The following is a 144179-nucleotide window of genomic DNA, read 5'->3' on the forward strand; positions in this document are numbered from 1 at the left end:
AATGATTAAAAATCAACTAGAGCATCCCACTCTTAGATTGAACCATATGAAATTGCCATTTTTATGGATCAAAAAATGGCTGATTATCTGCAACCTACTCATTGTATTCTAATATACATAAAGTTCTGAAAAATAAAATAATTATTTTCATTTGTGTGGTAATATCATGGAGGCAGGACTGACAATCTATTTTCTGAAACCATCATGCACAATAACTTACCTGACAAAAATGCTTTATTTTAGGCTATAACGTTTTCAAATTTCAAAGAAATTTATACCTATGGTTCTATCTGGATTTAGGTATCAGGAGAAAGAAACTGTTAACTGTTTCTTCCTAATAACACAGATAGTAGTAATAATTAGACAGTGATAATTAATAGCTATCATTTACTTAGCATTAATATTGCCATGCACCTGCTAAGTATGTTACATGCATTACTTTTCTTTATACAAAGGATGTGTGTTGTTTGGGGAAAAGGTGGATGCTAGTTGGAACAAAAGAGGCATTGTCCAGCTTTGAGATAAAAACTTGATTAAAAATAAAATTCCAATACTGAGATAATAGTTTTTAAAGAAGCCTGGCCTTGCAAGAGAGAAAGGGAGAGAGGAATTTTGTTTTTTTTTGTTTCTTTATAGATCAAAGGAACCATTTAGAAGTTGGAGCAAAGAACAAACAGAGGGTTACTGGAGGGGTTTTGGGAGGGGGAATGGGCTAAATGGGTAAGGGGCATTAAGGAATCTACTCCTGAAATCATTGTTGCACTATATGCTAATTAACTTGGATGTAAATTTAAAAAATAAAATAAAAAATAAACATTTAAAAAAAGAAAGTTGGAGCAAAGAGCTTTAGTTTAAGAGGCACAATGTAAGAAGGGATAGAGGATATGCTATGTGGAGAGTTAGTCCCAGCTCATGGCTTGGAAAGATGGCAGGGAAAGAGAGACAGAGGGCTTGAGACATTGTATGGACCCTGAGAAGGGTGGTGGATGTGGGTGTTGGAGTACTTGAGGTGAGATTAGAATCCAACATGGCCTGAGGAGGAGGCAGAAAGCAGCGTGCCTTGTGTTTCCCATTTAGAACTGTGGTAGGAGACTGCCTCACATGTGTCCCATGTGGGTCAAGGGCGGCTGCAACAGGTAAAGCATAGTGGTGGGACTGGAAGGAGAAAGAACTTAAGAAGACTCCCAGGTAGTTCCTCAAGTGAGCATTTCACAGCATGGGATTTAGAAATTTGTGCATGGCCCTGTGGGTAGGAGAAGATAGCAGAGGGATGAGAATCCATTAGCCTAGCAGGGAACTGTTGCAACTTGGGGTGAGGCAGGACTGTATTAGAGGCTGGGGGTGAGTCACCTGGAGCCTCCTGCAATCAGGGCCTGCTTCATGGGCATGCACCCATGCCTAGAAGGAATTCTGTGCTTGGTTTAATGCTCTGATATTGCCGTTTAAAAATTCTTAATGATTTGCAAGCCAAGGTTTTTGTGTTCTCACTTTGCATTGGGTCTTACAAATTTTTTAGTTCATGTTGCCTGAAATTATCACCAGGAAGTACTGCAGATGTGAAAACGTCACAGGGAAAGCTATAGGGATAGAAGCCAATTTCTCTGGAAGTCAGGTGAGCCAGGGCGGGGAATGGCACATCATGGTAAATAAGCTTACACCTATGCTCCCTGATATATTGGAAAAAGAAGGTGGGAGTGGAAATCCCAAACACTGGGTACTTATCCAAAATGAAGTTGACTGAATTACTTTCAGTGGCCAACCTGAAGTTTTGTTTCTTGACACTGAACATGGGGTGGGGGGGGAGGTGCACAGAGAGACAGGAGTGCAGTGAGACAACATGAAGACAAGCTTCTGTACATTTAGGCAAAGCTGGTGCTCACCTAGTGCTCAGCAGTAAAGCTGAGTATCAGCGGGAGCTCAGAAGCAAGGTGGTTCAAATGTGGCAATTTCTCCCTGCCAGCTGAGAAGAAGGCCCAGTTGACTGGTTCCTCCCCAAGACCACCCTCACCTCTTTATCTGAAGCTAAATGGTTAGCTTCTGGCCCAACAGGGGCTTCCCAGCTATGCCATTTCCTTCTGCTTGAGATGTGATGGCTGCTGTTGTCAAATATTTCTTATCTCATTTCTGCATTTAGGTTATTTAGGTCAGAATACGTTCAAGTACAACTTTCTCAGTCTACAATTCAATAAACAGATCTTATTATCTCCATTTTGTTGATGAAGAAACTGAAGTTCAGAGAGACATTTTTCCTCCCCAAGCTATTAAGTGGCAGAGCTGGGACTCTTGTTCAAGAGCACCTTATGCTGGAGGCCCAGACCTTACTTTTTTCCACCCACCTAATCTTCCCAATTCAGTCCATTATTTCATGCTTTTGAACTTCTGGGATGTGAAAAAAAATAAGGGAAAGGAGGTTTTGGTTTCTTGTGGCTGCCATACAAAATGTCACGAACTTGGTGTCTTATAACAACATGAATTTATTTTTGGTACCATTCTGGAGACCAAAATTTTAAAATCAGGGTGTCAGCAGGTCCATACTCTCCTAGCTCCAACCTCCTTCTCCATCTTCACATTGCTTTCTCCTGTTTGTGTCTCTGCTGTTTCATTTGTTATTGGATTTAGGTTTTATCCTGATAATATAGGAATATCTCATCTAAAGATCATTAACTACATCTGCAAAGACCCTCCCAACATTTGTGGGTTCCAAGGATTAGGACATGGGCATATCTTTTTTGTGGGGGACACCGTTCAGCCGCTACAAGGGGGGAGGATGTGGAAGCATCACCTGGAAATGGTTTTTAACCATTCCAGATTATGAGAGTTGATGAAGAATTGAATGCAGGATTCTCTTTTCTCCATTTTCCTCAGTGATATTCCACATGTCCCATCTGGGGTTAGAATGATTCTTACAAAGAGATATAACAAAAGCTTATCAAGTGTTTATGATATGGATTGTGATATCCATCAGGGTGCTTTCCAACTGAAAGCCCATTTGAACTACACTGGGTCTCAATCCTGGAAAACTTAAAAAAACAAAACAAATCAAAACCCAAATCCTACTGCAAATGAATTAAATCATAATAGAGAGCAACAGTGGCAGTGGCAGAACAAACTATATAGCTTTAAAAAGAATACTAGGTGACCTAAAAGTGCAGGCAGGGTGGAGTACCATTGATGGATGCAGGGTAGGCTTATGGCTAACTTCCTCTTTCAGGTCAGGAAGGATAGTATGTGAGCAGAGTGGTCTTTTTGTATATTAATAGAATTTATTGTCAAACTGGCTTACATACAACACCCAGTGCTCATCCAACAAGTGTCCTCCTCATCCCCACCACCCGTTTCCCCCTCTCCCCTACCCCTCCATCCTCCCTCATTTTGTTCTCTGTATTTATTTATTTTAATTTATTTTAATTATGAAATTTATTGTCAAGTTGGTTTCCATACAACACCCAGTGCTCATCCCAACAGGTGCCCTCAATACTCATGTTCTCTGTATTTAACAGTCTTTATGGTTTGCCTCCCTCCCTCTCTGTTTGTTAACTATTTTTTTCCCTTCCCTTCTCAAGTTTTTCAAGATCCACATATGAGTGAAAATATATGATATTTGTCATTCTCTGACTTATTTCACTCAGCATAATACCTTCCATTTCCATCCACATTGCTGCAAATGGCATGATTTCATTCTTTCTCATTGCCAAGTAGTATTCCACTGTATATATAAACCACATCTTCTTTATCCATTCATCAGTTGATAGACATTTAGGCTCTTTCCATACTTTGGCTTTTGTTGAAAGTGCTGCTGTAAATATTGGGGTACATGTGCCCCTATAAATCAGCACTCCTATATCCCTAGCAGTGCTATTTCTGGGTCATATGGTAGTTCTAATTTTAATTTTTTGAGGAACCTCCACACTGTTTTCCGGAGAGGCTGCACCAGTTTGCATTCCCACCAGCAGTGCAAGAGGGTTCTCATTTCTCCACATCCTCGCTAGCATCTGTAGTTTCCTGATTTGTTCATTTTAGTCCCTCTGACAGGTGTGAGGTGGTATCTCAGTGTAGCTTTGATTTGTATTTCCCTGATGATGAGTGATGTTAAACATCTTTTCATGTGGCAGTTGGCCATCTGGATGTCTTCTTTGGAAAAGTGGTTATTCATATCTTCCTGCCCGTTTCTTCAATGGATTATTTGTTTTTTTGGGTGTTGAGTTTGGTAAGTTCTTTATAGATTTTTGGATACTAGCCCTTTATCCACTATATCATTTGCAAATATCTTTTCCCATTCCATCGGTTGCCTTTTAGTTTTGTTGATTGTTTCCTTTGCAGTGCAGAAGCTTTTTATTTGATGAGGTCCCAATAGTTCATTTTGCTTTTAATTCCCTTGCCTTTGGAGATGTGTCGAGTAAGAAATTGCTGCAGCTGAGGTCACCCACAAATGTATGGCCAACTAATCTTTGACAAAGCAGGAAAGAGCATCCAATGGAAAAAAGACAATTTCTCTAGCAAATGGTGCTGGGAGAACTGGACAGCAACATGCAGAAGAATGAAACTAGACCACTGTCTTACACCATACACAAAAATAAACCCAAAATGGATGAAAGAGCTAAATGTGAGACAGGAAACCATCAACACCTTGGAGGAGAAAGCAGGCAACAACCTCTTCAACCTGAGCAGAGTATTAACACTGGCCAAATACACCCGTCCTTCTGCCCCCAAGGTATCGAAACAGTTCTAACTTGGTCATTAAGAAAGCTTTTTCCTTTATCATAGCTTCCCTTTCCAAAGCTCCATGAATACCATGACACAACCAGCAGTTTACTTCTGTATGTAGATTAAAAAAATAAGACAGATGCCTGGGTAGCTCAGTTGTTTAAGTGTCCAACTTTGGCTCAGGTCATGATCTTGTGGTTTGTGAGTTCAGGCCCTGCCTCAGGGGCTCTGTGCTGACAGCTCAGAACCTGGAGCCTGTTTCAGATTCTGTGTCTCCTTCTCTCTCTGCTCCTCCCCCCCTTTGGCTCGCTCGCTCTCTCTCTCTCTCTCTCTCTCTCTATCCATTCATCAGTTGATAGACATTTAGGCTCTTTCCATACTTTGGCTAAAATGAATAAACATTAAAAAAATAAGATATTTAGAAAAAGTACCTACTTTATAAGATTATTCAGAGTTTCCAAATTATAATCAATTTCAATTCATATTCAAGATTCTGCAAGTTTTATAATTTTTTAGTGAATTTGACCCAAACAGAAGAGTTTGGCTGTTTCATTGATAAAACTTCCAGCATTTTCTGAATGATTTTGATAATATTTCATTTTCCTTTTATGCCCAAATAGGAAAGAAAAATGAAAAGTAGATAAAAAGAAATAAAAATATAAAGAGTACTCACCAGCAGATATGAATGGTTTCACTTTTTATTTTTGACTCCTTGAGGTGAGAGAGACATTTAGCCATGTGCACATCTTACAGTTGTAAGTAACTAGCATCAACTTCTTTGTACATTATGTTTAGTACGATTGATAAATTAATTATAGGCAGAAAAGGGTGGGGTTTTTTAAATGATACTGTAAACACAGCCTTGTCCATACTCTACTGAAAGGTTTTAGATGCCATCTTTAGCACTGTGCATTATTTTACCTGTACCCAGAATTTAGGTTTCTTCACCTATAGATCTGTGCATTGGTTTTAGGCTCAGACTACTTAGATGAATTGTAAATGGATCAAATAATTTGGAATTTTGAAGAAGTTCAATATTTTCTTTTTCATTTCTTTCTAATAGGATAATTGAAAACTATAAGTGCCATTGAAAGGCTTTTTATACAATTTACCAACTTTGGGATTACACAATAATATGTTTTAGAATTATGGATTAAATAATATGTAGAACTACCCTCCATCTCTCCCCATTTTCGCTCTCAAATGTGGGATTTCAGAGTGGAATAAATGGAATAGCCCCTCTATACTTCTGATGTCACTCTTCCCCAGTGAAGAATATGCAAAACGAGACCCAGCTTGAAGTGTAGCACCTAGAGTAAAAGATTCATATCTTTTACTATATGTAAATTGAATAGTAATCTCTCTTCTGATTTTAAGGCCTTAATTTGTGTAGAATATGCATTTCTCTAACTATGTGTTATATTAGGTTGAACTCTATGAAATTACTATTTTTTTAGGTTGGCAGTTTCATATCATTCAACGTAATACATGAGATGAAAAATTGAGAATTAAGGCGCTGTAAAGGTTTCAACACTAAGACAAGTCATGGCATGTGTCATTGTGTTGTCTAGGTACTTGTTTTATTGATTTATTTTAATTGAGAATATTTCTTCATGGACCTATCAAAGTATGACTAATTGCACCTTGTTTGGTGGATGCAAATTCCAAGGAATTCAGTTGAGAATTTACTGGTTTGAGAATTTCATTCATCCATTCAGTACTATTTGTAAGGAATCCGTGTTATGCTACAGTGTGCTAAGTGCTAGAAATAAAATGGTGAAAGAGAAAGATATAGTCCCTACTCTCTTGGAAATTAATTAATTAAATTTTTGTATGAAGAAGGACAAAAAACTGAGAGTAAAGAGACAAAATGTAGATTGTTACAAATACTATTGGGGACTAAAATAATAATTGTTAAGGTGGGGAGATTTACTCTAGAAGGGGTTGAACACATCTTGCTCATTGCTGGATAGAGAGAGAAACACACACCATACCACACCACACCACATTATTATTGGGTCTGTTTCTCTGGAGAACCCTTATTAATACAGCTCCTATAGCTGCTACAGACTTTTTAGTTATCCTGTCCTTTATCTAAATTTATCTCTATATCTGTCTTCACCTATAACTATGCCTATATCTAAATTGTTAATATAAATATAAATAAATATTTATATAATGGAGAGAAATATAGATCTCCATCTGTATGTCTGTGGAGGTGGAGAGATGGAGAGAGGGAGAGAGACAGAGAGAGAGAGAGACAGAGAGAGAGAGACAGAGAGAGAGAGAGAGAGAGAGAGAGTTTATTTTAAGGAATTAGTTTATGCAATTATAGAGGCTGGCAAGTCCAAAATCTACAGGGTGGGCTGATAGGCTAGAAACCCAAAGAGGAGCTGATGTTGTAGTTGAAGTCCAAAGGCTGTCTGCTGTCCGAATTCCTTCTTGCTCTTGGGAGGTGAATCTTTGTTCTGTTAAGGTCCTCAATTGATTGGATGAGGCTCACCCACATTATGGAGGGCATTCTGCTTTACACAAAGCCTACCAATTTAAACATTAATCTCATCCACAGAAAACACCCTCACAGAAATATCCAGAGTAATGTTTGATCAAATACCTAGGCACCATGGCTCAGTCAAGTTGACACATAATATTAACCATCACAGGCACTTACTTAACATCTGCGTTTTCTTGTTTCCTTCAATGTATTATGGTAAAGAGGTTGAGAAGAGAGCTTCACTTTTTAAAAATTTTTATTATTGAAATACTTACAAGAAAGTAGAGAGAGAATTGTATAATGAACCTCCATATACCAATCACTCAGCTTCAACAATTACTAACACAGACCACTCATTTCTAAATTATACCCTATTGTCTCCATTTCCTTATTTTCCTTGGGAAATAGTGGGAATGAAGTTGTACCTTTAAAATCTCTCAGCCTTTACTATTTGTTTTCTTGCAAGTTAGATTATGGGTTATTATCCTCTGCTCAAGAATCTGACCCAGCAAATGAACATGTTACATGCTAGCTGATTGCTGGAGATGGGAGATATTAGAGTAAAGGTTCAGAAGACCTTTGACAAATCTGGGTACATTTACAGTTGGAATATGAGGAGCTCTGCTTTTTGAGCTATTTATATAAGGGTGTATAATGAGTTACCTTAGAAACAGATTCTTGTGGCATTTGAGCTTCCTCTGTGATGCTAGGATATTAATAAAAACAAAGCTGAAGCTCTCTGTAAGTGTGCTGTGAAAATGTTTAACACCTAAGTTTGAGAGCTCCCTAAACACACATCACTATCTCAGAAGCTGTAGAAAATTTCTTTCATGATTTTTCACTTTACCAATGACTCTGTAACATATGGAGGTGTGTGTGTGTGTGTGTGTGTGTGTGTGTGTGTGTGTGTGTACACTTAGGAACAATTAATGTCAGTGATATAACATATATGGGCAGAAACTTTGGGGCCTTTTTGCATTTGAAATAGTCATAGAATGGGATTTTATGACAGAGTTCTAGGTAGACCTCTGTAAACCTTGGCAATCTACATAGTATACCATCTATACAGAAGTAAGTGTTTATTGCTTGGTGGATTGAAGGTCTTCCTCCTCTCCTTCAGCACAGACCCTCAAGATTATATGAGGAAGCCTTAAACACACATACTTTAATGGAGATACTGAAACCAATTCACCAACACTATGGATAGCTTTGAGAGACTTTGATGCGGTGGAAATGAACCTGTTAGTTTCACTTATAGATCAAGAGATTGCTTGCAAGTTTAAAGCTTGTGCATTTACACATGCTAGCAAATGGCATAATTAACAACAGTTCTCTTTGTGATATCTTCCAGGTCTACAGAGTGTCTGGAGGATACCAAAGGTGGTAAAAAGTGATATTTACCAGATTTTTGTAGGTTTTTGTGCTTTTCTTGTCAGCAAGACAGCCATGCTCGTTATACTTTAAGAAGATATATGCCTTAGTTAAAAGAAAAATTTAGTTGATGGGTGGGTGGCAAGAAGAAAGGATTGTTTGCATAGAATAGTTAGTAGTATAGATCATTTTCTGCAGTAAAGTGGGTGTCTATCCTTTTTTATGCTTAACTAGCTATTTGAGTAATCAGTTTTAAACTAGTTATTGGAGTAACAGCTTTAAAATATCACCGTTTTTCTTAGCCTGACAGATTAAAGTAAAAGAAAGGGCATGTCTGTACTTACACATTTCCATAAAAATATCTGCATTCCTCTAAAACCTCTTAAATGGAGCAAATGCTTTATTCATAAAAGCTCTCATAATAATTGCAAGTCTATGTTATTCTGGGCTGGCTGAATGAGGTTTAACAACAAGGTGACAGCTATTATTTGAAGTGTGTGAAATTAGGAATTCCAGAAATGTTTTGAATCTTATTTTCTTAGTTTCTATATTCCAGGTCTTCAAAAACAGTTCTCAATACTTAGGAACAATTAACGCCAGTGATATAGAATGAAATTACTATCTGCTTGAAAATTTTTCTTTTTTGTTTTTCCCCAGTGAGCAATGGCTATAGAATGGTAATTTACAGTTGTCATTCCACAAAAGTGTGAGTCACTTATTGCAAGACAGGGTGTTGGAGAAAACCTTACCTTTAAGGCATCTGAATGTGTATTATTTTAAAATTATTTTTAAACAAAAAATAAATCATGGCATTATAAGGCACATTACAGAAAGTATAGTGAAATTCTCAATGTCTTACCGGGACTCCTTGACAGAAAGCTCTTTTAAAAAATAAAGCTTTTTTTTTTTTTTAAATCTCCCCAATTCACTCCATCACTTTTCTGCCCCTAAAGAAGTAATGCTTACAAAGCTGTACTCAGTAGCTCATCATTCTATATTGGAAAGATGTCAGACCTTTAAAAATTTGTTATTTTTCTCATGGGTTGGCTTTGTGTCAAAGACCTAAGTTGGTATTAGTTTGAAGAACATCTTAGGGCAAAAGTTCCATTTAGAATTTCCTCCAAAGAACCTAAAACTAACCAAAATGTGTATTTTGTGTGGCACTGTGTTTAGAAATGAGATCCCAATGTGAAATTGAATTTTCCATTTCCATATGAGTTGGAGTTTTTTTTTTCATTAGCTGCTCTATTGTAGGACTCATATTTATACTAGTATGCTTTTTGGAATGAAATGTTAGTATTTCATTACTAGAAAGTAGACTCTCATTCATAATGGGTGATGGTAGTAAATCCTCATTGGACTAAACTGTGCTAACAGAAGACTGCGGGAGTATTTGCTAATCCTCAGCAAGCAAGCTTTCATATCTTTTAGTGAGAAATTGGAAGGATCGAAAGAGAAAGAGAAGAAAAAAGTAAAAGGCATTGTTGGTGTAATAGAAATATAACTAGCATTTTGGTTTAACTGAAGAAATACAATCTGTGCAACTATATATAATGCTATAAAATAGATCACACGTGTATGTAGAACTAGTTAAGAACATTTGGATCCACTATTATGCTGGGAAAACAGTGCTTTCCAGTTCTTATATGAAATTCCCTGCCAGTGGGAAGGGAAATGTGAAAGGAATGTTTTCAAATGTTCTTTGATTGGGGCCACTTCGGCCAGGCAGACCTGAGAGACATTGTGTACCACCCCCCTAACCTACTTGTGTTTGCAACCACAAACATCCCATTAAATGTGCTGCTTTTGATGGGCTCCCAGGGGGAACTGATTATTAATGTTTGTCAGACACAGAAGTATTGACATTGTTGTGTTATTAGCATTACTATTCTAACAGCCCAGTCATCAAGGACCCCAGGAGACCTTGTTTTGATAACCACTAATGAAGGAGATACAATGTGTGGCCGTAGTCATTTTTGTAATGAACAATTTTACTACCTACTTACTTTGAAGGTTATGTAAACAAATGAAAAGGGAAAACATAAGGAAAAATACTGAACACTTGTTAGCATTGATTTAGGTTATGAATTACAACTCAAGACTATTGATATGTTCATTCATAGACAGAAGGGGGCCAATATAAATAATAATATGAGGCCATGTCCTAAGACCTAGCAGAAACGTGTATAATATAATAGATTAATAATTTGTTCTGGAATGGTTTTCTGGCTCTATATGAAAGTTTTCTTAGATATGATTCATCTTTCCTTCATCACAAATATAGTGGGATCAAAATTAAAAGGTATAATTGTTGGTTTCAGGGTGTCTTTCAGAGATGGAATAACGTCACCAATCTGTGCTGATCATAGCAGTAACAGTTGGGAGTTGTGGTTAGAGACCCTTCTGAGATTCTGCAAAAAGCGTATTCTGATATTTACATCTATTGATTGCCTGTTATATGGTAGTAACTCAACTAGATGCTGAAAACAGGCAAAGGCAAAACTTAACCTGCTACCTGATCTCATGGAGCTTCTAATTTCATGGGGAAGACAGATGTTAAAAGAAATAATTACATAAGTTATCAATAAGCTACAATTATAAACCTTAAAGTCTCCACCAAAAGACTGGAACTGAAAAATGAATTTAGTAAAGTTTCAGGATACAAAATCATTGTACAGAAATTGGTTGCATTCATATACACTAATAATGAAGCAGCAGAAAGTGAAATGAAGAAAACAATCCCATTTACAATAACACCAAAACAATAAAATATCTATGAATAAACTTAACCAAAGAGATGAAAGACCTGTACTCTGAAAACTATAAAATATGGATGAAAGAAATTCAAGATGATGCCAAAAAAAAAAAAGAAAGACATTCTGCACTCATGGGTTGGAAGAAGAAATATTGCTAAAATATATATACTACTCAAAGCAATATATGGATTTAGTGTAATCCCTATCAAAATAATAACACCATCTTTTTCATGGAACTAGAAGAAACAATCCTAAAATTTGTATGGAACTACAAAAGAATAGCCAAAGCAATCTTGAAAAAGAAAAACAAAACTGAAGTATCACAATTCCAGATTTCAAGTTCTATTACAAAATGGTAGTAATTAATACAGTATGGTACTGGCATAAAAATAGACACATCGATCAAGAGAATAGAACAGAAAACCCAGAAATAAACCATCGATCATATGGTCAATTAATCTTCAACAAAGGAAGAATGGATGTACAATGGGAAAAAGACAGTCTTTTTAGCAAATGGTGTGGGGAAACTGGACAGCTCCATGCAAAAGAATGAAACTGGACCACATTCTTTCACCATACACAAAAATAAACTCAAAACAGATTAATGACCTAAATGTGAGACCTGAAACCATAAAAATCCTTGAGGAGAACACAGGCAGTAATCTCTCTGATGTTGGCCATAGTAACATTTTCCTAGGTATGTCTCCTGCAGCAAGGGAAATAAAAGTAAAAATAAACTGTTGGGACCACATCAAAATAAAAAGCTTCTGCACAGCAAAGGAACCAGCCAACAGCAACCTATAGAATGTGAGTAGATATTTGCAAATTCTATATCTAGTAGAGGGTTAGTATCCAAAATATATAAAGACTTGATACAACTCCGTACCCAATAAACAAATAATCCAATCAAGGAATGGGTAGAATGGGGTACCTGGGTGGCTCAGTCAGTTAAACATCTGGCTCTTGATTTAGGCTCAGGTCATGATCTCACAGTTTGTGAAATCAAGCCATGTGTCAGCCTCTATGTGCTGACAGTGTGGAGACTGTTTGGGATTCTTTTTCTCCCTCTCTTTCTTGCTTCTCCCCTGCTCATGCATGCATGTGTGCACTTTCTCTCTCTCAAATATAAATAAATAAACATTAAACAAAAAGGGCGGAAGATATGAACAGACATTTCTCTAAAGATATGCAGACAGCCAATAGACACATGGAAAGGTGATCAACATCACTCATCATCAGGGAAATGAAAATCAAAACTACAATAAGATGTCACTTCATACCTGCCAGAATGGCAAAAAAAAAAAAACAAAAAAAAAAACAAAAAAAAAAAAACACAAGAAACAAGAAGTGTTGGTGAGAATGTGGAGAAAAAGGAACCCTTTTGCACCATCGTGGGAATGCAAATTCTGCAGCCACTGCGGAAAACAGTATGGAGGTTCCTCAAAAAGTTAAAAATAGAACTATCCTATAATCCAAGAATTGCATTACTGAGTATTTACTCTGCTAATTAGAGGGGATACATGACCCCTATGTTTATTGCATCATTATTTACAATAGCCAAACTGGAAGCAGCCCAAGTGTTCATCGACTGATGAATAAAGAAGATGTGGCATATATATAATATATAACATATAACATATAATATGTAATATGTATAAATGAATGAATGAAAGGAAGATTATTCAGCCATAAAAAGGAATGAAATCTTGCAACAATATGGTAGAGGTAGAGAGTAAGAGAAGTAAGTTATGCAGAGAAAGACAAATACCATATGATCTAATTTATATGTGGAATTTAAGAAACAAAACAAGCAAAAGGGGAAAAAGGGAGATAGAGAGGGACAAACCAAGCAACAGACTTTTAACTATAGAGAACAAACTGATGGTCACCAGAGGCGAGGTGGGTGGGGGAATTAAAAAAATAAGTTATAATTGTAATACAACAAGTGTTAATAAGAAGGAATCAGAGGTGTTAAGAGAGACTATTTTAGGGGTGCCTGGGTAGCTCAGTTGGTTGAATGTCTGACTCATGATTTCAGCTCAGGTCATGATCCCAAGGTTATGGGATCCAGCCTCGTGTCAGGCTCTGTGATGAGCATGGAACCTGCTTAAGATTTTCTCTCTCTCTCCTGCTGCACCTCTCCCCTGCACAATCAATCAATCAATCAATGAATAAAACAGACTGTTTCAGGGGGACATAACTGAGGCTGGATTATGGGATGCTGGTTATCAGGCTGAGCCCTGAAAGTGGATGGATGGACTTTGGGGGACAAGGGAAGGAAGCCTGGAGGGAGGAGCACAGTCTTAGCTAGTGGGAGGAGCCTGTTGAAGTAAGATGCTGAAGGGAGGAGGTTAGATACCGAAGAACAGGGAGCAAAAAGAGTGGTCAAAGAAGGGATCAAATCATGTATGGCCTTCTAAGTCTTGTGGAAAATTTTGGACTTTGAAGCAATAAGAAGTAATTGTAAGTCATTTCAAACATGGAATGACATAATCAGATATGTTTCTTAAAAAATCATGGAGGCCATTCTATGGATATAATAGATGGTCCAAAATATTCAATGGCCTTATGAAATTTAGAGAATATCTTAAAGGTGCTATTTGTTACAATAGCAAAAACATTGAGCAATTTAAAACTCTTGTCGAGCCAAGATCATCTTTTTAAGATCTTTTTGATATCATTATTTATGCTCAAACACAAAGCTGTCTGTTGGATAGTTTGAAAAATATATTTAAAAATAAGTTTTCCTCAGGGGTGCCTGGGTTGCTCAGTCGTTTAGGTGTCCAACGTCTGCTCAGGTCACGATCTCGTGGTTCACGATTTTAAGCCCTGCGTCAGGCTCTGTGCTAACAGCTCAGAGCCTGGAGCCTGCTTCAGATTCTGTGTCTCCCTCTGTCTCTATCCCTCCCATGCCATATTCTCTCTGTCTCTCTGTCTCTCTGTCTCTGTCTCTCTCTCTCTCTCTCTCTCTCTCTCTCTCTGTCTGTCTCAAAAATAAATAAAAACATTTAAAAAATAAAAAAAGTAAGTTTTCCTCAACTTAAGCAGTAGTTTAGAAATTTTTAAAACCTTTATTATACTTACTTTGGAAAAGTAATCCGAATAATTTTAATTTTTAAAGGTTTCATTAGTGAAATAGGTAGGAAAGGTGGAGTGGAAACAAAATGAGAATAGACTTTGGAGTCAAACAAACCTGAATTTGAACTCACATTGGCCACTTATGAGGAAAGTACCTTTACATGTTTTATTTTGAAGGTTTCTTATTGACATTTTATGAAGATTTGGAGTAGTGGTTAAAGAAGGAATTTAGAATTCAAAGGAGAATTGGAATGCTAGTTCCATTCTTTATTATAAGCATGAACCTTGAGGCAAATCACTTGCCCTTTCTAAGCCTCAGTTTTTTCAACTATAAAGGAAAGCTAGTATCTTTCACAAAAGTTTTTATTCATAGAAGTTGTCAGAAAACATTGCATGTTGTAAGGTTCTTGGCAAATGTGTTTCTGGGGTCTTGGCGTATTAGGGAAAGGATTACAAGAGTTTAATATGTTTTTACCTTTTAAAATATAATAGATTTAGTGCTCGCTTCAGCAGCACATATACTAAAATGTCACAGATTTGGGTTTAGTCATGAATAACTGATATGAAGTGCCTGTTGTGTACTAGACTCTGTTGTAGGTGCTTTAGAACTGTTGTGTAATTTCATTTCCACAGTGAATTTCAAAACGGGGTTGTGCTCCCGATAGTGCAGATGAAGACACAGGTGCACCCCGTTAACATGTTTTGCCCCATGCCATGGTGTAACTGAGAGATTATCCAACACTGAGCCTTGTTTTGTGTGATTTCAAAGCCATTGCTATTGCTTTTATTCATGCAATCTCATTTTTCTCCATATCTACTGATGAAAGTATATTTTGATTATAGGGCAATTTCACATTTAGCTTTAAGCTAATTGTCCCCTACCAAAGCCCAATGGCAAAGGGTCTGTTGTATTGCACATGCCCCAGTAATAAAAATATGGCTGTATTATATCCATATTGTTTACATAAATAATCCTCAGTAGTCCATTTTTATATTTAAGATTCCAGCATTTAGAAAACATTTTGGACAAATGCTGTAAAAGTTATTTCATCTCTACCCACATAACAAATTTTCTCTTAACAGAAAACATATTCCTACCCACATAACAAATTTTCTCTTAACAGAAAACACCTGTAGTCTCTTTTGACTCATTTAAAGATGGATTACAGCCCATTTTATAGTTCTTATTTTGACTCCATATATTATTCATGTTTATAAGTTTTCTTGCTCATATTGTCATAAAAATTATAGACTTAATTAGCCTCATGACCACTCTAAGAAGTCAATAATAAATAACCCACATTTAATAGTTGACACAAGGAAGTTAACTGATGGCTGTGAGAAGCCACTTTGAATAAACCCAGTATTTAAAAAAAAATTTTTTTTATTATTGAAGTATATTTGGCATACAGTGTTATATTAATTTCAGTGTATATTAATACGACATAGTGATTTGACAATTCTTACATTATCTAGTGCTTACCTTGGTCGGTGTAGATGCCATCTGTCACCATACAGCATTATTACAGTATTATTGATTTATTATTGATTATATTCCCTAACTTGTACTTTTCATCCTTGTGACTTACTCATTTTATAATTTGAAGTTTGTACCTCTTAATCCCCTTCATCTATTTCACCATTCCAGTACTCTTGACTTTTATTTATGACTGCCCTACTGATCTTGGTAGAAAATAAGAAGAGTAGACTTTCCAAGGTGATTTCTCCATTAAAAATGGCGAAACATTAACACACTTCAGTAGATGAACTTGTATAAGATTTTGATTTGGGGCTAGGTTACCTGGGGACCATATTATTGGAAACATTTTCTTTTCTCCCAGAATGTGTTTGACTCTCTCCAGGAGCTCATAATCCTTTAAAAATCACACACTCATACAGACTTCCACTTTATCTTTCACCAAAATAACATCCATTTTTAAGGCATATCTCCCAGAAGCCAGTATTTCTTCTTAGGTGATAGCTTTCCTCCCTCCCTCCAAACATCTGTCATTAGATAGAAAATGGGGTCAGAAAGATTTAACTAACAGCCTTTAAAGGACCGTGAGCATTATTATTCTTTGTATGGAACCACTCCTTTTCTGCTCACAATTACCCTTGGTGAGGATGGTCAAAATACATGACAAAGCATATGACTCAGGAATTTGATAGTTTTCCCCCCTAAAGAAACAACTCTTTAATGTTTACTGTTTAGTTACTTCCTATGTTTAAAATGACCTTAATTAAACACTTTTATAATTAAAATTAATAGAGAAAAATTCTAATTAAAATGCTATTTAAAGAAATGTTATGTAGCCCTAGGAATATATCGATGGTTTTCCTTTCACTTTTATTTATTGGTTGTTACCAATTCTTTAAAAAAAATTTTTTTGAGTAGAGTTGACACATAATGTTACATTAGTTTCCGGTGTATAACATAATGATTCAGTTTCTCTATACATTATGCTATGCTCACGACAAGTGTAGCTACTATCTGTCACCATAAAATGCTATTGCAATATCATTGACTATATTCCCTATGCTGGACCTTTTATTCCTGTGAGTTGGTTGTTAACTAATTCTTTATTAGATTGCCAGTTTATTCTGAGTATTTTGAGAAGCTGTAAACTTTCCTTGATTATGTTTATGGTAGGAGCTTTTATGTTACACACACACACACACACACACACACACACCTTTTTTTTTAATACTTGGAATAATGAAGTATCATGAACTTTCAATTTGAATGGTGAGCCTTCTCAGATACCACAGACTTTATCTGTATTTTTCCTTCTAATCCAAGGACCTGGACTGTCTTTTCTTTACTACTTTTCCTATGTGTTTAAAAATAATTATTGTGACACCACATGCCAGTTTGTCTTTTCAGCTGTAAGAAAGTTCCTGAAGAACTAGGATACGAGGTATACATCTGCTATTACCTTTGGTGTGCTCTACCAAGCTAGTTGAGATTTACCCAAGAAACAAAGATATTTCCCTGGTTACTCTGCTAGCACTTAGTTCTTTTTGCTTTATACTGCTTTAGTATAAAATGAAATGTCTCCAGTGTTGCTAAGTAGGTAATTTTTCATGTTCCAGCTTTAGGTGCCCTCTCTTTTTTAGTATGTAGAATATAACAATTGGACACTGTTTAATATATAGATGGATATTGGATATTTGGCCCCTTTCTAATTGCTCCAAAATCATCTGACAGTGGTTATTGACAAAGGTACAGAACCAATCTTTGAAAAGGCAACTTAATGCTGAATATATCCAGGCTCAATATTATAATGCTTTTTGGCCCACACTGGTAAATTCTTGGGTTTCAAAGCAGAAAGGAACTATTAAGGGTTATCTAGTGAGTTAACTCCACTTTATAGATGAAGAAAATTGTTCATTAGTAACATTCATTCATTCATTCATTCATTCACATAGCAAACATTAGATAAAGAGCCCTTACCCTGTGTGGGTCCTAGAATTATTAATTCTAAATAGTGTCCATTGGAAGAGGAAGATTGACAAATAATTACCATATCCAGTGAAAACTTACATCATAGAGACACATTTAAAGTACTCTGAGGCCACACCTTTGACTGTAGAAGTGTTGACATATGCAATAGGAGTTTCATTGTAAAGAATGAGTAAGTATCTGCCAGGCAGGCCAGGGAGAGAAGGCATCTGGGCAGAGCAAACAGAAGTCAGGGAAGAGCACAGTCACTATGACAAATGCTTAGTGTGTTAGTGTGACTGGAACATAGGACTTTACAATGAGGGGTGGTGAAGAATAGCCAAGTTATCACTGTGGGGCAGTGTTATTGGGAACAGCTCATACAGAGCTAGACATTCTGTCAGGACAAGAGGGATGGCTTTGTGAGTTGTGAAGCAATTGAAATACTTCCAAACTGGTTGATAAATAGCCACTGATCTGAGACTCCACCTCCCAGAAGTCCTCACATCCAGTGATTCATCAGTTAAAGAGTTGGCAACTTACAGGAGGTCTCTAGGACCCCTCCAGTACTAAGGTTAGTTAGGTAGTCCTGATTGTTCTTCTTCTTCTTTTTTTTTTTTTTTTTTAATTTTGGGATACGAGAGAGCATGCATGTGAGCCAGGAAGAGAGAGAGGGAGGGAGAGAAAGAGAAAGGGAGGGAGGGAGGGAGGAAAGGAGGGAGGGAGGGAGGATCTTAAGCAGGCTTACACCCAGCTCGGAGCCCTACCCAGTGCTCCAACTCACGAACCCATGAGATCATGACCTGAACTGAAATCAAGAGTCAGATGCTTAACTGACTGAGTCTCCCAGGCACCCCTGATTGTTCATTTTTTGAGCATCTCTTCTCTTGTATGCCATAGTAAAGAATGTGAACTTTATCCTATAGGGTAGGACTTAAAAATTCAGATGCTTCCAGGGGGTCAGGCAGGCTACAGAAAAATGAATAAAGCAAGTATAACAGGGAGAGATGAGGACTGTAGTGAATTGGAGGCATCAAAATTAATTTTTAAAGAACTCTGCATCAATAAACACAGAGTTTGGTGATTTTGACAGATGGGCTGCCAATGCTCAAATTCTGCACTATAAGTAATAGGAAAACCTCAGTAGGGTTTCTTTTTTGATTTTCCTTTTTTTTTTTTTAATTTTTTTTTTCAACGTTTTTTATTTATTTTTGGGACAGAGAGAGACAGAGCATGAACGGGGGAGGGGCAGAAAGAGAGGGAGATACAGAATCAGAAACAGGCTCCAGGCTCCGAGCCATCAGCCCAGAGCCTGACACGGGGCTCGAACTCCCGGACCGCGAGATCGTGACCTGGCTGAAGTCAGACGCTTAACCGACTGCGCCACCCAGGCGCCCCTTTTTGATTTTCCTTTTAAACTAGGGGAGTGATATAAGCTTTATTTTTTTTAGAAAAATTGCCTAGAGGCTTTGATAGAGATTACAAAAGAAAGAGATATGAGACCCAGAACATGAGCTGTTACATTTGCAACAACGTGGATGGTTCTCACTCATGTGGAATTTGAGAAACTTCACAGAAGACCATGGGGGAAGGGAAGGAAAAAAGTAGTTAGAAATTGAGAGGGAGCCAAACCATAAGAGACTCTTAAATACAAAGAAAAAACTGAGGGTTGATGGGAGGGGGGGGAGCAGGGGTGAGGGGAAAATGGGTGATGGGCATTGAGGGGGTACTTATTTTGATGAGCACTGGGTGTTGTATGTAAGTAATGATTCATGGGAATCTATGTTGAAATTAAGAGCACATTGTATACTCTGTATATAAGCTAACTTGACAATGAGTTATATGTATAAAAAATTATCCTATGGACGTAGAATAAAAGGCTGGTTATCTTTGGGTGATGGAGACTATGCCTTATTACCTCTTTTATTTTTGCTTATCTTTTTTCCCTAAAATTTCTAAAATAAACCTATTTTGTGGGGAAAAAAAAGAACAGAGGCTGTTACTAGTTCAAAGATTGGATGAGAAAACCCTGGCTTAAAAGATTTTGGATTGAATATGAAAATAAAGTTTTCTCTGTGTAATAAAACAATAGAAAGGATTATTAAGGAGGATATGCAATCTCCGTCTTAAAACATTTCAAGTACTGAAAGACAGTGTTAGAAGCTAAACCCAGTGATTTCTCAGGGAAATTTCTAGGTCTGTGATCATCTGAAGCACAACTGAGGCACAATATTTGTGGAGGAAAAACAAACAAAAACTGTGTGGGTGGTGAAATGGAGTGGAAGAAATGCTGAAAGAACCCTTTTATAATACCCTGCAGGGGATTTGTGTGGTGATGTTAAGATGTTTTCAACAATTCTGAGGTCTATTCATCAATTTAGTGAATTTGAGTACACACTTTATGCTACACACTGTTCTAGGCACAATATTAAATAGCACTCATTCGTTCATTTCTTGAGAATTGACTACATACTTAGCTCACTTCTAGACATTGTGGATAAGCTAGGGAATAAAACCTACAGTCCCTGCCCTCTAGGAATATCTATTCTAGGGGAGGAGACAGACAATACACCTGACTGAAGGTCAGGTTATGGTGAGCAAACCTCAAGGGATGGATTGAGGCTGGAGAAGATTTGAGACGGAAACCAACTAGGTATGTAATATCTGGGAAGATTAGAGTGTAGGAAAAGTGATCACTCTACAAACATAATGGAAGAGTCTTCATATACCTAAAGCTAGCAGAACTTGGAATGTAAGGAATGTAAGGGAGCAGAGGTGAAGAGAGAAAGTCACAGTTGTGAGTCTAGGGTGTTGAATCCTTATAGTAGCAAAAGTTATGTGCTAGTTTTGACGGCTGAATTTGAGATTTTGGTGAGACCCCCAAGTGTAGCTCTTTCCTCAGATCAGCATCTCTCAAACTTTGGTATTTGTCAGAGTCACCTGAGAAACTTGACAAAAATAAAAAGATCCAGGGTGTATTCCTTCAACCAGTCTGAGACTCTTTTCTTTTTTAAATTAGATTACCAGGTTATTCTCCCACAAAGTTTGTGAACCACTAGCTTAGATAACCAGGGATACAAACCTGTATAGAGGGATTGAGCTAAGGGCTGGAGATGTATATTTTGTATACAAAAATGTTGAGCCTTATTGGATGGATCAACTCTCCCAGGTGATGAGTATTGTTTATTGATGAATCAATGCATGTATGAATGGCTATTACAAAAACTAAAAAAAAAAAAAAAAAAAAAAAGCTAGAAGGAAAATTTTAGGAGAAGGTAGGCAATCCTATCAATTGCAGTAGCCTGAGGTCAAGAAGCCTGAAATATACAGGAATGCTGGTAGACTGAGTCAGAAGGAAGCTATTGCTATAGAAGAGATGGGGTAGTTAAGCACAATCAGTGAATTTAGGCTCTGCCATCATTTATAGCATTCATCCTGAGCTGTTGATGAGCATTGTTAGGGCAATAAGATATATATAAATATTCACACACATATATATATACACATATATAACATATATATATACACACACATATAAATATGTGTATACACACACATATATATGTGTGTGTACACACATATATGTGCAATATATATATACACACATATACATATATATGTGTGTATATATATACACACACAATACACATACATATGTATATGAATTTATGTATATGTTTGTATGCATGCATGTGTATAAAAGTATAGATGTTTAGCTCTAGAATCTTCGTTGTGCCCTGTTGCTATGTTGATGTCCTTATAGCCCCCTCCTTCAGGTTGTGAATCTTGTGGGAAGGAAGGTCTCTCAGGAATCTTTCAGGCTGCAGAGGGATGTCTTGGGGAGGCTGGAACACAGACAAAGGCAACCAGATGCGAGGATCATGTCTCCAATAAGCTGCATACTCCACTTGCCACTCTGTTTTGCAGTGGTTCTTTGCTCCCCAAGAATATAAATGATTTCTAGAAATCGCACAAAAATATAAAATCTTACTTTAATATCTGTTAAAAGCTTTTTAATTCCAGGCACACATCTCCTTTGAATGGATAAATCTTTGTGTCATGAAGCAGAGATGCTTATTAGCCTGCTCACTGGGATCTGCAGGTTCGTAGATGAAGCATCCAGCCTTTCCTGTATTTTGAAATGTCATGTCCAACTGCCTCTTAATGAAGATTCATTTATCCTTTTCACATTGTGAAGTATGGTCTATGCGGATAGACTTCTCTCAGTCCACATGAATAGAGCCCATTACTGCTGATGGAAGTTTTGCACATGCCTGAGTAGGTGAATAGGCATTGAAATAATCTACATTTAGATTTCCACAGTCATTTTTATTTAGCTACTTTCAGACTTCAATGATGATCTCTTTTTGTCTCCAAATGTTGTTTGACATTGATTATAGGTTATCTGGTAATGGGTCTGAGGTTGTTACTTTAATAGGTGTAAGTATTTCTTTCCTCTGTTTCAGCTGAGAAGTTTTGAGAGTGAACTATTCACAGCCATTAAGAGATCTCCAATTTAATTTGTCATCATGCTTATTCTGTAGTTCACATTAAGTCCAGAGTACTGAAAGAACTGAACAAGTGGACTTGTAGACATCAGATAGCTGGCCATGGTGTTGGCCATGGCGTCCCAGGATGGTCAGAACTTCTTCCAGCCTCTCTCTTCCTGGATATCTCGGGTTTATGGAGCTCTCCAGCAAGCAGGAGATATGTTATCTGCTTTGCTGGTTAACTTAAATAAGCAAGACTCTAAATTAAGTGAAAAGCTAGACCAGGACTTAGATGATATTCAGATTCAGGAAGCTTACTTTGAAGACGAAGAACAAGGCGATGATTGGCGTCAAGAGGATGAAAATCCCTTGTTTCTTGAAGTGGATCATTTCTCCTGTTGTAATAGTGATTTGCAGGACTCTGCTCAAAGTTCAAGCCCCAGAATTAGCCAACCTGAAAAGGACTCCTGTTCCATAATGTCCCAGTGGCCCAGTCAGACCCTTGATGACCAAAAGCCACCACATATGCTCTCTTCTATTGCTGAGGAACAACGTCACCTTGAAAAGCAAAGAAGTGGTCTTCAGCACAGCTTTGACAGCCAGCTCTCTGGTATTTTAGAAAATGTTAATGGAAAAATGCAAGGTAAGGTAGCCAGTGATTATTTTCTCTGGGTTCTGCCAAAGGACATTTCTACTAATTTTATTTTGACTTGTTTTAGTTATCATATGAATTTTATTTTTCTCTCTCTTTAAACGGTTCCACATACTGGCTTCTTATTGAGAGATATACTCCTTAGGAATATTTTCAATATATAAAACGTTGTATTTGTGGGTTCCATACTCCAGAACAATAGTTCAGAGCAAGCAAAATGGTGAAAACAAGTTTGTGGGCTCTGTTTGAGAAGCCCTTGTGCATATGTCATGCTTTTTAAACGATCTTTTAAAACGTTCTCTTTTTTTCACTTGGTTAGGAATCTCTAGATGTTACTATATTATTCGGTGTGAAATCCTGTGCAAAAAGCCATACTTGTTGCAAAATTTTTAGTTGATAACACTCCAAGAACACTTTTCACAGCGTTTCACTGAGACGTGATGTGAGATGACAGTAGATAGGAAATCTCTGAAATAAGAATAGCTTGATTTTCTTTAAGCCCTGAGTGGAAAGGACACATTTACAACAAACTGTCTTTAGAGCTTTATCCTGTCAGATATGTTGAATATAGTGAAAATGTAATTAACTCTGTAAAAGTAGCTATAGTATGTCCTGGCATGAATTTCTCATGTTTCTAACGCTCTAAGCCTGAAGTAAGAACATTCGACTTGGTTGAGGGGCAGAGGTACCTGACAGGCCAAGAAAGGTGTTGGGTGTGTATATGTGATGTGTGCTTGTAATGCATACATATATCACCAAGATTCTTGGATCTTTTATGTGACTTAAAGGTGATGTCACTAATTCCTTTCTTTTTGGGGGAAGCAGACTCTTCTGGAATACTTCACAGCCTCTTCATCCATTTTCAGTGATTCCTCTTAGTTTATCTTTTTAAGGAAACATTTTATCCAGATACATGAAATCTTAGAAAATGAGGAAACATAATTTCATATTCTTTTTATAGTACTTTCTTGATACTCTTACTTAAATTAATGTTGAAATGCTAGAATAAATTGGTAAAAACAAGGGAGGCTGATATTCTTTCTGAATATGACAAACTTATAAATAAATTCAGTTTCAAGCTTTTAAAAATTATCTGTAGAGATAATTTTAGAAACATCTGGGCAACCAATAGGATTTCTTAGATTTGACTTGAAATTTCTATTCCTAATTTAGAAAATTCTTGCTAAAGTTGAACTGTATTTAAAATGATTAACATGAATTTGGCTTAATAGTTGCTTGAAATTGGATTTTTAAAATGTGTGTAATTGTTGTAATAATCTAACGGCAGTAAAACAATTTGTTTATTGATTTATTCAGGGGATGTTTGTTCTGTGGATCATAGCCTCCCAGAAGGCAGGAGCCACATCATAGATTAATTTTTGTATCCCTAACTTCAAGCATAATGCTAGGTGTATAATAGGACACCAAATAATAATTAATGATGGAACATCATTACAACAAGGTAAGCTAACAACTCTAAGACATAGATACTATTATTTTTCTCACATCACAGTTGAGAAGATTGTGCTTAGAGAACTTGAGAATATACCCAAGATCCATATTTAGAAAGAGGCACAGCTCAGGAAGTCCAATTTGAGAGTTTATACATATTATTTCCCTTTTTTTCCTCTCCCTTTTTCAAGTTATAATTTGCATATAGTAAAATTCATCCTTGTTAGTATATGGCTCTGTTTTAATACACAGTCTTGTAACCACTGCCACAACTGAGGTATAAACCATTCCATCACCTCAAAGAAAATTCCCCCAAGTCCCTTTGTACTCATTTCTCTACCACCAGCTCCGGGAAATTGCTAGTACTTTTTCTTTCTATCATTTTGTCTTCTCCAGAATGCTATATAAATGGAAATATGCAGATGGTAGCCTTTTGAATCTGGCTTCTTTTATTATGTGCCTACAGTAATGCAGTTGAGATTCATCCATGTTGCTGTGTGTTTCAGTAGTTTGCTGCTTCTTTTTTTTTTTTAATTGCTGAGTAGTATTCCACTGCATGAATGCACCACAGTTTGTTGATCCATTCATCAGTTGAGGGATATTTGGGTTGTTTCCAGTTTTTAGCAATGTAAATAAAGCTGCTATAAACATTTGCGAAACAGGTTTGGGTGCAAATGTAAGTTTTCATTTCAACGAGGTAAATACCTAGGAGTAGGTCATATGGGAAGTATACGTTTAACTTTAAGAAATTCTGCTGTTAGCTGAATACCACTTCACATTCCCAAAATTAATGTAGTCACTCATTTTCACTTTACCATAGTGTTATCATAAAATGTTTTTCAGCCATTCTCACAGGTGTGTACTGATAGCTCTTATTGGGAGATCACTCTACTCTGGTCTCCACTCTGTCCTATGAGCAAAGTCACAAACCGCCTCTTATTTTAGACTATCTTTTCAAGGATGTTTGTATGACAAAGAGCCTTGGAAGATAGAGATAGCATCTCTCTTCAGAGCAGAGAGAAGATTTGTTTGCCTTTCAGTCTAACAAAGATAATGTCTCTCTTCAGGGCAAAGCTTAGGCAGATTTGCTTGCAAATGGTAGAGATTTCACAAGCTGGGTCTTCCTTGGCTGTGACATGGCTTCCATGCTGGGCATCTATCTGAGCCTGCCTCTGCATCGCCCCCGTAGTACTTGGAGAGTGGGGGACTGACGTGAATGTGATGTTCATGTTGTATGTGGTGCTGTAATAAAACATCCTTTGTCTCTGACTCAAGTCTTATGTCTTCTGCCAACATCCATAAAAATTGTAGCAGGCAAAGTTGTTAGTGTGCAAGTAGGATAAAATCTCAAGGCCATTCATAGGTTTTAACTCTTGTTTTGATTTTAATTTTCATTTCCAATAACTAATGACTTCGAGCATCTTTTCATGCAGTTATCTATCATCTGTGTGGCTTCTTTAGTAAAGTCTTCAAATCTTCTGCCCACTGTTATTGAACTGCTTTTTAATCTTCAAGACTTGAGTGTTATGTTTATATTCTGAGTATGAGATACTTTTCTGGATCTTTTCTATTGGTCTACAATTTACAAATATTCTCTCCCAGTTTTGTGGCTTGTCTTTTCCTTCTCTTAATGGTGTCCCTTGAAGAACAGAGATTCTTAATTACATGAAATCCATCTCATCAAGTTTTTTATTTTTATGAATTGTGCTTTTGTTATCATATTTAAGAAATCTTTGTATAGCCTAAGGTTACAAAGACATTTTTCTGTGTTTTATTCTGGAAATTTTAGAGATATGGGCTTTACATTTAGGGATATACATTTTGAGGTAATTTTTAAATATGATATGAAGTATGGATGAAAGTGTTTCCCTCCCACCCTCAATATAGATGTCCATTATTCCTATCTCATTTGTTGAAATGATTATCCTTTTTCCATCATGTGCTTTGGGATCTTTGTCAGAAATACATTATCTATACATGAGTGGGTCTATTGCTGGCCTCTATATTTTCCCAATAATCTATATTTGTATTCTTTCTCTAATATCACACTGTCCTGATTCCTATAACTTTTTTTTTTTTAATTTTAGAGAAAGCGTGTGAGCAGGGGAGAGCGGCAGAGAAGAAGAGGAGGAGGGGGGAGAGAGAGAGAGAGAGAGAGAGAGAAAGAGAAAGAGAATGAATCTTAAGCAGGCTCCATGCCCAGTGTGGAGCCCCATGTGGGGCTCAATCCCATGACCCTTGGATCATGATCTGAGCTGAAATCAAGAGTCAGATGCTTAACTGACTGAGCCACTCAGGCACCCTTGATTCCTATAGCTTTATAATAGGTCTGGAAATCAGGTAGTGTGGGCCCTCCAACTTTATTATTTTAAAACATTGTTTTGATTATATTTGCTTCTCCATTTAATTTTTATTTTTTTATCATTTTAATTTAAACTTTAGTTAGTTAACATATAGTGTAATATTGGTTTCAGGAGTAGATTTTAGTGATTCATCACTTATACATAACTTCCAGTGCTCATCCTAACAAGTGCCCTCCTTAATACCCATAACTTATTTAGCTCATCCCCTTACCCACCTCCCCTTCGAGCAACCCTCAGTTTGTTCTCTATCATTAAGAGTCTTTTGTGGTTTGATTCCTATATACATTTTAGAATAAACTTTTGATTAAAAAATTATGCTGGGAATTTGATTGGAATGTGTTGAATCCACAGATCAGTTTGGAGGGAATGATATGTTGATAATACTTGTTTTTCAATTCATGAACATGGTATATTGCTTTATTTAGTGCTTGGATTTTTTTCCATCTGTTTTGTAGTTTCCAGCATAAAGGGTCTCATACATATTTTGTTAGATTTATACCTAAGTATTTCCTCTTTGGGGATGCTTTTGTAAAGAATACTTTTAAAACTTTAAATTTAAAACTGCTGCTTGCTAGTATGTAAAAATGCCATTGACTTTTGTATAATGGCCTTATATTTTGCAATCTCTCTAAACCCACTGTTAGTTCTAATAGTTTTTTGTAGGTATTTTGGGATTTTCTACATAGAAAATAATACAATTAGTGGGAAAAAGGACAGTTTTATTTCTTCCTTCCCAATATCCCTTTCTGTTATTGATTTATCTTAACTGATTATGCTCTATTGAGCACTCTGTTGAATAAGAGTGATGAAAATGGATATCTTTGCCTTGATCTTGAGCTTACTAGAAAAACTTTGTCTTCCACTATTACTTAGTATTTAGGTGTAAGTATCTGTAGATGCTCTTTATTTTATTGAAGAAGTTCCCTTCTATAGGTTTGCTATGAGTTTTTATCAAAAAGGAGTTCTGTAAAATGCTGCTTTGCAAATATTGAGATGATTATGTGATCTTTCTTGGTTAGTCTGTTGAAATGAATTACACTGATTAATTTTTGAGTGTTGAAGTTGTCTTGCATACCCAGGATAAAATCCACTTGATCATGGTACTGTTCTTTTCATGTATTCCTGGATTTGTTTTGCCATTGTTTTGTTGAGGATTTTGTTTTCCTTCTGTTTTCATTAGGGATAGTAGGCTGTGGTTTTCTTTTCTTGTACCCTTTGTGTAGTTTTGGTAACTGGATAATGTTGGCCTCACAATGAATTCACAATGAATTCTGAAACATTTTTCCTTTCCTGTAGTCTAGAAAAATTTGAATTAAACAAGCATTATTTGTTTCTCAGAAGTTTTCTATAGTTTTCCAGTGAACCCATCTGAACCAGGAATTTTGTGTGTTGAGAAGTAGGGATGGGAGGGGGAATATTTTCAACTACAAATTCAGTTTCTTTAGTATGTATAGGATTATTCAAGTTATATGTCTTTTTTCTTGAGTGATTTTATGAGTTTGTGTTTTTCAAGAATTTTTAAAATGTCATCTATGTTGTTAAATTTATAGACATAGTATTTCCTTGCTATCTTTTAAATGTTTTAAATTTCCTGATATTGGTGATTTTTGTCTTCATATTTTGCAGAGGGTGAGGTCTGTCTGAGTAAATTATTATCTAATTTATATATCTTTTTTTCCAAAGAACTAGTTTTTGGTTTTATTAATTTTTCTCGATTGTTTCTCTGTTCCTGATTTTATTGCTTTCTACTATTATCTTTATTATTTTCTTCTGCTTGCTTTGGTTATAATTTGTTCTTACTTTTTTCTAATATAATTATTAAATGTATAAATTTCCCTATAAGAACTGCTTTATGTGCATCTGATAATTATTAATAACTTGTCATTAGAAAATATTTTCTAGTTTCCCTTTGACTTTTTTTGATACGTGGTTTACTTAAAAGTATGTTGGTTATGTTCCAAATATTGGAAATATTTTAGATAACTTTCTGTTACTAATTTCTAGTTTAATTCAGTATGGTCTAAGTATATATTTTATATAATTTTGTGGGTTTTTTTAATTAAAGTTTGTTTTATCGTTCTGAATATGTTCTGACGTGTTGAATGTTTCCTATGTACTTGAAAAAGACTATGTATTTTGCTGTTGTTGGGCACAGTGTTCTATAAATTACTTCACGTTTTTTGAGGATGTTTTTCTCAGATTTTTTTTTATATACTTATTTTATCCACTGATTTTGCCAACTGATTTTGTTTTGTTGATTACTGAGAGAAAAGTATTGCAGTTTCTAACTCTTCTTGTGGATTTGGCTATTTTTCTTTCCAGTTCTAGCAGTTTTTGCTTCATGTAGTTTGAAGCCCTGTTATTAATTCCATATACATTGTAGAAATATGTGCTTCCTTGATGAATTGACTTTTTGCTCATTATGTAATACACCTTTTTTATCCCTGAAGTCTATTTTGATATTAATATGACTATTCCAGCTCTTTCTTTTTTTTAATGTTTGTTTGCTTGTTTGTTTGTTTATTTATTTATTTATTTATTTATTTATTTATGTGTTGAGAGAGAGAGAGAGAAGCATAGAGAGGAAGAGGAAGCAGGCTTCGTGCTGTCAGGAGGGAGCCTGATGTGAGGCTTGATCTTACCAACCGTAAGATCATGACCTGAGCCAGAATCAAGAGTACAATGCTTGGGGCACCTGGGTGGCTCCATCTATTAAGCTTCCGACTTCAGCTCAGGTCATGATCTCTTGGTTCATGGGTTCAGGCAAACATTAAAAAAAAAAAAAAAAAAAGAATATGATACTTAACCAACTGAGCCACCCAGGTGCCCCTCCACTGTTCTTTTTTTGTTTTAATTTTTTTTAAATGTTTGGTAATATTTGAGAGAGAGAGAGAGACAGAGTATGAGCAGGGGAGGGGCAGAGAGAGAGACAGAATCTGAAGCAGGCTCCAGGCTCTGAGCTGTCAGCATGGAGCCTGATGTGGGGCCCAAATTCAGGAGCTGTGAGATCATGACCTGAGCTCAACCAGCTGGGCCACCCAGGAGCCTCCCAATATTCTTTTGATTAGTGTTGACATGTATATTCATTAACTTTAAATTTATTTTTATATTGATAGTGGTATTCTTGTGCATGGCATAAAATTGGGTCTTTTTTTTTTTCATCCAACCTAACAAATTTTCAGTTAATTGGTCTTTTTTTTCACTGTTTCGTTGGTCTTAATTGTTTATATTTAATGTAATTTTTGATATTGTTGAAATAAAATCTGTCATTAGATTATTCCTATTTGTTTCACCTATTCTTCATTTCTTTCATCCTATTTTTTTTTTCTGCCTTCTTTTGAATTGACTATTTTTAAGATTCCATTTCCTCTCCACTCTGGGCTCATTATTTATATCTCTTTTTTTTAATTAAAAAATTATGTATCTTTTTAAAAAATGTTTAGTGCTCATGCTAGGATTTACAACATATATCTTTAATTGCACTCTACCTTGAAAAAATGTTTTACTGCTTTAGGTATAGTTTAGTGATGCTACAACAGTATATTCCCAATTTTTCCCTTAAGTCCTTTGTTTTATTGTGATACATTTTACTTTTATACATGAAAGAAATACTCAATACATTGATGCTGTTTTGCTTTAGATGGTTGTCTCTAGATTGGTTGTCTCTCTGATTAAAATAAGAATGTTTGCCTCATTTATGCTATTTGAAGTCTTTAGCTTAGGCGTATATGCTGCTAATGAATTATCTTAGTTGTTTGTCTGAAAAATATTTATTTTTGAAATAGATTTCAGCTAAGTATGGAATTCTGAGTTGACAGTTATTTTTTTCCCCAGCACTTTAAGGTTGTCATTTCACTGTCTCATGGCTTGCATAGTTTTCATATGAGAAGTATGCTGTAATTCTTACTTTTGTTCTTCTGCATGTAATGTGTCTTTTTTTTTCTATTGGATACCTTCAAGATTTTGTGTTTATCTGTGGTTTTCAGCAGCTATATCTAGGGGTGTGTGTGCATGTGTGTGTGTTCTGGTGTTGATTTGTCTTGGTGTTCTCTGATCTTTTTGTGTCTGTAGTTTAGTGAGTTTCATTACTTCTGGAAAATTCTTGGCCACCATCTCTACAAATATTGCTTCTAATACATTCTTTTTGCTCCTCTCTCTAGTATTCCAATTGCACAAATATTAGACCTTTTGATACCGTCTCACAGCTCTTGAATGTTCTTTTTCCTTCACTCTTTTTTCCCTTTTTGTACTTCAGTTTAGGTGGTACAATCTAATGACATCTACAAGTTTACTTTCTTTGTGTCAAGTCTGATGACGAGTCCACTGAAAGTCTGATGATGAGTTCATCTCTGTTACCATATATTTTTATTTCTAGCATTCTGATTTGACTTTAAAAAATAATTTCAGGGGCGCCTGGTGGCTCAGTCAGTTGAGCATCCAACTTCAGCTCAGATCATGATCTCACGGTCAGTGGGTTTGAGCCCCGCATCAGGCTCTGTGCTGACAACTCAGAGCCTGGAGCCTGCTTCAGATTCTGTGTCTCCTTCTCTCTCTGCCCCTACCCTGCTCACACTTTGTCTCACTCTGTTTCTCAAAAAATAAATAAATGTAAAAAAAATTTTTTTTTTAATAATTTCAGTCTTCTTTGCTGAAATTTCATATGAGTTTATGCATGTTCCCCCTTTTCCCACTATGACTTTTAATATGTTAATTATAGTTACTTTAACCTTCCTGTCTGGTAGTTCCAACATCTGAGTCATCTCTGAGTTTGGGTTTTTTGATTGCTTTGTCTCTCAGTGGTATATTTTTCCTTTCTTTTTATTTTGCTTGTCTTGTAATTTTTGATTCAAATCAAACATCATAGGTAGGGAAAGGAAATAGTATTTCCATCTGGAAGTAAGATTAGCCTTTTCTTAAGCCATACAGAGAAAGACAGATACCATATGTTTTCAATCTTACGTGGATCCTGAGAAACTTAACAGAAACCCATGGGGGAGGGGAAGGAAAACAAAAAGAGGTTAGAGTGGGAGAGAGCCAAAGCATAAGAGACTCTTAAAAACTGAGAACAAACTGAGGGTTGATGGGAGGTGGGAGGGAGAGGAGGGTGGGTGATGGGTATTGAGGAGGGCACCTTTTGGGATGAGCACTGGGTGTTGTATGGAAACCAATTTGACAATAAATTTCATATATTGAAAAAAATATTAGCCTTTCCTAATGCTGGGAGAAGGTTGGGTCAATGTAGTCAGAATTTGATCTGGGTATGGGTTTTGCTGTTATTTTTAACCTCAGTGTTACATAGGCTTCAAAATTCTCTATTATTACATTGTGTTTATGGTAGGGGCTTGTTTTCTACAGATTTTTGTGAAAATCTGCTGTATCTTCAGCCTTGAGTCTCCTCTTTTGGCCTGTGCCTCAGAAAGGGTCTCTCTCTTTAGGCTTTTGTCCCTCTCCTTAAGGAGCCTTCTTTCTTCTATATTACTTGGTATTTGCTAATGTGGTGTGGTTGTGTTGGAAATTTCTGTTTTCTGCTGTTTTGGAGCAGCCTATTTTAGGCAGTTCTTATGTCCCTGTGTCACAGGGTTAGGGTCTTCTCAATATTTTGCCCCTCCCCTGATGGTCTGACCCTAAGAATTCTTTCTGCCCTTTCCTAAGGTGGAATTTTTAATTTTGTTTTATTCACTCATGTTAATGTGTTTTTATCTGTGGTTTAGGAGTGACAAAATTTGCTTCCCTTCCCCAAGTAGCTTAAAGCCTTTGTTCCATAATGTAAATATCATAGAAGAATTTTGGCAAGACTTCTTACCTCTCCTATAGTAGCCACTCTTCCCCTCTTCCAGGACTGCACTATGAGAGAAACTTTCTTTACTCCTGTTGTGCCCTGCCTCCAGTCTTTCTTATGAATTTTGTGGAGAAGAGCTTCTAAATGGGTTTTGATTTTCCTTGGATTTGTGACTCCTATGAGTTCTATACACTTGCGCTTGTCCATAGTTGGCCTTTAGAAATTCCTTGAAAATATAAGCATCTTCTTACCATCTTGCATAAATCCAGCATCTGCCCCTAGCAAGGCAATGCTTGAGTCCTTTATTCCTTTGAAATAAGTTTTCTTTTTTTCGCTTTTGGACTAGTTGTTTATATTATGACTAGAGCTCTCTGATGAGTTTAAGAAATGTGTCATTTTACAAATACCTATATTTTATTGTTTTTGTTGTGAAAGAGTGGGAGCATTATTTCCAATGTTCTACATCCCAAGTAGAAACTGAGACTTAGAAAATACACACTTAAAACTATATTCTAAAATTGAATTGGACATTCTTATTAATAGAGTAGCATGTTTGGGCTGGGAGATAAATGTACAACTAAGATATTGGTTTTCCTATAATGAGTTGTGTAATGCCTAAGAGTTACTCATATGTAATGAGTCCTATAAAAAAAAGTTTGTGTAAAGTGACAACAACTAGGTACATGGTAACTCTTGAGATAATTTTATCAGAGATGGTCAGAAAAGGTTTCACAAAGCAGGTGATATAGGACTACAAACTGTAAGCATGAGTCAGAATTTAACAGGTGGATGGAGGGAGAAAAGCATTCCTTTTAGAGGAATGGCATGAACACAGATATGTGGACAAGCCTGACATTTTCAGGGATGGAAAATGAGGCTAGAGCTTAGGCTGCAACTGGGAAGGTCTTTGTTTTTTCTGTGTTAGGGATTTAGCTTTTATTTTGTAAGCAGTTGGGAATCTCAAAAAGATCATAATCATAAGTGACACCAACAGAGCCTTGTTTTAGAAGGATAACTCTAGCATCAGTCTGGAGGCTAAATTGAAGGGAAGAATGTATGTTGTCTCTCTAGGGAGCTACTGTAAGAAGAAATGGTATCTGAAACAATATGAATACATATAGAGAAATAGTTATCATTATTTTCATGACACAGTGAAGTCATCAAAAAGGCATCTCAGAATGAAAGTCTTTGACAGGGCTCTGAGAGAGCAATGGGGGCATTGGCTTATTAGTGGAGGCAAAAGTCCAGGTTTCCCTCTTGGCCTCCTTAACTCTTGAAGGGGTGGTCCTCATTAATGTTGGGTGAGGATGGGAGTTCTATCTTCCCATGTGAGTTCCACTAACACTGAGTTGAGGGTAGCCTTAATACTGTTGGGTGATGGTGAAAATCTTGTCTCCACTAGAGCTCCTCTGATACCCCCCAAGTTGGGAGGGGCAGGAATGCCTCAATTCAAGTCTGGGTCCAAGTTCCTCATGTGGCGTATTCTGATAGAGATAAGAGGATGCTTATTATTGGCTATCAAAAATGAAATTCCTGGATCCCTACTTTGCCTTCTTTGGCACCCTCTGGTGGGGATATTGATCAGGGTGCCTCATTATAGCCTGGTGAGGATGGGAATGTAGGCTCCCCATTTGGACTTTGCTGGCATGGATGAGGGTAGGGAATAGTTTTTTTCTTTCTTTTTTTCTTTTCTTTTTTTATTTTTTTACTGTGCTGTTTAGCTAGAGTAGAACATTGATTATCTGAGTTTTCTGTTTTGCTAGGCTGCCCCTTCCCTGGTCCTTTGCATAGAAAGAGCGGGCTTTTCTTGGGAACTTTTTTGTCTGTGCCTGTTGGCATTTATGGGTTTCCAGCTTCTTCGGCTTCATGTCTGGGCTATGTGTGGCAAAACAACCCAAGAAACTCACCACCGTGCTCTTCCTTGAATTTCATGGTCCCTGGCCATTCTACCATCTTCTCTGTACCTTTTAGTCTTCCTATCTTTGTTTTATATACAGTGTCTAGGGTTTTTGATTGTACTTAGGGGGAAGAATAGGGAAAAGTACATCTATTCTATCTTCCTGGAAGTGAAAGTCTTCCATTTAGTCCATAACAGTATTATGACTAAATCTCACTCACTTTTTTTGATTTCACAGTGAAACTAAGAGCAATAGAATATGACAAAGGGAGGCGTGAATGTATAGGTCAATATGGGGAGAAAAATTTCTCTAAAAAGAGAGGTTTTGTATGATGGCTTTTCTCACTTAATCAAATGCTTATTGAATGTCTACCATGTATACAAAGCACTATGGGGAGTGGACAAGTATACACACGTATAGATCATGAGCCCCTCCTTCAGATTATTGCAAAGCTTATGCCATTTGTTTAATATGTTCCAGAAGATGCACAAAAGCTTTCAATGTCCTGGCTGTTGGTGGTGGTGGGAGTTGGGAATGCAGTAGAGACCTAAAATGAGACAGTCTCATTGGCCCAACTCACTCATGACTTTATAGGTGGGGGAGCTTTACTAAGTTGCCTTTAGGGAGTTTCCATCTTTGTCTCTCTTCCTGATGTGATATAGCCCACTAATTTACTTCAAATGCCTCTTAACCAGTGAACAAAGACTCTTGTTCCTCTTTCCTCAAAATATGTACATACCCTGAGCCCTCTATGAAACCAGGATAAGGGACTGGACTCTCAGCTGTATGACTATTAAACACTTGGTTTTTTTGGGTCTACCTGCTGGCTAGCAGTCTTAAATTATCATCAGTGCTCAGTTTTCTTTTTATTCCAACGGATCACGGCAGCTGCAGTACATGGCTGCTTTGCAGTCTATTAAAGAGATGTATTTGGAGATACACTAGGAAAAGGCGGCATTTTAATCAGTGATTTATATGCACTTTTTAAAAAGCCTTGTCAAGTCTGCTTTTCCCATTTAACCTTGAATTCTTTTCATAACATTGTATCTTGATTTTATGTTCCTTAATGTGCCATATTTTTTCTCTACAATAGATTTTAAGCTAAATTGGCCCAAAACAAGAGGGATGCTGAATGCTTTTTGTAACCATGGAAACATTTCTGGGCACTTACTGAGGATCTGGTTGCCAATAGTAATGTAACAGAGAAAAGAGATACACTTCATTTAGCAGTTGCCTATGATTAAGAGGCAGATAGACTCCTTATAGTGATATCTCAAGATAGGTTTTTTTGGTTTAAAGACCCAAATCCAAAACACCAACTTCTCAGTCAAGAAGCAGTTATGACACTTTGATATGTGATGGGAAAGAGTTCTAATTGCATTTGAAAATCATCTTTGTTTTCAGTTTTTCACCTCATACTTTTTTTTTTTGAGACTGTTTTTTAACCACATGTATTTGTTTCCAAGAAATATGCTCACTATTTCCTGAAATAGCCTGCTAATGGAATTAATGTGTTCCAAGTACACTGGCATATAGAACTTTAGATACACTCTTTGGCTAGATGGAATGAATTAAAAAAAAATAGAACAGCAGGCTTTGAAATCATGGTGACATAATTTGACTTTTCGGTCAGATTATGAGGCTAATATAACATGAAAGGGAAAATCCTACAGTGTTCTTAGTTACTGGTTGGTCTCAAGATTTTATGGATTGGGGGTATTTTGTTCTGTCAATGTTGTTAGGATTGCTTGTGGCAATTGAGACTAAATGGCATCAGTTAATATAATGCAATTGATTTATAAATCATATGGGCTTTATTTCTTTTCTGTAGGACATGTTATGGCACATGAGATGTTGCATCCTGCCTTTCCTTTGTTTGCAATACTTGAACTTTGCTTTTGCATTGACAAAGTGCTTTCTTGAAAGTAAACTTATCTCTGGTTAAATTTGTCTTCATTCATTAGTCCTTCATTTGATAGCATATGCCATCACATTCCTTGGTTATCAAGAATTGGTCATAAAAAAGTTTAGTATTTTGCAAAATCTTCAGAATTTGTTTTCTAAAACCTTTTTGAGGTTAATTTTCTTGACATGTTGACTTGCATGTTTTAGAAAAAGTAGGTATTAATGAACATGCTAGGAGCTGATGTACAGTATTCAGAGTCTTGACATTGAAGGCAAGGAGACTTATTGCTACTGCAATGTATTTTGCAATTTTGTGTCATTTTTAAAGGAAATTTTAGGCGTGTAACAAATTCCTGCATGGACAGAAGTTGGAACGTATGACTTATTCAAATGGTCAGAATGTGGATTAAATTTTTACCTTGATTTCTGGGTATTATTATAATAGAATGCTTGAACATTTTTAAAGGCAGCTTTAAAATGAGGAAATAAAGTCCTTTTTTCTTTTCCTATTCTTACCATCATTAGGAATGGATTAGAGAGATAGGAGGTAAATTATACTACAAATGAGCTTAAGTTCCATTTTTCCAATTCCCAAGGAACGAGGAATTTTTCTTTAATAATGGAATTACTTGATAATGAAAAAGCTCAGGGGTCTTCTCTGCCCCGAGATTCACACAGTAATAGAGCCAGGTGATTCTTTTTTGCAATTATCTATCCTATTAGGGAAGAAGCTGGAGCCAGGTAGGAAGTACAAACTTAATAAGACCATTTCTTCATTTACTATCTGGTTTTCTCTTGCTGAGCAAGATTTTTACCTGTGTGTTTGTGTGTTTATTCATCTTTTAAAATGCCATAGAGATACTATCTTTTTTTTCCCTCTTGTATTCTCCTTCCTTTGGGAAATCCCCCTTCTCCCTCCCCTGGTATTCTTGTTAGATATCCACCTCTGAGGAGAAATGGTCTTGTTTCTGAAAAGGAGCCTTATAAATAATGGAGTTTCTGATTTGTGATGATGAGTTCCTTTTCCCTTTGAGCTCTTGTTAAGTATGCTCAGGGGTGGTCTAGGCCACTGCTAATGGAGTTTTTAGTGCCCTTTACATTTCCTAGTTTTTAAATTTATGAAACATTTCAAAACACAGAAAAATATAGCATGATATAACAAACATCCACAAATCCACCACTTAACTCTGCCACATCTTAAAGTTTTGCCAGATTGAACTCCAATTTATTTTAAAGACGCCATCCAGGACCAATATGATTGGAACGCTCTGTGAACTCCTCCTTGTTTTCTTTCTCTTCTCTCCTCTAGGAGTAAAACCAGTCTAAATTTGGGGGCGTGATTCCCAGCGTGTTTTTATTCTTTTGCTGCAAGTATTTGTATCTGTAAATTTCACACAACATAATTTTGCATGTTGGAAAGCTATCCAAATGATATGATATTAACCATGTTATTCTGCAACCTGTTTCTGTTTACCTCTCAATGCTATGCTTTTGAATGATTCAGACCCATGTAGATTTAGTTTATTTTAACTGATGTATAATAGTTCACTGTATTAAATAACATGCCATTTATCCATTTACATGTTGATCCAATTTATCCATTCTTATTAACACCTAATTTATTTCCAGTTTTTCACGATAATGAATAATTCTGCCATGTAAACTTATCTATGAGCACATATACCAGAGTTTCTTTAGATGTCATGTATGAAGGAGACAGTGCTATTTTGAGCCCCTTGCTTTAACTAGGTAATTTCTTCCCGGGTTGAGTCACCTTGAATAGATTCCTTGGTCCTCCCCCAGTTTTTCTTGAGGTGGTTCCAATTGGTTCTGTAACCAAGAGAGTTATAACCAATGGTGTGCTGAAGGCATTAAAAGAATCTAAGAGTTGTCTGTGCTTTCCATAGCAAGTTTAAATAATGAATGAAAACATGGGCAGTGACACCAAATTTTAGGGGACTTACAGGCTCCTTTGAAACTTTAACAAAAGTTATGAACCTACTTTTGCAGAAAACACATGCAGGATATACCAAAACATTTTTATAATGAAATTTCATGGGTTCGTGGACCACCCAAAGTATATCTATGATATTTTCGATTAAAGTCTACAAGGTGTACAAAAAAAGCTAGTGATGATACAGTCAGGAGTCAACCACTGTACCGTTTCATTTTAAATTTGACTTTTTTCCTAAGAAAATAAAATTGGAGAAATACATTAGGATCGCCATTGGTCTTCAGGTATTCTCTCTCTGCTCACGTCTATTCTGCTTTGTCCTGCTTTGTATGTTGAGGCTGGTGTTCTGCAAACTACAGTTTTCTTTTGCCAGGGGTATTCTCCTATGTTGTACCAAAAGGAGCAGTGGAGGGATACTGGAAGATGGAAGGAAGAAAGAAAGGAATTCCTTTTTCCTGCTTTTCCTTACTGTTCTGTTACAGGCACCACAGTAGAGCCTTCCTTATTGCTACCAGCAGTTTGGGTTCCAGTATCCACTTTCTTTCAGCATTCCAAAACCAACCTCATGGCCTCCCACTTAGAGGTGACTACCCTGTCTAGGCAATTTTCCCTCCCCAGAGTCTAGACTCCATAGAGCTCCTCTTCTGACACCCTGAACCACCACCAAAAGCCTGACCCACTGTCTGAGCCTCATATCCTTGAAGCCTTGTTTCTGAGCTTCTGGTTTCGATAATCTTGATTGCTTCCCCTTGCTTCTCCAGCTTCAGGGGTGGTAGCTGCTTCCTGTAGTTACAGTCTCTGAGTTACTTCCTGTTCCTCTTTCTATTCATTCAGTACCCAATAGCTGTAGAACCAATTTTCTATATTAAATTCCCTCTATTGAAATACCTATTGTGGTTTTTGTTCTTCTGATTGGATCTTGATGAATACATTATTTAAAGTGTTGTCCAAGCAGTTGTATAGATTTTGAAGTGGTCCAGACTAATTGTGGAAGAGCTAGAACATCCATGTGAACTGAGGCTTTCTGGAGGAGATAGGTAACTGGTAAAATGGGCATTTAATTCTTACCCATATTTCATATTCACCAGGCAAACAAATGTGATATGACAGGTAATAAGTGCCATGAGGAAAATTAAGCAGGTTAGGGGGGTAAAAATTAATCAGGTGAGTGGAATTTTATATAGGATGGTCTTATATCTTATATAGAATGACCTGTATTTTACATAGGTGGTTTTATACTTTGTATATGTGGTGCTATATTTTATATACTATGACCTCTCCAAGAAGGCAGCAGTTAAGCAGAGCTGTGAAGGAAGTGAGGGAGTAGGCTATGCAAATAAATGAGGGAAGAGCATTGCCAACAGAGGGAAAAGTAACTGGGCAAGCCATGGTATGGGGTGAGAAGTGTGTTTGGCAGATTGATTTTACTCTTTGTTTATTTTGAAGGGAGAGAGATTCACAGAGTGTGAGCATGGAAGGGGCAGAGAGAGAGGGAGACGAGAATCTGAAGCAGGCTCCAGGCTCTGAGCTGTCAGCACAGGACTTGATGTGGGGCTTGAACCATGAGATCATGACCTGAGCTGAAGTCAGACACTTAACCTACTGAGCCACCCAGGCACCACTGGCAGATTGATTTTAAAATGTGGCTTTGTCCAAGCTTATCAGCATCTGGCCATTGGTAATACTGTCCATTTGTTACTCCAGAATTTTTGCTGTTTGTGAAATTTTCTGATGTTTCATAAATCTTTTGCTTAAAGAGGTCAAGTATTAGATTTTCTTAGGACACATTATTGTTCACGGAAAGACTTCAAAAACTTTTATATCATCTCAAAAATCAGTTTATTTTCAGGGAGAAGGTGGGAAGAAACATGAAGTTGAAATTTTAAGCATTATCTTCTTAAGCTGTAATGTAAGAGCATATTTCAAGACCAAATTCAAACTTCAGGTTTTCCTGTTTTTTATTGTGTTTTGATCTTGCAATAAAGTAGTCACTGCTAAACTTATGTGTGGATAGTTGGAAAATTGTTCTCTTGGTTTTAGACCCATAATGACACACAGTTATTTTTTTTAAGTATGTTTATTTATTTTGAGAGAGAGAGAGACAGACAGATAATGAGCAGGAAAGGGGCAGCCAGAGAGGGAGAGAGAATCCCAAGGAAGCTCTGCAGTGTCAATGCAGAGCCCAATGTGGAGCTCCTTCTCACAAACTGTGCAATCATGAACTGAGCCACAATCAAGAGTCTGACACTTAACTTACTGAGCTGCCCAGGCACCCCCACACAGTCATTTTTATGTGATCACTTTGCATATAAACAATTTCTGACCCTTGATACTTCCCTTTGCAAGGCTGGACTTCCTCTTAACCATAAAATGGCATTGAGGCAATATTGCTTGTGTGCCAGAAACCATGCCATTTACATAATTGAACCAAATTAAAGTTATACTGGGAATTTCTCAATTTCTTACAAGCAAAGAAAAAGAGGGAGTGAACTCAAGTAACTGATAAATTTGGGAGTAAATCTGGCTTTCTGAGTTCTATCCAGGAGTTCAGATGTTATCTTTGGGACCTGATTTTTCTTCCTCTACCTCTGGTCTTGTGTCTCTGTCTCCATCTGGACTCCATCTTTGACTCCATGTGTAGTGATATGGTTGTCAGAAGCTCCAGGTTTGTATCTTCGTAGGTTGTAATCTAGTGGAAAAATAAATTCCACTTTCTGGCAACTTGAAAAAGAGTTTTGGGGTTAGCACTAATTGGTTTGATTTGCTTGTCTGGTCTTGGCTGGGCTGGAATTATGTGGCAAATCTTGGCAGTCACTTAGAAATCAGGGAAGTGTGATGCTCTGATTGGACAGACCTATGTCACATGTCACTCCTGAAGTTGGTAGAGAGAGACCTTTACCAGAAAAATGGTCTGAGCATGGAGGAAAGTGGTTTACCAGAAGAAAAATCAGGATTCCAGAAGTTGGAAGAATAGATGATGGATGGCCAAACAAACAAAAACCCAAGAGCTTTATTACAGGAGTCAGTGTCTCATGGATCTTTCCACTGTCTGTATATTGTACATTGATGATAAGTCTGTTCCAAGGATGAACCTAGATTCCTTTCATCACCACATATGCCTTATGTCACCACAGGTGCTGTGGATACCTGCTTCTCAGTGCTTAGGGATGCATGTCTGCTTCAAGTCAGAAAAAAAAAAGCAATTTTTCATTTGATACTTCTTTTTTTAATTTAATACTTTATGTTTATTTATTTTTTAGAGAAAGCAAGAGAGCACATAAGCAGGTGATGAGCATAGAGAGAGGGACACAGAATCTGAAAAAGACTCCAGACTCTGAGCTGTCAGTGCAGAGCCCAACACTGAGCTTGAACCCATGAACCATGAGATCATGACCTGAACTGAAGTTGGATGCTTAACCGATTAAGCCACCCAGGCGCCCCTTTCATTTGATACTTCTGAACTAGATCATGGCTCCTCTCCTGGATGTTAGCAGATCTTCCTAACTCACACTTTTAGATTGGCTTAGCTACACAATTAACTGTATGGGATCTATATTCGTTATCCATTGCTACATAATAAATTATCACAGACTTAGTGTCTTAAAATGACATGCATTTATTATTTCAGGTTCTATGGTTTAGGGATCCAGATATAGGTTAGATGTGTCCTCTGCTCAGGGTCTCACAGGCTCAAAATTTCAGATGGGCTACATTCTCATTTGGAGGTTGGACCTGGGAAAAATCCACTTCCTAGCTTTCTCAGGTCATTGGCAAAATTGGTTTCCTTGCAGATGTAAAACTGAGGGCCCCAGCTTTATGCTGGCTGTTGGTTGAAGGCTGCTTTAGTTCCTAGAGGCCATTCCTGGTTCTTTGCTACATGGGCTTCCCAGTTGTGGTTGCTTACTACATCAAGCTATCAAGGAAAGCCTCATGACAAAGGAATCTTATATTATGCAGTGTCATCATGAGTGTGACATTCCATCACGTTTGTCATACTCTACTGGTTAGAGGCACATCACAAATTGCAGCCATACTGAAGGGGAGGGGATCATACAAAGGTATGAACACTAGGAGGCAGGGATGGGGGTATAGATGACCACCATTTGGGTCTGACCCACCACAGGATCCTAGGTTGGCTATTTAAATAAAGTAGAGAAATTACACAAAAGGTGGGAAATACTTACATGCCTTCTTTTGAGTTATTTGAACTTACAGATTTTTTTCAAATGGGGAAATTGTATTTTTATCTTAAAAGGCAACTGTTCCTTTCTCTTGGCTGCTCTGCAAATGGTTCATCCAGGAATCGTTCATAAAAAGATTTTGGTTAGAAGCTAAATCTGTAGACCTGAATTGATTTTGAAATGGTAAAGAGTGTAAAGGGGATGCAGACTTTGCAGGAAAACTCTCCACTGGCACATATTCTCTCATGGGAAGTGCCCAAGATACCTTGCCAAGAGTCTTTATTGATTTTGTAGATCACCCCAGGTGAAGAGTTTCTTGGTTGCTAATATCAATAATAATAAATGTAACAGTTATAGGTATTCAGTAAAGTATAATCTTGACTATGGGTTAGATATTTTATAAACATTGTATCTCATAATCATCATTTTGTTAAATATATCTGTGGGTGGGTGGGTGGATGGATTATTATTATTTTTAAAGAAAAGACAAGACTTCAAGGGAGGCTCAGTTACTTCTTAAATGTCCCTAGCCTGTAAAGAAGCTCAGATTCCAAACTGCACATGTTAACTGAAAACATCAAGTTTCTTTCCTCATGTAGCCACTGTCACAAAGTAGGTCGAAGTGCTCTTACTTCCATCTCACACCTCCAGCCCCACATCAGTGACTGGCAGCAAATTCCTGGGCATTACAGTTTCTGACAGTGGACTTCTAAGTTGAGCTGAAGGAATTAATGGGAGAACAGGCTATACTTGAGTCTCCATTTCCCTAGCTTCTGCTTTCTTTTTTACTCACTGCAGTTTGGCTTCCACTCTACCACTGCAACGAACATGCCCTTAGTTATATAAGCAGCACCTCCCCTCCCCTTTCATAAGTCAAAATAATAATTTGACTTATTTTGGCTGTGAACATTGCTAGATATTCCGCCCTTGAAACTTATTCTTCACCTAGGTTCTGGATTCCATGTGTTCCTTTTCTTCTTACTACATCTAGTCACTCCTTTTCTTTCACCTTCTTCTGCCTGTCCCTAGAGTATTGGTTTCCCTCCTAACACAGTCCTCCACGACTTCCACTTCAGATCTGTGTCTCTAGTCTGGACCTTTCTCTCTTGAGCTCTGGGCTCATATATCTAACTGCCTTCACCTGAATGGTATCAAACATCCCAAATTCAACATGTTGAAAAACATGACTAATCATCTTCCTTTGTTATCTAATTTATGGAAAGCTAATCATAAAAGTAAGATAGAAGTTTCTCTCAGTTCCTTATCCCTCTCAGCTCCCCTACCCGACTTGTATTTTTTTCAGTATGTACTAAATCCTATTGATTCTATTTCCAACTACTCTTGTGTCTGTCCAGCTCTTCTCTATCCATGTACCTTAATTCAGATATATAGCCTCTTCTGCTTGGTTTATTTATTTTATTTTTATTTTTTTACATTTATATGTTATATCTTCTCTGTGAACCTGTCTTCATTGATAATTTTTAGGCACATGATACATAATCACAGACTGCAGAACTAAATGAAAAATTAGGCAACAATGAGAGCCAAGTTCATGAGTAAATATTTGCACATTGGCCCTACTCTATCTTCCTCTTCTTGATCAGTTATTCATTTTCAGGTGTATGAAGTTTTGCAATAAGAATTGGAATTTTTTTGTCAGTCATTCATAAATTTTAATATTTTGCCCATGTGGAATCCTGGAGTTGTTAATAATGGCAGGGACTAAACACTGGAATTTGAACTAATGTGATATAGTAATGCTTTTATTTCTAGTCAATTCATGCAAACTCTGCTGAAGACTGTGTAATGTTTGTGGGTTGTTCACTCTTGAGCAATGAATAGATCACTGGTTAGGTAAAAAGAATTGACCTCTTACCGCCAGTCATTCCTGGATTCCGTTATCTAAGAACAATCTTTCCATTCTAGAGAAGGAGACTTTTGCTTTCAGTTACCAGATCCGGAACTAGATGCCTTTTTAACAAAAATCTGTTAATAAAGATAGCCAGATATCTGTTATTATTGGACTTACTCTTCAGTAGAAACTTTCATCTAATTTTATTTTATTTTTTCTAAACCAGACCATTTGAATATATTGCTAAAATGCAGATTTGTGATTTGAGAACACATTTTGTCATGTTGAATAACAATGATGAAGCATTGTAACTTATCATGCTTGGTCTATTTCAATAATGTGGTAACTGACCTTTCTGTTTCTATGTTCTTTCCATCTCTCTCTATTGTCAGGGTTCCCCTCTGGATGTTCATTTTGGACTCTGCATCAGATTTTACACCTTATTATACAAAAAGCCTTCCAGGACAATTTCTTTCCTTTGAAAGATGCTTAGTTTTCAGGGATTTGGGCCCACTGTCTTCCAGCTTCTGGAAACACTAAGTCCATTTCACACCTAAACATTTGGTTTCTTTCTCCCTACTCTTATGCCTGCTTAGTGAACATTTCTTGTCTTTCAAGTGCTATCTCAAGTATCATTTTCTCTAGGCAGCTCTCTTAGTCCATTCAGGCTGCTACACACAAAATACTATAGACTGAGTGGCTTAAACAATATTTACTTCTACAGTTTCAGATGCTGGGGAGTCCAAGTTTAAGGCACCAGCAGATTCTGTCTGACAGGGAACTTTCTGGTTTATAGATAGCCATCTCCTTGCTGTGTCCTCACATTACAGACTCTCTGGGGTCTCTTTGCTAAGGGCACAAATACCATTCTGAGGGCTCTACTCGCATGAGCTTATCACCTCCCAGTGGCCCCACCTCCTAATACTATCACATTGAGGGGTTAGGATTTCAACAGAAGGATTGAGGGGAGTGGCACGAACCTTTAGTTCAGAAATGAATCCTTCCATTCTAAATTCTGTTCTATATTCCCCATACTACCTCCCCCCTGTGCCCCTGCTCCCTACCTTTTTTCTGGCACTTAGCTGCTTCCTCATCTGTGTTCCAATAGCTTATTGCACTTGTCATTAATATAGGCTCTATATTATATGTAACTTTAAAACAAATAACTGTACTCATCAGAGTCTATAGGCTCTTTGATGGCAAAGCTTTTTAAAATCTTTACATTTGTAGCAGTTAGCACACATCAGTTTCGTCAAGTGAAAAAAAAAAAGATCTAATTATTGAACATAAGCCTAATCGTAGCGGTCACTACCACATCTCTTTACCTTCAGGAAAATGATCAGCCTGTAACTATCCTACCATTGACTATTGATGACATATTTTTGGAAGACTATAGTCACTGACACCCTCTAGGTTTCTTAACACTTTTGACACTGTATTGAGAGATACAGGCAAAAAGACAGTATCTCAAGATTTGCCTTGACCTTCTCCATCCATCATTAATGCAAGTGAATGCCTTTCACAAGGCAAGTGAAAATGAATTCCAAATGTTATTGTGTTAGCCTTCACTTGTAGTCGTTCGTTGTTTCTCTGAGATATAAGGCAGGACCCATGAGCCATGCCTCTGCAATCGAAGTAGGGAGCTCTAGGGAGGCTACTATGGCATCATCGTGCAAAGCAGCTGTGAATGGACTGGCTCAGACAACTTGGCAGTAGTAAAGCCATTACAATGGAGAGCCAACTGATATGTCCTGGCAGCATCTTCTGAGCATGCACCAGGGACAGAAGATCAAAGAAGCACCAGCTCTTCTCTGGCACTCCAGCTGTGGAAATGAAGTCATGCCATTTCAGTTCTCACTGGCATGGGCCCAAGTCACTTTCGTAAGAGGTGTCTTCTTGTCAAAAGATTTTTAGCTAAGACGAGAGAGATGTTATATATATATATATATACATATATATATACATATGTATATATATATACATATATACATATATACATATGTATATATACATATATACATATGTATATATATACATATATACATATATATGTACATATAACATACATATGTATATATATGTTATATATATGTATATATATGTTATATATATATAGTTCATTCAGTATTAGTAAAGAAGAATATTTATTTTGCTGGTTATGAGCTGAGTCTTTGAAATATCTCAATTATATTTTTGGTTTATAGTTATGGCATTGATGACAATGGAATTCTTGTTGAACTGTAAGAATTTGACCCGCAGATGTTTTTTCTGAAACTGCTGTGATTTTGTCCACATTAACATTCTATCATTATTCTGATATCATGCTTGGGACCTTCCACTAGACTGTAAATTCTTTAGAACTGGGACCATGTATTAACCATTCCTGTATCCCATCAGGACTATATTCAGTGCTGTGACTTGCATATTCTAAAGTCCCAATAAATGTTTCGCAATTAAGTTAGTGGAGATCTTAAACTTTGCCAAGGTTCTGGCACAGCTTTGCAGGCAAAATAAAAGACTCTGGGGGACACATTGAAAGAATTCTTAGTGACTTTACCTTTTGGTCTGTTCCATGTTCAGAAATTTTTTAAATGTTGGGATTTTAAAAAAGAAAATTGTGGGAAACTGATATTCATCAAACACCTGTCTTATTAATGATTCTTTAAAGATCCAAAAATTACATTGTTGGTGTAGGAATGTAAGTGCTTCCTTCTACTTGACTGGCTGGTTTCTCTTCATCTCCTTGATCTTCAAAATCTCCCTGACATCTAAATGTCATGATCCAGGCTGAGTCTTTGGACTTCTCTCTCTTCCTAATCTCATCATATCTCAAGGTTTTAAATAACATTCATATGCTAATCAGCCTACACTCTAGTCTTGAACTATCTAAGTGCTTGCTTGCAACTCTACTTTGAGTCTAATGGACATCTCAAATCTAATACATCCAAATCTGAATTTCTGGTCTCCTCTCAAAATCTGGTACTTCCCACAACATTGCCTGTCTCTAAATAGCAGCTTCATCATTCCAGTTTCTCAGGCCAGAAATCTTGTAGTCCTCATTCACACCTTTCTCTCCTTTCCTACATATCATCCATCAGCAAATCCTATTGGCTCTACAATAAAAATATATCTAGAATCAGGCTGTTTCTTCCTACCATCATTGCTACCATGGTGATTTAAGCAGCCATTATCTGTGTTACTGAGTTTATATCCTGATTTCTCTGTATGCAGCTTTCCTCTCCCATGGCCTGTTTTCAACACAGTGCTCAGTGTTCCTTTTAAAACTTAAGTTTCCATCTGATTTAGAGTGAAAGCCAGAGCCTTTTCAGTGGCTACATTGTCCTTAGGAATCTAGACCCATGCTATCTCTGTGACTTACATTCCACTATTTCCCCCCTTGTTTACTCTGTCCCAGCAACTCTGGACCCTCACATCTTCTTCTAAGACACCGAGTGTGCTGCTACTTCAGGGCTTTTTCATGAGCTGTTTCCTCTGCTTGGAAGGCCTATCCTCCAGGCCCATCCTCCATCATGTTTGGTCCCTCATTTCACCCAGGTCTTTACTCACATGACCCCTCTCAGAAGCCTCTCTGACCACGTGAATGTAGTCTGTACCCATCCTCTTTTCTATGCTATTTTTTTTCTTCACAGCATTCTTCACTCTTTGACCTGCTTTGCTTATTTGTCTCCATGAGGACAAGCAGTTTTATCCATTTCATTCACTGATGTATCCCCTGTATCTAGAAGTGCTTGTCTTATGGTGGTAAGAGATGGATACTTGTCAAATAAATGGATGAATACTTTTTGTGTGTGTTTGGCATACCCTGTTTTCAAATAGTTTGTTCTGACAGCATTCACAAATTGAGTGGTAGAATTTGGCATGAGATGCTTTTAGATTTGTAACAGGGGGAACAATAAGCTATTGAAATGTAAGGATTGTAGTTTTTATTCAGTTTTTATAAGTATTAGAAAGAAGTAAGCTAAAACTTTAACAACAGAAATAACACTGTAATATAAAGACTTTATTCTGAGGCTTACATTTTTAACAGACCATCAAGAAGAATTAGAATGTGCTTATTTCTTTTTTTTTTTAAATGTTTTATTTTATTTTTGAGACAGAGAGAGACAGAGCATGAGCAGAGGAGGGGCAGAGAGAGAGACACACACACACACAGAATCCAAAGCAGGCTACAGGCTCTGAACTGTCAGTACAGAGCCTGACACGGGGTTTGAACTCGTCAACCGCGAGATCATGACCTGAGCCGAAGTCAGACGCTCAACCGACTGAGCCACCAAGTGCCCCTGAATATGCTTAATTCTTAAAAGAATCTAGGAACGTGGAAAAAACACACAAATGAAGATATTTTATACCTTTATCCTCATGAAAAAAATCAGTTCCATTTTCTGAATTATCACATTGAGCTGTGTCTGAAGACTTTGGTCTTTGGAACCATTTGGGTTCAAATGTCAAACTGCTACTTCCCTGTGTAAGAAGGAAAGATTACTTAACCTAAGGAGGACCTTTTTTTTTCATCTGTAACAGGGGAATGCAGTATCTAGTTAAATGTGTGAACTCACACAAGACCAGGCACAGAGTTGGCCATGTAACAATTTTCTTTTTCTCAAATATTCTTGTCTTCTCTCTCTCTCTCTCTCTCTCTCTCTCTCTCTCTCTCTCTCTCTCTTTTGGTCTCTTTATGATCTTTTTCAAATAGAATCTTGGAGGAGATACTCCATTCTTCCATGTGTTCATTTCATGTGATACATTTGCAAACACAGTGAGTCCTCTTTTGCTAGCTGGCGATGTAATCAGGCAGTATAAGGAATAGAATCTAAGTCATGGGAAACACCCTTGTTTGGTCTTCAGGAGGAGCATGCCAAGAAGAGGGGACATTAGCCTTTTTTTCCTGGGGCCCCTGTTGAAGATGAGCTGCCAATTGCATCATTTCAAAGTGCTGGTCCAACGCTGTATTCTAAATGGTAGTCAGATCATAATCCCATCAAAGACTGTTATTGCAGTGTTTGAAACCTTGGAAATAGGATGCAGTGAAAATTAGTAAAGGGAATTCTTTTTTTTTTAATAAAGAAAACCTTTTACTTTTTCACCCCTAACTTATTAGTTAGAGAATACACTTGGATTAGCAAAGGCAGTTGTTTTATCTGGGTCATTTCATAAATCAAACTTAATGGTTCCTAAGGAAATTGGCCTGACAATCTTGGCATTCTTGTATTGAATTCTGAAGATTTCTTTACTTTGCAATTCTTTATTTTATCAGGCTGGAAAGAGCTTAGAGATTCTAAGACCTTTAAAACCCTCACTGCTGTCATTTTCTTAAAGAGTTTTTCCTTCTACCTAGTAGATAGGTAAAAGTAAATTAACATAAGACCTCACTCAAGTTTGCATATTTTTTTTCTCTATTCCTATTACCTTATTTCTTTTTTAGGAGGGTAGCTATAATTAAAAAAAAAAAAGAGTAGCTACAACACTAGCACCTCTCTCTAAAATGAAAATGAAAACAAAAACACTTCATTCTGGGGAGCCTGGGTGGCTCAGTTGGTTAAGTGTCTGACTTCAGCTCAGGTCATGATCTTGTGGTCCAGAAGTCAAGCCCCACTTTATGCTGACAGCTCAGAGCCTGGAGCCTGCTTCAGATTCTATGTCTCCCTCTCTCTCTGACTCTCCCCTGCTCATTCTCTGTCTCTCTTTCTCTCAAAAATAAGTAAACATTAAAAATAATTTTAAAATTAAATTAAAAATTTTAAAACAAAAAAATAAAAAGAATTTTAAAACCCACTTCATTCTATTCTTCTTTGGAGAGTTCTGAAATATACCTATAAATCTGCCAAGGAAATGTTGAATTGAATTTAGAGAGCTCACTTTCAAAGCTGTCCACATTTTATAAGGGATAAGGCGGGCAGGAAGTAATTGAGATTCCATGTCATCTCCCAAAAGCCTCCATGTTTTTTTTCCCCTTTACAATTCATTTTCACCAACCAGCATCCCTGGCTCTCAGCAGGAACCTCAGACCCCATCAGGAACGTCATCCACCCTGAACGATTTTTTGTTCAAGCACACAGAGTCTCTGCAAAACTTAGCTGAAATTCCCAGTGAGCACCAGGAACCTCCCAGGATTATCCTGGACATCACTAAATGAGCTGGGAATTTGGTCCTCATAGGTTCAGCAGCTAAGAGGGCCATCATGCTGATTAGGGAAACCCACATCCGCAGAGCCTGTGTGTGTAGCTTGCATTTTTGGTGGTGGCCCCAGGTGCAGAAATTCATGTGGACATGGCCAAGGAGGGTTTTTGCTGGAAACTCTAGTCCAGAGTTCTCAGGCTACAGGTGGTAAAAGAAAAAAAGAAAAGTTGTGAAGGTTCACACTCATAGGAAGTGGTGTTTTGTTCTTTCTTGGAGTGTGAACTGTTCGATTTTTTAAATTTATTTTTAATTTTTTTAAACATTTATTTATTTTTGAGAGAGGGAGAGAGAGAGAGGGAGAGAGAGAGAGAATGAGAATGGGAGAGGGCCAGAAAGAGGGAGACAGAAGTTCCCAAGCAGGCTCTGCACAGTGAGCATGGAGTCCCATGGGGGCGTGGGGTCTCCAACTCAGAAACAGTGAGATAATGACCTGAGCCAAAATCAAGAGTCGGCGGCTTAACCGACTGAGTCACCCAGGAACCCCTGATTTCTAAAAACTTGTCTACTGACAGTCCACATAGATGCCCTTCTGGTGGTTTTATTCTTTGTTGGGGGTTTTCTTCTTAAGTCATCCCCTCCTAAGAACTCATCCTGTCATAACTGTTACACTTTTGTCATATTTTGCAAATACTTTTCTAATATGCTTTTATACAATGTCAGTTGGCCATTTTGGGGGAGGTGCCTGTTAATTGTTTTTGTGTTCAGTATCATCAAGAAGGAAGAATAAAATCCCAAATCAGTTTTATGTAAAGTCCTGTTTTTTAAGGTATCATTCTGAGGCAGGAAGTTGCCATGGCATTTCACCATCTGAATTTGAATTCTGGTCCAATCATTTATTTCTTGTGTGATGCTGGGTCTGTGTTACCTCCTAGTTGTATTTTGTGGGGGCTGTGTGCAAAGCATTTATGGTGGTTCTGACCTGCAGTAAGTTCTTAATAAACATTAAGCATTTGAAGTTCTGTCAGCTGAATATTTATCTACATTTTCTTTCAGCCTCTTTGTCCATGGTTGATGGGAAGGGGGTTGTTTTACATTTAACTTTGTGATCCCTTAGGAGTTCGTTTTGGTATATAATATAAGGTGAAGTTCTAACCTGAGGCTTTTCTGATGGGCTATATATATATCAAATATATATTTATATTTTCTGATGGGCTGTATAATTCGTTGAGCAATTTCTTACTTCCCTGTTGATTTTTGTTTTTGTTTTTTTCTTCAAGCTTATTTATTTTGAGAGAGAGAGAGAGGGAGAGAGAGCATGTGTTCACAAGCAGGGTAGGGGCAGAGAGAGAGGGGGGAGAGAGAGAATCCCAAGCAGGCTTGGAACTGTCAGCGCAGAGCCCAATGTGGGGCTCATGACCTGAGCTGAAATCAAGAGTCAAATGCTTAACCAGCTGAGCCTCCCAGGCACCCCTATTGATATTTGTAAAGTTAACTCCCTTTATCATTTATCACATTCTGTCTGTTAATTTGTTTTAGGGATGCCTTATCTAGTCCATAAGCTGTTTGTCAACTCTTGTTCTAGTATTGAGGGTTTCAATTTTTTAAAAAGTTTGTCTTTTTATTTACTCTTTTATTGAGGTATAACTTATATCCAATGAGGTGCATGTGTCTTGAAGGAGGTTTATTTATGTTTCCACTCTTGTAATTGTCATACACATCAAATTAGAGACCCAAGACGGCTCCCTCATGCCTGTCCCTAAGGCAACCACTGTTGTGATATCTATCACCATAGATTAAGGAAATCTCTGTCTATTCCTACTTTGTTTAGGGATAGGACAGGAGATAAATTTTATTACATGCTTATTCTGCATCTATTGAAATAACTACATGCTTTTCTTTCCTCCTTTATTCATTATTGGGTAGATTATGTTGGTTGATTTTCAAATGTTAAACTAACTTGGCATGTTTTGAATAAATCCTACCTGGTTATGATATATATAAATTTTAAATATCAAGGGATTTGAATTTCAAATATTTTGGCTATGGTTTCTACATCTTTGTTCATGAAAAATATAGACCTAACATTTTCCTTTCTTGTAATGTCCTTTTCAGGTTTTAGTTTCAGGGTTATATCTGTCTCATCACATGATTTGGACAATGTTTACCTCTTTTTCTTTTCTCTTATTGTGCAAGTTTGGTATTATTTCTTCTTTAAAGTTAGTCAGATTTCACCAGTGAAGCCATCTGGGACTGCAGTTTCTTTATAAAAAGAAATCAAATAATTGATTAAATTTCTTTAATAATGAACCTTAAAAATTTTCATCTTCTGTGACATCTTTTCTAACATATAACTTTTTTTTTTCTTAGTTTAAATTTTAGTTAGTTAATATTCAGGAGTAGAATTTAGTGATTCATTATTTACATACAACATCCAGTGCTCATCACAATAAATGCCCTCCTTAATACCCATCACCCATCTATCCCATCCCCCCACCCACTTCCCCTCCATCAACCGTCAGTTTGTTCCCTTTCACTAAGAGTCTCTTATGGTTTATTTTCCTCTCCCCCCCCCCCCACCATATGTTCATTTGTTTTGCTTCTTAAATTCCACATATGAGTAAAATCATATGGTATTTGTCTTTCTTGATGGACTTATTTCACTTAGCATAATACATTCTAACTCCATCCACATCATTGCAAATGACAAGATTTCATTCTTTTTGATGGCTAAGTAATATTCCATTGTATAGATATACCACATCTTCTTGATCCATTCATCAGTTGATGGATATTTGGGCCATTGGCCATGGTTTGACTATTGTTGATAATGCTGCTATAAACATTGGTGTTAATGTACTCCTTTGAATCTATATTTTTGTATCCTTTGGGCAAATACATAGTAGTGCAATTGCTGAGTCATAGGGTAGTTCTATTTTTAAATTTTTGAGGAAACTCCATACTGTTTTTGAGACTGGCTGCACCAGTTTGCATTCCCAATAGTGCAAGAGGGTTCCCCTTTCTCTGCATCCTTGCCAATACCTGTTGTTTCTTGCGTTGTTAATTTTAGCCATTCTGACAGATGTGAGGTGGTATCTCATCATGGTTTTGATTTGTACATCCCTGATAAAGGGTGATTATATAACTTTCTTATAATATATGCATATAAAGTTATGCTTCCTTAAAAACACTATGTTAGCTACCTCTCACAGGTTTAGTATGTTGTATTTTGCTTCTAATTAAGCTCAATATATTTTCTAATTTGACCTAAAATGTCTTCCTGGTTATCTTTCTTTTGTTGATTTCTAGTTTAATTGCCCTGTGGTTAGAGAATATACCCTTGTGATTTCAGTCCTTTGAAATTAGAAAATTTGTGATGCTTTCTTTTTTTAAAAAAATTTTTTTTTCCAACGTTTATTTATTTTGGGGACAGAGAGAGACAGAGCATGAACGGAGGAGGGTCAGAGAGAGAGGGAGACACAGAATCGGAAACAGGCTCCAGGCTCTGAGCCATCAGCCCAGAGCCTGACGCGGGGCTCGAACTCACGGACCGCGAGATCGTGACCTGGTTGAAGTCGGACGCTTAACTGACTGCGCCACCCAGGCGCCCCTGTGATGCTTTCTTTATGGCACAGCATATAGTCTATTTTTTTGGATATGGTCCATTTTTGGTAAATATCCCATGTAAATGTGAAAAGAATGTATATCATAAAGGTGTGTGTGATACATATATATATATATATATATATATATCCTATATTAGGGTGATTTATTTAATCATGTTCTATTTTTATATACTCTTATTTATTTTCAGTTCTATCAGTTTTAGAAGAATGTTAAAATCACGAAATAAAATTACAGATCTTTTTCTTTATATAATTTAAAATTATTTAGGGTTGTTATATCTTCCTATTAAATTGACCATTTTATTATGAAATATTGTTTCTTATTTTGAATACTTCTTGCTCAAAGTGTTTACTCTGTTTGATATTAGTACAACTGCACCATATTATTTTTGGTTATTATATACCTGCTACATCTTTTTCCCCCCACTTTTATCAGATTTAAAGATCAGATTTAAATAGATACAGTTGGGTTTCCTTTATGTTTATCTAGTATGATGATATTTATATTTTAAGTGGAGTATTCAGCCCATTTACATTTCATGTAGTTATTGATACAGTTGGATATAAGGCCTCCTCCTCTTTGTTTTCTGTCCTTTTCCTATCTGTTCTTTGTTTCGTTATTTTTTTCCTTGTCTTTGGATTAATCAAACACTTGCATTAGTCTAGTTTTCTTTAGCTTTTTTAGTTATATATTGTTTTATTCTTTAGGTGGTTACTCTAGAGATTATAATATTCATCATTGACTGTATAAAATCTACTCTAAATGAGTACTTTTATCACTTCCTGAAAAATGCAAAAACTTTATAACATTTTAATTTCACATATACCCACCTTTGTACTTTTGTGTTTCTGTTGTTGTATCTTTTACTTCTACACATATTTTAAATTCCCAAGGGATTTTAATTAATTTTGTTTTTTAAAGTGTAATTTAAATGTCTTTCTCAGACTAACTGACTTTGCTTAGCATAATACACTCTAGCTCCATCCATGTTGTTGCATGTGGTTGTGTTTTAAACTAAGTGAAATAAGTCAGTCAGAGAAAGATAAATACCATATGATTTCACTCATATGGGGAATTTAAGAAACAAAACAGATGAACATAGGGGATGGAAAAAAAAAGAGAAGGAGGCAAACCATAAGAGGCTCTTAGTTATAGAGAACAAACTAAAGGTTGATGGAGGGAGGTGGGTGGGGAATGGACTAGAGGGGTGATGGGCATTAAGGAGGGCACTTGTGATAGGCACTGTGTGTTATGTGTAAGTGATGAATCATTATATTCTACTCCTCAAACTAATGTTGTACTGTATGTTACTAACATATGTTAGTTGAATATGAACATAACTTGAATATGTATGTTCCTATTTACTTCCTCTTAACATTCATCATCATTTTGCTTTAACATATATTGGGAATACCCAAGATATTGTTATTATTTTTTCTTTAGACAGCTATATTTTAAAAAATTAGAAATAAGGAAATGAATGTTTAAATATCCCTTCATTGATGTCACTTCCAGTACTCCTCATTTCTTTATATAAGTTCAAGTTTCTATCTGTATTTACAGTTCTTTACTCTGAAGAACTCAGTCTTTAGTACAGGTATGCAGCAAATGATTTCTCTCTGTTTGCTTGACAATGTCTGTATTTCTATTTCATTTTTGGTAGCTATTTTCATTGTTTGGTAGTTTTGTTTTGTTTTGTCTTTTCTCTCCACACTCAGATGCCATTCCCATTGTCTACAGCTACATAGTTTTTAACAAAGAATCTGTCAAAATTTTTATCTCTGTTCCCCCGTATGTAATGTGTCCCTTTCTCTCTAAGCATTGGCAAGAAATTTGTTTAACCTTGTTCTTCAGCAATTTGAATATGAGATGTGTGTGTGTGTGTGTGTGTGTGTGTGTGTGTGTGTGTGTGTGCATGTATTTCATTTATCTGGATTCGTGTTTTTTAGGCTTCTTGGATCAGTGTGTGGATGTCTCTTGTGCCCTAGGGGAGATAGAAAGGAAGAATCTGCATGGACTTTTCCACAGTGGCTGCTCTTTGATTCCAACAAGATTGTACCAACAAAGAGGCTTTCTCTAGTTTCTCCCTCTGCCTCCAGTCTTTCTTATAGGACTTGATAACCATAGTTAAGAAGGGCCTCTGAGTGGGTGTAAATACCTTTTGTGTCTGCAGCTCCTAGAGGTTGTAGGCTCCCATGCTAGCTCATACTTGTTTTTTAGCAATTTGTTAAAAGTTTTAGCTGAATTATTCATAATGGTTTGATTGGGATTCAATGTCTATCTCAGGTAAGCAAGTTTTGGTCTCTTGAATCTTTTTGGAGGTTCCTGTCTTTCCTTAGTCAGTTGGATTAGTTGGTTGTCCTGAGAGATAAGCTCTCTCTAATGGATTCAAGAAAAGTTGTAATTTTGCATTGTCTTTTTTTTTTTTTCAGGAGTAGGGAAGAATCTATTCTAGTGGAAAGAATATTGTAGTATTATAGTTATTGTCAAAGAGGCAAAATTTATTCATCCATTCCTTTGTTTTTAATTCCTCTCCATCTCTGTAATTCCATATAAGATAATTTGCCTTTAGCTTTAAGAATTTCATTTAGTATTTATTACAGTGCCAGTTCACTGGTCATGAATTTTTCAGAATTTATGTATTTGAAATGTATTTTCCTTTCTTTTTGAAGTTTATTTTCATTGGAGATAAAACTCTAAATTGGTGTTTCTTTTAATTTTAGTACTTTAAATATGTCATTCTGTTGTCAGCTTTCAATTTTATTTTTTAATGTTTAGACTTTAGGGGTGCCTGGCTGGCTCATTTGGTATATAGCATGTGACTCTTGATCTCAGGGTTTTAAGTTTGAGCACCCAACCTTAGTCTTAATGTTTCTCCTTTGAAGCTAATATGTTTTTCTCTGACTGCTTTTATGAGTTTATTTGCAATTTTACTACGATATGTTTAGTTGTGGTTTGCTTTTTCTTTATTCTGCTTAGTGTATTGAAGGCTTCTTGAATATGCGGTTTGATGTCTTTCATCCATTTTGGAGGATTTTGAGCATTATTTCTTCATATACTGTTTCTGCAATATTCTTCTTCTAGGATTTGAGTTACATATATATACATACATGGTATGCATTATATATATAAATAAACAAATAGCATATATATATATACTGTATATATATATGTGTATATATATATATATAGTACTTCGACTTTTATTTTGTATTTCCAGTCTATTTCTCTATGTGTTTTAATATAGGTATTTTCAATTCAACTCTGTTTTGCTTTGTCCAGTCTGCTATTGAGCTCATCAATTGAATTCTTAATTTTAGTTCAAATTCAAGTTCTAGATTTCCCATTTCATTTGCTTTTTTTTTCAAGATTTTTCTTAAGTTTATTTATTTTGTGAGAGAGAAAGACAGAGACAGAGAGAGAGAGCAGGCAGGGAGGCAGGGAGAGAGGGAGAGACAGAATCCCAAGCAGGCTCTGCACAGTGCAGAGCCCAACATGGGGCTTGAACTCATGAACAATGAGATCATCACCTGAGCCAAAATCAAGAGTTGGACGCTTAACTGATTGAGCTACCCAGACACCCCCTATTTGACTCACTTTTTAAAGAAACAGATTTCAGGTCTCTGTCTAAATATTTAACCTTCATATTCTCAGGCATATAATCTTAAACATTTTAAATTTCTTGTTTGATAATTCCATGATCAGAATCACTTGTGGTTCTGTATCCATGAACTGATTTTCTCTTTGTTTTGGTGTCATTTGGTTTTGTATGTTGTATTTTAGTAAACCAGATAGGAACTGAATACCAAAATTATGGGTCCAAAATTGTAGAGACTCTGGATAATTTTGTTTTCTTCCAAAAAAGGCACATTTTTCTGCTGTCAGGCAGCTAGAGTACTGGTGGATCATCTTGATATTTGTAAGAATTTATTTTTAGGCATTGGGAGACAGGTTTTTCAGTCTTAACTTTACTTCTTGGAATGCTTCTTATTCCTAATCTGTACTGCCTCTAAGGTCTCACTAAAAAGAGTGTTTATCAAGTTTACTCTGCCTTCATGGAGCTTGATCTCCAACCTCTGTCTCTCCTAAAACATGAAGCTGATAAAAAGCTATGTCTAGCTTTTTAACCTCCCAGCTATAAGCTGTCTTAAGTGCATGTACAGCTTAGAAATTGGCCAACAACTTGAGGAGAATTTTTTACACAGATTCTTCTGAGACTAGTTTCTCCCTAGGATTTTGCCCCAGAGCCTCAGCTGCTTTTGGCTGCTCTAAATCCTGACTTTTTTCTTTCCCTCTAGTTCCCAATCCTGGGATTTTGAAAAGTACTCTCAAGGAGGTAGTAGAGGTGAATGTGTAGTTCACCTTCAATGCGTCCTTACTTTCGAGAATCATAGACCCTAATCCTACCTATGTTGGTTGTTCTTGAAGAACTTCAAACATTTGTTCAAACAGTTGTTTTATGTGCATATTTGTTCATGTTTTGTAGATGGTGTTTGATTAGCAAACTATTCCTTTCCCGTAAGTCTCACATAGTGTGTAGGGGGCAGACACTCCATTGACTCATGTTTTTCTTATAAGGAGGTATATTTCAAACTGTATTATAATTACTCATTATTTTCTCTTCCTTTCACAAGCTCTGTGAGAACTCTGTGGAGGCAGGCATCCTATCTGCCTTGTTTACTTCTGTAACACCAGAACTAGCACACAGCCTGGCATGTCGTAGGTGCCAGATAGAACTTGATGAACAAATAATCTTTATTTCCTTCTAAGAATGTGTTAGGGTTTTTCTTCAGGACCAATTATATGATCTGTTGTAAGTTCTTTATTGACATTCAAAAATAAGGTGTCTGTTCTGCTTTTAAGGCGTGGTGTTTGATGTATGTGGAGTTACATTCATAGTTTTGACTGCTTTTTGCTTGCTTGATCTGTTAAAGACTGGGAAGTGTTTTTCATCTGTATATTAAAATATCTTTTACTTAAATGCTGTGTGTTCTCTACAGCATTGTTCATAATGGTGATGTCTTCATTGTAGATTTCCTCTTTTATCATTTGTAAAACTAACTTCTCTGTCCATTTAATGCTCTTTGCCCAAAACTCATCTTTTCCTGAAATTAACCTGTAACTTATTTCATTAAAAAATCTGTGGGAAAAATGGAGAAAGTTCCCTGAGAGTGTGTTGAGCATTTTACTTTTCCTGTTTTCTCTTCTAGTGTCTGACTTTATCCATAAGATGCATTACATGGCTTCATATACCAACTCAGCCTTGGCCATGTTGCATTCTTTCTGGAATGAATATAGACCTAATGGTATCCATGTAGGACCAGGAAAGAGAAATGCTTTTAGTCACCTCAAAAGTACAGCCCAGGGGCGCCTGGGTGGCGCAGTCGGTTAAGCGTCCGACTTCAGCCAGGTCACGATCTCGCGGTCCGTGAGTTCGAGCCCCGCGTCAGGCTCTGGGCTGATGGCTCAGAGCCTGGAGCCTGTTTCTGATTCTGTGTCTCCCTCTCTCTCTGCCCCTCCCCCGTTCATGCTCTGTCTCTCTCTGTCCCAAAAATAAATAAACGTTGAAAAAAATTAAAAAAAAAAAACGTACAGCCCAGGTTGTCCAGTTTGTTGGCATATAATTTTTCATAGTATTCTCTAATAACAGAAGACCATGGGGGAAGGAAAAGGGAAAAAATAGTTTCAAACAGAGAGGGAGGCAAATCATAAGAGACTCTTAGATATAGAGAACAAACTGAGGGTTGTGGGGGGTGAGGGAGAGGGGAAAATAGGTAATGGGCATTGAGGAGGGCACTTGTTGGGGTGAGCACTGAATGTTGTATGTAAGTAGTGAATCATAGGAATCTACCCCCAAAACCAACAGCACACTGTGTATACTGTATGTTAACCAACTTGACAATAAATAATATTTAATAAAATAAAATAAAATAAAATAAAATAAAATAAAATAAAATAAAATAAAGTAAAATATATTTGAATAATAAAATATGTAGAGCCCAAGAAGGGGGGACTGTGGTCTGAACTGGAGAGAGAACTTCTTTTCTGGTTGGTGGTTCTAGACCTGTGTTTCCTAAGAGTACATGGCAGGGATGGGTAGAAGAGCTTTACAGCCAGAGATCCCTCTGATTGGTTGGTGCCAATGTCTTATTGTCTGTTAAAAATGTTCAAAGATCCTTCTTTCACTGTAATATTGTGCTTTTTTTTAGTTTGAAGCATGAGTTTGCCATCCATTGTATTTCAATCCAGCCTTACATGTACTGAATTAATACTCTCAGAGGTAACATTTCACTGATCACTGTCCTTTGATTCCTGCAGTGTCATGACCTTGCATGTTTGATGTTATGTTGGGAGTTGATTTCTCCATGACCTTCCCATTGAGTCAGGCTTGGGTACCTGATTGGAAACACAACTCGGAAGTCTCAAGGCAGCCATGTTAGAGTCTTCTGTTCCTTCTGTTACCTCCCCCAAACTGCAGAAAAGGAGCCTTTGTATTTCAGAGGGAATCTTACACTTTATGCAGTCAGTGCATCCCTGAAAAGTTGCTCATCTTTATTGCAGATTTCTTCACTGTTGGGGTTATAAAATGTGCAATATTACTCCTTAGGTAGGAGAAATCTCCGGGTTTTGTGATTGCTTTCTTTTTTTACACCAAAAAATGTTGCTGTATCCTCCTTGTCACTGAAAGCTTTGATGTTCCACCCGAACATCTTTTTGTTTAGGGACCATGCCTGTGCTGTTTGTCTCCTGGTGGGGCTTTGGAAGGTAGAATTTGCTCAATCAGGGGGCATCTTGATGGCTCATTTGATTAAGTGTCCAACTCTTGGTTTCAGCTCAGGTCATGATCTCATGGTTTGTGAGATTGAGCCCCATGTGGGCTCCATGCTGACAGCACAGAGCCTGATTGGGATTCTTTCCTTCCTCTTTCTCTACTCTCTTTCTCTCTACCCACCCCCCAAAATAAATATATAAATTAAAAAAAAAAAGAATTTTCTCAATTGGCTTGTGCCACCATGCCATGCCCTGAATAGTCATTTATGTTTTGCCTCTGCCTTCAACTGGTTGTCTTGAAACTGTTTGATCAGAGCCTCAGATAAATGGATGACACACTTATTAGACAGGTGATGATGGTGATTAAATAGATATCATTTCCCGAAAGCTCACTGTGTGCCAAGCAGTTCTAAGTGCTTTAAACATATAATTCTATACATACTATTATTGACTCTACTTGACAAAAGAGAAAACTGAGGCACAGAGGATTTTAAACCCAGAGTCATATAGCTAGTATGTGGCAGAGGAGAATTTGAACACAGGCATTCTGACTCTTAACCACAATGTTATGCTACCTCTATAAATAGTTAACCCATAGCATCTCTCTGTTTAAACTTTTAGGTAAGTTGGGGGATATGTTATAGGAATGCTCACATTAATTATTGTCAAAATAGAATTAAGAATTACTTGAAAGGACTGATTAAGAGCAGATTTTATTATTGAAAAGTCACCAAAGCATAAACATCTGAATGGCTGAAGTCTTATGTTATAATTACAACCAGTGTTGAAATATGTGTGTATGTGTATTGCAGTGAATTACACTAATATTTTCAATTGAGCTTAAAAGGCAATTTTAAAAGGGAACTTGAAAATTAATTTATAAATGCAAATTTGAAAGTACTAAGTATATAGACAATACCTTGAAGTATAATCAAGGAAAAGAAGCAGGTGAAACTTAGTGGAATTTACTAGTATAATAAAAAAAACCATAAAACCTTTCAATATCAAACTCTGGGAATTATTTCTTTAAAGCAAAAGTAGCTATGTCTATTCCTCAGTGAAAAATTCAGGGGCCAGAGTTTCAGGCAGCATGTGATGCTTTGCACAATTACCTTTCATCTGAGTGGCTCCCATAGGGACAGTCTGAATATCACAATTAGGAATGAAGTGGCCCTTTTAGAGCAAAGTCTTGGTTGAATGTGAGGTGAAAAGGAGATACAAAGAGCATCTATCACAGTCTTCCAGTACTTGTGGCAGCCATAGTTCACACGAGGAACAGACGTCAGACTTCTCTGCTGCACCTGTGAGAACAAATAGTGATGCCCACCAGTGGTTTTACCATGATTGTGAAGATTCTTGATGAGTGTATGGAGATCATGTGGAACTCTAAAAATGATATGTTACACTCCCTTTCGGGAATGCTATTTCCCAGAATAGCACAGTTCTTTGAAATCCTCATTTGAATAAGCTTCATGATTTGTGGAAGGTGAGAATGCTCACACCTGCTTTGCAAATTGATAAGCTATGCATGAGTTTGTAACAGGTGGTTTGCTTGAAGTCGGTGATGAGTCATCAGTGGGACTACCAACGGAATCCAATTATTCTGTTACCCGACGACTCTCTGATCTCCCTTTTAATTACTGTTAGGGTAATTAGGGGGAAAAAAGCTTAGTAATAGGGTTGTTGGTTTATCAACTTGAGGGCATTGCATTTCTGTGTGTGTACACACTGGTGTGTTTGTGTGTGTTTCTGTGTTTGCCTGTGTTTTCTGAAACATTTTTGCCAAGTGGTATCTTCTTCCCACTTCCCAGATGGTAGTTGTGATTTTTTTTTTCTTTTGGAAATTGCTCACAAATCAGGAGGCTTCATTTGCCAGTTGACAGATTTTAACAGCAGCTGGTAGGTGACCACCCTCCACCACCACTTCCTACCCTCCTCCATGGCTAGGCATCAGCAGTTAGCACAGAAAAGCTAGGGGATGTTTAGCTCCTTTAGGGAGGTTTGGACAGTGGGAAAGTTTGACCATTATTGAAAAGACTTAATACAGAGTCAAACTGAAGTGTATCTTTCTGCTCAGATTAAGACCATTTTTGCCAATCTCTCTTTCTTTTTAAATCTATTTTCTTAACAATAGAATGGTAGCTTTGTCCACTTTATATTGTGCTGCTCAAGGGGAAAAGGAATTTTGAAAATGTTATAAACAGAATCTTCTCATATAATATTGAAGATTCACCCATGGCATAAAGTGATGAATACCTTGCATAGAAATAATTTTGAAATGCTTCTGATTGATGAGTTGTACGAGACCAGTGTGACTCTGATTTACCTTAATTTGTTGGAAAATAAAAGATCCACAGAGGCCATCTCCATACTAGTTCAAGTGCTGTCTTGTTTGGTAGACAAGTGCTGTAAATTCTTTTTTTTTTTTTTTCTCTCACTTTCTCTTTCATAGTTACAGTTGAACTACCTGTTTCACTTCCTTTCCAGGAACAAAATATAGCTTTGATCAGTCTGCAACAAGGTTACAGAGATTTTAATTTTGCTATTTGTTAGTCAGATTCAAAGGTGGCTTGAACCTTTCTCTCAGTTAGTGAATAGAGTGTTTTATCATTGATTGAAGCCAAGCATAGATGAAAGAACATGGATTTTTAGACAGTGGCCTTTTGTATTAAAAAAATGAAAAGCTGCAAAAAAAAAAAAAAAAAAGAGAATTAAGGCCACGATTTATCTATTGCATTTGGTTATTAATAACCATCAGAGATGCCGTATCACTTGATTTCAAGTTGAACTTGTGATGTGGAATCAAGCCTAGGTGATTTTAGGCATGCTAACCTATCACCTCTGTGCCTTAGTTTTCTTATCTATAAAATGGGGGAAATAGTAGTACCTGCCTCATAACCTTGTTGTAAGAATATCATGAAATACTGAAAAGCATTCAAGCTACATAGAACAGATTTTCTTGAACTATTAACACCTACTTAGTTTAATATTTTAAAAGTTTGCTTTACGTCCGAGTTCAGCCAGGTCACGATCTCGCGGTCTGTGAGTTCGAGCCCCGCGTCAGGCTCTGGGCTGATGGCTCGGAGCCTGGAGCCTGTTTCCGATTCTGTGTCTCCCTCTCTCTCTGCCCCTCCCCTGTTCATGCTCTGTCTCTCTCTGTCCCAAAAATAAATAAAAAAACGTTGAAAAAAAATTAAAAAAAAAGTTTTGCTTTAAAGCCCCTTTGAAAATATATGACATGTGTTAAAAGATGGAAGGTTTGCACAATGTGCAAATAAATACATGCCTTCCTGTATTAAACACAACCGTGTCCTCAAAACTGACTCCTGTTCAGTTGAGTTCAGAGAAAGAGACGTGCCGATTTGGGTTTCGAGTGAGCTACACTGCATTAATTTGCAGGTCTATTCACATTTAGCACAAACACTATAGTTAGAAAAACACTGTGGAGCTGTTCAGAAATGGAGATGATGTTCACAGTATATTTTGAAGGTGGGAAAAAATAGTTCAACCTCATTTGAAAGGCAAATGGCTACTAATCTACATGAACAGGTAGTTGAACTTTTGGGCATCTTTTCTACTAATCATGAAACCAGGAAAGGCAAATGTGAGCTTGCAAGTGAGAAGAATGGTAGTGAATTAAGGCTAAAAGTGACTTAGAAACCAGGAGAATCCCCTTATGTCACAGTCCAGGAAACAGACCTGGAAGATATAGTGAACTTGCTCTAAATCACATGAAGAGGTGGTGACAGGGGACACATGTCATGACCCATGCAATGATTCAGTATCAAAATTGCCTCCCTGGGTAAATTGGAAAATCTTGATAAAGTGGTAACTTCTAATTCAGTGATCCTTGACATCAGGAAGCCAGCCCCCATACTGAAGATATGAGTATGTGAGATACTTCTGTGTAGCCTGAAGAGGAAGGCTTTGGATTTATCTGGCACTAAAAGACTGTTAGGACATGAGGAAAGACCTATATAGGAAAGATGGACCTCATCTGAACCCTAAAAGCAAGAGACTGCAGACAATAAAATCTGAAAAAGGCAGCAGCATGATTTTCAAATGATAAAAATGGAAGGGAATTTAATGTAGTGTAGAATAGCAGGTGAATTACCTTGGCAATGGCTGAAGAAGTTAGAAGGGAATTGGTGGTTTGGATGAATAAAGCAGGAGTGACAAGATAGTTGACCCAGTAAGCTGAAAGAAAGGTAAGCATGGGAAGTAGAAGAAAGTCAACGTACAAAAGAAACATGGTAGAAGCCTAAAAATAAAGAGGGTGCATGTTGGCATTATTGCTAGCAACTGAACATCTTAATAAAACTGAAAATTTCATAGAAATAAAGGATGCTATTAAGATGACTTGTCATTTTCTTTATTATGTAAAAACAATTTAATCTTTCTGGGTTTTAATTACTTTTTCTGTAAGATAAGAATTAAAATAACATGCCATCCTAAAGTTCTGTTTTTCTAGGACATTTAGAAGAACCAAGGATCGTTTATTTAAAAATTCCTTCAAATAGCGATAATTTCAATTCTTTTGTAATACCTATTGGCTTGAGATGCTTTTGTTTATCCAATATATAGCAAATTCTAATGAATTCATAAATATTAATGTATTTGAGTTTATAAAAATGAATCTTCGTAGGATAATGATATTGAATCTACATAGGATAATGATCTTTCGGCTCTAAATTCCTGTTTGGTTTGCAAGCAATGCTCTTATTCTTATCCAGAAGTTTTGAAAATCTGATTAAACATAACATTGATGGATTCAGGAGCTTCTAAACTTAGTAAAAAAAAATTAAGATACATGTATCTTAATGATATATATGCATCAAAAAATTTAAAAACATTTCATTGAGGGGGCACCTGGGTGGCTCAGTCAGTTAACTGTCCAACTTCAGCTCAGGTCATGATCTCACAGTTTGTGAGTTCAAGCCTCATGTCCAGCTCTGTGCTGACAGTTCAGAGCCTAGAGCCTGTTTCAGATTCTCTGTCTCCCTCTTTTTCTGCCCCTCCCCTTCTCACGTTATTTCTCTCTCTCTCTCTCTCTCACTCTCTCTCTCTCAAAAATAAATAAACATTAAAAAATTTAAAAAGCATTTAATTGAGGAATGTTGCAAGTGGGGGTGGTTGATGGTTTTCTCAGGAAAAGAATATTTTGGTAAACAGAAAATTTTAAGCCCAATTACCTAATGAAAGTGTCATTGCAATGGATGAAATATTTGTCCCTAATTATTTCAGGTGTACTCATATAAGTTGGTTCATTTTGAGTTCTGTAGTTTTAGAAATACGCCAATTAAATATGAATCTAATTCTAGATCACAAATTAAGCACAACCCTTGACAGATATTACATTTCGTGAAATAAAAGTGTGTATCATGTAAAATTAGCATCATGAACTTAAGAAAAATACTTTTCTGTAAATATTGTATTTGAAAATATTGAGGCAAAAGTACATCTCAAAAACCATGGGGCAATTGAAAAGTAGGTGCCGTGAGACATTTTATGAAATCAGAGATAAAAATACATCTTCAGATTCTGTTACTAATGAAATAAGTTGAACTTTCTCCTTGTGCACATCAAAAATAGAAGTAAAATGTTTGACAATATGAAGAATATACTAAGTATAAGTTTTGGTTATCAAAATTTGTGCCCCAATGCGCAAAGCATAGAAACTAGCATAGCGTACCTCACTTTTTAATTTTCAAAGTAAAGACACACATTCTGGAAGAAATTTAACAATCCTGTGTCAACTGAATTGTTTAACAAGAACAAGTTCATTAGCCATTATACAAAAAGAGTGTATTACAGCATGAGCAAAGTGGAAAATAAAAGATGTAGAGACACATTGTAAGTTGTAAATATACAACTAACATCCAATTAAAAAACAAAACTAACGTATAGCACAAGCAAGAATTAACTGTAAATGGGTCATAGACATAACTGTAAAGCCCAAACTATAAAACTCTTGGGAAAAAACCTGGGAATAAATCTTAGGATGTTGATTTAGCCAAAGTCCTATTAGATATGATACTAATATCTAATTAGATTAGAAGTGACACACGCATAAACTAAATGCATTAGATTTCATAAAATGAAAAACTTCTGTGCTTCAAGTGATATCATCAACAAAATGAAAAGACATCCTAAAGGATGAGAGTAAGTACTTGCAAATTGTATATTTGGTAAGGGACTTATATCTAGAATATATGAAGAACTCTTACAACTCTTACAATTCAATAAAATGAAAATATCCCACTTAAAAATGGGTAGGGACCTAAATAAGCATTTCTTCAGAGAGGATGTATAAATCGCCATCAGCACACGAAAGGATGCTCAACATCATTAGCCATCAGGGAAATGCAAATTAAAATCACAATAAGACACCACCTCACACCCACCAGAATTGGCTATAATAAAAAAGATAGGTAATAACAAGTCTTGGTGAGGACATGAAGAAATTGGGACCCTCATACACTGCTGGTGGGAACGCAGAATGGTGCAGCCTCTTTGGTAACGGGGAGTTGTTAGCCTATGACCCAGCAATCCCACTCCTAGGCATGTATCCAGTGGAAGTGAAAACATATCTCCACACAAAATCTGACCCTTGAATGTTCATAACAGCATTATTTGTAACAGCTAAAAAGTGAAAACAACCTAAATGTCCATCAACTGAATAGATAAACAAATGTGGTATAGTCATACAGTGGAATATATTTGGGCATAATGAAGTACTAATTCATGCTACAACCTTGAAAACATTATGCTGATGGAAAGAAAGCAGTCACAAAAAACACATATTATATGGCTCCCTTTATATGAAATGTCTGGAACAGGCCAATCCATAGAGACAGAAACTAGATAAATGGCTGGCTAGGGTTGGGGAGAATAAGGTGATTGGTGGTGGAAGGGTGATGGGAAAGAGAGTGAAGGTTTTCTCTTGGGATGTTGAAAATGATCTAAAATTGTGATGGTTGCACAGCTCTGTGAACCCCTGAACTGCACACTTAAAGTTGGTGGATTATGTGTTATGTGAATTATATCTTTGTAAAGTTGTGTAAAAAATAACCCTCCTCACAAACAAAATAAAATGAAAACTACTCCACATAGACATCTTCTGGCAAATGACAAAAGTTTTACTGTCAACGGTGGGATTGACTGAACGTCATACCTGCAGACCACAGGTTTTTTCAGTTTGCCTTGAGGCAATTCCTTTTTCAGCAATGACAGATGCAATGTTTTTTGAAGTGTCCTGTGTGTGTATGTGTGTGTGCATGTGTGTGCACACACATGCATGCACATGTGCTTTTCTCGTGTAGACAGTGGGTAATTTTTGATTTGAGGATCAAATCTTCAAGGGCACTTTTGGCATCTGGTTCCCCATGCAGGTTATTCTGCATGTTGCTAGACGTGGTAGTCTCCTCAAATCCAATTTGCATCATGATCAGTTTTAGCATATGTTCTAGAACTCAGCATTAAGTAGTTCCAAGGGCCCATAACCCAAATTCTTCAGTATCTTACTTTTGAAAATATGAATTCTTTCCATTTGTGCTGTACACAGCCTTGATTTTTACCTTGTCGTAATTATTTAGTCAGATGATTCTGTTCATTTTTTAAATCACATAATAGATCCTAATAAGGTTGAATCCATTTAATTAAGAAAACACCCATGAAGATAAAGAAAGGAAGGACAGAATACAGGGAAGAAATAATGAGAGAAAATATTTGCAATTCCATTAAAGATACAAGTAACTGTTCATTGACAGGTTTAGTGAAAAAATATTTTTTTTAATGTTTACTTATTTTTGAGACAGAGAGAGACAGGGCATGAACAGGGGAGGTGCAGAGGGAGACATGGAATCTGAAGCAGGCTCCAGGCCCTGAGCTGTCAGCACAGAGCACAACGCGGGGCTCGAACTCAGGAACTGTGACATCGTGACCTGAGCTGAAGTTGGACGTTTAACCAACCGAGCCACTCAGGCGCCCTGGTTTAGTGAAAAATTAAAATAGATTAATAGAAGCTAACTTTTATAAACAGTGTGTCCCTATTGTATATACGGCTCCCACTTCCCAAGGAGGTGTGTTCCAAGGGGGCCTTTGTAAGCTGTTTGGAACCTGAGAGACCTTTTCCTTTAAAAGTTGGGGCTCAAGTCCAGATCGCAAAAGCTCATTTAATCGATACAAGACAGAGTCCTATAAATGCCAATAAAATATACAACTGATTCATTCAGCACATCTGTGTTAAGCACCCACTCTGTGCCTGATTATGGTGATAGGTGCTTTTGGGGTTCCAACCCCCCCCCCCCCACAGCAGTGGGATGGGGCTAATTAATTACTGCTTTCAATCAGTAAATACTTATTGAGCAGTTGTTTTGGGCCTAACCCTACACTGTCCTGGTTCTGAGGATGCAGACATAGGGACTCTGCTCCCACTTTTAAGGAGGCATCAGGCTGGATGGAACACAAACAAGTAAATGGAGAGTTTGAAATGATTTTGAGAAGTGCTTCCATAGGGGTAAGCATGGAGGGCAAGGAGAACAAGAATAAGAGAAAGGTTCAGATTTGTCTTTTGCGGGGTGGGAAATAGATCCTGCAGGATATGAAGCTGGAAGCACTTTGAAGAATGAGGTTGAATTGGGCATCAAAGTTGGGGGCAGGCAGAGGTCATTGTGGGCACAGAGGCAGAAGGTTGAGAATAAAGGAAAAAGATAACAAATTGGGGAAGACGCGAGCAGGATGGGCAGGGCAAGGGTTGTGGGGAAAGCTGGCCTAGAGGCGGATGTTGAGTACGTTAATGTAGAGCTAGTAAAGGGGGCTGACGGAGGTGTTTTACTGGTCATCATTGTGGACGTGGTAGCTGCAGCTATGGGGGGTTTGCAGGGATAGCATGTGTACTGAGCAAAGTGCTCAGGTGGAACCCTAAATACTGGTGCCCAGAGATGAGCAAGAAGGACCAGGGTGGAGGGTGGGGGTCTTGGGGCTGCTTTGCTGTGGAAGACTAGGGAAGGAATGTCCTCAGTGGTGTCACATTCTGTGGGGGAGTAGTCAAGTAGGACTAAATAATATCTGTGTGTGCAGCAACAGGGATAAGTCAGTGCCCTTCTTAGACACCTTTGCCTCTGAGCTACAAAGGCAAATGTGAGATGCTTTGAGAACACTAGTCCCTACATTAAGTGATTTTTCAGGAGCATAAACTTTTTGCTGCTCCAGCCTAGTTATGGCAGGAGCCCTGTCCACAAAGTCCTTTCAATTTTCTAGGATTTCCTTTGTGTTTGTGAAATTTCCTTACCTCCTCTGTGCTATCTCCAGACCTAGAACTGGATATTATCCTACAAATGGGCTTAATATTTTAAAATAAGAATTTTAGAATTTCTGAGGTTCTGCATCTTAAAAAAATACTAATTTATCAATAAATCTTGTGGGAGAAAAGATTTCCATAGCTTTATTAAATACCAACATATGTCTTGTGATATCTCTTCTAGAAATTAGATACGTAAAATTAGCTTTTGTCTTCAACTGATATTTTCAACATTAGCCTTCATACAAGTGTCCAAGCCCTTGTCCTAAATTCTAAAATCGAAAACATCGGAAACTGGGGTTGTTTCATAAGGCTGAGGATGAACTGAGGTGATTTAGAACCTTTACTCATCTCTCAGAGTCAATATTCACATTTTAATTATTAATGGATTTTATTACAAGGTGTTGCTCCAGACTCCACTGCATTGTTAAATGGTATAGTGTATGTGCACCATACCAGCTTTTTAAAATCCAAGCAAACCCAAATTCTGAAATATACCTAGCCCTGAGTGTTCCAGCAGTGGACCTGGCAGTATCAATACTGACCCATCGAGGCCGTTTCTGCTTGCTTGACTGAGCCTACTTTTTCTGCCTGCTTCATGGGCTTCCATGCCAGGTGAGGGCCAGCATCTGGGTTTTTTGTGTGTGTGTATGGCTTTTTATTTTAATTTCAATTGATTAACATACAGTGTCATATTAGCTTCAGGTGTAGAACATAGTGTTTCCACAATTCCATACATCACCCACTCATCATGACAAAGTGCTGCCATTACTGTAATCCCCATCCCCTACTTAACCCACCCCCTCCCCCCTCCCCTCTGATAACCATCAGTTCTCTATAATTGTCTGTTTTTTGATTTCCCTGTGTCTCATTTTCCCCTTCACTCACTTGTTTTGTTTCTTGAATTCCACATACGAGTGAAATCATATGGTGTTTGTCTTCCTCGGACTGACTTATTTCACTTAGCATTATACTCTCTAGATCCATCCATGTGCAAATGGCAATATTTCATTCTTCTTTTTGGATAAGTAATATTCCATTGTATATATAGCACATCTTCTTTATCCATTTGCTGATTGGTGGACAGTTTGTTCACCATTATATGCTGACATCAGCCCCAGGGCCTGGCATGTCATAGGGTCCATACTGTTTATTAAGCAGATGGACTTTCAAATGAGTGAATTTTCTTCCATACTCTTTTTTTTTTCTATCGTGCTTCCAGGCTTGGCTATAACTCTGCTCTGCAGTCTCTGAACATGATAGAGGCCGGGTATTTACAGGGCCCAAGTATGGCCAGTAGCTTCCTCTTGCAGGTAGCTGTGATGGGTGGATTTTGCTGTTTGGAATGATGTTTGCAGATTCTGAAACCACACACAAGCTTATCAGGCAAGAGTGTCGCATCCAGTGACTATCCTCTGCTCTGGGTAAGGAGGAAAAAATTGTAATGGCACATGCTCCATGATTTTGCCAATCCTGCCTACTATGCATAAGCAGGGACTCTGGGTCCCACTTTGATTTTCTTTTGTTCTTTCTCATTTTGGTTTTGAGGCACAGACTATTGTATTTCATAGTTTTCTGACACCTGGGGAATGGAACACCTGTTATTTGCATATAACTTTTGTGTTTACCAAGTAAAATAATGTGATGGAGGGAATATGGACTTGGGAGTCAGAGTCTATGCATTACTTAACAGTTGGGGACATTCGTAATTTTATCTGTCCAGTGACGATACCATAGCTACCTCCAAGGATATTATGTTTTCAGTGGGATATTATATGTAATGTAATGAGTGCATTATAATGTTTAATAAATGTTGTTTGGAGTCCTTATTTGCCTATAAATTATTGCTTTTGCTGCTCACAGTAACCTTAAAAAGTAAAGAATCATTGTTTCCATTTGTATGGAAAAAACAGAAGCTCAGAGAAGTTGAGTAACAAGTGGTAAATCACAGCTAACAAGTGGCAGAACCTAAAACTTGGGTCTTTCGTTTCTAATTCTCTGCTCTTCACTTCTTTTCTTCTTCCGTGAAAGAGAATACATCTGGATGTAAAGGGAAATTTGAATAGATTTCAGTTCAATTCAAACAATTCTTTCAGTATGTGGATGGTGTCAAGGCCCCTATGCTCCATTTTGGGGGCTATAAAGTCCTAGAGTGGACTCTGCTTCCAGTAACTCATGGTTTTTCGGGGATAAGCCATGAGACAGCTTTGTCAATGTGAGTAAAACGCTGTAGAATCAGAGAACAGTCACAATATTCGGGGCCACGGGATTCTTATAGAATCATAAGTTTGTTTTAAACTGAGAGAGCCCTAAAAGATCAGCTTACTCATCTTAGGTGTGCTCTGTGTGTATTTGGGTTCAGGGGAGCAGCATCAGCTATGTGTGAGGAGTCAAGGACATATAATCTGGTTGGGGAAGCAAGACTAAATAAATAAAATATTAATAAGGACTTAAATAGCTAGCCAAGAGAGAAAACCTATCATGAAGCAGTACATACTTATTTGCTTAATGAATTATGCAGATAGCATTTATTGTAGGAATTCAGAGAAGAGAGAGATAAAGTTCCTTGGCCAAGATTTTATAATTTTGCATTGAAAGAGGCAGATCCAAAATGGAGATCCAAAATGTCACCTATAATAGTCTTTACACTTTACTAATGTATTAGGCACAATCCTTCTGAGTGCAAGTAACAGAAAATTCAAAAGGGGCTTAAACACACACATGCATGTGCACACAATAGTTTATTGGCTCATATGAAAAGGCTAGTGAATTATTCTATATACAGGAATGATTGGCTCCTGTTCACAATAGGTATTAGGAATGTACAACTTTTGGTTCTGCTTTTTTCTGCATTAGCTTCTTTCTGAGGTGGATACAGGCTTACATCCTATTAGATTATCAACCCCAGCTGGAGGAGTAGGAGTGCTCCTTTTCAATATTTCCAGCAAAGTCCCCGGGGCCAGCTGCCATTGACCAAATTCAAGTTGTTTGCCTATGCTAAAATGAAGGAATATGGGGTCATCCTCACTCCAACCTCGTGGATTGAAATTTGGAGAGGAGTGGTTTTCCTCAAAAGAAAATCTTTGCTTTACCAAAACAGAGTGAACTATTCTAGAAGGTCAAAACACCTGTATAGTATAACACATATAAAAGTGTGTTACTTCTTTTTAAAAGAAATTTTAATACTAAGAACCCAAGTTTTTATGTATTTCCCCACATAGCGGGTGCTCGGCTTTTCATTTTGTTGTATAGATGCACATTTATATCCCTTTTCTGTTTGAAGGACTTCTTTTAACATTCTTGTTTTGTTGTGATGAATTCTTTCTGAAAAGTCTTTATTTTCCCTTTGTTCTTGCAAGATATCTTCTCTGGGTATAGAATTCTGTCAGTGTTTTTCTTTCAACCCTTTAAAACTATTTCTTCACTGTGAGATTTCACAGTGAGAACCCTACTGTCCTTGTGTATACTCCTCTGTTCAAGTGTCTTTTTTTCCCCCCTTTGACTACTTAAACAAAATTAATAGACTATTTTTAGAACGGTTTTAGGTTGATAGAAAAATTGGGCAGAAAATAGGGAGAGTTTCCATGTACTCTCTGTCCTCCTGCCCTGCTTTTCCTATTATTAACATCTTGGATTGAGTCGGTGTGGTACATTTGTTACAACTGACAAAGCAATATTGATACATTGCTAGTAACTATAGTCCATAGTTTACATTAGGGTTCCCTCTGTTGTTTTGTTCCTGATGATCTGTCACTGGTTTTCAGCTATTTGATTATGATGGTGTGCCTTGGTGTGGTTTTCACCATACTTCTTGGTCTTAGGATGTGTTGACCTTCTTGAATTGGTGGGTTCATCTTTTTCATCAGATATGGAAAATGTTGTTCATGCTTCTTTCAGATTTTTTTTCTGCTCCTCTCCTTCCTTCACAGCCTCCAATAACATGTATTTTATGCTGCCTGAAGGTGTCCCACTGCCCTCTGATTCTCTGTTCATGTTTTTGCAGTGATTATATTTCTCTGTTTCATTTTGGATAGGTTTCTATTGCTGTTTTCAAGCCACTAGTCTTTTTTTTTTCTGTAGCGCACAATCTGCCATTTATTCCAATCAGTGTATGTTTTCATCTTAGTGGAGTTTTCTTCTCTAAGTTTTGTTTGAATATTTCGTATTTCTATCATGTTCAATCTTTCTTGTAGTTTCTTGAATGTATGGAATACAGTGATATTTACTGTTTTAGCGTCCTTGCCTACAAATTCTGTTGTCTGTACGATTTCTTATACCATTTCAATTGATTGAATTTTCCCCTCATCATTCATGATATTTTTCTGGTTCTCTGCATGCATAGACATTTTTGATTGGATAGCATACATTGTAAATTTTACCATGTTGCATGCTGGATGTATAACTGTTCCTTGAGCTTGGTTCTGGGATGTGGATAGGTTACTTGGAAACTGTTTGGTCCTTTCAGGTCTTGGTTTTAAACTTTGTTAGGTGGGGCTGAAGTAATGTTTTATCTAGGGCTAATTGCTCTTTCCTAGGAGGCAAAACCCTTCTGAGTAGTTTACCAAATGCCCCACTAATGAGGATTTCTATGCTTGCTAGTTGAACCAGGCACTCACGGTTCCTGGTTCTGTGTGAGCTCCGGGTACTGTTACCTCCAATCATTTTCATTAGCTTTTTCCATGGCTCCAGTATTTTTCCTCACATGCCCTTATCAGCATTCATCTGAAGACTTCAAATACAGCAGGTCTGTGAGTTCTTTTTGTGGCTCTGTTCTTCCAGACTGTTTGGGCGAGCCCTGACAGCCTTGGCCCCTAGATCCATCTCCTCAAATCAGGGAGACCATTAGCTTTGCCTCAAGACTTTCTCCAGGCAGTCAGTTTGGCTAAGCATAGAACTCACTTGCTTATTTCTCATCTCTCAGGAATCCCTGTTTGGGGTTGCATAATGTTCAATATTTTCAGAAACATTGTCTATGTCCAGGTTTTTAATTGCTTCACAAGTGAGGCTAAATTTGGTACCTGTTATTTCATCTTGATTGGAGGCAGACGTCCCCTTGATGAACCCTTAACAATTTAAAGGCTGACCTAGGCTTCTCATGGATTTTTTTTTTAACCTGGAAATTTCAATCTCTTGGCATTTCATTTCTTGCATTACAATATACCCCCTTCATTTATTTTTTGTCTTATAGTGCTTTTGAGATCTCCAATACAGAATTGCAAGGAAGTGGTAACAGCAAGTGTTCTTGTCTTTTATTGTCTCTAAGGAACGTTAAAATTTACTTTTGAGTGTGATGCATGGTATATTTTCTTTTTCAAGTAGAGCAAATTTTCTTCTATTCCTAGTTACTGAGAATCATTGTCATGAATGATGTTGAAACCTCTTTAATAATTTTCCACATCTGGTGAGATGATTTTCATCTTTAATCTATTAATGTGGTTAATTACATTTAAGAGATTTCCCTGATACTTAAACTTCATTGTATGTCTGTTATAAATTCCTATTCTCAATGTGTTTGTTTTTGATATATCACAAATTTTATTTGCTGCTTAGTTTACAATATTTGCAAGTAGCATCATAAGAGATTGATCCACTATGTAAATTACCTTACTTGAGTTTATGCTATCCTCAAAAAATGATACAAGAAGTCTTTCCTTCTAGAATGGCTTATATAAAAGAACAATTACCTGGTCACTGAACGTTGGAAAAAGTCATATAAAACTGTCTGGATAGATGTGTCACTTTTTGAATTTTTTCTATTATTTCTTTAGTAGTTACTGGTCTATGTTTTATCTATTTGTTCTTTTGTAAATTGTTTAGACTGGTTTTTGTTCTTTTCAGATTTTTAAGTGTCCATTATATATGTAAATGTATTATTTGTCTCTGTCTTGCCAATGGCTTATCTTTAAGAGACCATTTTCATCTTGTCTAGTTTTAAATGTTTTCTTTATATTAACATTTATATTAATATTTGCTTTTTATCTTCTCTATTTCTTCCATGCATTTTGGTTTGGTTTAAACTGTTGATCAATAACATCTTAAATTGACCATTTATCATATTAATTTTTCAGTCTTTTTCTTGATTTCTAATATATACCTTAAATGAATCCATAAATTTCCTTCAAGTACCACTTTAAATATATCCCACAAGTATATGATATATGATGTGTTCATTATTTTTCAGCTATAAATATTTTATTATTCCAATTAGGTTTCTTCTTTGACCCATCAATTATTTAAAAATGTGGATTCTGGTTTCCAAAAGGCATTTTTATAATTTTTAAAAAGTATTTTATATCTAACCATATTGAAATTAGAATGTGATATAATGTTTTTGAACCTTCTTCTGTGGCCTAATACATGGCTAATTTTTGTGAATCTTCCACATAGGATTTAAATTACTGCATGTTCTTAGATTGTTTTCCATTTCACCTCAAGCTAATTTAATTCCTCTTGTGTATTATATTCTGTGTGTTTGTGGTGTTAACTCATCTTTAGAAGGGGTGTGTTTTTGCTTGGTGAGGGGTGTAATCCTGTGTATGTTGGGTTATGGAAATATTCCTATAGAGCAATTTTGCATTTGCTTCTATTGGGTCTCCTGGATTTCGTAGATGCTTACCCATTTCCCTTATTAATTTCTTACCTTCAGATATCTGTGCTTCACTGATACTATATCTCTGAGAGAGGTAAAGACTTGATGTTTTTATTTGTCATAGGGTAATTTTTTTCTCATTCACAGCCCCAATAGATAGTAAGCTTCCTTGCTACTTCTCTAAGTCCAAACTGTTAGATGAAATTTACTAGTCCTCTTTTCATAGAAAGGGCAGCCTTTATTAAAGAGTAGTAGTTTTATGCTAGCATCCTTATTCTACCCTTGCATGAACCCAAAGCCGTTGATATCCTAGATATCAGCCAAACAAGTTGGTTACTCCTCTGGGTTAATACCAGGTGTCTTTCTAATTTTATCAGTGTTTCTATGAGTTTGTGGCAGAAAGGGGTTCTATATGTCCTCAGGCTTCCATATAGCCAGAACAGAAATTTGGTCTGATTTTTAAAGGTGAATAAACTAAGGTTCATGCAAGATCACCCAACTGGGAAGTGTCAGTGCTGGGATAAAAACCGGTACATGACCTGCTTCTTTTTGGCATTCTTCCTGCTTTGCATTTGGCTTTTATCTGATATTTGTGATGGTTAATTTTGTGTGTCATATGATTGTGCCATGAGGTGCCAAAATAGTTGATCAAATATTATTCTTGGTGTATCTGGGAGGATGTTTATGAATGAGATTAACATTTGAAATGGTAGACTGAGTAAAGCAAATTGCCCTCTCTAATGTGGGTGGGCCTCATCCAATCAATTGAAGACCTGAATAGAAGAGAAAAGCTGAGTAAGAGAGAACTTTGTCTACCTGTTTTGCTTGAACAAAAACATTGGTCGTCTTCTGGTCTTGGACTAGAACGTACACCATTGGCTTTCCTTATTCTTAGGCCTTCAGTCAGCCTGGCACTAGACCCCTGGTTCTCCTGGGTCTCCAGCTTGCCACTTGTAGATCTTGGAAATTGTCAGCCCCATAATTATATGAGCCAATTCCTTATAATAAAAATACAAATAAATATAAATACATATATAAATAAATATAAATACACATATCTCCCCTATTGGCTGTGCTTCTCTAGATAACCTGTCCAATACACTATTGTATTAATTTAAAATTCATTTGTTTATTCATTTTTGAAGGACCGTTTATTCCTAGCAGTATGTTAGACACTAAGGGGATAGAGTAGAGAACAATGAATTAAGACCACAAATTCCTTGAAACATGTTAGAGGAACTACAGCTACCTAAACCCACTTAGAAAATGTAAGTAAGATAAATATCAGAAGGTAAGCTCTACGTGACAGTTAAGAATATGGATGGAACAAGGGACATTATTATACCCAGGGCAACATTTCTAATTCAGTGGTGCCAGCTTTGTTCAGGTGGTTCAATGCCAAAAATGGATGTGATTTTTGTGGCACCCCATGAAATTTTAATGTATTTATTTTCATCACAAAGCAGGAATTATTTTGCCAATGGAACTATGACTAGATGATGTAAGCCATGTAACAATCACAGGCAGGAGCATGCACATCCATGACAAAACAAGCTGAGGAAAGAAGCATGATTAACTATTTTCACTTTTTTTTTTTTTTTTTTACTTGCTTGTGCTTGTCAGCCTATGTGTGATAACAGGAACCCAAGGGACAGAACCTTTATGGGAAAAGTCAAACATTTAGAAAATTTTCCATCAACGGTTCTGCAAATGGAGAAAAGTTATTCATTATCTGATTTTATCAGTGGCATCATTGAGGGCTGCTATTCCAATATATGCATACCACCACTGAATATATGAGGTATGAATTATGTGACTTTTCCTGGAATATGGCTTTTAGTTTTCTTCTAAAAAAGCTCTTAGCCAAGTGAGCATTTTCAGTCCATGCCTTTTAGTTATCATGATATATTTGGATATATTTACTGTAGATTCGGTGCTGGGGAGAGTTTGAAACTGCCTTATAGATATTATCCCAGTAGCCTGACTGGGCTGTGTTGCAAGATAAAACAATAACTTTGGAAACTGCCTTGAGAATGATTTGCAGCATGGGATAAGAAGAAGAGTGAGTGGAATGAATAGCTAGAATTTCAAAAACTCACAACACCTGCACATCTCAAGATCTGTCCATTATCTCTCTCAGCCTTGGTTATCCATCCCAGGCCCTTAGTATCCATGGCAATGGAATTTTTTTTTGTCTTCCTAATCAGAACATTTGTAAATTGTAATGTGGGTTCACATTTGCATGTAAGGATTCATTGGAGTGATAGAGAGCTCTTGGGGGTTGGAGAAAAGAAAGCAAGAGCAGCCATTCTGGTTTTATGTTTTCTCTGCATGTGCAGAAATTTAATTACCAGGTCACCGCAGTTCTCAGCAGAGTAAATTATAGTCCTGGCCATTAATTTGTATGTAAATGCCACTGTAGCAAGAAAACAACACAACACTTGGGTCCTATCAAGAAATTCCCTTGTTGGAAGCATACAGATTAGAGAGCAGAGCTAAAGAGTCAGGGAGATTAACAGTTTAGCACTTGCTCTTGTCCGGATGAGCCCTGTTGTAGTCATGAACTTCAAAGTGATTGTCAAAGTCAAGTGTTCAGGAAACACTTGTAGTTGAGAGAGTCAGATAATGAGAAATCAGGGTCCAATGAGTACGGACACAGGTCTGTTTAGAATACTACCTATTATAGTGCAGCCTTTGTGTAATCCCCATAGTCTGAGCTAATCACCCCACCCCTGATGCTTTCCTGGTGCCTCCTCTCTATCTTGGATGAGAACAGCCTGGTGGGGAAGAGAAATATGTTCCTTTTTGTTTCAGCCCACAATTAATTGTTGATTCCTTTGATCTGGTGGAGTATTGGCTTCATACTTTGTCCTGCTGAGTTTGTTTCAGTTTTACATTTAGTCTTAGCTCAAAGGTTGCTCCTTCTAGAGTTTTAATGGAATACCTGAGGTGTGTACTAAGCCTCTCTAACTTGGCCAGATTCAAACTCCTAATTCAGTCTCCTCTGCAATAGTCTGCAGCCAAAATGTCTGTGTAGATTTTTAGCCCTCTAGCTGTGACTTTTAGGGGGTTCCTTGGATTCTTCCCTATGCAATCATATTTCAGGTTCCAGTCAATTGTTTGAGCTAAGTTCACATGCAGATTTTGGAGTTCTCTCTCTGTGGTTCCTTCCTTTCTGGAGTTTTCCCCTATATTTCTTTGAATTCTGTCCTCCAACATTTTAAGTCAATAAGGCTTCTGATTTCTTCTGAGTCCTAGATGCCCTGTGCTTCATGGACTTGGTGGTACTTTTAACAGAAAAGCAATGTAACCGTGTATCTCATCCAGTGAAATTTCCTTCTTTCAAAGATTGGATCCTCTCCAGATCGTCCCTGCTCTTGCTCACTCTCTGTGTCTTCAAATAGTTTGTTTAAATGTTTTTTTCATGAATTTATAACTGTTATTCGTAGGTGAGTTCAAATCACTTATTCTGCTGTTATCAGAACTGGAATCTTTGAGGGGTGCCTGGGTGGCTCATTTGGTTAAGCCTCTGACTTTGGCCTAGGTCATGATCTCGCCGCTCATGAGTTCGAGCTCCACGTCAGGCTCTGTGCTGACAGCTCAGAGACTGGAGCCTGCTTTGGATTCTGTGTGTCTCTCTCTCTGCCACTCCCCCACTCGTATTCTGTCTCTCTCTCTCTAAAAAATAAATAAACATTAAAAAAATTTTTAACGAACTGGAATCTTTGATATTGTAACTTTTCCCTAGTATAGTGATCTGTATGTTATTAACTTTAATCTTTTATTTTTGACTTACTCATATCTGTTACAAGCGGCATCTCTTTGTAGGAAATAGAGTTGTCAAAATATCTCGCAAAGGTACAGGATAACAAAACAAGTGTGCACAGGAGAACCCAATGCTAATTCTTCCTCTGCCATTAACCAGCTATTTGACTTTGGTGAGTCCCTTCAGTAATCCCAGACTCAGTTTCTGTTCTGTAGAATGAGGGAGTTGGGTTATATCAATGTTTTTCAAAGTTTTAAAAAGTGTTGGGACTTCTTCTTTTTTTTTCTCAACAAAATCTCACAAAAATGTAAGCCATATTAGGGCAAAATATCCTTGACTGTAGAGGGTGCATAGCTCAACCTGCTCAGTGCAACCACCCATATCTCCACGTTGATAGTGGCATTGAAGCTCCTTTGTGGTACCCTAGACTTCCACAGAACATAGTCTGATAATAGTTAAGGCTGGATGATTTATAAAAAATCTTTTTCTCTCCTGCCTGAATCCAATAATGGCTGGATTGTGCTTCCAGAAATGTGGCCCCTTTCTTAGGATCTGAAATGGGCAGTTGTCTCATTTGACCTCCTTTCTGCTTTTTCACTCTAACCAACTTCTTATTCTTACTTCCAATGTTATCCAGCCACCACGGGCAGGCATTCATTGTGGGTATTTGAGAAATCTAGTATGTAAGGGATTTCCTGCAATTGTAGCTAAAAGTAACACCCAGGTACTGCACTACTGAGTGCAACCCACCCCCACCTGTCTTCACTTCCCATCTAGAAGATGTGAGCCGTACTTCCCTCCACCTAATTGCTCTTGTGTGGGTGGGAAGGAATTAATAAGCTTGGAGCTACACTGATCATTTATAAATTCTAATTCCATCTGTAAAATAGCAGCAGACAGGCTTAAGAAATCCTCCCTTTGTATCACCAGTTGGTAGTTTTGTTGCCTTAAAAGAAACAAGAAAATGAGCAGGTGTTGAGCACTGCCCACAGCCAGACAGCATTAGCAACTCATAGAGTGCTCCACCTCCAACTTGGGAAAAAGGATAGTGAGGAAGGAAAGTGACACAACTCCTATTATCAGCTTAATCTTTTCCTCCCCCAGCCCTTGTTTCTTCCACCTTTTCCTTACAAAACCCTGATGATGAGTTTCCAAGTTAGACCCTGCAAGAACAGGCACATTCTTTCCTTTGTATGTAAATGTAAGGCTTCCTGAAAGGGTTTCCACCTAGGGTACTGCCATGATGGGGGATAATAATAATAATAATAATAATAATAATAATAATGAACAAGTTTGAGCATATCAAATACCAGGCATATGCTAAGTGTCTTTACATGGCTAATCTCATTTAGTTCTCTCAACAGTTGTAAGAAGTAAGGAATCTCAATAAGGACACTGAAGTTCAAAAAGAATAAGAATTTGCTTCAGTCTCAAACTAGTGAGTGGAAGATCCCAAATTCAAACTCAGACAGCTTGACTCCAGACTTACACTCTTAACCAGTCTAGCCTTGACTAATGTTATACCTGACAGCAGTTTCTGTGGCCCTGCCCAAGCCCCCCTTCTTTACTTAAATGTGGAAGATAAAGATGGCATTGGCTCTACCCCTTCTTACTTAAACAAGAAAAAATCATTACAAATTAGAGTGAGGGACATTCTGACTCCATTGTGGTAGGGATTCAATATTGATGGGTCATCAGTTAGCTCTCTGTACCTGTCCAAGTCATGAACTTGCTGTCAGTGCAAGAAGCCCACAGTAGCACCTTGATAATGTATGAACAAAGGGGTGAAGTCAGGTGGCCATGCATCAGAAAGGTTGCAGAAGAGTCTAACTTCTCTTTGGTGGTGGATATTTGGGTGCTATCTATGGTCTGTCTGAATTCTGTGATTGAGTAAAATGAACAATCTCAACTTCAAGATGTATCCACATCCATGGTAATTGTACAATGTTTTCCTATTATTTTAGCAAGCTAATTGGATGAAGAGGTGAAGATTTTAATACAAATGCCCATTGTGCTGTTTCACAGGTACTTAGCTTGAAAGGGGTTTAAAGTTTATGTTTATACAGTGTTTCAGAGAGTACTATATTATCTCTAAAATAAGCAACACAACTTAGATGAGACTTTGCAATTTTAAAAATTTAAGTTGAATGAAATCCAGATCAGCTATTTAGTTGTTGACATAGAATCATTACAAGGCAAGTAGCAGGGATCTTTAAAAATGATGTTCGTAAAAATTCTTTCTAACTCAGCCTGTGTAATTTTGTGTTCTTAGTGATAAAATACAGTTGTATCAATTTTGACCAGGAATTTTAAAAGTTTTTTTTTTTCACCTTGAGGCAGCTGATGGTAGAGGGAGCATTATGTCCATTAACATTGACTTTGGAGCAATACAGCCTGGGTTTCGATCTTGGTTCCACTATTTACTAACTGTTATGACTATGGCAAATTACTAACCTCACTTTGCCTCAGTTTTCCCATCCAGAGAATGGGAATAATAAAGTACTTATTCTTTGGGTTATCGTAAGGAGTAAATAAATGAAAATATGTAAAGTTCTAGAACAGTGCCTGCACATGATATATGCTCTATATGGGATTGCTTTTATTATTGTTATAGTACCACAAGGGACTTCTATTGCTACTCAGTGGTTTTTAGGATGTATGGCGGTTTTTGTTATTAGGTGAAGAATTCCCTGAGATCCTTGGGGTGTAAGACTTAGAATAGTATGTGCAGTTTTATTTATAATCCCCCAAGGATCCATAGGCCACTTATACTGCAGCCTTCCTGTATGTATTCACTCCCATGTGGACTCACTGCTCTTCTCTCCTTTCAAAGGAAGCAACTTCCTGGGCGGAGGCAGCCGGGCACCCTGGCCCAACTCTGACAACTAGATATGGCGCGAGTATTCTCACACAATAACATCTGCTGATATCCACATTGGCTAAAAACATAAGTTCTATGTTCAAGTCCCACTGTGTTATTTTGCTTACTTTGTTGCCCAGGGCAAGTTACTTAACTGCTTTGTGCCTCTGTTTTCCATCTCTATGATGGGAATAAGAATCATCCCTACTTCCTTGTGTTGCTATGGTGGTTAAGTGGGGTAACATATGCAAAGTCAAGAAGATGCCTTGTATATAGTGTATGTTGAATGAACTGGAAATCTTTTCTCTGTGGATGATTGGTGACTCACTGGAGAAAAAAAAATCAAGGATGAATTATGGTTAATAATGGTAAATTAATGAAGTCTAAAAAATATTAATAATTCTAATTATTGATTTTATAGATGAAGAAAGATCCATGGACTAACTCAATTTGAAATTAATGACTATGATTATTTACATTTTATTTATTCTTATTTTATTTTAAATTTAAAAATTTTTCTCTAAATGTGAAGAATTTAGTCATTTATTACTTATATATAACACCCAGTGCTCATCCCAACAAGTACCCTCCTTAGTGCCCATTACCCTCCCCTACAGCAACCCTCAGTTTGTTCTCTGTATTTAAGAGTCTCTTATAGTTTGCCTCCCTCTCTCTTTTTATCTTAAAAAATGATGTAGTGATACAGATGGAATGGAACCTCACACTTGGAAAGAGCTCCCATGTACACTTATTCCAACCACCCCTCCCATGCACATATCCTCCTAACTTTTTCTCAGATGCTTAGATGGTCCTATGCTCTAAAGGTGAAGGGAATTCAATTTTGCTCCACTGGTCTCTGGGTCTCTCCCATATGTGATGGTCTATCCCACAACAGGTGCTTTTCCCAGCATTTGAGACATGGGAAGACTGCCCCTTATGATCATTTTCTGTTAAGATGGTTTGTTAGCATTGGCATATCCAGTATGTTTTGACACTTAGCTTTTCAGGTCTTACCATGTGCTGGTCACGGCCAACAAAATTGAGTGAACTGACAGCGATGTGCTCTTGTATTCTTGGGCCAGCTGCTCCATAAAAAGCAAAACAGATCCAGTATACATGTTTGTTGGGTAGGAAGTTTGGAGGCAGAAAACATAGATCTAGAGAAGATCTGGGAAATGACCCAGACATCAGAAATGATCCAGAGTGTTTAAAGGATTTGACCACAGGGATTGAGCTAGTTGATGTGAGCATAAAGAGTTCTTTCCACTCTCTCTCTCTCTGGTTCTTCAGCATAATGATTAGAAATGTAGCCTTTAGAGACAGGCTACCTTGATTCAAATCTCCATTCTACCCCTTATTGGAAGTATTATTGTCAGCCGTTGTAGACATCTCTATCTCAGTTTTCTCACTTGGAAAAAGAGAACAATAATGGTGTTTCATGTATATTCTGTGAGCTAATATGTGTAAGCACTTAGGACAGTTCCTGGCACATAAAAAACAAACAAATAAGTGTTTGTTATTACTACATATCTTCTTAACAAACTCAGAAATATCAATTCTTAAATAAGAGAATAAATGTTTTGATCAGGCTGGTACTTAAAGTATTTTCTCTCACTTACAAAATGGCTTTATAATTTCTTCTTAGCTTCTGAATCAGATGGAATCTTCAGGACACATCTGTGAATTAACAACCATACCCTTCCTCAGAATTACTATATGACTTTTGGATTGGAGGAGCAAATCTCTAAGAAATAATTCCTGTTATTTATTGTTTCCAATTTACTTTCAGCAAATATTTACAGAGTAGCCTCCCATGTGCCTGGCATAGAGATAGGGTCTTGAGGGATACATAGGTGGGTGGTCTGCTGTGCCCCTTACTCTCCTGATGTGTGCAGGCTAGGTGGAATGGTTGGAAATTAAATAGGTAAATCTGTCACAAAGCCGGAGGGAGCACTGATAGGGCAGGACTGAGCTCATGGAAGAAGCCGTGAACCTTATTTAAGGGATCAGTGAAGGGCTTTCTGGAAGAAGTGATGTCTATGGCAAGTCCTGATGATGAGCTAGATTCTTGACTAGTCTAGAGGGCTAGAGGAAACTAGTCCAGGCACAGGGAACCCTGGGTGAGTGTGGCCCCCCCCCCCCCCCCCCCCCCCCCGCCAGAGGTGCTCAGGCTTGGAGAAAGCATTACATCTTCATCAGTTTATTCAATATTTAACAAGTGTTTGTTAAGCACTTTCTATGCAACAGACATTGTTTTACATAATGAAGAGACATCAGGTAACAAAACAGGTGATGTCTTTATTTTCATGAAAGTCATAGGGGAGAAGAGAGAAATAAAGAGAATTGCTTAAGGTGGGGCAACGGGGAAGGGTTTAGTGGAGCTGACACCTCGGTGGTGAGAGGACAGGAACCAGCCAGGTAAATACCAGGGCAGGAGAGTTCCAGGTAGAAGGAACATCAAAGGCAAAGAACTCAAAGGGAAGAACTATCTTCGCTTATTGTAGAAGCTGAAAGGACCAGTGGACTGATATGGACAAAGTGATATAAATAGGTCAAAGGGTATTTGAGTTGGGTCGTTGGTGCTGAGAAAGGCATCGGAACACAATAATATAAGCTAGTTTTGTTTTGTTTCATTTAAATTACATATACTACTATGGGTGTCTCTTCAAAACTAGGATACTTTTGGAAGATCTCAGTTGCAAGTAGGTCTGTTCTGGAGTGGGGCTTGGCTCTTTGTGTTTTAATAATAGAAATGAGGCTAAGAGCATATTTTCTGTCATCATTGACTAGAATGAATGTAAATCAAATGTCCTGTTCCCAGTTACAAGCACGTCAGCAACACAAGAAATCAGCAGGGCCTCCCTGCTCAACAAGAGGTCTTATTATGTCAATTAGGGGCGTCCCAATGTTTCCTCCCGGGTTCTAGTCATATATTTCTACTTGCCCTCGTAAGCTTTCTTTTCCTGTTTTATTCCTTTGGGCTCAAATTTGTGTTTCAATAAATGCTCTAAAATCTTTCTGCCTGGTGTGGGCTTGCTTTATCCAGACTCCTCATCCATGTTCTTCTGTTTCTCCAAATTACCTATCTCTGTATTATTGTGGGCCCCCCATGAAACTCATGGCTCTTGTTTGCTCCCAGTTAACAGCTTTGGAGATGATGAAGAGCCATGCACATCTTCTGACAGTGATGAGGAGGTGATCAAACAATTTGAGATTTCTGTGTCCCGGTCCCAGAGTTTTCGTTCAGAAGCATCTAAGAAAGGCACACAGGTGGGATTGGAGCAGAAATCAAAATTCAGCCACCTGCTCTCTACCCATGAAGAGGATAACACAGAAGTGTCTGCCTGTGAAGGTATTTGCATGAAACCCTTCCTTTATCTAGAGCAGGGATGGACAATCGTAAGAACAGCTCTGAGTCACTTGATTACTACACTTGTATCTGAGGCTCCAGAGACGAAAAGAAAAGGGGGCGAGACCCAGAGGCTGAAACAGAGTAGAGGGGGTCTTACCAACCTCACAGAGGGGCTGTCATGCAGGGAACTGGGAGGAATGAATAAGAAGTGCCAAAATCCTTACCCCTGATTTGTGGGACCCCTTCCTTCCTTTTAGGTTATCATTTTGTATATTTTTAACACTGATGGCTAGAATTAGAATGGTATTTATGAAGCTTTATAAAATCTTGTCCTCTTCTGATAAATAGAAACATTTCACATACCTGTTTGCTGACCTTGAGATTCTGTCATTTTTCTCTCATTTGGAATCCTAGAGTCTATTTTCCATATATGTATATGACCTCAGAAAAATTTTTGGAAACTTTCTTTTAGTAGTTGATGTTCTTAAAACAATATGTGTGTTTTATCTTTCAAATAAATATATGTTTTACAATAATATCAAATAGCCTTTTTCAGATAACACATACCTTGTACATTTGTCCTCATTTTCTGTAGTTTCTACCCTCCCCCCCGCCCCCCATCCTACCCCTCTGTTTCCATCCTCTGCCACATGAGAATTGCTTGCTGGGCAAGAGCAAAGTGTTCTGCCATTCTCTGATGTCTTCAGACTAAGTACCTTCCACAAAGCGGAGGGAATAATACTCTGAAGTAGATCAGCACAGCCTGTGAATTGTTATAGTAGGTAGACCTTGTTAAGAGTCCTCCTCCTATCCCCCCATGTACACAAAATAACCTGGAGAAAGAACGGTGCATTATTTCTTAGTGCTTTTCTAGTGAAGGTCAGGGATCTCTCTGAGTCCTTTATGCCTGGAACCCTGAATAGGCATAGGCTATTGAAACAGGGAAAGGTCTATGAATTGTAGTTGGTAAAAAGCTAGAGAAAAAGAACATTGTCCACTTTAGTGACCCAGTCTAAATGACCTGAGTTCTCTAATCTTTTCCTTCTTTCCTTTGGACATGTGATTACTCAAACCAATGGAGGCATAGTTGCAGGTCTTCCATATTTTTCCACACTTAGCAATAGAAAGAGAAAAACGAGAGCCTGGGATTGAGAGAAGGTAACAGAGAAGAAATTTCTGACTTGACAAGGTGGATAAGGCTGGCCAAAAAAAGAACAGCAACAAAGAATATACAGGAAAAACCTTATTCTTCAGCAGAAATATAACAATTTGCTATCCACCATGTAATTTTACTTACTGATATGAGCCACATAACATATTTTATTGCTATTCCTTTTAGCCCAAGGTAAGAGAAAAAATAAATGCGTGATGTAACCAAAGCATGGTAGCGGTAGCTACTGCCCTCCGTCATTTCCTTACTCCCTCTCTTGTTTTTTCTTTTGCTGGTGTTACATCACAGCCTTCCCCTCTTCCACCAGGAGGGCAAATGTTAGCTAATGAAAGTTAATAGCAGTTGATTCCCTGGGAGCAGCGTGTTGCATTCAAAAGCTAATGGCCCCATTTCCCAGAAGCCCAAATGTCTAGTTTCTGATTTATACAAATGGCTCCTTTTCTGAGAGTTCTGACAAACATTCCAAACTTACCCTTTCTGGAATTAGCAATAACCTCAATTATAACTGGGGATTCTGAAATTTTTGACAGATAGTGACAGAAAAGATAAAATTGCTTTCGCTATTGGAGGGAGGGAAAAGCATACTGCATTGGATAATGCAGTAAATTATTTGTAGATTTTGAAGAAAATCAGGATTTTCATAGGAAGGGATAACTGCATGCTAAATTTTAGGTTATCAAATGCCATGGAAATGTTAATGTAATTTTTATTGCATGATGTTTTTTTCTGTGTCACTTCTTTTTGTTCGTCTTTAGATCAGTGAATTATTTTCCAGCAAGAAAGAATAAGGAAGAGATTAAGCATTCATCCCAGAGAAGATTTGTGCATTTCTTGTCTGTTCTGCATCTACTTAGCTTTTTTTCACTCTACCTTTTTTATTTAAAAAATTTTTTTTTAATGTTCATTTATTTTTGAGAGAGAGACAGAGTGAGCAGGGGAGGGACCAAGAGAGAGAAGGAGACACAGAATCCAAAGCAGGCTCCAGGCTCTGAGCTGTCAGCACAGAGCCCAATGCGGGGCTCGCGGGGCTTGAACCTACAAACCGTGAGAACATGACCTGAGCTGAAGTTGGAGGCTTAACAGACTGAGCCACCCAGATGTCCCTTTCACTCTACCTTAAACATGATTTTCTAAGATAAAATTTAATTGTAGACAATTCTTACACTTTAAAAATATGTTCAAAATGTTCAACCAGTGAAAGTAAAGGTTTCATGTTTCAAGTGAGGTTCTTTATTCTAGATGGAATAGTGAGGTTATTAGAACCAAGAAAATGCTATCTTCATGTTCCTGGCACGTTCTCTCTTGTTTCACTTATCTGACTTAGTGTGGTACATTGATTGACACTGTCTCCCCAGTAATGTCAAAGAGGGTTTACATGAAGTGATCCACCTCGGATCTGAGATATATATAGATATATAGATATATATATCTATATATCTATATATATATATATATCTATATCTATATCTATCTCAAGATGATATTGGGGTGCCTGGCTGGTTTAATCAGAGCATGCAGCTCTTGATCTCAGGGTCATGAGCTCAAGCCCCACATGGGGGTAGAGTTTATATAAGAATAATCTTTTTAGGGGCGCCTGGGTGGTGCAGTCGGTTAAGCGTCCGACTTCAGCCAGGTCACGATCTCGCGGTCCGTGAGTTCGAGCCCCGCGTCGGGCTCTGGGCTGATGGCTCAGAGCCTGGAGCCTGTTTCCGATTCTGTGTCTCCCTCTCTCTCTGCCCCTCCCCCGTTAATGCTCTGTCTCTCTCTGTCCCAAAAATAAATAAACGTTGAAAAAAAAATTAAAAAAAAAAAGAATAATCTTTTTAAGGTGATATCAGGGTGATATATATATCAAGAGATTTATTGCAAAGAATTGGCCTATGCTATTACTGAAGCTGGCTAGAGAAATATAGAGCTCTGAAATCCACAGGTAAAATTTCTCTGTGTCCAGAGAGGCCTCAGTTCTCCTCTTAAGGCTTATGTAGGATAATCTCCATTACTTAAAGTCAACTGCTTAAGGGCTTTAGTCACATCTATAAAATACTTCCATAGTATCACCTCAATTAATGTTTGATTAATTAATTGAAGCCTATAGCTTGGCCAAGTTGACACATAAAATTGACCATCATCGTAGATGGTGAGAAAAAGTATTTGTTTGTGTGTGGGTGGTGGTGGGAGGGAAGGGTTTGGGAGTATAAAATAAAGTAACTGGATAATAGGGTTATGCCATGGCAAGGTGGGATATGCATTAAAAAGTGCAAAAAAGTTTTCTGCTAAAATAAATATGGTTTATGTGACATAATTATGGCCTATAATTTCTAGGAAGCTAGGACACATTTCTCTGACAATAGGCAATTACTTTCCTGTATGTGTTTAAGGTGACATGATCTTCCTTAACTTACAGGATGGGAAGATGGCTTTATGTGATGGTGAATCCTGTTTCTTTCTCCTTCTCCTTGTGACTTGTACCCTAGCTTTGCTTTTCTAATTCAGTCCTTGCTTGTCTGTCAAAGAAAATGGTTTGTTACATTAATATGGTTCTTATGTTTTTCGGTTATGAATAGCTTTTCAAGGTTTAATGTAGCTTTTGAAAATTCCCTTATTACTGATCTAGGTATTATCACTGTAGGAGTTAAAGTCATGAGACAGTTTTATAGGGGTAATTTCTTGGCAAAGTTAGACTTTGTGCTGAAATCCTGCTGGGTGCTACACACGTTGATGGATGACCCACTGTTTAATAGGACATTTTAGTGTTCATGTATATGAGGAATGGATGTGCTAATTAGAGCCTTAGAAGAAAATTCTGCTTTATGTTGTAGGATTTTGCATATGGAGTATCTCTCGTTCTGTCATTTTCTGTGGCCTTTTTAAAGTGTGTTTGCCAAATAACTGAGTGTGTGAATGTAAAAATGTTATGGTGTCCTATGAAAGTGTTTCCAAGGGACTGCACTGAATTATTAAGAATAACAAGGCAGATAGGGGAACTTCTCAGTGGATTGCCATGGTGTTGCAAAATCCCAAATCAGGAGTCTGAAGTTGGGCTCTGAGTACCAAGACCACCTAAAGATGTTTTTGTATAGTCTGCATAGGGTGATAATATAATTTTAAGTTTGCATGTTTACTGCAGGTGAGTCATAAACTGTCTGGTAAACTACTGTCACCACTATTCCATATTGCTGCACACCTGGATGCTTCAATTATTTGTTACCTGCCTAGCCTGGAAAGTTGTTTGAGGGTTTAGTGAAACCCACTGGTGGATAAAGACTAGAATGTATTTGTATGTGGCTTAGTACCTTCAAGGAGCTTATATTCTCACTGAGGCTTTAAGACCAACAGCTGAAACGATTGCTACCACACAATGTGTAAATGAGAGCTGAATTTATCATCTCTACTTTGTCATCCCACTCACTCATCCCATCTCTATCTCTAATTTTCTCTTATCCTGGGATTGTGGCTTCTGGAGGAGATTGGAGACCAAAGAGAGAATACGTCATTGAGAGGAAAGTCAGGGTGAAAACTATTGCTTTGGAAGACTCTGACAGTTTTTCCTTACTGTCCGAAGGTAACCTAGACTTTAAAGAAGAGGAAGGGGATGCACAGATGATGCAGGGCTGAAAGAGAAAACAGAATAACACCAAGGTCAGGGGAAAACACTGAGTCCAAGGAGTCAGGGAAGATTCAGGAGTTATTGGACTTTGGATGGAAAGAAAAGATGAGAGGAGAGGGGGTTTGGGGACCATCGTGAAAAGAAATACACAACTTGTGTTTTCATGATGAGCCCATGAGGCCACAGGTGACAGCAAGGTGGGAGGCAATAGAAAATTGGGGTTTATAGGGTTGGAGGAGGCTAGTTTGGGTCAGACAAACAAGCAAGGCTACTATTTATCGAAAACCTAGTGGCTGCCAGGTGGATATTATTTCATGTGCCCACATGACTCTGTGATGGCTCTTATCATCATTTTATGGATAAGAAAATAAAAGTTCGGACAGTCCAAATATTGTGTAAATTCTTAACACAGAGCTAGGTTTTAAACACAGATCATCTGAATCCAAGTCCAGTGTTCCATGGATCAAGTAAAGAATTTTTTACTTGAGAGAACCACTGAAGCCTTTCAAGGAGAGGGTAAGATGGTGAATGTGGAAGAGAGAAAGAAGAATCCTAGAGTCAGGAGACAGTATGATCTCCATAGTAGATTGTTGTTCTCGCTTTCTAGATCTATCCCCAAAGTCTTGTGTTCGTTAGTTCTGACAAAATGCTAATGTGTTTTTTTTTTTTATAAGCACACATCCTTTATATTCATACTGTTAGAAAGTATTAAACCTTTGTATATTCCGTGTAATGAACTAATGGTCTTTTTGGTTATCTAGACCAAGTTTATCCACTCTGTGGATAGAATTATATTTCTGTAGGTGTTATTTGATGGGTTTTGTTTTTGAGATTTTTTTACTTAGAGAGAGAGAGAAAGAGAATCTTAAGCAGGCTCCACACCCAGCATTGAGCCTGACATGGGGCTTGATCTCACGACCTTGAAATCATGAACTGAGCCTGGTGACTGAGCCACCCAGTGCCTCTGTTTTTGAGATCTTGATTTGTGTTGTTGCTACTGCTCAACTTCTCTAGGTAAAAAGGTGTAAAATAATAATACGTTTGAAATAGTCTCCTTATTGCACATTTAGGTTTGGATGGAGCCAGCCAACCAAACTATTCTGAGACTCTGTCTTATGGTGAAGATGATCCCATCTCTGCCCATTCACAGTCCCCATGTGAGGTGGGAAACACCAGGCACCAGGGTGCATCTCCCCAAGAGACCAGTGTGCCTCGCAGCCTTAGTCGCCAGTCCACAGAAGGCAGCTTGGAATTGGAGACAGCTTTTAATAACCGGGGATTTGAAGACTCCTATGCTACTGACAGCAGCTCCATGTGGAGTCCAGAGGCAAGTTATTTGTTTTCCATTCTTTCTTTGCTTGAGTATTGGGTGCTCTCTCGTGAGTTCTTGCTTTCCTCTTCCTGCTCATGTCTTAAGAAAAAAATTTCTCCAGAAAGGAAGCAATGCCTTGAAAAACAAAGACCTAAAGAGCCTTTATTTATAAGAAATAAAAATTTTTCAGGTGACTAAGTCACAGCTCCTATGTATACCAATAAAAGAATCAGAAATAAATTTCTATCAAAGTGGGGGGAAAAAAGAAGAGTGACAGAATGGACCCAGCAGCAATCAGGCTTCTTGTTTATATAAAAGATTTTTTAGTTCTTTAGAGAAGACTGGTTTATTTCCTTCATGGTTTCAATTAAGTGGAGTCGATTTTTATTTACTCCAATCTTGAGTTATAATTATTTGAATATGAGAATTACTTGAAAATTAAACTAAAATACAGTGGCCCTCCAAATGAAATGATGCAAAATATGATGAATATCTTGCAGTATAAGTATGTTTGTTAGATTTGCATTGAATTCAAGATCTAGGAGATGGCATTAGTTTGTGATGACCCTCTTGCCATTGACTTTGCTTTTTGGAATAAACCTCTGATAAAAGATGCTCCTTCTAAATTTATTTTTTAATTAAAACTTACTCCAGAATATTCCTAACCACCCAGAGGTATGATTGGAGGTGATTATTACAGACACTACCATTTATTGAGCAATTACTATGTGCCAGGCACTGTGATAAAGATTTTACAAACATTATCGTATAGGCATTTATAGTTATTCTTTATTAGCTAGATGTCTTTTATTATGATTCTATAACATTAGGAGATATTAAATAATAATGTCTACTGCCTACTTTGAAATTAATTTTGATGAAATATGTAATATATGTATATAAAATATTCATATAATTTGTGGGGCAAGAGGAAGGAGAAAAGTGAATGGATTTTGTTAACATCGGTCTGGTTGAGAAAATAACCAGGTGGAAGCTCTTAGAAGGACCTGGACTGTCATACACACCAGATGCTCATCAAGGAGAAGGAAAAAAAGTCACAGAAAATAATGTTCCAAAGTCTTATAGTTGATGCACTGGGGTGTATAGATAGAGCATAAGGAGGTGTGTGTGTGTGTGTGTGTGTGTGTGTGTGTGTGTGTGTGTGTATGTGTGCGCCCACATGTTGGTGTCATAGCTGAGGATGAGAAACAGTAACGCAGATACATGGTTTGTGGCTTGTCAAGGGCAGTCCTACATATAGAGACACCCAAAGCTATTAACCGTATAAGTTTTGGGAAAAATTTATGCTTCCCAGTTGATTTGCTGCTGACAAGTCCTATCAAATCCCACACAATAACATTGAATGTTTAAAAATATTCTTTTTGGATTCTCACACAAAAACAAAACAGAAACCATTTACCTGCCTATTGATACTCTGTCCTCTTGATAATTGCTCCCTCAGGCTTGGAATTGCCAGGTAACCTCCCATCTGCCTGACTCACAGAGCTGTAATAGAAGACTTGGTGTTGAGAGCACTAAATGTTCTCAGACTCCAAAAATACCCAGACATCTCTGTGTGCTCCATTCAACCTCCTATCTATTTTGAGACAAAAACTGTAATTTGGTGCTCCTACAGTAGAACCTCAGATGCGGCTCGGAGGCAGTTCCTGTAACTGCCTGCTTTGCAGGCTTAGCTTGCCTTTTAAGAATTGATTTATTTGCCTCTTAACTGTATTAAGAACCCAGTCTTCCCCTGTGTATCTGGCATCAGGAACATATTGCAGGTCTGTTTACTTTGGGCCACACAGATGACATCAACACTGTCTTACTAAAACACAAAGGCTTTCAATTTGATAGAAAATCTTTAAACCTACGAGGGTTTTGACAACGTGGCACAAGTATTCCCATCTTCGAGAAAAATCAGGATCTTAGAGCTAAAGGAATCATTTCTTTTGCCTTAGAAGGAAACCAGTCATACAGTGTGACTGCCCTTTAGGCTGATGGATTTTTGAGCACCGCTCTTCTCTGCTGGAAAAGGCCGTCAACTTTTTCCTGCAGACCCAAGGCTTGGCAGGGAAGACAATGGACGGGTGGCTGGTGATTTTGAGCACACAGGAAGGCAGGTGTCCCACTTTTCATCTCTGCTTTCTACTGATTAACTGGTTGGCCTTGAGAAGTTAATTAAAATCTGCCAAATGGGGATAAAAATGAAGAGATTTTTACCTTGCAGGAAGGTCAGATGGATTAGTGGTATTAACAGTACCCGCATGAGGAGAGCCTTTAGTTGCCTGGTGATAGGTAAAGTGTGTTGAAATAATTAATTGCTATAAAAATACCAGCCTTCACAAATCTTTGTTTCAGATCAACCCAGGAAGGGGCCACAGAGCCCAGTTTCCCTGTGCCACAGCTCGGATCGTCCCCGTCCAGAGCCTGGCTAGGGCCTACAGCTCTGTTTTATGCAGGGTTCTTAGGAGAGTTGTTTCAGAGACCTTCAAAGGGCTTAGCACAGACCTGCAGGTGGAGTGAGCATTTGTCTGAATAGATAGCCCGATGGATAAGTGGAGAGATAAGTCACTGACTAGAATATTTTTACCTTGGCATTGAAGTTGCTGACAACTTCTGCTAACTATTATGAAGGGCAGGGACCTAAAAGGATGTGAAATTCAAAGTAGTATGTGTTTCCATCTCTCCTTTTACACCAGCCTCACCCCACACACTTACTACAAATATAAATAGCTGTGGTGAGAGGCTTGGGGCGGGGGGGTAGAAGGGAGTCATCATGGTTCAGTCTAAGGTTTGGGATTTTGAGCATTAATACTGGTAAATCCTGCATACCCTTGGTAGGGCATATGATGTTGGGAGCAGTGAGTGAGTTATTTAGTCTTTCTAAGCCTTAAGTTTCCTCCCCCCACAAAATGAAGATATTAAAATTCCTACCTTGCTAGGTTAATGTGAATATTTTAAAAGATAACATTTCTTAGGTAGATTCCCAAAAAGCAGAGCCTGTTTTGTCAGGATGTACAATCCCTGAGAACAAGAGTGAGGGACAAGGGGGGGAATGAAGCAGGGTAGAAGGGAGAGCCAGTATCAGAATGTGTAATCAAGTTGGCCACCACTAAGTGTGGCTCATGGCTTGATCTTGTGGGACTGCAAGAAGCTGTGCTAACTCATCTCAGGACATCTGTCCAAGGGGACACAAGTTGGGCATTAACCTCCATGACACTCTGGACTTTATATACATGAATGCCATGCAGCATTCTGTAACATTCCAATCCTTGACATCAATAGAGGCCTGTGGTGGGAGTTGAGAGTTGCATTGCCTGGACAAGCGGTAAGACTTTGTTGGTCTGTGCCAGGCTGAAGCTACTTAGAGCCCAACAGTCTGTGCCTGCTGGAAAGCTGCAACAAAAGGTGAGGCCGAGAAGGTCTGAAGTGCCTGAAAGTGGGCTTTTGCAGACCATAAAGTGTTTAGTATGGTACCTGGCACAAGAGACAGCTTAGTAGATGTTAGCCCTGATTACTTCTGATCCAGCAAGCAATATAGAGATGATCAAGAGGAGGCTAAAATAGATGGGAGTTTTCACAGAAGACTGTGACTTGATTTCTGAGTTAGCCTAACTCCTTGGAGACTTGCTTCTAATATTAAATCTACACTAGTCAGTTGTATTCAGAAGTCTCTATAGCAACCACTTTTATCACTTGAAACTAAGTACCTCTGAATAGAAGCACTCTCACATGAATGCATGCTGAGGAAAGAATATAAGGAGCTTCCCTTATTTTGCAAAAGGCTAAATTTTCTTGGTAGACGAATGTGCATTTTAAAAGAGAAGACATTTATTCCATGTCTCCTGTTTGTCAAGTCCTTTAATTTTCACAACAATCCTGTAATTGGTTTCATCCCCCATTTTACTGTTGAAGAAAGCCACAAGTGGAAAGATTAAATACCTTGTCCAATGTCATAGAGAGAGTAAGTGGTAGACCTGGGTCGCCTAAAGATGTCTCATTCCAGTGAACTGTGCACTTTCACCTTGACTCTGTGGGGAAGTTTTGATGATGAATGCACGTTTTTGAGGTGCTTTATCATATATTTTAAAATAGTCTTTAGATTATCAAAGTCTGGTGTTCAGTCACATAAATAAGAATCGGTTCTGATTTATAATAAGAATCAGGCCAAAGTTTAGTTATGAGTAAGTATCATGCCTTCATAGAAAAAAATCAAATTATGTTGACATTCTTTATAGTTTGTTAGAGACTACTTCATTATAATCAGCTCAGTTCAGTGTTCTCAGTGAGGTCATCAGATCTGACTGGCTGTGGGTGAATTGTTGTCGAAGGGTGATATTGTATGAGGGGGGCCATGTTTGAAAATAGGTATCATCAGTCCATTGATGGGAATAGGTATTTATGGAGTCTGGTCTGAGCCAGGCGTTTTTCCATATCTCTTAAAATCTCGCTGTAACACTCCATCAAATAGGCATCTTAATGCTCATTTTTCAGCTAAAGCACAGAGAGGGTGGCCTATTTGGCCAGGGTCAAAAAGCCAGTCCATGGTAGAGTTATGATTTCAACCCGAGTTCTGTCTCCACATCTGGTATTGCTGTTTGCTAAGTGGCTGCTGAGGATGCCTTCCTAAACCCTCAGTACTCAGAGTGTGGTTTGAGGCCAGTGGTGACATCCTTGTGACCTGAGAAATGCAGAGCCTCAGGCCCCACCCCAGTCCTACAGAATCAGAAACTCTGAGTGACTCAAGTCCACACAAATGTTTGAGAAGCTCTACCCTAGACATTTTCTCCCATGTAGCTGGAAAATCTACTGAAGAATCACCTGTCTGTGACCCCCATTAGGATTCTCATCTGCAGGAAGTCCTGGCTCTTGGAGCACAGGCCCAGGCTCAACCATTTTTCCTGGGAACTCCAGAAAAAGTTCTCTCTTGGAAGCTGTATAGGTGACTAATTTTAGACTTTAGACCTCGGTTTCAATGATAGTGGTCAGGTGTGCTTTTTGAGAGTGTATATGACAACACTTTGTAAAATATAAAAGCTTTGTTCATTCATTCCAAAAGCATTCGTGAAGATTCACCTTATGCCAGGCGCTGTACCCCCAAAGAATTTACAATCTAAGGGAGACGTACACCAGTAAACAGACCCTTCTAGTGAACAGGGATGTGTGCTAGCAGTCAAAAAGTACAGTGTTCTGATGGAGCACAGAGGGGCTCTATCTCACCAAAATGTATTTGGGCATTATCATTTCCATTCCTAATCTCTTCCTCTATCTGCAACAGGAACAGGATGGGGCCAATTTTCAGGTGCCGACTGGGGCCCTGGAGCCCATCTCAAAATGTGGTGACTTGGATGTCATCTTTGAATATAAAGGTTCCAGCCAGAAGCTCACAGTGACCATTGTGAGAGCGCAGGGCCTCCCAGATAAGGACCGAAGTGGTGTCAACTCCTGGCAAGTTCACGTAGTTCTGCTGCCCAGTAAGAAACAGAGGGGAAGGACAAGCATACAGAGAGGCCCCAACCCTGTTTTTAAGGAGAAGGTCACCTTCACCAAGCTGGAGCCCAGAGATGTGGCTGCCTGTGCTATCCGCTTCCGCCTGTATGCTGCCCGCAAGATGACCCGTGAGAGAATGATGGGAGAGAAGCTGTTCCATCTCAGCCACCTGAACCCAGAAGGGGAAATGAAAGTGACTCTGGTTCTGGAGCCAAGAAGCAATATCAGTGTGAGTATGTTAAATGGTGCTGCTAATGATGCGGTATGTTCAAGGATCTGGAATTGTCAGCTCTTGATTTAGTACATTCAGCCTGTGAATTCAAACACCTTAATTTAATTTTCCATTTGGCTCTCCTCATCCTTGTAAGCCATGATTTGCACTTCATGGTACAATGGGTTTTTTGTGCCCATCTTCCCTATAAGCTGATGGATGTATTCCCTGTCCATTTCTGGAAATGACAGCAACAGTGTGGGGGAAGGGCTTAACCTGTGAATAACTGACCAGTAGTCTGACGATGCTCCTCCTTTCCCACCCTTAATGTGCATTGTGATGAATCTCAGAGATGGGACTTTCAAGGGGAGCTCCTTAACGTGTGTTTGAGTAGGCTACAACAGTAGCCCTGATGTCCAGCCACTTCTAAGACCTGCCATTCATATGACTGGCCTCCTCCCACGTATCTTATCCTCTGCATCCCTGCTGGGGTCTTGAGGAAGGACAGTGTGGTGTGTATGTCTACAAGATGGAAAACTATTGATGGGGGTTAAGTGTCATCTAGTATGTAGGGCTTTGAAAAACCATGTAAAAAGATCACATAGCAATCTTGGGCTCTTGGGCCAATCCGTCATCCATTCAAAAATGTTTACTGAGTGCTTACTATGTCCAGTACTGTATAGGCAGAAGGGATGTAGGAAAGAACAAAATGGGTGATGCCTCTGCCCTCAAGAGCTTCCTGACTGGTAGAGGAGGGGAAACAATAGCAGACTAGGTACACAAAGGGAGAGAGAGAGTGATAGAGTTTGCTGTTGGTTTAGAAGGGTCAGAGAATGTGTCTTTGAAGTGGTGATCAAACACAGAACAAGACTGGTGACATGTGGATAAGCAAGGGTTCCAGACAGAGGGAATGGCACATGCAGGCATCAAGAAGCAGGAAGGAGCTTGTTCTCAGGATGAGGAAAGGAGCCAGAAAGTCTGGAGTATAGTGATGGGAGACCCACCCACTTAAATTTTTAATAGATGTCTCAAAATTAATATCCCCAGACTTGTCTCCCTAAATCTATTCTACCTGAAGCCTTCCCATCTTGGCTAAAGGAAATTTCATTCTTTTAGTTGTGAAAACCTTCGAAGTCATTTGTGACTTCTCTCCTTTCCACCTGAAATCCCATTGACTCTATCTTCAAACTATAACCAGAACCTAACTCTGCTGCATTACTGAAATGACCTCCTAGTGGCCTTCCTGCTTTGCCCCTTATAGACTATTCCCAAAACAGGGGCCAAATGAGCCTTTTAAAACATAAGCCAGATCATGTCTCATTTCTGCTTAAGTCCCTCTTTTTTCGTAAACTCTGAGCAAAGTATATCTGAAACCATGGAAAACAGAAGCCAGAGGAGGTCAGAAGGAACACGCACTTGAAGGCATGAGAATAGGTATGATCACACCCCTACTTCTCTGTGCCAGGCCCTGTGCTGGGGCCACAGAGTTGAGTGGGGAAGATGTGCCCATGTGAAAGAACCTTAAGGTAAAAATTCTTCCATTCATCAGTTACTTGTTGAGAATGTTTACATGTCAGACATTGGTCTATGCACCAGACTGAGTGATTTGTAAGGATTCAAAATGTGATGCGAGAGGCAAGCTCTGTAGTGATAGGTGCCTTGATGGATGCTTCTGTAGAGACATAGAGGAGGGGCGATCCTTACCCCAGACTAAGCAAATATGTCACTGTTGGATTATCATAAACCAGACAGCTGGGGCTATATGGTACCTATCAAAACCAGCTACCCCTATAGTTTACAAATTGTGTTTCTTGAAAGCCCAGGGCTCTACCATGGCCTGGCAAATAGGATATTTTCCTACAGATGCAAAGAGTACTTAATTCCTTTTAACGTATTTTGTTGGGGTTTTGCTAAGAAGTTTTAGGAAATGTTTTAAGATGTTGAGAAGAAATTGTGAGCTAAGTCTGATGCAGTGGTTTCTGGTGGAGGTGTTGGTGGTTCTGGGAGGCTGGCTCTCTTGCCCTCACAGTGCCATTGCCCACTGCATGCTTCTTGAGTGAGAGTCAACATCCTGGCCTACTTTGCTCTTCTCCTCCCTATATGTCTGGTGTATAAATGTGGGTACTTTGGAAAAGCGTGTGTGTGAATAAACAGGACCGAAAGCATAGTCTCTCCCCTAGGCTCACCTGGTGCATGCAATGTCTCTGAGATCCACAGTCAGTGCATTGGCTTTTTTTACGAAGCAGTCATAAAAGTGCTCATTTTCAATGTAATTCATTTCCTCAGGGGGAAAAATGTAGCATCTGGCATATTGCTGACAACCCTAGGAAGCAGAACTAGGGGCCAAATATTCTATGTGGTAGTAGACAGTAGTGGTCATTTCTTTTTCTAGTGAAGACAAAGTGCCTCCTGTATTGCTACATTCATCAGGAAGCTGCAGAGAACAGAAACAAAACTCATGCCTAGAGTGGATGGGTTCCATAGAAACATTCAAGCACAAATTACACAGGAGGGAATTTTGGTCTATATTAAATGTATTATTAGCTCTTCACATATCTTAGAGGGTTTGATTTACACTGGTAATAACATCTTTGTCCGTTTTGTCTTTAGAGAGGAAATATTGAATGGAGACGGCTCTTGAAGCAACTATGTCAGCTAATAATGCAGGGAATCTCATCCATGACTGCGCTCCCCAGGCCCATTATCATTCACACCAAGTGCGCCGTTAGTAATCTTTGGCAGCAGTCGAGATTGGGCCGCCATTTCACCAAACATAATATCGGCTTTCTGTAAGAGAGTAGTACAGCGTGGGCCAATGGACTCTTTGTTGTTCTTCCCCTCCAGAGTGGAGAGTCTCCGCTCAGCCCATCTGCAGTTTCTCACAGTGATAGTGCTTCATCCACGCAGTCGCTGTCTCATGGAGGGGCGCCAGAGCTGTTGGTGGGGCTGTCCTACAATGCCACAACGGGGCGATTATCTGTGCAAATGATCAAAGGCAGCCATTTCCGAAACCTCGCTGTTAATAGAGCGCCTGGTAAGTGCATGTCTGTACCCCCAGCTCTGGGCCTTCCAGAGGCAAGTAGAAGGCTGTGTTTGCTTTGGTGTTAATTCTTCAACTTTTGCAGATAAATTATCCTGGTATGACTTAGACATTTTTTTACAAAGTGATACCTCTGGATATTGAAAATGCATTTCTATCTCATTAAATCGAAGGCTTCTTTGATATCTGGATATATCTTGATGCAAAATAGGCTGGCCTCTACATGTATATTGTCAAAGGGAAAAAAGTGGTATGTTTTCAGCAACGTAATGTGTATGGGCAATTAAAATCTGCTAATAGGCTCTAGGCCTGCAAATACCTTAAAGAGGCAGAGCATAGGCTTTGGAGTGAGGCAGATCTGGGGTCAAATTCCAGCTCTATCCACTTACCCATTGGCTTTGCTATGATGCAGTACAATTTAATTCTTTTTTCTGAATCTTAGTAGACTCATCTGGAACAAAGGGATATTAATAGTACCTTCCTCGTGGGTTGTTTTGGGGTTTAAATAAAATGATCTCTATGAAGCAGTTAGCAAAGTGCCTAACACAGTGAGCATACAAGAAATGTTAGTGGTTATGATGTTGACAGAGGAGGAGGTGGACGAGAAGGATTTTGGGCAATACAAGTCTGACTTACCAAGAGAACTACCATTTTGGAGATTACCACTGGAAAGAGGGGCTCAAGACACTCCCATAGCCGAAGTCCTGGGTTTAGAAAGCCAGAATAAAAATACTGCTGGAAACAGCCACAACTGCCTATCAGTACCCAAGAAGTTGGAGATTGAGCATTGGAATAATGCTGCTAAAAATTAACTCTCTTTTCATGATTGTCAGCAAAAATAGCTTAAAAGAGGCCAGGAAGATGGTTTCTGCCTCACTTCTGCCCTCTAGATCTCATGCAAATACATATAACCAGAGGAACCTAATTTGTGTCTAGAATTCTAAGCCGCTAGAGAGTCTGAAAAATGTTGTTGAATTTCCAGCCTTTCAAGTTCAGAGGGTAAACTAGAAGGAGTAGAGTAGAGGGCTAGTGAGCCTGTCTGCCCCAGGGACTGGTGTCTTACTGAAATAAGGATGAAGTGGATAACAGCGTGGGAGACTGCAGGAGTCAGTCGATGGACTCTAGCCTCACATGTGAGCATTAGGTGAGGAGCCAGCCAAGCTGGTAGAAAAGGGTCAGCTTCTGTAGCCAAATCTAGGCTCCTAGTCTTCTTAGTCTTTACCTGTGCTGCAGCTTTTAGTCAGTCTGTATTAAACACCATTAGAACAAGCTACTAAGGAAAATCCAGTCCTCTGGACCACAAGAGAACAGATCCTTAGGCCATATTTTGTGATGATGCTCCTAGCCACATGAAAGTCATTTAAAAATGCATCATAGGTGCTGATTATTAGTTGCACAGCTAGTCTCTTTGCTAGACACAACTTTTAATAGTTCTATCTGGGTTTACTGCTTTTCCTTTAGAGCTTTTGCCAGTTTCTTTCCCTATCCTCCTGAAATTTGGTGAGATCTGGACAATTACTTGGGAAGAACATGGTGGAGCTGCAGAGAATGATGGGGAAGTGAATCACACAGTTATGACCTTTTCCAGTCCATGCTGGGAAGCTTTCAGCTGTGCAGAGGGTAGCAGTATGGTGGCAGAGAAAGCATCAGCTGGAGGCTAACAAACTAAGGAGTGAATTCAGGCTCAGCCACTTACTAGCTGGGAGTTATTAAACTATCCTGAATCTCAGTTTCCTCATCTGTAAAATGGGATTGTAATCATATACACTTTCTAGGTAGAAATACTACATAGAAAGCTGTGATGTTGAGGATGGTACTATGTATCATTATACATTTCTCCATAAAAGAAAACATGCCAGAGAGGAAATTCTTATAACAAATATTTAAAACTGAATCGGGAAAAAAAAAAGCAAGCCCTAATTTAGAAACTGATCTTATTCCAGGAGTTTAAGTCAGTTTGGCATTTCCTACATGATTTTTCATAGACATGGTGTCACAATTTAATTTAAACCCTAACTAACATGCTGCATCTTTTTAACCAAAGTAATAGGAGACAATGTTGCTGTGACACTATTCATTAACCCAGAAACCCAGTAGTGAAGACAAAAGGTTTTTTATGTAGAATGCTGGTACTTGAGGAAAAGCCTGTTTCATTAGGAGGGGTTGAGAAAGTAGAAGGTTCCTTTGTGGAGATTGTAAAAGGGATCTCTTGGTACTTTCAAGGGCTTCAGATGTTGATGGCACTGGTTCTTCATGATGTCTCACTTTATTATGCCACACACTACTTTGGCAGTCATCAGGCAAGCTTAGGCTACATTTTTAGTTCCCATATGGAAGAAAATAAGAGAGAGAACAGGAGTTTTATGAGACAACTGAGCAAAGTTGGAACAAAGGGAGAGAAAAGAGGATGCAAGCTGGGGGTGGAGGGTGGCCGAGGGAGACTGCCAAGTGCGCTGTCCCCACAAGGCAGAGGGAGGGCGGGAGGTGCCACCAGAGCCCTGCATCAGAGGTCAGAGTCTGCCAGGAGGTGCTGCCTGCCAGGGCAGAGGCATGTGTGGGAATACTTGTGTGAGGGTCCTAAAACCCTGTGCGTGAGACTTTGGACTCAGGGACAGTTCCCTCTTCCAAAAAGAGGGAGCCTCAACCCTGCTTTACAGACTAGCTGTGATAATCGAAGAATGGTCCTCCAGGAAGCCTGAAAGAGAAGAGGTTGAGCCTGAATATTAGGAGTTTTTCTTCTCTGAATACTGAAGTTTCTAAATATTGCTGGAAGCTGGGAGAAAGACTGGGATTTAAAAGTGAGAATCTTTTGCCTCAAAATATATCATGAAACAAAAGATAACTTTGAACTTGCCAACTTGATCCAGTTGATGACTGTTAAGATATTTTAAACTTTCTTCCTAAGCAACATAGAGGAAAGATGGGCAAATAGTAGATGAATGTCCTCTTCTCTATTGGGGCCTTAGAAGAAATAAACCACTGAAACGTAAGGCTCCCTTCTCAACTTCTGAGGTAAATCCTTGAGGGAGAGAAGTCAGAGAGGCAGGTTTTGCTTTCATGGGCAGGAGCTAGTGAGAGTATTCTTAGGTGTGAGTCTTCATGACACCTGCTAGAATGGCTGAAAGTAGTGTGGATTCCACTAAGTGCTGCTGAGGATGTGGAGAATACTTTCTTCGTGGGAATGGAGCAACCACTTTGGGAAAAGTCCTGGAAGTTTCCTACACAACTAAATTTTCACTGAAAATCCAGCAGTTCTATGTTTGGGCATTTACCCATACATTAAAAAAGAAGGAGAAGGAGAGGGAGAGGGAGAGGGAGAGGGAGAGGGAGAGGGAGAGGGAGAGGGAGAGAAGAGAGGAGAGAAGAGAGAAGAAAAGACCTGGACAAGAATGTTTAGAGCAGATTCATTCATAATGATGAAAACTGCAAAGAGCCCTCATGTCCACATGCATGAATAAACAAGTTAAGATATATTTATATAGTGGAATGCTATTCAACAACTAAAAAAGAATGAAATTAACATGGGATCTCCAAAACATACTGGATACCTACTACATGATTCCATTTATGGGGAGCTCTAAAGTAGGCAAAACTAGGGGCACCTGGGTGGCTCAGTCGGTTAAGTGTCTGACTTCAGCTCAAGTCATGATCTCACGGTTCATGGTTCGAGCCCCGCACTGGGCTCTGTGCTGACAGCTCAGAGCCTGGAGCCCGCTTCGGATTCTGTGTCTCCCCCTCTCTCTGCCCCTTCCCCGCTCATGCTCTGTCTCTCTCTCTGTCAAAAATAAACATTAAAAGATTTTTTAAAAATTAAATAGGCAAAACTCATCTATAGTGAAAACAAAAAGCAGAAGAGTGGTTGCCTGTCAAGATGAACTGGGCAGGGACGTGAAAGAATATTCCATGGTGATGGACATATTCTATATTTTGATGGGAGTATGGGTTAAATGGGTGTTTGCGTTGGTCAGAATTTACTGGACGGTACTAAGCTTTGTTCAATTGTACCTTAAAATAGAAAAAACAAAGTATTGAACTCTGGTTAGTTAAATGCATGCTGAAATGTTTAAGTATGAGTGAAGAGCAAGGATGAATATGGCTAAGATGGATTGATGGGTAGATAAATGCAGATATGTGAGAAAGAAAATTGTCTGAGTTTGGGCTACTACAACAAAAATACCGTAGACCAAGTGACTTCACAGAAATGTATTTTTCGCAGTTCTGGAGGCTGAAAAGTTCAAGATCAAAGTCCATCTGGTTCGGTTCCTGGTGAGAACCCCTCTGCCTACTTTGCAGACAGACACCTTCTTGCTGTATCCTCACATGGCAGAGAAAGAAATCATCTCTCTCATGTCTTTTCTTATAAGGGTACTATTCTCATTCATGAGGGATCCACCTTCATGACCTAATTACCTCCAAAGGTCACATATCCAAATACCATCACATTGGGGATTAAGGCTTCAGCATATGAATTTTGAGAGAATACACACATTCAGTCCATAACACAAATAAAGCAAAATATAGCAAATGAAGATCCTGGGCATAATGTGTATTGGTGTCCATTGTACAAATATTTCAAATTTTCAGTGTATTTGAATATTCTACAATATTGGGCAGAAAGCCTAGTCTGGTCTGTAATAGTTCAGCTGGGTCAGGTGGGTCAAAATAAAATGTGAGCCTCAGCTTCTGTGTTTGGAATTACATTGTTTTTGGTTATGTTGATATCTCAAGGTCCAACCTTGTTCCCCTGACTCAACCTTGGACAGGATAGAGTACCAAGCACCTACACCTGAGGGCATCTTCTGTAACACTCTCCATAAACCACATCCATTCCCAAGAGAAAGTATGTGGCTAAGGCACTGCTTGATTTCCAACGTTAACCTTTTCTCTGTTCATCCAATGGGTAGATGGATGGGTGGACAGGTAGAGCTAACTAGCTAGCTAGCTAGGTTTGTATATCTATATTTACATCTATCTATATATCTTTTTCTATCTTTCTGGAAAATGCCCATGTTATAAATTTCTGTGTTTTTTTCCAAATAATAGGTGGTCTACAGATGATAAAATGGGCTATTTGAAAATCACTGAAACTATCCCATAGACCTCTTCAGAAACAACATATTAATGAAGTAAGAACATGAACTAACCTTAACAGTGTGGCAAGAATCATGCCAGGCATTTTCAAGGCAATACTTCATTTAGGATGTGTGGCCAGTGTTCAAAAATATTGTCATTATTGCTGTTAAGGTAGTATAGGCTAGTCTGCAACCTGATGGTAAGGAATAGTCTCTACATCTGTGCATGGAGGATGGTCCAGGTGAAAAAAAGCAGTTTACAGCATCTGGTGGACATAAGAAATCCTAATATGCATTTACAAATGATTTTGAAAAAGTTCCCATGGAGAATTAGAAACATTTGATTATCCTTCAAATTTGGCTTCATGGGACAGCAATTCACTAACAATTTAGCAGCTCTGTTCTGCCTGCCACCTAATTACTGCATGGCCTCAACATTTGACTTAACCTCTCTGAATTTCATTTCCTTCCCTATTAAATGAGGTTAACAAGCTGATGTTACTCATACAAGTGCTATGTTAAAAAATATATTAGCTATTCTGTTGTCAGGTTCTCTTTCTCCAACTTTCACTTTGTCTCCTTCTACAGTGCATTACTGCATTGTGTATATGTGTGTATATAGACACACGTATAATGGTTCTTGTCAAAAACTATCATTAAGATGTCCCCTCCAGTTAAAAACAACAAGTTCCCAGCCTCTCAGCATGTGCATGATTAGCCACATGTGATAATTACATCCCAAATGATAATACTTACAGCAGCAGCATATTAACCTTGTTAGGCACTCACAATAGCAGAGACTAGAGCAAAGAAAAACAAAAAAGCATAGCAAGCCGCCTCATGCCGAGTGTGAAGAACACGTGGGATACGGGGGTGGGAGGGGGTAAGCTATACAAATGGAGTACAAGGGAAAAAGGACTAAATGAAAATAAACAGATATGGAGCATACCACCTTCTTTTAAAGTTCTGGTGCCAGTTTCAGCTAAATATAGTTGTTTATTAGTAACCAGTATATGCTCAGAATTATGGCCAATTCAAATGAAGATTTATATGTGGCACTAACTTAGTGCATAGGTGATATTCCTTTACTTAATTCCCACGATAATATTTTTAAATTTTTAATGTTTCCTTTTGAGAGCGAGAGAGCGAGAGAGCGAGAAAGAGCCAGCAAGCAGGAGTGGAGGAGGGGCAGAGAGCGAGGGAGACACATAATGTGGAGCAGCCTCCAGGATCTGAGCTGCCAGTAAAGAGCCGGATGAGAGGCTGGAACTCATGAACTGCGAGATCATGACCTGAGCCGAAGTTGGGTATTTAGCCGACTGAGCCATCCAGGCGCCCCTTTAAAAAAAAAATAATAATGTTTATTTATTTTTGAGAGAGAGTTTTTACATTTTTTAAAATGTTTGTTTATTTTTGAGAGAGAGAATTCCCACAATAATATTAAAGTTAGTCAGAAAATCTAGACAGAAAAGCAACAAGGGGGAAATATGGTTACCATGGTATATGAATTATATCTCAATCAAACTGGGGTTTTTTGTTTATTTGTTTTTCATTGTTTTGTTTTTTTTAACCAAGTTACCTGCAGAAGAATGGCAGTAAGACTGAGGAAAGACTTCTCAACAGCAATGACAGAAGCCAGAGGACAAGGGGCTCTTCACTGTTTGAGTGAAGGAAAAATAAAGATATTTTCCACAAAGTTTGAAAGAGTTTGTCACTGAAATAACCACTAACTGATATATTTCAGGAAGAAAGAATTGAACTTAGAAGGAAATAGTGAACTTTAGGAAAGAATAATGAACAAAAATTGGTGAACATATAGGTAAATATCAGGATGTATAAACTGCAAAAAATAAAACAACAGGAAAATTACTAATATATTTGGAGTATAACAGCAAATGGAAATAAAAATCTAGGTAGAAATAACATGAAGGTTGAGAAGGGGAAGTAAAAATCAAAGAATTCTAAGATCCTTATATTGCTTGGAGGAGGGTAAAAATATTGATTAATTTTAGATATTAAATCAAGGTACATATTGAAATTTTAATCTAACTTTCAAATCATTAGAGGGAGTAAATTAGAATAAAGATAATTCAGTGGTTCCAATAGAAACCAGAAAAGGATATTTAAAGGCATAGAAAGTGTAGAATAAAAAGCACAAACCAAAACTATAAAAATAAATCAAAAGATATGTGATATAATAAATGTAAAAGGACTACAATTGCTGTGTAAAAGATAGATATAACACCGGATTGTTTCTCTTGCTCCCAGTCTCTCCCTGTTTCCCCTCTGCACATCTTGCCACTCACACTGTAGTTTATGTTGGGCCCACCTAGCCTCATAATGTATAAGGAAAAAAAATACTAATTACTAACACACTGAACTTGGCTCAAGAATACAAGAAGGATTTAACATTACGAAAATATGCTTGTGTAGTTCACCATATTAACTGATTTATGAAAAACCATTAGGATTATCTCAAGAGGTACAAAAGAAGCTTTTGATAAAATGCACTATCTATTATTGATAAAATTTCCTGAGGGGGCTCCCTTCAGGAAATCTAGTATAGACATGACAGGAAAAATGCTGAAATGGTCTGAGCAGTGTGTGCAAGAAAGGAGTGATTCTCATGAGGACGGTTGAACACGTGCGCAAAACCCCTACTTTGCCATCTGCTGATGCCTAGACACATGCCTCTGGAGAGATGTGGCTCCCTTTTTCTTCTACCTTCCAGTCTCAGACAAGTAGCTTTCATTTGTGGGATCTTACTAGCGAAAGATTTAGGGAAGTGCAGTTTTAAGTTTTATGCCCCTTTGGTACAAGAAAGTGCTTAGAATGGTGGAAACAGTGTTAAATATCAACAACTAATATGCAATACGGAAGAGAACTTGCTAAACCTTGATAGTGGGCATTTAAAGAAAATCTGCACTAAGTGTCATTCTTAATCCTGAAGTCCTTTATTAAAGTCAGGAACAAAATAAGGGTTCCCACTGGCATCACTCTTACTTGATATTAGACTGGAGGCTCAAGGCAATTCAGTAGAATAAGAAAAAGAAATAAAAATTTGAAACATGAGAGGAAGAAACAAAGCTGCCATTATTTGTAAAAGTATGATTGTCTACATTAGGAAAATCTACAAACTTAAACTAATAAGTTTTTCATACAAAACCAATTATTTTCTAATACATCAAGAGCAGTTATAAAGTAGAGTTTTAAAACACTACTACCTATGACAGTAAGAAAATATCTAAGGTACCAAAGGATAACATTAACAAAAGACAAGAAAATTATGGAAAAAAAATACAAAACTTTTTGAAAGACACAAGAGAACACTAAATCAATAGGTAAACTATGTTCATTGGTAAGAATGTTCTATACTGTGAAGACAACTTTTCCCAAGTTTCTATCCAGTACAATCTCGATCAAAATCCCCAGGTGGTGGGTGGTGTTTGTTTGTTTGTTTGTTTTTGGTATATTTTGCTTTATGTCTTTTAATAGAACTTTACAAGCCGATTATATGTTCATATGCATAAGTCAGCTAAACCAAGCAAGAGCCTAAAATAATGAAAAATTTAAAAAAGACAATAGAAGGATTCTCCCTAGCGGACAGCTAGGCATATTATAAAATGATGATAATAACTATTATCAGGTGAGCCACTCAGGCTTGGAAATTTGGTATCTGACATTGTATTACAAATCAGTTGGGAGATGATGGGCTATTTAATGAATAATGCTTCCAGTATGGAAAAAAAAAAATAGATCCCTACCTCACACCACACGCAAAGATCAATTTCTGGTAGATTAAAGATTAAATATGAAAAATAAATTCTTATGACTCATAGAAGAAAATATATGAGACTATTGAGTTTGGGTAGGATTTCTTAAATAATTCTGTTAATGCATAAACTAAAAAGGAAAACATTTATAAACATGACTCCACAGAAATTTAAAGCAGTTACTCTACAAAAGTCACTATAAAATAAAAAGGTAAGCTACATGCAGAGAAAAGATACTAGCAATAAATATAAAAAATATATTTATCTAGAATTTATAAAGAACCAGCAATCCACTCCTACATATATACTGGAAAAATTCTCAAATTTTGGTAGTGTAAAATATAGAAAAATATTCATTGAAATCTTTTCAATTCTTGGTTATTACACACAAATATCCATTAATTAGGAGAATGGACAAGTGAGTTGTAGTTTAAACATTATATATCTGTTAAAATAAAGGAGTCACAAGGATATATATCAATACAGATAATATAAAAAACTTAATGCTGAATGAAAAAAGGCATGTTTTCAGGAATAAATACAGTAAAATGCTAAGTACTTTAAATGTGCAAAATACTATTAAGTATATTTTGTGTATATTTATGTCCATTATATGGTGAAAGTCTAAAAATATACATGAAAATGATGAACTCCAAATACAGACTAGTAATTACTATTAGTGAGAGAAGCAATCAAATAGGATCAAGGAGGAATACTCAAGGATCTTCAATTATAATATTTTATTTCCTAAAAATCCAACAAAAAGCAAAAGGTCAGTGGTAACTATAACAAATGCTAAATACCACACATCTGTGTGATGGGTATTTGGGTATATGTAATATTGTTCTCTATTCTTTTCTGTATGTTTAAAATATCTTGTAACTATGATAAATTAAAAGAGAAGGGGAGGTTAAATGACTGAATTCCTTTCCCTTGCCTGGTCAATCACGGTACCCCACCCCTGCCCCAAGGCAGAGTCTATGGTACTGCAAATAGGCAGTGTTTCCTATGAGCTCTATAAGTAACCAGTAGGGTATTGTGCTGTTTCTTTGGAAAAATGACTTCTGAGTTTAAAATGACACAGTTTTGTGCCATGATAAATTGAGGATTATGTACTATTATAATTTTTTTGGTATGCATGGCATCTTCCTGTATGGAGAAGGAAACAACTGGTAAAAGAGACAGTGACTGGTAAAGCAGTTGACACAGCTGAGTCAGAAGAGCAGCATCCACTTCTATCAAGGAATCATGACCCATTGAAACTTAAAAAAAAAATTTCTTTTTAATGTTTATTTTTGACAGACAGAGCGCGCGCGGATGAGTGGGGGAGGGGCAGAGACAGGGAGACACAGAATCTGAAACAGGCTCCAGGCTCTGAGCTGTCAGCACAGAGCCTGACGTGGGGCTCGAAGTCACAGACAGCGAGATCATGACCTGAGTCGAAGTCGGGGGCTCGACCGACTGAGCTACCCAGGTGCCCCAACCCATTCAAACTTTTGATGATGTTTTTGAGTTATTAGTGCCACTGTGGGGCATTCTGAATACTCATCCATCAGAAGATAAAATATTGCTTGGTGGTGTTTTGTAGCAAGTATTATCAATTCCAAAGAATTAAAACAGAATTCAGTTAAGTTGTATATTTACTTGACCCTTTCTTTGTCAATTCTGGCTGGTGCTCATTGGAATAAGTCATCGAACCCCCAAAACCCCAGCACTGTTTCTCACAGGTAGAATTTCCTGGGCACAGCCTTTGCTCTGGACAATTAAAAATAAACACATCGTTGGGGCGCCTGGGTGGCTCAGTTGGTTAAGCATCCGACTTCAGCTCAGGTCACCATCTCGCGGTCCGTGAGTTCGAGCCCCACGTCGGGCTCTGGGCTGATGGCTCAGAGCCTGGAGCCTGTTTCCGATTCTGTGTCTCCCTCTCTCTCTGCCCCTCCCCCGTTCATGCTCTGTCTCTCTCTGTCCCAAAATAAATAAACGTTAAAAAAAAAAAATTAAAAAAAAAACAACAACACATCGTTAATGCTGAGAAGAGGTTCCCTGGAGCTGGAATAATCAGCAATGTTTCTCTTCTTTTGGTTAGGTGTCCTCAGACTGGATTGTTCATAAAATAATTATTGCCCTTTTTTGTCATACACATTCAATTCAGCTTCGGTGATGGTGGTTTAGGAGTAAATGGCCTTTCTTGTAATTAGAAAGGGATCTTGTGACGGGATAAAGACTGAAATTGCACTTTGTGAAATGAGCAAGTCTTTGTTTGCAAGATGATCTCAATTCCCACTGCCATAACTGACAGCAGAATTGCCAGAGCAGTTTGGTGACTGGGTTGAACTTTTCCTGTAGGAATCATGCAGCTGTACAGCTGCGGAAACACAAATTCACTCCTCCATTGTTGGTTTTCTGACAGCTTTCTCTGTGGAGCAGTTTGAAGAGTGGAGAGCCCTGTTTCTGAGACAGAGAGGTGTTTTCACACCTGAAGTGTAATTTCACACCTTGTGTTTCTCAGCAGATAAGTGAATAAAATAACACATCAAACCGGAATAGAAAAAGATCAACATAGAAAGAAAACTGCAGGTTGTAATTTGTTTCCGATCTTACAATGCTCTTGTAAGGAACTGTAAATTACAGAGATCTGGATTTACGCTTTTAAAAGTTTGACTGGTTGGTAGGTGGGAAAGTGAGCAGTAAACACTAACCAGCTTTCAGCCTTCATGGAACAGAATGTACAGAATGATAGAATTGGGGAAACGCCCTAACGTTTTGTTTTGTTTTGTTTTCTAAAGAATAGGACACACAGAAGTTAGTGGTAAAAATCGTAGTTAAGGGGTGCCTGGGTGGCTCAGTTGGTTGGACCTCTGACTTCCATTTGGGTCATGATCTCGTGGTTTACAGGTTCGAGTCCAGCATCGGGCTCTGTGCTGACAGCTCATAGCCTGGAGCTTGCTTCGTATTCTGTGTCTCCCTCTCTCTCTGCCCCTCCCCCCTCACGCTGTCTCTCTCCTTCAATAATAAATAAAACATCAAAAAAAGTTTTAAAAATCATAGTTAAGAGAGGGTCAATAAATTGATCAATCAAGTGATTTTAATAAAATATAATTGTAGGGATAATCTTCTTTGTAATTATTCAGGAATTTTAGCAGAAGGAGAGACTATGTTAGTAAAATTTGGCTGTTTTCTTTCCTTTCTATAAGTTACTAAACATGAGGCTAGTCACCATTTTATAGCATTCTAGTACAAGGGGGTATAAAACAAGGGGTTTACCTTCATTTTTCAAGTTTGAAAACCCAAGACCAAAAGAAAAAAGAAAGTCAAGCCTCCTGGATAGTCATGTACATTCATTTCAAAATATTTAATATTTATTGAATGTCTACCATGTGTTAGACACTAGGCCAGGAACCAGGGGTACAGTCATAAACAAGGCAATTCCTCTCTCACACTGATAGCCTTGCAGATGAGTAAGCAAGCAATGACAATGCTGGGTGCTAAGCCATGAGATAACCTGAAGCTAGATTTTGATGGACCACACAGAAGGGTTATCCCGGTCAGGGCAGGGGCTTGTGGTCAGCAAAAATTCCTGGAGACAGCCACGTCCAAACAAAACTAATGAATAGAAATTGTGGGAAGATAAATATCACATGTGGTATCAGAGCATGTAGAGTTTGTGCAGAAGTTGAAAGGGAGAGAGCAGGGTGGGTTGGAGGGGTGAAGGTACTTCAGTGTAGTGGGAATGCAGCATATAAAGGCAACAGTGGTGCATAGTAAAACTGGAAGGTAAGAGGGTCAGAGTGTGTGATTTATACCAAGACATTTAGTTTTGATCCTGTGACTAGTGGGAAGTATTGAAGCCTTAGTCTTTGTCTATTAGTGAGTGACATGAACAGATTTGCATTTTACAGAGCTCCTTCTGGCTGTGGGATTGGGCAGCCCAGGGATGGGAGATGAATGAAGAGACGTGCTGTATTGTAGGTTCTGATAGAGGCTGGTGACCCAAGCTTGCAGTGCATGCAGAGTTCAGTGGCTTCGGGAATGGAAAGCAGTGGGCAGAGTTGGGAGCTATTTAGGACATAGAATCAACAGAACTTGGTGATTGCTTGGCTAGACTAGGGGCGAGGAGCCAGTCTTGCCAAAAATGTAGTCCAGTAGTATTCCATTGTGTTTATAAACCACATGTGGTTTATATGAGAAAGAATGAGATCCTGCCGTTTGAAGCAATATGGATAGAACTGGAGGGTATTATGCTAAGTGAAATAAGTCAGTTAGAGAAAGACAGATACTATATGTTTTCACTCATATGTGGATCTTGAGAAACTTAACAGAAGACCATAGGGGAGGGGAGGGGGGAAAAATTTACAGACAGGGAGGGAGGCAAACCGTAAGAGACTCTTAAATACAGACAACAAACTGAGGGTTGATGGGGGTGGGAGAGAGGGGGAAATGGGTGATGGGCATTCAGGAGGGCACTTGTTGGGATGAGCACTAGGTGCTGTATGGAAAGCCAGTTTCACAATAAGTAAATAATAAACAAACAAATAAAAATGTAGTCCTGACTCCTGGTTTGGGTAATTTAGTGGATGATGCTACTGTTCACAGAGATGGGGAATACTGGAGCAGCAAGTTTTTAAAAGCTGGGGACACGATGAGTGAGAGGTGTGTGGAATGTCCACAGGAAGAAATGTGGTTTTGAGCTGGACCTTGAGCTTGGGAGAGAAGTCTAGGCTAGAGACACAGATTTGGTACTTGTCATTGAGCGGATAAGATGGTCCAAAGAATATAGAGAGAGTGAGAAGAGAAGGCAGTCTGTGATCTTGGCATAAAACAGTATTTTGACTATTAAAAGAAAACACTCCTGGAACAAAATGTATATATTTATCTTGTTACATAAACAAAATGTGGATGAAGAACCATGCATGTCCACAGACACCATTGCACATACTTAGGCATGTATACACCTCCGTAACTGTAGAGCTTCTGATGAACATCAGCAAAGTGCCTGTCATGGGCTGCATGAAACATTCAACGTTGAAGCTAATAATCCCTTTCCTTAATAATTCATGGAAAATATGTTAGCCCTGCAGCAAACACCAGGCCCAAGGATGCTGATCAATGTGTTAAAAAGGAAAAACTTGGAGCCCATGTAAGTATTACAACACAACTAGCAGAACAGAAAGCCCTGATGTTTTCTTATTTGTTTTTTTTTTTCTTAGATACATACGGGAAGCTCTTTCTTCTCAATTCTGTGGGTCAAGAGATGTCCCGCTGTAAGACATCCATTCGACGTGGTCAGCCCAATCCTGTCTATAAGGAGACCTTTGTTTTCCAGGTGGCCCTCTTTCAGCTCTCTGATGTCACGTTGATGATTTCCATTTATAACAGGCGCACTATGAAGCGTAAAGAGATGATCGGTTGGATTGCTCTGGGCCAAAATAGTAGTGGAGAAGAGGAACAAGACCATTGGGAGGAAATGAAGGAAACAAAAGGTCAGCAGATCTGCAGATGGCACACCTTGCTCGAATCCTAGTTCTGCCAACAGGGATTTGTGTGCTACGTATGGCCCGGTGACCCGCATTTTAGCCACTCATACCAACTCCGCATATGCTGGTGGGCTTTTTAAAGACAGGCTTACAAATAGGGATTAGGGTCTTCTAACCTCTGGGACATTCTGGGCAGGGTCTTTGGGTCTCTCGAAGGTTTGATTTGAATTTAAATATTGTAATTAAAACAAAAAACCACATACACATGGTCAAGTGTACTTGATGGAAAATTAACCATAGTTGAGAACAGTGATGAGTCAATTTGTGTTCATAGGTTAGTGTATCTGGGTTCAGCCTATGGAATAAAGCTTTTCTTGCTGTCTCTGTTTGCTTGAAGAATAACCTGAGATTTCAGGGGAGCTGTTAAATCTTACTATTTGTACCCAGGTATGTGTATGAACCAGAATTTTGTTAATATGGTGCCAAAACCCCCCAAATACAGAAACGAATCAGATACTGAGGCTCATAAAAGAATGTAACTGTCATCTATCATTCCCTATTTCACATTTTTGTCTTTATGAAAACACCCCTCATTTATTTACCTAATAAATGTTATAAACGTGTACTTATACAACACATTTGTATTCATTATATATATACCTTTCTTTATCTCACTTATACATTGTGGTTTCCTGTGAGATTTTGTTAAATGAATCATTTTGAAGGTTAAAAAAAGAGTTTAAAAACACTGTTGAAAGACACCTTGTCTCCTTTTCATTTGTAAGATTTCCAACTTGTAATTTTCAAGGGTTTTCTGCCATTTTTCTTACCTAATATATTCTTACAGAATGAGAAGAAAACCAAAAATACCTATTGAAGTCATGGATTTGCTGATTTTATGAATCAGGCGTTTTCCTTTAGATTACACTTTTTCTATATTCATTGGAATATACCCATACATATATTTTGAACATACACCTGCATGTAAACCATATTCTTTTTCATGCACTATTTTCCATGATTAGAGCATAGTAAGTGGTACACAGTGGGTCTTTAATAAATGTTGATTTGATTGACTCTTAGAAATGAACATGTTATGACACCTGTGAATGGAGAAATATTTGCAGCTTGTATGAAATGACACTGAGTTCTTTTTCTGAGCATTTGAAGTGCCTATAATTGTCATTTCTCACGGCATTTGCAGTAGCATATATTAGTCACTCCTTGCATTCCGGGCATGTGCCATTCGGAACGCTGATCTTGTGTGGTTATGAGCATGAAATTTTATTTCCCACTTTGACATATTTGTGCAGTGCATGTTTCTTTTTCTTTTGCTTATGTCTGCATCCTTAACTTCAGTTACCTTAAATTGTCAGTAATAAAGAAAGGGAAGGAATGTGTGTCCGTGTAGAGCCGGTGCCTGTCGCACGGCTCTTCTGAGCAATTGCTCAGTTGCTTATTTTTAGCTTTTATGTTTCATTGTTGACTTTTTGCTGTCTGTGGGGAGAGTGATAGCTAGTGATGGATGTATACAGTGAAAAACACAGAACTCCTCCTCAGCTCTACATTTTGACAGATTGTAAACGTAGGCTGTAACACTTGAAGAACATATTTATCCCTCGCAGTGCAGTGTGGAATGGTTATCCTGACAAGAACAGACTAGGGCACTGGCTAATTCTACTGTGATTTCACATACCAACTTGTGAAAGAAGTGATTTCCTATGGAAGAATAAGAATTAGCAAAATAAATTAATACCTTAATTTCTTTTTAGGTCACGGGAGTTCCATCCACAATACTGCTTCGTTATTGGGAATAAGTAATAAAACCATGCTCCTTTGGGTTTTTACCCTACCTTTCTTTGGAAGACCTCAAAGTGCTTTTCCAACATTATATCCATTAACTGCTGAGTGGTCTTTGCAGTGTGGCTGTGTCATCGAGTAGAACTGAGTGCAATTGATTAAGTAGCGGCACAAAGAATTGGCTTTTCACAACCCTTACTCTCTTCATGTGCTTGTGTTTAAAAGGGAAGTAAAGCAGCCTTGTTATGCTTTCCTTTATGCAGAAACATAAAAGCAGCATTCACTTTAAAATTTACATTTGAAAAAAACCTGCATATATTGTACTGACAGTCCTGGATCCCCCCCACCCACCGCACCCCCGCCTCATATTTTCCTGTTCTGTGTTTTGCTGCGTCCCTTGTTTTATGGTGCCCAATAATCACCTAGACTTCATTTTCTGCCTTGACCCACCCACTTTTAGGGCTTTCTGCTAGTGTAGTGAAGATATCCTTGTGTGTTTGATCTTTTTTCCAATAGTCTGTTTATGAGACAGTTACAGGAATGTGCAGCATTTTAAGGGATGAGATGCCTGAAAAGCATTTTTAATTTTTTGTAATTTTACTATGTGGGTGCTATTCACCATGTAGGATGCGTGTACATCTTGAATATACAGCAATCTGAGGCTGATTGTGTAAATATGAAACGCTAATGACAAGATACATTAAAATATGAGGCTGAAATTTTTTTTACATTGATTCGAAATTCTGGTGTAGCAAGATCTTTTGATTTTGTACGTTTTCTCTCCCTTATTTGCTTGGCAAAGTCTAGACACAATGCACTTAACATGTTTTTCTTTTCACTAGAGCTCTTACATCTACCTTCGCTTTTTAAGAGTTATAAAAGGTAATTAGTTGGTTCAGCAGTGAAAAGGCTGCTTTTGCCTGTTTTATCTAGCTAACAGTTAATATCCCATAGAGACATTTGAGAGTGAGGAAGCACCAGTGTTTGTTGCGTGAGTAGTTCCTTCCATGATTTTTCCTAAAGACAGTGCTTTTTAAATAACCGGGTAGAGGGTAAATGATGCTCTAGGTTTATGGTAATCTGGTTTCTAGCCTGTCTTCTTTCAGGGCATTGACTTACACTGGATCCAGAAGTGCTGGTGTCACCAATCACGGTGGTAACTCTTGTGCCCCCTGCTCCCCTCTGACTATTGTTGAGTTTGTAAATGGGCCATTCACCAGGCAGGGAGGCATCTGCTCTGGCTTCCCTCTCCTTCACTGGCTCCCTGTGTGATGCAAGTTGTTTGGGACCGTTTTGGCTGATGTAGTGTAGCTGTGGAGGGAGGTCTTGCCTTCCTTAATGGAAGAACTTGTACCGCCATTGGATGTATTCTGCTTGGCATCTGCCTGCACAAAGTTGGAGAAAGAGTCCACACCATGATGGCAAGGGGGAGAAGAGAGCAAGCTCCCGCGTCTTTGTTCATGTTAGGCACCGTGTCCTCTGCTCCTTCTTCAATGACAGTAACTGATTGACTTCAGCACTGACGCTCTCCATAGTGTGAGGTGCCTCAGCGAGCCTGAAATGGCCTCTGCCTTTGCAGGGTGGGGGCTTGCGCTGTATTGTGCAAACTGTTGGCACTTCTCAGGCAGTCACTGTACTTTACGTCCTGCTTGTCCTAGATGGTCTTATCTGAGAACCAAAGTTCTTTTCTTTGCAAGTAAAGCATCATTTAAGTTGCAGCCACCATCAGGTTAAGAGAGAGTGCTTCTCTGATGGCCACAAATTTTGTGAAACTGATGGTTCAGTGTGGACATTGAACTGTGAGTTGCCCCAAGGCCTGGCTCTCCTCTTGCAGCAGAGAACTTAGTACAGTAAGATCAGAAAAGTGATAGAAAAGAATTATTTGTAGATGACATAAAACCACATGGAGGAATAAGCTTTAACAATAAACAGGACTAGAAAACACATGCGGTATCTCCTCCCACTTTAAGGGAACTGTGGCCAAAGCACATTCTGTTCCATTTGATCCACAACAAAAACATGATAGATAATCCGGAAATGGCAAAAGCATTTTGTCTTGAAAAAGTCATGCATTTGTTCAAAAGAAAAGCTAGGCAAAACTGTAGAAAACAAAGAAATCATATAGTTTGCGTAGGGAAGAATTAAAGAATACATATGCTGGACACCTTTAGCCTCCACTGGCATATTTTCAAGAAGGGTAAAACCAACAAACCAAAAGACATTTCAGATTAACTAGCTATCATTGTTTCACAAGTTGTGGGATTCTCAAAAACACTTAAAGATGAGGGAAATGAGACTGGTCTAACATAGCTCGAGGAAGTTGGCATGGGCTGCGGTCTCAGCCTGGGTTTGAATGGAACTCCACTAGCTATGTGGCCTTTTGAAAATTAGTCAATCTGTGTCCCTGATTCTCCAACTAGAAAATGGAAAAGATATCTACTTCATGAGGTTTTTGAAAATATAGTAATGAAATAACAGCATTGAGCCTGACATATAGTAATTATTCAATATCCACCCCACCCCAAGCCATACTTAAAAAAGAATAAAGCAGGGGCGCCTGGGTGGCGCAGTCGGTTAAGCGTCTGACTTCAGCCAGGTCACGATCTCGCCGTCCGTGAGTTCGAGCCCTGCGTCGGGCTCTGCGCTGATGGCTCAGAGCCTGGAGCCTGTTTCCGATTCTGTGTCTCCCTCTCTCTCTGCCCCTCCCCCGTTCATGCTCTGTCTCTCTCTGTCCCAAAAATAAATAAACATTGAAAAAAAAATTAAAAAAAAAAGAATAAAGCATTTAAGATTTGTTTCTCTGTCTAGTGAAAGTAAGAGTAACTGCAGAAAAAGGCTAAAAACAATTTTCAGATACTTTAAAAAGGATAGACTCATAAAGCTGGTCTGAATTTACAAAGGAAAGTAGTCTTAGCAGGTAACCTAAAAAGAGATAAGCCTGGTATATTGAGTCTTAATAAATCCCAAATGAGATTTAATAACCAAATCTTTTTGTCTTTCACCCCCTTAGTCTGGAGGGGATGCAAAACCTTGGTGCTTGTGTGCACATCTTGCTAAATTAGACACCAGGCCTCTCTTATGCCCATTTCTTTTCTACAAGACATACATTGACCATATACCCATGAAAAGAGTGACAACTTGAGTATACATTTCAACTTTGGTATGAAAAAGAAAATAAAAGAAAAAAAATAGTGTGGCAATTTACTGACACGCATTTAAAAACAATTTTTTAGCCCATGTTATACACCCTTATAATATCTTCATAGGCAAATTTTTAAAACTGATCCAATAGGGGCGGCTGTGGGGCTCAGTCAGTTAAACGACCGACTTCTGCTCAGGTCATGACCTCACAGTTTGTGAGTTCGAGCCCCACATCAGGTTCTGTGCTGACAGCTCAGAGCCTGCAGCCTGCTTCAGATTCTGTGTCTCCCTCTCTCTCTGCCCCTCCCCAAATATTACTCTGTTTCTCTCTCTCTCAAAAATAAATAAAAACATTAAAAAATTTTTTTCTAATAAAACTGATCTAATAATGCAGCTGTCAAGTCATCTAACTGTTTGGAAAGTTCTTTCCAGGACCGATTATTTACCACTGTGTCCCTTGGGAGATCACGATGAAAGGAATTCTATCAGAGTTCATACTGACTCCTTTTTGAGAAGGGCTCTAAAGAGTGACTTGTTGATGTCATAGAAAGCATGTTGTGTCGCTCTCAAGTGTTCAAACCACGAGTAAGAAGGAGAGTTCCCTGAGAATTTAGAAGAAGGTTTGTGAACATTTGGTCAGCAGAAGCGGTCAGGAACACACCGTCTCAAGTTTAAGGTAACCAAGTGCCACGAACCAGTCATGTGCTACTTGCTGTTTTAAACCGAGTGTGATTCTGGGATGGGCAAGAATGAGCCTGCATCCCCAATATCGCCAGATGGCCAAAGTGCTGACTCGGGTTCTAGGATTCCCAATTAAGGAGAAATGGGGAGACTGGCGAAGAATCACTTAGCTTAGGGGGTTTTGTTAGGAATAATTCAGCAGGTAGGGAAGTTATGGGGGACGGATGTCTTTGGTCATGTGGGCACTAGTCAGAGTCACCATCTAAATCAGGTAACAAGAGTTTAACTTGGATATAAGGAGAAGGATATGAAGATGGTTTTGCATTCATTCAAAAATGTGTTCCTTGGATTTCCTTGTGTCTAGCACCTGGTGATTTGGGCTAGTGCAGGACCTAAAATCTTTTTTGGAGTAGTGTGATTATATACTGAAGCAATTAGTCACCATGATAAAAACAATGTTTATCAACAGTTACTCAATTGGTCCGATCATATGACACAAAAAGCAGAGCTTCTTATTATGGGTTATCGTTGGAAGAAGGTGAAACGTATTGACAGAATGTAACAGAGGCCGTGTCTAAGAAGCCAGGACCTGAGGTAGGTCTCAGTCACGTCGGAGGGGTAATTGTCCAGGGAGAGCACAGAATCAGCTTTGGAAGGCTTTTAAATAGAAACCTCTGGGTGGGGTGTGGGTTCTGTCTGAAGGAGAACAGAAGGGCACCTGGGAAGACAGTCTTTTTAAAGTTCCTCCTAATTGTAATATTTTGTGTATAACCTCCAAACAGAATCAACAAAAACAACACTCTGGGCCTCTCCTCTCCCCCTTTGGACATTGTTTCCACATTGATTTTTCTGTGCGTAAGAGGAGGTTTTCTGTGGGGAGTTCCTGTTTGGGCCTTGTTTAGGTGACTCTGGGGATGCCTGTAGGCTCTGGGTGAGTTTCCTCTCCTATGGTGTTTTTGTTTCCCTTGGGTCACAAAGCAGTATCCTGAGCTGTATTTATAGCCACTGTGGAACCTGTAAAACAGCTTGCGGCTTTACAAAATGAACTCAGAGACAGTCATTGAGGCCCGTGGACATTCTTAGAATAAACCACCCCCGGATGTTGCTACCTGCTCACCCTTGCTCACTAATGCTGCCTCAATCTTCATAGGAGTTTTTACTTCATGCCTTTGAGTAACAATGCTACCTACCAACTCTACTTTGAGGACTGTGAGAAGGCTGCCTTCCCATTGAGACCGCCATTTTGTACATTCTTTTTGTTTACTTCATTTTCCCCTTAAAGTATCTACTTACTGTTTTTTTTTTTTAATTTTTATACAAAATGTATTCATTCAAAAGATAGTTATCCCAGACCCTCGACTAGGGGCTGCAGAGTAGTAGATGAGTGAAATACTTTGAGTTCAATAATTACTTTTGTTTCTAAATATTCCATTTTTTTAAACTGGGTAAACAATAAGATCTTTTATTACTCTTTAATTTTTGTCTAATGTATTTCTGTAACGATCTCTTTCCTCCCTGTGGAAAGGGAGAAGATTTATGGAAAGTGGGAGTTATTACCCTGCCTCTAGTTAAGAAATAAACGTGCTGTTTGTCAGTCTATACTTCCCTTCAAAATAAACAGATGCGTTTTACAACTGAGGGAAGAAATGCACCATTCCATTCTAGTAATGAAATAAGTTCTAGCTTGAAGTAGAAGTTGGATGTTTCCTATTTTTCACTTTTATAATTGAATATTGAATACCTTTTGTAAAGCAGTAAGCGGGTCAGAGCCTGGAATGCTAGGTCTGTACAAACAAATGTGACACAGTTCTTATAAGCTCCATGTTTTAATAGCTGAAAGGCATTGCTACCTTTTACTTTTTTGAAAAAGTGAACTGGAAACAGTAGCTGCCACAAAAAGGGAGGATAAAGGCATGAAACCGAGATCCCTGCTTACCTCTCTGTTTCTTTGGATTAAAACTTGTCTTAGATATCACACACTAAACACATTTGGGACATCCCTGTCAAATGGGTAGAGGTCAACATTGGGAGTGTCCCTTCCTTGGCAGACGAACCAATAATTGTTTTCTAGTCTTAAATACGTTTAAATTGGTCTGAATGTAACTCTTAATTTCACTTTTATAATAGGAGACAGAAGTGGTTTATCCAATGGATTTTTTGCGTAGTTACAAGATCAGAGAAACTGATCTCACATATCTACTAAACATGTCTCAATCCATGATTCTAGGTCAGAATCTTTGATGGCCTAAAAATTCTTACTGAAGACGTCTTTTAGTGTTGCCCAGTTGATGGTCCATTATAAAAAAAAAGCGTGTATCTCTTATTTGGTGAAGACCTTGATTTGGGGGGAAAGATATGAAAAGGTTGCCATGAAGAACTCTGATTGGTGAGATTGGTACACTAACAGAAGGATATTTCCATGTAAGCTATTCTGTGTACTATGTTCACATTCTAGGGCCACACGTCTCCCTTAAGAGTTTGTCAAGTTCCTTATAGGTGGCACTTGAGCAGTTTTCTAACGTTGCCATTTTCCTGTGGGCCATGCTAATATTTATTAATTCGCAACTACACCAAGTTATATTACAGTCTTTTATTATGCCACCATACTAATGCAGCTATGAACTTTGTTATTGTGAAAAATAAAATGTTTCCCAGAATTTAAAATTTTAATTTTATTGCAGTCTTTATTATTTTAAGTTTGTAAATAAGAAGTTAGTATTTTCATACTTTAGTGTGACCGAGACATTTCTGTAATAATGTCTTGAATTAAGGTTTGACCTCTATTTTCAGAAAAAGGCATAATGGCTTTTGTGATCTAATTGCTTTTTTAAAAATTAATAAACTTCTTTTGAGAAAATTTTAGGTTCGTAGCAAGTTTGAGTGGACTGTAGGGTTCCTATCTACTCCCTGCCCCCATGCTTGCACAACCTCACCCACACTATCAGCATACCCCACCAGGGTGGGTCTGTTTGTTACTCTGATGAGCTTACACTGGCGCATCATTACCACCAAAATTCCATATTTTACATTAGAGTTCAGTCTTGGTGTTTCACTACCCTAAGAATTTTCTGTGCCCTGCCTATTTATCCCTCCTCCCTAACCCTTGGCAACCAGTGATCTTTTTATTCTCTCCATAGCTTTGCCTTTTTCAGAATGTCATATGGTTGGAATCAGACAGTATGTAGTCTTTTCAGATTGGCTGCTTTCACTTAGTAATATGCATTTACGTTTCCTCCCTGTGTTTTCATGGCTTCGTAGTTCATTTCTTTTTAGTGCCGCATAATAATATCCCATTGTCTGGATGTACTGGTCTGTTAATTATCTGTTTATTTTTATTTTTAGTTCTAATTGCTATTGTACATTTTGTTGATGTGCATATTCTCAAGAAAAATAGGTGGATCGATCCATGTGATGCAATAACTAAAATGTAGCAACTTCCAACCTAGCATGAATTTCACCTATGTGATATTGGGCTTGTTTCACCTTTGAGGAGAAGATTCCTGGAAAATATTACATGATTTCACAATTGGAATCTAAGCACAGAAAGTTCTGAAGGCAGAGAGGATATGATCCCCAAATTTAGTGATTCTGTAGTATTTTTTCTTGCTGAGCACTGATTTAAATACACATTGATAAAAAGTGCTAATTACATTATTACTGATTCAGGATAGAAAACCACCTTCTGTTACTGGTTTATATGACTTTACATTTACCACTGCTGCCAAGAGAAAGGAAGTTTCGGGATTGCACCCTGTCATAGTCAATGGTGCAAATGAGCTAAAAGTGAATATAAGATCTGGATCATACAGGAACTCTGAATTTTGAATAGAAGGATGACCCATGGTAATGCATAGGCTGAATGAGCACGTAGTAGATATTGGAGTAGTAACACTGATAATCACGCTGGGTGAATGGGGAGATCTGACTGATGATCAATATCTGGGAAACATTTTGACATTTTCACATGCACTGACTGCCCTTTGCTTTGTAGCTGCAGCAACCTGCGGAACCGGGGCATTGTTGCGGAGCTGAAGGTGTGGTTGCGGAAAGAATATTGGGTTAGATTAAAATTAATGAGGACTGTGTTCTATACCAAATCTTCCCCTAATGAGCTCTCAGATCAATGTCAAGTCACAAGTTCTCTCAGCCTTCAATGTTGCGTCTGGCAGATGGTAATAGTAATACTCATTTTACTTATTTTCACCAGGTTATTATAAGATTCATTCATTCCTTCATTAAAACCACAAACACTACGTACCAGGGCCATAGGCATGACAAGGTAATAGGTGGAAATCCACTCTGCAGAACTGAAGAGTTTTTGAAGGCTGTGAGATATTTTATTATTTTTAAGGCCAAATCAGTTCTTTGTGTCAGTATATCAAAGTAATTGACACTTCTAGATCTCTGCCAATCATTGAACTATATTCATAGACAGTTATTTGACTAAGACTTACAGTTGGGATGGTCTTTAGCCCTTCTGCCTCTGAGAAGATAGAAATGAAGTATTAGGCTCTAATTCTTTTGTTTAGACACCCTGACCACAGAACAAATTGTGAATCCATCTTTTCAGCAGGCTTGCCAATCTGAGTTGAACGCAGACCATTCTCCTTCAGAACAATTTAAATTCGAGTACCGAGAAAGCATTAAGTTATGCATTTTTTTCACAAAAATGGAATTTGAATATAGCATTTGGAAAGATGTTTCCCCCAGCAGAGAAGGTCCTGCCATCTACATTATTGTATTTCTCTTGGAGAATCACACTTCTCCAGCTTTCCCCTTCCAAGTGACTTTCCTCACCCACATAACCATTCTTTTCCTAAATACCACTTATCATCTCCCAGAAAAAAGTAAAGATTAAAAAAAAAACATGTTCGGGGCGCCTGGGTTGCGCAGTCGGTTAAGCATCCGACTTCAGCCAGGTCACGATCTCGCGGTCAGGGAGTTTGAGCCCCGCATCAGGCTCTGGGCTGATGGCTCAGAGCCTGGAGCCTGTTTCCGATTCTGTGTCTCCCTCTCTCTCTGCCCCTCCCCCGTTCATGCTCTGTCTCTCTCTCTGTCCCAAAAATAAATAAACGTTGAAAAAAAAATTTAAAAAAAAAAAAAAAACATGTTCAAGGTACATCCAAGATTTCATAGCAATATTTGGTGTTCACAGTGCAAGATAAATCTGACTCTCAAGTTTTTTGGTCTTCATATGGCATCCGAAACAGTTGTTCATATTCACACATTTATGTTTTACCATATGCATACTGTGTGCAACTCTGTTGTTTTAAAATATTTTATTGGTTTTCCTTTATATCTTAAGTTTTGATGGGTGTCCTTGAAGAACTTGCATGCCAAAAAAAGTAAATGTGAATGATTCATTCATTTTGAATATATGAAACTATTTTGGGGAGTTTTTACCCTTACATGGAGCACACTGTTCTCAGCAGAGAATGTACTTTGTATTTCTGTTTGGTTCACAGCTGGATGCTAGAGTTGTATTAATATTGTTAGCCTGTACCTTCTACATCCCATGTTTACTTTCGTGAGTTATTTATATGTACTAGACTGTCCTGAGTTTTTGGTGCTTGTGAATGGTGGTCAATAGTTTTACGGATTTCACTTATGGGGACAATTTAATGTAACATGGCTTACAATCTGGTCTTCCTTTAGAAGACCTTTAGTCACAAGAAGGCTTTCATGGGCAAATTCATTGTTTCAGGCCAGACTTGTTAGTTGTAAGGTAGGAGCTGCCCCAAACCTGTCCCATCACTTCATGGGCATTTCTAGATCTGGCTGCTATTATATTTCTTCCTCCAAAGTTTTCCAGCAGACAATCAATCCCTGGGTGGTCCAGAATTTCAAGAGAGAAGAAACAAAAAGTATTTTCTCCTACAAAAGGTTGAACTCTCATTTTAGAAACTTTGGAAATCTTCAGAACATTCCATGTAGGTGTCTCTGTGTTCCTCACAGTATGACTTATTGACTTATGGTGTCTTCTATTTAAGAAGCATGAATGTATCTCCAGCTGTTACCAAAACAAACAGCTATAGAATGTAATGACCCACCCCATTTCTAAAATTACTTCTGTTGATGGATAGTGTATAGGAAGATGTTTGGAAATTTTTTTAATTGTTAAACTTAAAAACTAGAATACCTTTCTACTTTTTGTAATGTCCCAGATTTCATAACACTGGTTTTAATGTATTATTGCTGCACTGTTACGTCTGTGTTTTACCTGGGCAAACTAGTGAAATATTTAATGTCTATACTCTTGTGATACAAACACCCTTGAAAATACATTAGAAAATATGAAATTGTTTACCTGTGACAGAGAATAGGTTTGTGATTAAAAGAATTATACTGTTTTTCTTGTACAAAGAATGCTTAAAGTGGAATTTCTGTCTCCCAGTGATGTTGGAAGCATATTTTATGCAGCCTAAAAACTCTTTCTGTATTAAATATTTAAATGCATGAGGATAAATTCGAATTGCTTTTTGTTTAAACCAGAAACATAGAAGAAGTATTAGCCCCAGTTTGTACAAAATGTCTGCTGCAACTGAACTCATGATAGTTCAAAACTGAAAATCATTCTAATTTTGTAAAACTGGTTTTATCAATAAAGTTTAAGCAGATGGCTTATATGTATATGTGTGAAATTTTTTTATGCTAAAAAAAGATACAGTTTTGCAGCATCAACATGCAAATTTTATGGGCCTGAATGATACTGCTTAATTTAGTATATACAGAAACCATTAACTCCAAAACCACGCCAACTGCAATATATATATATGTATATATATATATATATAATGATAAATGTTATATTTATGACCCCTATAATTTATTTTGGTTTTAGGATGCTCTAGACTTTTATGTTAAACACATATATGAATCAACGTATTTCAATTCAAATGATAAAGTGTTGGATATTGGGTAACCAAGGAGCTATATATACGTAAAGATCACCGGAAATAATTAAATTGCATCTGAATAGGATTCTGAGAAGGGAAAATGTAAGTATTGCTATACAAAAGGGTAAGTAATTGTTTATCAGAGAGGCTTTTGTTTGGAGTTCTGGCTTCTCTGTGTATAACCAGTTTGAATAGGTTTATAAGAATCCAGTGCAGGAAGCTAGAAATACCAGGGCAGGGCTATTATGGTCAGACCTCCATAGCTATAAAAACATTGTTGATGTCCCCTAAACAAACAAACAAACAAACAAACATTCTCTAAATATTACGGGGAAAATCTATTTTTACCATTTTTGCATACTGTATTTGTTGAAGTAATTAATGCTACTTGTTATAATAAACAACCCTAAATGTCGGTGAGTCAGCATAAGATAAGTTTATTTCTGACCAACATGCTTTTGCCCGTGCAGCTTTCTTTATTAGCAGCATTTCGGGGACTGAGAGCCATCCCAGAGTTCTTAGGGCCTCTGAAGGACTATATGGCCAATCAAATGAAGGAGAAACAAAAAGCACGAGAATCAAATGTACGTTCAAGGAACCAGGCTTAGAGGGTGCTCACCACCTCTGTGTAAACTCCTTTGGTCAGAACGAGTCACATGGCTCCACCTATATTTAAGAAGGCTAGGAATTGTTCATTTGCATGTACAGGAAATTGAATCCATTAGGATTCTTCTACACAGTATCTAGCACACAGTTTTCCTTTTTAAAAAACAATTTTATTTCAAATGTTGTAGCAGTGGTGATTATTTAAGGAAAACCTGCTAACTGTAAGCTTATCTGTTACTTCCTAACCCACGGTGGCACTAGAACATTATGGGCTGATTACGGATTTTAGTTGCTCACATTAGCCATCGTAGAACATTTCCACACTGTTTGGGGGTGCTTCTGCAAATAAAGATCACATGAGTTCACATTTCCAGAGCCACAGGGCAGAGTTTGAGCTGACAGCCTGAGTATGGTGGAGCCTTTCTACGTGTGTATGTGCACTACATACATATGTAACCTGTTAAAAACACCAAAGCAAAGCCTATAAAACTGTGAGCAAAAACAGAATATTGCAGAGGGAATAGAGTTTTAAAGTAAATCATCTGCAGAACCAAAAACTTGACAAAGGATTCCTATTTCTAACATTCCTTCAATAGAGATTTACCCATCTTTAAATGTTAAAATAATTGAGACAGTTATCTAGGACTTTGGTTCTTAAAGTCTTTTGTAGTAATTTAAAAAAATCTTGAGTAACATTTTATTGATGGATCAAATCACATTATCTGTCTTATAAACTACATAGTGTCTTGACAGTTTCCCTAGGGTTTCTCTAGGGAGATTCAGAGACACGGCTCAAGAAGAAACTTGGGTGACAGTTCGGAGCACTGATGAATTTTAATGTGCATTCTACTACATAATAAAACATCTCATTCTTTTTTTACCAAATAGATAAGGAGTAGGAGACAGGATTAGCATTACATCTGTGGTCGTCTCAAGGAGGGACAAGACTCAAGGGTTGTCTTGAGGTGAGACGATTACAATTTAGATTAATTCTAAGGTGGACTGTATGGTATTTAAGTATTTAATTTTAAAATCCAGAATGTTTAGTGAAAGATGTGCTCTGATCTCCTGCCAGGAGGATTGAAGAATTTGTAAACTTATATGTGCAGACATAAGTAGTCCAGTAAAGATTAAACTCACACCTGTGCTCTATTTCTGGCTTTGCCACCAAGCAATTCCGTGATCTTGAGATTTCCCTGACCTTTCCATCATGTTTCCAACATCTATTATTTTTCTTGAGGTGGTCCCAGATGAGGAGGGGATTTGGCAATTATTTGAAGAGTTCTATTGACAACAGAAGAAGGTTTCCTGGTCTCTTCCGATCAACTAGACTAGAAGTACTGTCCATATTGGTCAAGTTAGCTAGCTGCTCCCCAGCGAGGTTTTTTCTTAACTTTTAATTTTTTGCTCCATAGAGATACAGCCTGTGATGATGAAGGCTCCTTTTTACCTGAGGTAGAGGAGCATTTTAAGGAAAGATGAAACACATCAGAGGATCCTACTTACTTTGGAGGACACAGAGAGAACAGAATTAGGAAAATATATAAAGAACTTTAAGGTTATTTCCCAATGCCAGTAAAATCCAGGTTGAGAAATTTATAAGATGCCGTAAGAAGAAAAAGAAGTTGCTGTAATCGACATAATGTCTCATTAAGGGGAGAAAACAATGTTCTATGTAACAGGCTTTCCCCTCTCCTTTACAGGACAGCAACCAGCTGCTACCCTCAGGCTTTGTAAGTTCACCAGCTGATAGCTACATAGCTAAGGAAAAACCAGGCACCTCGAGCCAGACAGGGTGGCTCCATCCATTCACATGTGCCTATGCTTACCTCTGATGGATGAGGCCCTGGGTGCTCAGCACTGGAAACACAGTGTTAACAAGGTGGCACTAGCCGGTGATTCTGGTGAAATGGGGCCAGTAAGGTGATTTGGGAATGTAATTACGAGGCTAACCTAGCCAGTGGGAAGCTGTGAAGGAAAGCCACTGACGAGGAAATGGTGTTTAAGCTGTGACTTGAAAGCTGAGTAGCAGTAAGCAGGTAAGAGGGAGGCACGTGAAGGAAGCAGAAACAGCATGTACAAAATACCTGAGACAAGTGAGAGCCTTCCTCATTCAAGGGAACAAGAAAACTAGTGTGACTGGACCTTGAGGTGTAACTGGCAAATAGAATTGTAAGATATTTAAAGGGCACCTGTGATGATTTGATCTACATCGCTGTGGGATTCCTATAGTCAGGTTCATCATTAGCGCAAGGTGATTGGCTTTTCAAATCTTTGGGCTAACGGATTGTTAACTCTAAGTTTGGTCATAGGTGTTCAGTTGGTAATGGGTGCCTGAGGAAGCAGGGCCAATGAGATTTGTAGGGCCACTTTGTGTAGCCCCTTCAGCCTCGCAAAATATCTGCCATTGCAGAAGTCAACATGACACTGCACAGCAGCCCTGTCCTGGCTCTGAATACAGCAACTTTTCTTTTTAATTGATTCCCAAGTGGTGCTCTCTTCCTTCCAGGCCCTGGCCTGACCCTATAGGGAGTCAGGGAAGTGGTATATATCCTTCTTCAATGAGATTCCCTCTCTGAGGGATTGCCTCTCTGCTTTGGGAAAACTTTTTCTACTGCATTTGTCATTTTCCCTTCTTTAATTTGGCTCACTGGCTACCTGAATTTGTCCACTTTGACCTCATCATCCCTCCCTGACCAAAGAATAACAACTCCATTGAAAAACAGCAACAACAACAAAAAGCCATGATTAAAAAAAAAGAAAGAAAGAAAGAAAGAAAGAAAGAAAGAAAGAAAGAAAGAAAGAAAAGAAAAAGCTTACCTTGAGTGCACTATCAGAGATGATACAATCAATCCTTTGGGTGAACTTATACTAAAGTGTAAATGACTGAAACATGAATACCTTCTCCAGTCTCCTTTGTGAAAGGTATCTTCTCTTTTGTATAGAAAAGAAGCTTTAAAGAAGCTTACAAATTAGCCTGAGGTTTTAATTAGCCATTGGAACAAAAATGAAGACTTTCTAACTCATAAAGGGAATATCTGAGACCACAGGGTCATTTTTTCTGAAATCCTTGGCACAGTACCAGTAGGCAGTCATAGCCAGTGCTATAAGGAATGAGACTCTGGTCTGATTTTCATGGATTAGATTCAAAATCTATCAACTGTTCAAACCTGAAGACACAAACTGCAACACGCTGGGGAGGAGAGCCCAGAAGGCACAAGTTCCTATTATACTCCCCATCCCACACCCCTCACCCCAGGCCATACACATACTCCTCCATCTCTCCCATTGCCAGGGTCCTGCCCCAGGGTGCAGAGCATGCCGGTGGGCCTCGGTGTTTTAAAGGCACCAACTTATGCTGCTTCCTCAGCCACTGAAAGCACCGCCCACTCCCATTCCCAAGCCTGATCACCTCGGGCGACACCCAGCTGTGGCCTGCACCGAGTGACCTGCCTGGGGAAGAGCGGCCCCCATCACCTGCCCAGGCCCTCGGAAGCAGGGCCCCAAGGCCCAAGCGCAGAGCTGCGGCTCTCACCGACCCGCAGCTCCCCAGCCTTTCAGGACCCAACGTCGGCAAGGAAAGGACCCCCCACCCCCACCCCCCCGTTTGGGACTCTTTGTTCGCTGCGCTTCCTCGTTCCTGTTCTCAAATCTAGCTCCCAGCAGCCCCCGCCAGCGCATCCGACCTACAGGAAAGTTGCTCCTGAGCTGTAGAGGGGCGTCATCGCCTCCTAGCAACGCTCCTAGCAACCGGGTAACATCTGCTCCCTCTGGTCCAATGCGAGCGGAGAACAGCTGCGCGCCCGCCTCGCGTTCCGAACCCGGAGCCGGAGGCGAGAGGCGCTTCAGAGACTGGAGGGACGGACCTGCAGGAGCCAGGGCTGCCCGCCGAGCTGCAGTTGCCGCTGCTGCCGCTGTCGCTGTCGCGCTGCCGCCGCCGCCGTTGCTGTCAGCGCTCGAGTGAAGAGTGACAGCGCCGCAAGAGCGGGAGGGAGCGCCGAACCCCGCGAACCTACGAAACAGGTGCATGCGCCGATCTCCTGGCCAGTGGACCCAGCTCGCAAGGTACGTCTGGACTCATCCAGCCATGTGCCTTTCTCTGAGGCTCAGAAAAGACCCGTTTCCTTGAGGGTGAGGATAGGGACTGTTCTGGGATCCTACTCCGCTCCCGGTCATTGAAAAGCGGCCAGGTGGTGGTCCCGAATTACCTGGCTTCATATTTTAAAAATCATGGAATTGGTTCTTGAGGATTCCCCTGCCCATCGATACTAGGTTTGTGTTCGGAAGTTTTCAGCCCTCCGTGTTTTTCCTTTGACTTCGCTGCTCGTGTGTGTGGCGAGGAGAACGGGGAGCAGTAAGCCTGCGGTTAAGGCTAAAATGCCATCGTGCAGCATGGACTAATTGAATCAACACGTATGGAGAGCAACAATCTTTTTAGGTCCTGCTCTGGAAAGGGTCCATTTGGCCGGGAGCAGCCGTTCACTGTTACTCAATCTCCTGAAAAGTAACCATAGTAACTCACCTCTCTTTTGATGGGATCCTCCTCATTGGCTGCCTATCTTCCTTTGGAAAGCTCATCTCTCTAAATATAGAAGATGATGAGATCTGTAAGCATACATCCATGTAGAAAAGGTGCAGTTAAACATGGCCCTTTAAAGAAAAACTATCTTCAAAGAAGAAGTACCATTTGGCTATTTCAAATCTTGCGAGAAATCGTGTGTAGTGCAGAGAATGATTGGGTTGCTGTTTTGAGTTAACTGATGGATTGTAACTTTAGAGAGAATGTATCTTGAAATTATACAACATCTGGCATTTGAAAACAAATTAAGTACATCTGACCCCGATTTCAAAAGAAAATCAACCTACCGATAACATCCCCCAAATAATCTGCCAGTAAATAATTGGAGAAATTGGTTATTCACTTTTTTCCAAATTTCTTAGGATAGCTAAGACTCCTTCTGTTTAAAATTAAATCTGGAGAGCACGAAAGTAATGGTATGTGCTTGAAGGTTAATCTAGTTAATCCATCTGGTCCAGAACAGCTCCACCTTGAACATCTTTCCTAGTGTCCCCCCTGCTGCATGCGTTCTCCTGACTTGATAACCAGTTCAAAGCAGCGCAGTCCTGGCTCTCCCCATGTTATTTTGCATCTGTCTCCGTTGTTTCACAATCTCAGGTTGCCACTCATGAGCCAGAGGCTGTGAGAAATGCTCGCTGTGCAAAGGGGATTTTCTGAAGCTGTCCTAGAAATACACTTTTCAGATTGATTCAGCTTTACCAGGTAATCACTAGCTTAAAAGAAATTACTGTTTAAATATGTATCCAAAGAAATAAATGCTAATGTAGCATTACCATAACTCACAAGATCAATATAAGGGGTTGTTTATATAGATGGTTGCTGGGTAAACGTCGATAAAGGTTTTCCGTAGAGAGGACATTTGTGGGCTGGCAGATTTTCCTAAGACCCAAGTGAATAGGGTGGGCCAAATTAGGTAGCCTGCCTTGGGGAGCATGTCAAGCGGAAGCCCTATGAGCAAACTGGTGCATGTCTGAATGAAAGAAATGAAAAGGAGTCTCCAAGTCGCAAAAGGAGATCTTGGTGATTTTTTTAAATTTAATTTACACTAAGGTCATGAGGATAGAAACTTAAGAGTATTAAGCATCTGAAACCAAATTTTCAAGTCAGAATACACTTAATGAGTGCTAAGCTCTCCAGTGCTGTGTTTAACTTTCACATGTACAGTTCCTGTAGGTAACCGGCCTAGCAAATTGCAATCAAATTCATGAAAATACAGCAGGCTGCATTTCTTCCCTCATTTTACGTCTCTTTGTAAAAGTAAATAACTGAGCGGTTTTATTTAGAAACTGTTTGAAAATTTATTCTGGTCTAATTGTAGGTTTTTTATGATTATCATGAGACTTTAAAAGTACTGGTGTCCATAGTCACTTATTGAAATACCTTTGATAATTTTAAACATTAAAGATGACCACTAACACTATCATTTGCCTTTAGTACCACGACACCTTTTTCCTTTCTCCATTATAATTACTATATTTTATGGTAAGCAGCAAATCCAAGGAGACCAATAAGATTTACTGTCATCTGCGATGAGATGTATGTAGAATTCTACCCATGCTATCAATCTGAGGAAAGTTTGAATAAGCCACAAGTATTGGTTCATGCATATGCATTAGTTTTGTGCATTTGTAATTTATACACATCCTATCTCTTATGTAATATGCATAGGAGTTTAAAATCATTCAGTGCCCTTTAATTTACATGAAAAGGCCTGCCCTTTCATTGAGACCACTATTGCAATCAAGAAGGTCAAGTGAAAAGGGTTCTTAAATTTTAATTTTGACTCTATCCTGAATGTATAATGTGCAGAATATATCCTGTACACTTTTGATGAACATATCTGTTTGAAGTCATTCATCAGAAAATTTTATCATGGTAATTAGCTTTAAATAAATGAAACTAAATCAAATGGTATTATTATAATATAAACGCTTAATTCTAGGGCTATTGGTAGATCCTAGGGAAGAGTGTAAAAAAAAATTCCACAGCTTTGTAGTTCAGGATATAGTCACTCTTGTCGATGGGAATGCCAGCTGTACTTGTACGTACAGTGAGTTCTAAAAGGGGGATGTCATTCGGGCTATAAGGCTTAGATCAAGCTGAGATCAAGCAGGTTAAAACTGAAACCATGTTCCAATTTCAGTTTCTCCTCATATATTCTATTTGGAAGTGTTTATGTGTCTACGAACATTCCATGTTTAATTTTATGCCATGTTGCTTTCCTGGGATTTAGAAGATGCTTTGAAACATGGAGAAATGTTGAAAGGTTTGATCAAGATGCCAAAGCCCTGGGCTCTGCACTGAGGACTCATGCCAGCTGGCTTTAGCTGTCAAAACACCGACACCCTTACAATAGCTCTAAAGCTGAGGCATAACCAGTTTGAATTGCTCTATTTGTCAAAGCAATATGCTTCAGAAACCTAGAGAAAGGTGAAATAAAATAATATTTCAGAAGCAGAGGGGTAAACTGACCGTAGGCATTCACAACTAAAACTGAGGAAGAAATGCACCTTCCATTCTGGGGGGAGCAGCTCCGTGTCAGTCCCCCCTCCCCCACCCCCAATCTTTCTAAGAAGTTGTCTGTTTAGCTAGTGTCAATACATTACTTTAACATTTCCCCTTTTTGGGCTAACACAAGTATTTCTAAAATTTTTCCTGATTACATTTATGTTAACAGACTAATAACAGAGCCATCTAGTTTGTTGCAATATTTCTCACTGGGGGTCATAAGGGGATATTAATAAAAAGGACTAAAGGCTTGCTAGTATTATGTTCAGCATTATGATATAGCTTTATCACTAGAATTTTTTCTAAAAAGTTTTTTTTCATCTTATACTGTGCAGCAAAAAGTCTTCTTGGCAGGTGGATACAAGAGTCTTCTAAATATCAGTGATGCTTAGAAGGGGAGGAGGGGCAGGTTTGAAGCTGGGAAATCCCCCCTATGGTGATGTGTCAGAGTAGATATTCTTTTAAAAACCATTATTGAAAGGGAGCATGGGCTACAAACATCAAGAAAAGTTGGGGATGTTGCAAAGAGAATCACAGCTCAAGAGCCTCAAGTGTCTATTCTGTCTGCATGGGCTACTTGCTTTACTGCTCTGTGGCTCGTCTCCCCATATCTGATGTGGGGCATAAATCTAGCTATTAACTTAAGCAGAGTGCTGGGGTTGAACACAATTCAATTTAATGAAGCGCCAAAGTTTTAGAGGAAAGGGAACCTGTGAATGAGGGACATTTCACCACCAGAGTAACTCTGGGTGGTGACACAAATTAGGCAATACAAGCGAAGGCAGAGAATCACCCCACTCTGGGACAAATTGTCCTATATTCTTAGTAAAGTTAATGATTAGTCCATCTTATGTTTTTCTACAACCCTTCTGGGGTACCTGGCTAAATGTTGTTGGCGATATACTCAAACCTGGTGGTGGCATCAAAGTGGAAGAGAATGAGGGTGATATAGATTAAGTATTTCTTCATAAGATCTCTGCAGTCCACATATGGGGGATTGAAAAGCCCTCCTCTCTGAGCAACAGACCTGGGTATCTAAGGAAGTTATAACATCTCCCGAGACATCTCATCAGTAAGATATTTCTTGGAACCTATATCTAGCAATGTGAGTGCTTTGCCAATTTTCTTTCTGATTCATTCCCACTTTCCAAGATGTAGTAAAAGGGAGCATCATCCTTTAAAACAAGGAATGGGGGTGCCTGGGTGACTCAGTCAGTTAAGTATCCAACTTTAGCTCAGGTCATGATCTCGCGGTTCGTGGGTTTGAGCCCCATTGTCGGGCTGTGTTGACAGCTCAATCCTGGAGCCTGCTTCAGATTCTGTGTCTCCCTCTCTCTCTCTCTCTCTCTCTGCTCCTCCCCTGCTTGCTCTCTGTCTTTTTCTCTCAAAAATAAATAAACATTAAAAAAATTAAAACAAAGAATGCACTTCTGAGGGGTGGTAAATCACTAAATTTACCCATGGAACTTCTTGCACTTGGTGTCTGTCAGTAGGGCCAGATCATGGCAAAAATTAGGCTTTGGTGCAGCAACTAAGGTAACTTCATGAAGGTAACTTATGAAATGGGATATGACCAGCCATGTAATAATGTTCTCTTTGGTTCAGAAGTCATCAGCAGCAGAACAAGATAGGCTGTGGAAGGGTGGTGTTTTATTTATTATTCCATATGTACACTTGGGGCTATCCTGAGGGATGTGGAATCCAGTCCCAGACACTGCTTCTGGTCTTGGGAAACTTCTCTTTCTTGTTAGTATCCCTGGAAGTTCCTAAGAAACTTTGCCAGGAGCTACAACTTGTTGGTAATTCTAAACTGCCAGCAAAGTCAATCTTGTGCTTGGAGTGGGTGATAAATCTGTAGAAACAGATTGTTCCATTGATTGATTTGGAGCTAAAAACTGCCACTGAGTTCTGCTCCATAGAATATATTATCTAGAAGTGTGCCAGGCAAAGGGTTATAAGGGACAAAACTGATGGAAAATTGCTATCACAAAACTCAAGGTCTACAAAAGGAGCAGTATTGCAGCCTTGAATGTTGCTTCCATCTACCTCCTTGAGCGCACTTGTGAATGTTTCATGCTACTGTGCTCAACACAAAAGAGAGGACAAATGTCCTGCTTTAACACGGTACTGCTTAATAGGACACATATTTATGATTTCAAAAATGAAATCACTACACTCACAACACCTAAAATTTATTGAGTAGAAAATGTGTGGAAATGTGACAAGCCCTGGCTGAGTAAGTGCTTTTAAAATATCATCTCCCTTAATTCACATACAACTCAGTGAGTTTGATATTGTTCCTCCATTTAATTGATGAGGAAACTCAGGCTCTGTGAGGTTAAAGTCACTAAGCAAATAAATTGTAGAGTTGGGATTTGAACTAGTGCTGTTTCACAGCACTAGAAAATCCTGTTGAGATATTTTAAGCCATGTAGCAAGACTGAAGAGTGCAGCTAACAGGGACAGATGATACAGCTCTTTCTAAACAAAAATGGTTGTTGCCTTTAAGGAAGGACGTGTTCTAGCTCTGCGACTAGCAAAACATTAGGTAGTTAGGTAGGGACATGTACTTTCTAAGGCTCACGCCAGGCTAATGCCATGCAAAGGGAAATCAATGAGGGACCGGAAGTCGGGGCCCCGTGATTTGTACCCAAGTCAGCCGTCGATCAGTGGTTAGACCCCACCTTAGTCTCCCCATTGATCAGACTGTTCTTTTGTCTGTGGCTACAGAGGCACATCTACTAGGAGGATCTCAGCTCGGGTTTTGCAGTCTATTGATCAAGGTGTTGTGGGGAAGAGAATGGAAACGTGGTTAAAATGAAGATATGTGAAAGCCATCACTTCTTCACCATCTCTCAGGCTTTGCAGGCTCAGACAAAGAATGGATCTCCATGACGGCCTTGTTCTTTTATTATTGTCTGTTCTCTCAAAGTGTTTGTAAATTAATTTGCTGATGATCTTTCCTTAATGTACTGCCCCTGGGCCGTGTACCTAATGAAATCACTTGTGCAGTAATAGGATTCCAGATGTCTGGAGGCAGGGGCAGAACAATAGGAGGAGCACTTGAGCAATCGTTTGTAACTACATTTGAAACATTTATTTTAAAAATGTGTATAAATTGTGCCGCTGGAACCCTAATGACGGGGGCGGTCATTCTGTTGCCTGACTTCTCATGTGTTGCTTCTTGAAGTTTTACACTGTGAAATGCGTTGGGCTGGACACAGGTATTTTATGTGTGAATATCCAAGCCAGAGTTAACCCTTTTACCTTTGGAGGTAAATTTAGGCGCAGCCTAATTCTGTTTTGTAATTCATATGCTGTTCTCAGACCTCAAAACTGAAAATGAACACATAAAATCATTTTGATTTTTTCCTGCGTATCTCAACTCTCTGGATTGAGTTTGGCTTTTTAGTTATGGGAGAATGATATAAACAGATCTACGTGTGCTTGCTGGATCGTAACAGGCAAATTTCTTTGGATATCTGGAGTAACTTTAATTCTTCAAATGGCTATCTGGATGTTTCAAAAACAATTGACATTTGTTTCACCCCAAATGTTTGACCAGTGGCAGTAAATTCAGAAACATTTTCTTGGAGTCGTCATAGCACCTGTACCGTATTTTTTTTTTTTTTCTCACTTGATCATTTGAAATATTCTTTTGTAGTCTTTTAACTCCCAAATTACCATCTAGTATCTCTGGGAGGAAGGGTGGTAGAAAGAGTCTTAGGGTCAGAGCTAGGAGGCCAGGCTGGGATTTGTGTTTGTAGGATAGGTCTGTGCCTGTTGGCACTAATAAGAGTTCAGATTTGATTGAGTGCTTACTATATGCTTGGCACAGTGCCAGTCCCTTTCCATGAATTATTTCAACAATCCTATGAGCCAGTGATATTTCTTTCCCCACTTTACAAATGAGACTTGTAACATGTTTATATGATTTTCTCAAGGCCACACAACTAAGAAAAAGCAGACCTGGAATTCAAACCCACTTCAACCTGACTTCAAAACCCAAACTCATAGCCACATAACTGATTGTAAATCACAGAACCCTTCTGAGCTACAGTTTCTTCATCTGTAAACTTTGGAGGCCAAATCAGGTAGTCAATAAATAAATTTCCAGCTATGAATTTTTTGAGTTTCAATCCAGCCAAGAAAACAGATGTAGGAACTTATGTTTGCTATATATTTTAGCCTCAAAGTGGCTAAAAGCATCCTCCAAAAACATTTATGCCAAAAACATTGCAAATAGCTAAACAGCCTGCAAGGAGGTAATTGTCAAACCAATACCAGCTGTGAAAGCTTTTCAGCATTTCAACAACCCTTGGGGGTGTTTTTTAAGAGCAATAAACTAAGTGGCTAAGTGTGTTGCCCATGGAGCTGAGACACAAATCTGGACCCCTGAGAATTTACTATGTTTTCAGGGTGTAATACATTCTGTATCTGAGGCTCACTTCTCCAACACAGCCAAACTAGATCTTAATGAACCTTGGAGACATTTAGTATAATTTTCTGGTCTTGATCTATTAATTAAAAGTACCTTCCCCAGAGCATCACTTGGTTTAGTTGATGTTTGGTTTTCCAAAGATGCCACCGGCCTTGCCTTGTGTCATTCATTCAAAAGTTTTCATTTGGTCTTAAATGCTACAGGTATTGCATTCCTTTTGGAAAATAAAATGAGCAGATGTTAAAAAGCAAAATATACATAGACAAAAATGTTTGCTATGGTCAAGTCGTTCTTCTTCTTTCCAAGTCTTTCATCTATCTATCCTTTCCTACTGTAATAATCCTTCGGGCCTTATTTATTTATTTATTTTAAGTGACCTGTCCAGCTTTAATGCTAATAACAGTCATTGATACTTCTTAATGTGAACCCAGAATTTATGTTGAACAGTGACCTCATTCTTCCTTGACTATTTAGTTAAAAGGCACTCTGGCTTTGTTCATGATGCTACAGCATCGAAGCCAATGTAGCCAATGTTGCGATAGCAACACCACCACCAACAAAAATCAATCAAGCTGATTGCTTGGCATTCAGATGATAAGGCAATCAGTTGATGGGCCGAATGTTCTGCCTTTCTACTTGCTGTTGTAGTGCAACTGCCATGCCTGTTCAGTGCTCTCAAAATGTGGTCCCCACACCTGCAGGCTCAGGGTCACCTGGAAATTTGTTAGAAATGTAAATTTTCTGCTCCTGGTCCAGAGCTCCTGAATTAGACATTGTGGGGGTGGGACCCAGCAATTTGTGATTTGAAGAGCCCTTCAGATGATTCTGATGCTCTCCAACACTTGAGATCCATTGTAGCGTCAACTAGTTAAACAGTTAAAAAAGAATTCAGTCACAATAGCTAATTGTCATCACAGAATATCCCAAAGCTTCACGTAATTCTTTGGTTAAATGCTTTCAAAATACATGAAAGAAAACGCAGTCTACTAAAAAGAAACAAAAACCCCCAAACCAAAAAACAGCCCCTGAGAAAACTGGATTCCTTAATGCTTTTTGTTTTCAATACAATCCATTTTGTTCTTTTTTCGCCCCAACCTTTTGAAATCTGTGAATACTCCATATAAATTGAGTTCTGCTTATTGAATTCAGAGGCCACGTACATACAGTGGCAACTGTTGTTTTTGCTTCAGTTGTGAAAGATCATCGCACATTTGTCTCCTTTTAGGTCAGACACACCAGTGTTTAAAATTCTTACTGCCCTTACAGATCATGCCCATTCTAATTGAAGACTCTTGGGTTTACAATTCACACTGGTATCAATGAACATTTGGAATGCTTTAGGTGTGATTTTTGTAGCTTTACCTACTGGTTTAGGAAAACCATCCAGCAGCTACCAAAGTTGCAGGAAGTGTTAAATAGATGTCACTAAATTGGAAGAAAAGTTAGAAGCAGCAGGTTCTTGAAGTACACATTCTTAATATATAAGATTTTTTTTTAATTTAAAATGTCAGAGGTAAAACATCAAAAGTCTTAATCGTAAATTTATTTAACCAACACATTAATAAATTACTCATTTTGTGAGTCAAATGGTTTCAATACCTAGCAGTATTTGAAGGTATGGATTAAAAGTAAAATAGATGATGTATAAATATGAGCATTTATTTTGGTTCTGCCCCCTGAGGTTGAATGAGCATCTACTCACCAGGACTCAATTTGTATTCTAAATTCATTCAGTGTTTTCACTAGGAAGCTACTTGTCCTTTGCTTTTAAGGTTGAACTTGCCTCTTTTGTGTGATATGAGCACCACCTACAGTACATAGTAGGAACTCCCTTCAAACCAAATGCTTTCTGAAAATCCACTTCCAGAACACTACTGTCCTTCCTTAAACAAGGCAGAATCCTCAATTTTTTTTAATGTTTATTTATTTTTTATTATTTTTGAGAGAGAGAGAGAGAGCTAGAGAAGGGGAGGGGCAGAGACAGGGGAGACACAGAATCTGAAGCAGGCTCCAGGCTCTGAGCTGTCAGCATAGGGCCTGACATGGGGCTCAAACCCACCAACCATGAATAGTATTTTAAAGGAGAGAACAAAGTTTTCACGTTCAGATATTACACCAAGCTCAAGTTTGCTAGTCAAGATGCTATTTAAACCTCTCGTTTCCATATGATTAACCTCTGTGTTATGAGGATGGTCATCCCATGACCATATCATAGGGTTTGTCTATAGACACACATGATTGCTTCTTTAAAGCGTAATTGGGTTACCAACCATTTTACACCAATTGGATTAACCTACATTAACCTAGCAACATTAAATTCCCTTTGTAAACTAGGGAGTTTAACTAAAAGAATGATGAAAAATGACTGCCCTCTTTCCATTGATTTTGTGAATCAACTTCAAATTGGGGAATATTTTGACATTAAATGGCATGAAATTAAATAGAGTATTGGTAAGTATTCATTTTTGAGGACCAACATAAGGAAATACATATAATTCATCAATGCGGAACATCTATTTTGGGTCTGAGTAGTGGCTATTACCTACAAACAGGCTTTTTGGTCACAAGAGAATTGCTACGGATGACTTTAACACATTGCTTAGTAAATTCTTCATTTACTAAGAATTTTCTTTTCCAGGGTCAACCATCAGTTTCTTCTTATAAGTAGAATGTATAAAATGCTGTTTTCCACAATAAAATCTGACTTTTCTCTCATTATCTTATTTTGTTTAGCTTATCCAACAAAAGTATTAACATATACATTAACAACGTCGAAAGTAGCCTACTTTAAGAGAAAATATGCAGAAGAAGAAGATTTACATCAAGATTACCATGGGTATTTTCCAAAAGTAAGGGTTTGCTTATCATTATTTGTTCCTTTTTATGAGTCTTGTCAATAGCAAAAAGCTCTAGTTTTCTTTTTTTCTAAAAATAGATAATGATGTATTTGCTTTCCAGCACCTGATATTGCCTGAGGACAGGACTTGCATTCTCAAACTTTCTCTGGAGAAGCTCAGGTTTCTTGAAGACCCAGAAACCTACTTAAGAAGGTCTGTGTTAATTAACAATTTGCTGAGGAAGATACATCTAGAGACGGAGAAAGAGAGCTATGAATACTTTAAAGAAGCTCCCTGTTATAAGACTGCTTATTCTGATACAAGAAAACGGCTGAAGTTCATGGTACAGGAATGCTGTTCTCAGTCTCTTTATTATGAAGAGCTGCATTCATATCATATTGTGCCTTATGCTTCGGAGAATGCCATTTATGGGATGGGCTACACTAGCAGCCACTTGGAGCAAAATTCTCAGTTGCTTATTTATAAAATGAATTAAAGTAACTGTTAAGTTCATTGATACTTTGTTTCTAAATGCCTGACCTGTTTTAGTGAAGATATTGAAACAAGGCACTAATTACCAGTGCACTTGAGATCAAAGATGGCATGCACGCTGAACTGAGTGGAAAGAACCCGGCAGTCCTTAGTATCGTCCAAATTGAAGCTATGTCCACATATTATAAAGCAGCAAATAAGTGCTGTAAAGGCAAAGATTTTTATGTTGTTTTTTTTCTTAAAGATAAGATGGTGTGTACAAAGGGACCTATG

At 38.3% G+C, this 144179-nt stretch overlaps 1 protein-coding gene across 2 annotated transcripts; it reads left to right on the forward strand.

Moving 5' to 3' along the window:
• Positions 1-22317: 22317 nt before the first annotated feature.
• On the forward strand, positions 22318-116556 carry SYT16 (synaptotagmin 16). Of its 2 annotated transcripts, XM_040477335.1 has the most exons (6): positions 22318-22978; positions 86560-86772; positions 92621-92877; positions 98144-98584; positions 101411-101600; positions 115659-116556. In XM_040477335.1, exons 1-6 carry the CDS (start codon positions 22456-22458, stop codon positions 115970-115972), a joined length of 1938 nt encoding a protein of 645 aa, XP_040333269.1. In that variant the 5' UTR covers positions 22318-22455; the 3' UTR covers positions 115973-116556. The 2 variants fall into 2 exon arrangements, with proteins under 2 accessions (XP_040333269.1, XP_040333270.1); XM_040477336.1 differs by lacking the exons at positions 101411-101600; positions 115659-116556 and adding an exon at positions 101177-101393.
• The last annotated feature ends 27623 nt before the right edge of the window (positions 116557-144179 follow it).

This window comes from Herpailurus yagouaroundi, unplaced genomic scaffold (assembly GCF_014898765.1).
Source record: "Herpailurus yagouaroundi ecotype Mexico unplaced genomic scaffold, PumYag 141, whole genome shotgun sequence".
Taxonomy (NCBI): domain Eukaryota; kingdom Metazoa; phylum Chordata; class Mammalia; order Carnivora; family Felidae; genus Herpailurus; species Herpailurus yagouaroundi.

Excerpts from the sequence above, each read along its gene's own strand:
- SYT16 (XM_040477335.1), top strand. The coding sequence starts at position 22,456 with ATGGTGTTGGCCATGGCGTCCCAGGATGGTCAGAACTTCTTCCAGCCT. Across the intron at positions 22,979-86,559 it reads TGTTAATGGAAAAATGCAAG|TTAACAGCTTTGGAGATGAT; the intron begins GTAAGGTAGCCA and ends GTTTGCTCCCAG. Across the intron at positions 98,585-101,410 it reads AGCCAAGAAGCAATATCAGT|AGTGGAGAGTCTCCGCTCAG; the intron begins GTGAGTATGTTA and ends CTTCCCCTCCAG.